Below are 144,179 nucleotides of genomic sequence, written 5' to 3'. Positions count from 1 at the left end.
TTCATATTTACTATCCCTGCCATCTTAGCTGCTCTCGGGGCTGTGGGGAGCTTGGCTGGGGGATCAGCTGCCATAGCAAAAACAGTAATAGATGCCAAGAAAAATAGGGCGGAATTAGATGAGCAGAAGCGCCATAACCTGGCCATGGAGAAAAAAGGCAAAGGTGTTAAGAGAGCCATGAATAAGTTTAAAAAAAACAAGAGCCGCTTACAAACCAAGATATTGAAGCTTTAATCAAGCCACTGGGCATCAAACATTTTAGAGGTGTGTACATGTCTGATTCTTTACCAGAGCAACCACTCAACAAAGAGTGTGGCATTGTTAATTTGGATGAGTACAAAAATCAGGGCACTCACTGGATTTGCTATCTTAAATATTTAAAGAATGAGGCATTTGTGTTTGATTCATTTGGAGGTGTTCCTCCTGAAAATTTAATAAAATATCTAAATTCACCTAATCTTTATTACAATAATGCCCGTGTTCAAAATTTCAAAGATGTTAATTGCGGACATTTGTGCTTATCTGTTCTTAGATATATGTCTCAAATAAATAAACCATCAATTGAAAATTTTCAAAAAGCCTTGTGGTATTTGAAACATCATGGGGGTATTCCATCTCACCAGCCAAAATTCAATATTGAAACTCAAATTGCATGATGACATAGTGTATCCCAAAACAATAGCTCTCAGAGCATTTTACGGCATGTACTTGATACCTAATATTACACACCACAACAATACAATTGCAGTAGGGGATTAAAAAATTGTCATCACTCCAGGGCAATATAATCTGTCCACTCTAAATGCTCAGTTACCCAGAGGTGTAGTCTTAAGTCAAAATTCTGTCACTCACAGAGTAGAGATTGTATCTGCTACAGAAACAGTGGATCTGGGTACTATAGGAGAGCTGTTAGGATTTGAGAACAACACAAAACTTGAAGCGGCCATCAAACACACTGCTATGAATATACCTAAATTCTTAGCCATAGAGACTCTGAATATTCACTGTAATGTGGCCGAGGGTATGATCACCAAATCAAATGGCATAGGCACTCACAAACAAACTGGCATCATTGCAACATTCAAACCTAATTCCGAATTTATGGAGCCAATCATCTACAATCCATCCCCAACATTATATTTTCCTGTGTGCCACAACAGAATAGATTACATTGAATTGATGGTCACTAATGAAAAAGAAGAATTAGTTGATTTTGCTGGAGCCACAACAACTGCTATCATAGAGATTAACATTTAAATAAAAATACATACAATGGAAAATATTGAGAGTTATGAGCTACAATCATTCCCTCCAAACAGGAGGACATTTGCAAATTTAAATCAACCCAACACAGAAATTGAGGTTGATCTTGATGTAGGGGATGGATTTATACACCCCCACAGAGCAGATCTATACATCAAATTTGATGTTGTAAAGCTGGATGGAACAGATTATCCGGCAAATTCAAATATAAGATTGGTGGACAATTTTGTACCGCATCTGTTCTCTGAAATTGAGATCAGAAAGCATGGCGTTGTTATAAACAGAATAGATTATCCCGGCATTACCTCCACAGCTTTGGCCACATTAAAATTGTCCAAAACAGAAGCTTCATACTACCAAATTGGTGGATTTGAGGCTGGTGATAAGATATTAACCAAGAGCCACACAGTGCTGTTCCCCATGCGCCTGTTGCCAGGATTCTTCTCAGATTACAAAGATATTATGTGGAAAGGTGGGTTAAGAATCACATTCAGAAGAGCTGCCAATGATAGCAATGCTTTGATGAGGTACAGTGCAATAAACTCTACAGGGGAAGCTCTGCCTAATACCCTACCTGATGAAGGCAAATGCATTATTCAGACTATGGAGCTAAGAATCCCTGTTGTTGAATATGAGGCCAGTTACGCTCTTAAATACAAAGCTGATATAATAAAAAATCCACAGGTTCCTCTGCAATTTTATACATATCAATGCGTACAGAAGCCCGCCGCTGGTACTTATTATGAGTTTGATGCTACAAATTCATTCTCCAGCATACAATATGACATGCCTGATTTTGTGGTAGTATTGTTTCAGACTGGAAGACACAACAATCAGGAAAAAAATTCAAGCAAATTTGATAGCTGCAACATCAAGAACATATATCTTAAAAATGGCAGAAATGAGGTATTTCCTAGAGAAAATTACAATTTAGACATTTCCAAGGATGATTTCCTCAAATTATATGAGGCATTTTCGGCTTTCAAGAGGGTCACTACTGGCAATACTGACATGTATTACACACCAGATGAATTCAAAGCACAGAGACCCATGTTTGTAATCAACACTTCAAAAAGAAAACAAGTTGTCGTGAATGACAGAACAAACATTAAAATTATCTGTGAATTCCATGAGGCATTACCTGATGACACCATATGTAGTGTTATTCTCATAGGTGAAAAATCATATGTTTATGATGTAAGAAATGAGAGGGTCACAGAGCAATTCTAGAAGAGCTCTGCACAATATATTGTTTTAATAATAGATATGCAAGATGAGCCTGGTGTCCAATTGAACTTAAACCGGAAGTAAACCGGAAGTGGACCGGAAGTAAACCGGAAGTGGACCGGAAGTAGACCGGAAGTGAACCGGAAGTGGACCGGAAGTAAACCGGAAGTGGACCGGAAGTGGACCGGAAGTAGACCGGAAGTAAATATGTGTGGGTGGGTGTGGGTGGGTGTAGGTGTGTGTGTGTGTGGGTGGGTGTAGGTGTGTGTGGGTGGTTGTAGGTGTGTGTATGTGTGTGTGTTGGTGGCCTAGTTTTAGGTGTGGTCAAAAAAAATATGAAGAGGGGCATATTTTTGACAGGTTTATGGACAACAATCTCACAGAAGTGCCTTTTATAAGTGTAGGCAAATCAATCTGAGGGGGGTCATACTTTCCGAAATATTCCCGAGGGCATTTTTACAAAAATCTTGGATTAAACAGGGGTTCCACACTAGAGCAAAAAGCTCATATGGCCATGTTGAGCTTGTTTTAAGTGTAGCAAATCTGCTTGAGGGGGGCTCATACTTTCCTGAGTTTATAATACCACAAATACCACTACTCCGAGTATTGGTAAGTTTGATACGCGGTTTAGACACAAGTGATTGGAATCCCACTTTAAACTATAGATCCAGTTTTCTTACTGTGGATAAAGTGGACTTGAAAGGCAAAAAAATAGAGGAAAAGCGCTTGAACGTTTCGATGAGTTCCATGTGCCTTGATGAGGCGAAGCTATAACATGATTTTCAAGTGGTCAAGTAGCCCCATGGTAGCGGAAAGAAGACTTTGGGTTCGATTCCAGTTTTATTGCTTTTTAAATAACTCGAGCAACTAATTATTGCATTTTATTTAATAAATTATTGGAGTAAAGGTTAAATACACTTTTACTTTATTTTTGGGTTGAAAACTTTACCGTTTTAAATTTTATTTGTAAAAATTATTTTTTACTATAGTTTTTCCACATGTCTCCATCATTTTACAAACATACTCAATAAAATGTTATGCCTGGCGAAAAGTATATATTTCTTTCGAGAAAATAATCCAGAAATACATATAATACTATTCACAAGAAATTATCGTAATCGTTTGGAAAACAAAATTCAATTCAAAATTCAACAATTCGCACAGGAAATAAAATAAGAATGTTCGCAATAAATAAATTGAAATATATAGTCGCTCCAGTTAAGAAAAAAATTGGAGGCAATCAAACGGGAATCGAACCTAGTATCTCCTGCGTGTCAAACTAACACGCTACCACCACACCACCTGGTTTTCTGTCAGTAGGACACTATAATCCTCTTGTGAGTAACGCTTGTTAAGTTTCTAATCTTTGAAGCTCTTCTAATTTTTGTTGTGTGTCACGGAGTTATGTTTACTTCAGCATTTGAGCACACAATCCAAACATAAGTAAATTTTGTACACAGAAAACATGGGTTTTCTGCACATAATTACGGAGCATGCGTTCTGTCAAGGACTAGAAGGAACCTCGCAAAAGTTACCGAAGCTTCTCTGCGGTGCTGACAGTTGTCCCCGGAGTCACGTGGTATCAGTGCTTATCAGTCGACATGACCTTGTGCCTGCAGAACCAGCACACTGAAATGAACTAAGGTATTTTACGGGATTTGTAAGCTAGAACAAAACACGCCACGCGTTACAACAGACAGAGGTTTGCCTTCAGCTTTCGGACAGACAAACCACACTACGCATACAGACAGAGTATAATGTAAGATAAAAGGAAATTATTTCTCCGTCTCCTCAAACTGACAATTTTATTGCCTTTTTCTATGGAGTTATTTGACCACAGAAACGGATTATATTATAATAATAATCCTATAGCGCAACAGCCCAATATTAGGCCAAGGCTTACCTACCGACTGCTGGCCTCCCTCCCAACGCGGGCCACCAGGGGGGCGTGGATATCTGCAGCCAGACTAGGGGGACGGGTGGTCGGCCCGAACAACCCCCCAGCCGTTATAGGACTTCGCGACCGGAAGAAACAAAGGCTATCCTTTTTAAAGATTACGCTGAATAATTGTTATTTGATTAGGAAACTAAAAATGACTTCAGTATTCCTATGCAGTACACAAGAGATTCTAAACACACTTTAAAACAACGTATTATTTCAACAAACAAGACACAAAATAAAGGGCATGCTCAAGAAAAAATATGTTTCTGTGATTATCAAGTGCATTACGTTGTTACGTTCCCCGGAATATACTCAAAGGATCAACTTACGTTTATTCCTCCACGGCGATCGTGAGACTTATCAGCCTACTTTGAAGCCCTCAGGTAGTGGGAAATCAGATAAGGATATGTTAATGTTAGTATATTACACTAGAACTCACAAATTAAACTTCTTATTACAAACAAAAGTGTATTTAGATCATAATACTTCTTCACTACACAAATTAAAACATTCACATTTCCAAAATCACTTGCATTATTCCAGCAACATCATTCATTCATTCATAGTTTATTGGTTTTAGCTGTTATACCAGCTCTACACCAAGTGTCCTAAAAATATGTCATGCATGACACTGTTACACAAATTACAAGTTTTGAATATATACAGTTTTCTTATACATAATTTATCTACATCATTATCATACAAATTTAAAATTGATAATAAATACAATTGTTATATCTGGTGACTATATCAAGTTACACATTTTGAATATTTACAATTTTCATATGTCTATATTAATATCATGAAAAAATCTACAAATGATAAATAAGTAGTAGTGTAATTGATGATATAACCAGGACGAGAAAGTATGAACCCCCCTCAGGCAGATTTGGCTACACTTAAAACTAGCTCAACATGCCCATATGAGTTTCTTGCTCAAGTGTGGCACCCTGTCTAATCCAAGATTTTTGTAAAAATGCCCTCGGGAATTTCCCGTGAAAGTATGACCCCCCTCAGATTGATTTGCCTACACTTATAAAAGGCACTTCTGTGAGATTGTTGTCCATAAATTTGTTAAAAATATGCCCCTCTTGATATTTTTTTTTTGGCTACACTTAAAACTAGGCCAAACGTATTAACACACACACACACACACACACACACACACACACATTTACTTCCGGTCCACTTCCGGTTTGCCTACTTCCGGTCCACTTCCGGTTTGCCTACTTCCGGTCCACTTCCGGTCCACTTCCGGTTTGCCTACTTCCGATCCACTTGTGGCCTATTTCTGGTTTATTTATATTGCATCATGTTTTGCAACAAATTATTACCCAATATTATGCAATAAATTATTAGACATGTGTTGTTTTCTGATTGGTTGGTTATGACATAATGTGATGATGTGTTATATTCTGATTGGCTTATTGTTTCAGATGCTTTCAATGCGGTCTGTGCTTAGGCTATATAAAGAGATTTTGCATTGCATATCAGCCAGTATTGTGAGAGTTGTTGAAGAGTAAGGGTGTGTTGTTGCAGTGCTGCTCATATTTTTTTAAACACAAAAATATTGCAAATTTATATAAATTGAATTACAAATCTATTTCATTTAATAGACAGAATTTTTGACAACCTGTCATAGGTTTATTAAGTATAGAGTTTTGATTTGAACCCCAAGAAATTTTATATAAATACCAAAGCCAAAAATATTAACACACATACACACATACACATATACACACACAAAATATACAAAGCACACTGCTGAACCCAACTGATATTTTTTATTAAGTATAGAATTTTGATTTGAATCCCAAGAAATATATATAATAAACCAATAATAAAAATGCCAAAACAAAAATATTGTAATCAATGCAAAAAGAATATATCCAGCCCCAATTGGGCTAAGCATCAAAAGAATTGTAATCCAGACAAATGCAGAACTCCCACAAAAATATGCCCTAAATGCCATAGAAAATATAGAATGGAATATTTCACATATAAACATATAGATACTTGTTCTGCACAGTCATCAACATTGCCCCCACAACCATCTACATCTAGTCTGAAAAGGAAGCATGAAACACCTGTTAATGCTGGACCAGCAAAGCAGCCACGCTATGCACCACCTATCCATAGCAGTTTTAATGGCCAACTTAGGGATCACCGGTTTGTATCAGAGCCAAAATGTGACATTAAGAATTTTTTCAACAGTATAAATTCTGATGTGCAGGCAATTCTAAATGCACAAAATGGCTCTTATAAGCTGTCCCTCAAATTGTTTACACAATATAAGAAGCCAAATGGCACAAAATTTACACAGCCCCACATAACAGAAACTGTAGCTGTATATTCAAATGCAAATTCAGACAAAATAATAAGCAGTTTGATAGATCAGTTGAATATTAAACACTCTGAATTTGCTGGAAAAGAGTCTGGATGGAGCCTATGCGGATCTCCACACAAGCTCTATGTTAATATTTCTGAATTCAGCCCATTACAAGGTTCCACTTATGTGCCTTTACCTGCCAATATTAAAAACAAACAAGCCGTGGTTAATATAAAAAATAATGATGAGAAATGCTTTTTGTGGTGTATTTTAGCTGCTTTGTATCCAGTTTCAAGGCATCCTGAGCGAATAAGTTATTATAAACAACATAAAAATGATTTTGATGAAGCAATGGAGGGTTTAGAATATCCAATGTCTGTTCAGAATATTGATAAATTTGAAAAAAAGGCCAGGAATATCAATGGTAAACAATTATCTATTAATGTATTTATTTGTTCTACTGGCCGTGGCAATTGCTTGATAGCACCTCTCAGAATCAGTACATTTGATGATGATTCTGCTGTTCCGATTGATCTGCTCTTAATTGAAGGGGATGATACACACCATTACACTCTGATACACAGTCTTGAAGCTTTAGTAAGAAAACAACTAGACAAATTTAATAGAATATTTAAGTTGTGCCGAAGATGTTTAACTGTATTTGATGGTCAAAAAATGGTGAATGGGGTTCGGGAAGAGAATGCAGAAATTGCTAAAAACAAGTTAATTGAGCATCTGAAATACTGTGGCAACCATAAACCTGTTCATATGCTTATGCCTAACCCAAGTGAAAATGCCAAATTCAAAAAATTTGAAGCCTTGTTGGAACACCCAGCATATATAGTCTGTGATTTTGAATCAAACCTCAAACCCCTTGCATTCTCCAGCCCAGATCCTGAACCTTCAATTACACCATACCAGTTACATGAACCTTCTAGTTTTTATTATGTTGTTGTACAGGATGGTGTTGTTAGTAAAGAATATTTATACATGGGAGCAGATGCCATCAAAGAATTTTCACATGGAATAGAAAATGAGTGCCATGACATAGCATCTAATGTATTATTAAAATCAAAACCTATGTTGCCTTTAACAGAGGATCAGATTGAAGATTTCAACAATGCAGAAAAATGCCCGGTATGTGATTGTGAATTTTCAGATACAAATATCAAGGTACATCACCATTCTCATACAGATGGTAAATTCTTAATGGCCCTGTGTAATAGTAGTAATATTAAGATCCAGAGACCAAAATTTGTCCCCATATTTTGCCATGGTGCATCCAATTATGATTTTCATCATTTGATCAGGTACGAGGGGTTTGACAAGCAGAATTTAAATATTTTAGCTGAAAATAATGAGAAATATATTGCCATTAGCAAAATAATTAAAGTTAATGGTGTTCCTATTCACTTAAGATTTCTTGATTCATACAGAATTCTGTCTGCTAGCCTGGCTACACTGGCCACTCAATTATCTGATGATCAATTCAAAATCACATGTGCTTTGTTTCCAAATCAGGAGCTGAAATTAATTAGGCGGAAGGGTGTATATCCATATGATTATGTTACAGATTTTTCTAAATTTGATGAGTGTTCTCTGCCACCACAACAAGAGTTTTACAGCAAAATCAGAGCATCTGGAATCACTGATGATGATTATCACCATGCCCAGTTGATGTGGAACAATTTAAAATGCAAGTCATTTGGTGATTATCACAAGGCATATTTAAAACTTGATGTCACTCTCTTAGCTGATATACTTCAGGCATTTAGAAAATCTTCCATGCAAAATTATAAGCTGGATCCAATGTATTTTTACAGTGCTCCGGGCCTAGCATGGTCTGCAATGTTTTTAAACACTAAAATGCAGTTGGATCTCATTCAGGATCAGGACATGTATCTGTTTATGGAACAATGTATAAGAGGGGGCATGGTGCAATGTTCTCAGAGATATGCCAGAGCAAATAACAAATATATTCCTGATTATGATCCAGCACTGCCATCAAATTATATAATGTATGTAGATGCCAACAGCCTCTATGGTTATGCTATGATGAAAAAACTGCCATATGCAGGGCTTGAGTGGGTTGAAGATTTCAATATTGAAGATCTTAAGGATTTTGATGACAGTAACTATGGCCTGTTCTTAGAGGTTGATCTGACAATTCCTGATAATTTACACAACACATTTTCTGATCTGCCCCCAATTCCTGAGGTTAAGTGTTCACCTGGCTCTAAACAGAAGAAATTGATGATGACTCTAGAGCCGAAACAGGATTATGTCATATATTACAAAAACCTCCAGTTCCTGATGAATCATGGTGTTCAAGTGACCAAAATTGGAAAAGTTTTGAGGTTCAGGCACTCAAGATGGTTGAAGCCATATATTGATACAAACACAGAGCTTCGAACATCTGCAATGAGCCAATTTGATAAGACCTTGTTTAAATTGATGGTCAATTCTGTGTATGGCAAAACAATAGAAAATGTCAGAAAACATATTGATGTTAAAATAATTACTGACCCCAGCCGGAGCAAAAAATTGATTGCAAAGCCCAACTTCAATTACAGAAGAATTTATGATGAGAATATGGCACTTTTCAACATGAAAAAAAACAAAGATTAAGTTTGATAAGCCTATTTATGTAGGGGCTGTGATATTGGAATTGGACAAATTACACATATTAAAATTGTATTATGATGTGTTGAAGCCTTTTTATAAGGATCGTGTAAAACTGATGTACATGGACACAGATAGTTTTGTTCTTGATATTCAAACAGAAGATGTTTATCAAGATATAACACAGCCTGAATTGTTTAAATATTTTGATACCACTGAACATTCAAAAATTAAACCCCACAACAAAAAAGTGCCTGGCAAGTTAAAAGATGAGACACTTGGTGATGTTATTGTGGCATTTGCTGGGTTAAGGGCCAAGATGTACAGTTTTGAAACATGTAGTGGCGCTATTGCCAAAAAGGCCAAGGGCATTGGCAGAGTGACTGTAGACAAAGAGCTTGAATTTGAAGATTACAAAAATTGCCTCAAATCATGTAGCACAATCAGAACATCAGAATCCAGAATTCAGAGTGTGGATCACTTGTTGACTACAAATATTGTAAGAAAAGTGGCTCTGGATCCACATGATGATAAGAGATGCATTTTATCATGTGGCATACATACTCTACCATGGGGTCATTGTGATTTGAAAAGTGGTAATCAATGCCCAATTACAGAGCATGATTTGAAATAAATAAACATGCCTATGAACTTATTTGGGTTCAAAAAACAGGCTATTATGGACCTGCCAACACCACAACCCTCTTCTGATATGATATCTAAACTAAGTGCTTTGTTAATTATTCATCTGAACAGCATACTTACAGATGTTGATGATGAAACAGGTAAAACATTGTACATATTTAACAATAATTTAAATCATTACCAATTACCTGTAGGTGGTCAATTGCAATTTATTACAACCCCTGAGGGTAATGTCAAGATTTCATTAGGGAGAAATATTTATAGAATTAAGCACTCAAACATGATTTCTGGCACTGTATATACTGTTTCTGCTGGTGACTGCTTATATATTGAGGTCCCTGGATCCTATGACAAGCTTATACCTTTTTTTATAGAATTAAGAATTAGATATTCAATAATAAATAACCACTAAAACAAAAATGCCTAATGATATATTTGGCCATACAAGGCATGAAGATCACAGTGATGAGATTCTGATGCTTGATGTCAGAGTCAAGAAATTAAGAAGTGATTTACAAGCTTTACAAACCACACTGAATGCCAGTCTTCAACTAGAAATTACAAATTTACAATCACAATGCATGGACCCTCTTCTTAAAATTGATTCTGAACTCAAATTGCTGCTTCAAAAATATACTGACTTGGCCACATTGGATAATTTTCAAAGTTTAGAAGAAGCTGTAGCAGCTCTTCAAGCCAAATTTAAGACCCAGGCCACCAACTCTGAGCAATTGAAACAGCAATTGGAAGAGCAGATAAATAATGTCCAGACACAGCTCCAAACAATTGTCAAAAGCATAAAATCACAAGAAGATTTTGATCTAGTGATTTCCACTCTAAAGGAACAGATTCACTCACTCCAGATACCTAATCTGGACCCCTTGAACAATGCCATAGCCGAGGTTAAAGAAAAAATTGAGACACTTGAAAATTTTATGAACAACTTGCCATCTTCTGATGCTTTGAGTGCAATAACTCGGAGTGTTGCCAACATTAAGCTGCAACTTGAAACATATGAAGATTTTGGAAAAATTCAAAGTACCATAACCCATCTTGAGGGTACAATAGCAGCAGTGCAAAGTGATTTGACAAATGTACAAGAATCTCTAGAATCTCGCCTGCCTGGTATTGTAGACACACTTGTCAGTGTCCAGCAACAGATCACAAAGCTTCAAAAACCTCAACACTGAATCTGAGCTATCTCATTTTCATCACTTGATCGATGATATCCAAACAAAACTTGAAATTTTACAACAATTAACACCCACTCAGGCAGATATAGCCCTGCTCCAAAATGCTATGCAAAATGTGGCTGATGCTTCTGAATTAAATAATGTGAAATTGGCACTTGAATCTTTGCAAAATACTGTAACAAATCTGCCTACATCACAGGAACTTAAAAATATAAAGAGGGCAGTGAATCGCATATTGAAATCAGAAGATATCAAGAATATCCAGACAGAGATCAAACAACTTACTCAGACAGTGGCCACTCTACCAACTAATCAACATATTAATGAACTGCATGCCCTGTTTGAGGATATCAGAAGACAAGTCCATGATCTTACTGCTCAAAATTCAAAATTGGCAGTTGTTGAAAATTTACAGCAAATTGTAGCTAATATCAAGCAACAGCTAGGGACCATGGAATCCAATCAAGCAAATGCTCTGTCTGTTTTTGCCACCCAGCTACAAGAAATTGTGCAACAATACAAGAAACTTGTTGTGGACATAAAGATCAAGCCAGGCCATGATGATGTTGTTAGGACTATCAATGAGCACCTTGAATCTGTAACAAGCAGATTGCTTACAGCAGAAAAAGAAATAACAGGCATAATTGAGAATCCAAAACATACAGTAATTCTTGAATTGTACAGTATCCCCAACAAAGAATATGATTCACCATTTACACCAGGTGGCAAAATATATATGCTGTCCCCTGCACAATTTTATTACCAGTTTTTTGTTGGGGGCACACTGAGACCAATCAAGATCAAATATTGGCTTCAACCACAGGCACACCACTACCCCATCTTATCAATAACAAATGCTGACAACAAACCAAAAATCACCAGTGTAGAGTTAGAGGATTTTACAGATCCCAATACATTAGAAACATCTTATGCTGAAGATGATGGCTCTCTGGAATTTCATATACAAATAGGAGACAAATTATATTTAGAAAATCCTGTAGTATCAGCTGCTGAACACCCCATAGTTGCAATATTCTTGTTTTCATATTATGTCTAGACAAATTATTGTTGATGAATTACACAGACAAGCCAGACATAATTATAAGAGACTGCCAGTAGTCACAAAAGGCATAGATGATTTATGGCAGTGCGACTTGATTGAGATGGCAAGTGGACAGCTGAAAAACTTAGACAAAATCAACAAGGGCTACAAGTATCTATTCACTGTAATAGACACATTTTCAAAATTTGCCTGGGCTGTGCCACTCAAATCCAAGACTGGAAAATGTGTTACAGAAGCCTTCAGGACAATCATCAATCAGAGTGGAAGATCACCGCGCTATTTGCAAACAGATAATGGCAAAGAATTTTATAATTCTGTGTTCCAACAATTTATTAAAAGCCAGTCAATAAAACATTACTCGAGTTACAGTGATCTCAAAGCCTCAATTGTAGAGATATTCAACAAAACCCTAAAAAATCTTATGTATAAACAATTAACACTTCAAGGTAATTATAAATGGATTAATATTCTTCCAGAACTTCTACATAAATATAACAACTCGGTCCATTCCACAATCAACATGAAACCCTCTGAAGTAACTTCATCTGATGAGCAAAAATTGATCAGGACAGTTTATTATCCTAGATACCAGCCAACAACAAGAAAAGCCAAATACAAGGTGGGTGATCAAGTAAGAATCAGCAAATATAAGCACTTATTCAAAAGAGGCTTTACAAGAAACTGGAGCACTGAATTATTTACAGTGGTTCAAGTTAAACCTGGGACCCTTAACACATATATAATAAAAGACCACCGAGGAGAAATTCTCAAAGGCCGGTTCTATGAAGAAGAACTCAACAAAACTAAACAGCCTGACACATATCTCATAGAAAAAATCATCCGCAGAAAAGGCAACAAGTTATTTGTCAAATGGCTAGGACTTCCAGAACACAGCTGGATCGATGCAGACAAAGTGATAATATGAGCACCTGGGATGTTATAAAAAGGCTGCCAGAACCTGAACAGCAGATTAAGAGAAATGGCAAGTTGCTGCCTGATAATATTAGATGTCTTATTGTTGGGCCATCGGCTTGTGGTAAAACTACACTAATGATTGATAATTTTTATTGGCACCCAACTGGTTAGACTGGAAAAACAGGCACTTGTATGTTTTCTCTAAGAGCTTGGAACAATTAAAATATCAGCAGTTGATGAAGCTATATGATGGATTGGATATTGCCACTTTTGAATCAGATGTTAAGCAACTCCATGAATGTCTCGATAATTCTGTTGTTGTGTTTGATGACATTATACTGGATAATCAAAACAAGGTTAGAAATTTCTTTACACAGGGCCGACACAAACACATTGATTGCTTCTACCTGGCACAGACTTTTTCTAAAATACCGATGCAGCTGATCCGAGACAACAGCAATTTTATATGTGTGTTTCATCAAGATCATACCAACCTCAAACACATACATGATGAATATGTAGGTGGGGACTTGAGCTACAATAATTTTTCCAAGTTTTGCAGTAGGTGCTGGAATCAAAACAGTTATGGGTTTGTCAAAATTGATATGACAAGAAAACCCAATAGTGGCAAATACAGAAATAAAATCAACAATTTTCTAGACATTGAAACATATATAAATAACCATGAAAAGGCCAATTATTGATGATCTTAAATTAAGAGATTATCTCGTAAAAAGATTTAAGGGATGGAAATCAGAGAACCGAGGAATTTATGAACAACACAAACAAACAGAACAGCCTATTATTGATGCTATTAGTGAATTAGGTAAAAATATCAAAACTGTTACAGAGCAAAATCAAAATTTGATCACAGAGCTTGTACCTGTAGCTGCAAGGAACATATTAGATTATCCAATCACCCCACTTTCCAGTATTCATACACCTAGTCCTGTTGCTCCTCGAAGAATTGAAGCTAGTCAGGATCCTATTGAATTGGGTCTTCTTGCTCAAAAATATTTAAGCACACCTAAAGACAACAAAGATGAGGTTTTTGGCTTATATGCCGACACAGAGCGTGATGGTAGCATCATACATAGAATTGGCAATTTCAGAGTAACATTTATGGGAGATGATATAATTGTATATTCAGAATCTCATCTTGGAGAAAAGGTGGTTTTGTTAAATATCCCGGCACACCTGGATTGTGGGAATTGATGACTCGGAAAAGGCCTGGCAGCTATAGAGATCAAGATTATGAGCATTACAAAGAAATATTAATAAAATCAGATGCTCTATACCAGAACAATGATCCCACACAAAATAGAGTCAAGTCTAGCAGTGGAGCAAAATACAACAACTTAATCAAGCCCATATGGTCACAGATCAAGACTGGTAGTGGAATCAAACAATACAACACCCTGCCTAAAGAATTTGTGTGGGTTGATGATGTCAGGAAACTTGTAGATAGGTTATTGGTGATAGCTGGGGAGGAAAATGCTGGCAACCACAATTTTTACAATGAAAAGGTTGGAATTATGGACATGATAAGCACAAAATTGTCTAATTTTATAGTGAATGACACTAAGGGGATTGGATATCATATAAAAATTATTAATACTCTACCACCTAAATTTTGGAATATTTCTGAGGGTCGGGAGTTGGTTAATGACATTATAAACAAGCTGCCATTTGAACTACATATTCCAGGCTATCAGTATTGTGGTCCCGGTACAAAATTGGACCATAGATTAAACAGAGGGGACCCTGGTGTTAATCCCCTAGATGCTGCTTGTAGAGACCATGACATAGCATACAACACACATTCTGATCTTGACAAGAGACATGTTGCAGACAAGAAATTAGAAGAGGCTGCATTTGGTAGATTTGTAAGCAAAGATGCTTCTTTGAGTGAGAGAAGAGCAGCATTGGGGACCACCATAGCTATGAACACCAAACAAAAACTGGGGGGGGCTGTGAATATATATATATATAATAAACCTAGAATGAAGGCCAAGGGTGTTATGTATCAAATACCTTAGGCAGGTCTTAAATCTCTTAAAACTATTGATAGCCTTTTAACCAAAAAGCAGCGCAAGAAAAAAAGCTCTTGTCTTGCCAAGGGCCATGGTATGAAATTATTACTTAGTACCCCCCAATTAAAAAAATTACAGCAATCCAGGAAAAAATCACATGTGGGTGGATTTATATTTACTATCCCGGCCATCTTAGCAGCACTTGGGGCTGTTGGGAGCTTGGCTGGGGGATCAGCTGCCATAGCAAAAACAGTAATAGATGCCAAGAAAAATAGGGCAGAATTAGATGAATTGAAGCGCCATAACCTGGCCATGGAGAAACAAGGCAAAGGTGTTAAGAGAGCCATAAATAAGTTTAAAAAAAACAAGAGCCGCTTACAAACCAAGATATTGAAGCTTTAATCAAGCCACTGGGCATCAAAAATTTTAGAGGTGTGTACATGTCTGATTCTTTACCAGAACAACCACTCAACAAAGAGTGTGGCATTATTAATTTGGATAAGTACAAAAATCAGGGCACTCACTGGATCTGTTATCTTAAATATTTAAAAAATGAGGCATTTGTGTTTGATTTATTTGGAGGTGTTCCACCTGAAAATTTAGTAAAATATCTAAAATCAACTAATCTTTATTACAATAATGCCCGTGCTCAAAACTTCAAAGATGTTAATTGTGGACATTTGTGTTTATCTGTTCTTAGATATATGTCTCAAATAAATAAACCATCAATTGAAAATTTTCAAAAGGCCCTGTGGTATTTAAAACATCATGGGGGTATTCCATCTCACCAGCCAAAATTCAATATTGAAACTCAAATTACATGATGATATAGTGTATCCCAAAACAATAGCTCTCAGAGCATTTTATGGCATGTACTTGATCCCTAATATTACACACCACAACAACAAAATTGCAGTAGGGGATCAAAAAATTGTCATCACTCCAGGGCAATATAATCTGTCCACTCTAAATGCTCAATTACCCAGAGGTATAGTATTAACTCAAAATTCTGTCACTCACAGAGTAGAGATTGTATCTGCTACAGAAACAGTGGATCTGGGTACTATAGGAGAGCTGTTAGGCTTTGAGAACAACACAAAACTTGAACCAGCCATCAAACACACTGCTATTAATATACCTAAATTCTTAGCCATAGAGTCTCTGAATATTCACTGTAATGTGGCCGAGGGTATGATCACCAAATCAAATGGCATAGGCACTCACAAACAAACTGGCATCATTGCAACATTCAAACCTAACTCTCAATTTATGGAGCCAATCATCTACACTCCATCCCCAACATTATATTTTCCTGTGTGCCATAATAGAATAGATAACATTGAGTTGATGGTCACTAATGAAAAAGAAGAATTAGTTGATTTTGCTGGAGCCACAACAACTGCTATCATAGAGATTAATATTTAAATAAAAATACATACAAAAAAAATGGAAAATATTGAGAGTTATGAGCTACAATCATTCCCCCCAAACAGGAGGACATTTGCAAATTTAAATCAACCCAACACAGAAATTGAGGTTGATCTTGATGTAGGGGATGGCTTTATACACCCCCACAGAGCAGATCTATACATCAAATTTGATGTTGTAAAGCTCGATGGAACAGATTATCCGGCAAATTCAAATATAAGATTGGTAGACAATTTTGTGCCGCATCTGTTCTCTGAAATTGAGATCAGAAAACATGGTGTTGTTATAAACAGAGTGGATTATCCCGGCATTACCTCCACAGCTTTGGCCACACTAAAATTATCCAAAACCGAGGCTTCTTACTACAAAATAGGTGGATTTGAGGCTGGTGATAAAATTATATCTAAGAGCCACACAGTGCTGTTCCCTATGCGCCTGTTGCCAGGATTCTTCTCAGATTACAAAGATATTGTGTGGAAGGGTGGTTTAAGAATCACATTTAGAAGAGCTGCCAATGATAATAATGCTTTGATGAGGTACAGTGCAATAAACTCTACCGGGGCAGCTCTGCCTAATACCCTACCTGATGAAGGCAAATGCATTATTCAGACTATGGAGCTAAGAATCCCGGTTGTTGAATATGAAGCCAGTTATGCTCTTAAATACAAAGCAGATATAATAAAAAATCCACAGATTCCTTTACAATTTTATACATATCAATGTGTACAGAAACCTGCCGCTGGTACTTATTATGAGTTTGATGCTACAAATTCATTCTCCAGTATACAATATGACATGCCGGATTTTGTGGTGGTACTGTTTCAGACTGGAAGACACAATAATCAGGAAAAAAATTCAAGTAAATTTGATAACTGCAACATCAAGAACATATATCTTAAAAATGGCAGAAATGAGGTGTTCCCCAGAGAAAATTATAATTTAGACATGTCCAAGGATGATTTCCTTAAATTATATGAAGCATTTACAGCATACAAAGGGGTCACTACTGGCAATACTGACATGTATTACACACCAGATGAATTCAAAACACAGAGACCCATGTTTGTCATCAACACCTCAAAAAGGAAACAAGTTGTGATAAATGACAGGACAAACATTAAAATTATCTGTGAATTCCACGATACACTCCCTGATGACACCATATGTAGTGTTATTCTTATAGGGGAAAAATCATATATTTATGATGTAAGAAATGAGAGAGTCACAGAGCAATTCTAGAAGAATTACATTATCTTAATACTAGATATACAAGTTGAGCCTGGTGCCCAATTGAACTTAAACCGGAAGTGGACCGGAAGTAAATATGTGTGTGTGTGTGTGTGTGTGTGTGTGTGTGTGTGTGTGTGTGTGTGTGTGTGTGTGTGTGTTAACACGTTTGGCCTAGTTTTAAGTGTAGCCAAAAAAAATATCAAGAGGGGCATATTTTTAACAAGCTTATGGACAAAAATCTCACAGAAGTGCCTTTTATAAGTGTAGGCAAATCAATCTGAGGGGGGTCATACTTTCACGGGAAATTCCCGAGGGCATTTTTACAAAAATCTTGGATTAGACAGGGTGCCACACTTGAGCAAAAAACTCATATGGGCATGTTGAGCTAGTTTTAAGTGTAGCCAAATCTGCCTGAGGGGGGTTCATACTTTCTCGTCCTGGTTATATCATCAATTATACTACTTAAATACAATTGTTACATCTGGTGACGATATTAAACAGGATAAAGAAGTTGGAAGAGGTATTCCTTTTTTATTAGATTCTTGAATAACATCTCCCTTTGAGTGGTATAAAGTGGACATTGAAATATAACATGATGAGCATCTTCCTGATCTAGATTGCATTTGCACATAGGTGAATTTACTAAATTAATTTTATATAAATGGTGATTTAAATGTATGTGTCCTGATCTCAATCTTAGTATTAAAACTAAAAACTTTCTGGGTATATTAAATGTATAAAACCACGGAGTCTTATTGTTTAAATTTAGTACATTTTTTATATGAATGACCCATATATGTAAATTTTTGTTTGACCCATATCTCCCAATCTTGTTGAATTTTGTTTTTAACTCTTGGTAACATATCTGTATATGATAATAATATATTCGTTCTGTGATCCATAATTCTTGCTTCTTTAGCATTTTTATCTGCCAGTTCATTATAATGAAACCCTGAATGTGCTGGTATATATGCAAAATGAATTGTCCTTCCCTCTGTAGTTAACTTACCATACAATCTTATTATGTAAAGTCGCGGTGGCTCAGTAAGTCTCGCGCGAACCGCGGAAGGAGGAAGTTGGATCGGTGCTCTCTCCCGTAGCGTGTAGTTGAGACAGCGTGCGTGTATTACGTAATCGTCCAGTCGAACAAAACTGAAGTCTTGAAAATGGCCATTAAGCGAGTGAACACGTTGAAATTGAACTTTAGAGAAGTGAGATATAAGCCAACGTCAAATGAACTACATCGCTGGATAAGTACGAAATTGAAACTGAAACCAGAACAGGTTGTAAGTATAGAAGTAGACTATTATAGAAAATGTGTTTTTGTGAAATTATTGTCTAAAGTAACGGGTGAACAGTTATTACGCGAGTCGAAAGGAGTGTATATGTATATTGACGATGACGGCGAACATGAAGTGATAATGACGTGGGCAGATGAAAATCATGTGATAGTGCGGCTGCACGTCGTGCCGAGTGAAATGTCAGATGAAGCAATTTATTCTGTACTAACTAACTATGGACAGGTGATATTCCTTGATGACGAAACGTATTCGAAAGACCACATATACCCAGTGAGAACCGGAAGAAAATTAGTAAAGATGAACTTGTCCCGTGCGATACCTTCATATGTTACGATCAGTGGCGGCCGATATTGGGTCACGTACAATGGTCAAGAGCGTACGTGTTCCTACTGTGACGCGGTCGACCATTTCTTTAACCAATGCCCTAGTCGCCAGAGGCCAACAGCACGCACAAGTGATAACTCGTACGCAAGGAGAGTGCGACCCGCCCCATTCAACCTCAACAGCGCTGAAGAAGTGATACACAATGATCGGTCAGTACTTCCAGCTCCAACAACCAAGACACAAACTGAATCAACTGTAGATGCCAGTTCCGATATAATACAGGGTGTCCCTTTAACGCCGACCGAAGAAAACAGCACCCTGCCTAGTGTCGATTCCATGGAGGTTCCAGTATCTGCCAATGACGATACTATCCATACTACGCAGATGACTCCTGAGGAAACCATCGAGAACTCACCACCAGTAGATGCAGATTCTTCGCAGACGACAAACATGGACCTGACTCTAGAACCCCCATCATTGCCGACCCCAGCTTCACCCATACTGGGAAAGAAGAAGAGGAAGAAGCAACGTAGCACAGACCAGAATCTCACCCACCCGGCGAAGAAAACGAACGAACAGCGTTCACCATCGCCAGTGAAGTATACCCTGACCCCAATTGCGCCCAACCCTTTGGAAACACCTCCCAACCCCACGATGACGACCACTCTAAATACCGATTCTTCAGGAAACCTGTAAGTACATGCAATGTTTTGGTTGTTTATATCATTAGTGTGTTATATGACGGCTCCCGTGTATCATTTTGCCACACTAAATCTGAACAAACTATCTTCTACAGTCAAACACCATGCCTTGACCGATTATATAAAGCAAAGTGCTCTCGATCTTCTTTTCCTTCAAGAGGTCGGTACAGACGATTTTACATGTGGCCACGACTACACTATATATAATAATTTCACATACAACGCCACAGGTACTGCCATTTTGGTACGACAAGGTATACCTGTTAACAAAACTTTCCTGCATCCCTCTGGGCGAATTACGTGCGTCGAAATAGGTAAAATCTGGTTTTGTAATATCTATGCGCCTTCAGGATCAGTGGCCCGCGAGACACGAAACACTTTCTATGCAACAGAAGTGGCGACAGCTTTAGGGGGCAACCACCAACATATTGTCCTTGCTGGGGATTTTAACTGTGTGTTACGACGACAAGATCAATATCCAGGGTTTAACTCATCCCTTAGTCTCTCTACCCTGGTCGAGGCCTTTCACCTAAAAGATGTCTGGGAAACCAAGCACCCACAACTGGAAGGACTCACCTTCATACGTCCAGACTCGGCCAGTCGATTAGACCGTTTCTATGTAAGTGCGAACTTATTACCCAAAGTGTCATCTATAAAGATTTTTCCCACTTGCTTCACCGACCACCTCAGTGTGCAACTAGACATGGCAATCGACGCCAAAACTGCAGTTCGGGGACGGGGATACTGGAAACTTAATAGTCGGGTTCTCCAAGATGAACAATTTCGAACAGCCTTCAAACAAAAGTGGAAGGAATGGGAAAATATGAGCAGGCGCCAAACTGATATCATCACATGGTGGGACACATTCCTGAAGCCGTCAATCAAGCATTTTTGTATAGCATACACACGTATGATGCATACGGATTTCCATAAGAAATACAACTTCTATTATCGCGTACTCCACGAGTTGACGAAACAACTCATACGGGGCGACCCAGTCCTGCAGGAACTGAAACGTATACAATCGGTCCTACTGAGGATGCACCACGAGCGAATGGCAGGTTTCGTGGTGAGAAGTCGTCTCCCAACAATTGACCCTCAGGAACAAGCCAGTATTGCCCATGTAAGCGCAGAACAGCGAAGTGGGAAAAGGAAACTCATAACGAGATTGCAACAAGGGAACGAATGCCTCACACAACCCTCAGACATTCGTGCATGCCTATATGAACACTATGCAGCACAATTTAAGGCACCCCAGGCGGAAGAAGAACACGTGACATACCCCGATATCCCCACGCTATCAGGGGAAGATGAAGCCATCTTAAATCAACCGTTCACTAAGGAAGAAGTGGAAGCGGCCATCCAACAAGCCCAAAAAGGAAAAACCCCGGGCATAGAAGGACTACCGATTGAATTATTTCAAACATTTTGGCCTACCATGGCAGACCTGCTTATGCGGTGGCTCAATGCCTGTTTTGAGCAGAAGAAGTTAGGTCGTACAAGCTCGACAGGGGTCATGGTCTTAATCCCGAAAGTGATACATCCCTTAACACCTGAACATTATCGCCCCATCACTTTGTTATGTGCCGATTATAAAATATTGGCACGAATATTAACGCGCCGACTACAACACTATGCAGCTACCCTACTAGGCCCTCGTCAATTTGTGCACGGAACTAATGGGAATATAACAACCGTTCTCACTAGCATACGAGACATCGTTACTGTAATGAATGAAGCCCCTGACTCGGAAGCAGCTCTAGTAGCCCTGGACTTCAAAGGAGCATTTGACTCATTGTATCATCATTATCTATTTCGGCATTTAACTCAGGTTGGATGCGGAGAATCCTTCGTAGAAGCGATAAAGAGCCTATACACCCAGGCTCGGGTACATTTGTGTGTAAATGGAACATTATCCTCGCCGTTTGTTCTTCAACGCTCTGTTAGGCAAGGTTGCCCCTTTTCACTCCTCGCCTTCTGTACAGCTCTTAGTCCCTTCCTACACCAAATAAATCAACGACTACAAGGAATACAAGCGTATGGCATGACCTACCGAGTTTTTGCATACGCCGACGATGTCACAGTGGCGGTGCGTGATCATCAGGATTATGTTAACCTAATGGAAATCTTGGAACAATTACGAGTAAATACAGGCTTGTGTCTCAACCTGAGAAAATCAAAAATACTACCCTTGGGGACAATGGCAAGGAACTGGACAGAATCTGTCCCAATGAACGTGACGGACGTATTGAAAGTACTCGGGATCTATTTCTCGAGAAACCTGGTCGAGACTTCCAACCACACATTTCAAACCATAGTGCCCAAAATACAAGCAGTATTACATTTCAACCGACTCCGTCAACTGTCACTAAGCGCTAGAATCAAATATGTCAACACTTATGCACTCTCGAAACTATGGTATGTGGCGCAAATACTACCCGTGCCTACCCAAACGGCTGCGAAAATCCGGAGAATGATCACACGCTTTCTCTGGCACGGTCACCTGTTCCATGTAGCTCATAACACACTATGCCTACCAACTCGCCTTGGAGGACTAAACCTGCTGAGTATCGACCGACAAGCGCAAGCCTTATTTTTGCACCGCCATATCACCATGATAGTCCAGAATCAAGATAGCATTACGGCTCGTGTGCTACGCTCCATGCTGGATGAAGTGGAACTATGTGCCCCAATTTACCCAGGTGTTATACCCACTAAATTTCTCTATTTACGAACAACCATAGTGGAAATTTGTTACATGTTGATGCCCCTTCCAAGTGTGGATCCTTCTGATATAACAGTCAAATCTCTATCAAAACTGCTGCAAACCCGGATGAAACATATTCCGCGTATTGTCCCATTATTCCCCAGTGTGCGCTGGAACATCGTGTGGAGAAACATATCGGCGACCCACCTCCCCAATCGAGTGCGCTCCATATGGTACTTAACTGTACACGATGCTATCGTCACTAGAGTACGATTGCAGAGATACCTTATGGCAGACAACTCCCATTGTACCAAATGTGCACAGGACGACACCTTAGTGCATCGACTGACGACATGTGTGACAGTCGTGGAACATTGGAAACACCTTAAGAAGTTACTTGGAATCATATGCCGCCGCTCTCCGAATGACTTCACGGTGAACCATATATTAACTCCAGAGTTTCAGTATTTTCCTCTCACAAGAACACGTGCAGTGCAATTTCTCATAGGACATTATGTCTATTATGTGCTTGGCAACCAACCTCATGTACAAAAACTGTCATTCAAATTCTATGCCAGTGAACAATATTATCACAATGATCAGATAACCTGTAAAGCCTTGTATGCAAATTTCCTACATGTGATCCTTTGAAATTGACGTCCAAATGTAAAATCTGTGTAAGAAGTAGCTAATTTCAATAAAAAAAATTTAAAAAGAAAAAAAAAGTCGGTAACGCGTCTGACTACCATGCTCAAGGTCCCGGGTTCGATCCCCGGCCGGTTCAAATCCGGGAACTTTTCTAACGGTGGAAGCGGCCCCGGCGCCTACCCAGCGTCGAATAACATGGGTACCTGGGGGAAACCCTGGGGGGTAAAGGCGGTCAGGGGCGTGATGCTGATCACATCACCCCCACTCACGACCGGATCAAGAAAGTGTGGGGCGTTACCCCCACATCCCCTATACGCCTTCATGGCGTGGTGCTATGCACAGGGGAACACTTTACCTTTTTTTACCTTTTTTTTAAATGATGATGCCTTATATAACTTTTTATATGAAGATTGCACACTGTACAAAACACTTTTAGCATCTGTTAATATTAATATCCTTTTATCTGGAATATTATTAATGTACATCAATGCACGATATATTCCATATGCTTCTGCCGAGAAAATAGAACACTCTCCAGGTAGTCTAAACTTTTTAATATTTCCATTTGAAGAGTCTTTTTATTTATTTACATTTTACTTGGGATTACCGCTAAGCAGTTTTTCCCATATCTATATACATATGTACTGTACATAAACTTATATTTTTTAGTACATTATTATTAAAGGATACTATGAACATTTTTTTCTATTAAATAGTTAAGCCACATTTTCTAATAAAAGATAACAATATATATCCAACTGTAAGGTTAGGTTCACAAATCAAAGATTCCAAACACTGAGGAAAAGGAATTTCACAGTTTATAAGAGTTTTATAGAATGTCTCTCTTTCTTGTGTGTATCTATTACACTCAAATAGGATATGGTGTATATCTTCCTTGTTGCCACATGTACAGTTTGGGTTTTGTACAATCCGGATCTTTTGTAAATGACTTTTAGTAGTTGTATGTCCTGACCTAATACGATTTAGTAATACTATCACATTCCGTGAACCTTGAACTTTTGTAAACCAAGGTCTCATTCTATTGAAATTAGCTATCCTCTGATAAAAGCTGCCTGCATTTTGAAATTCACCTTTGCACCATTCCGTCCAGTTTTCCTTCAACTTTTTCTTCACCCTCGGTAGAAGGTCTGTGTACCAGGTTTTCAGCTCCAGTACAGGTTGAATTACCCTAGCTTGTTTTGCATACAAATCTGCCATATCATTTCCTAAATTTTGACAATGTGCTTTAACCCAGGTTAAATGAATTATCTTTCCCCTGCTCCTTAAATTTTGTAAAGTTTTTACACAGTTTATAATGTATGGGGAGCATTTAAATAATAAATCATAATTGGACTGAATTGAATATAATACACTTTTGGAATCCGTTAATATTAATATATTTTTTTCTAGCAATTTATATGTATATATTAGTGCTTGGTAAATTGCATAAGCTTCAGCTGTAAAAATGGAAAAATCTTCCGGTAAATGTACCATAATTGATTCCTTCTTCTGTACATCATAAACAGCACATCCTACATTTTGACTACTTTTTGAACCGTCTGTATATATAAAGTAATAATCTTTCCATCTTTCCATGTAATCATATTTTGTATATTGTTCAGGAAAATAAATATCTCTATATTCACAAACGGGAAAATCTAGAGTATATATGGGCTTACTCCTTACTTTTAATAATTTTTGATGATCCTTATAGTACTCATTATATAATTGCACCCATCCTATATCTTTGCAGTTGTTAATTTTGCCTGAATCATATAATGCAACCAAGTCGAATAGAATGTCGTTAAACGGATGATTAACTTCTGACATTGTTTTCAACAGATATTTAATAGACATTTCTCTTTTCCTATAACTTAAGTTCCATTCGCATGCTTCCATGTATACAGCAACATTGGGAGTACTCTTCATCAGTCCTAGACACTTTCGTAGAACTTTCCTCTGCATTACTTCCAAAGGTCGAAATACACGTTCCGAAATTGTATTAAAGACTATAATCCCGTATTCTATTGTTGGTTTGTAATAATTTTTGTAAAAATTCATCATGGTACTAGGATGACTTCCCCATTTTGTTGTAGCCATAGAACGAAATACATTGTAAATTACTTCTGCCTTTTTCACTAACATTTTTACATGAGGTTTCCATGTTAATTTACTATCAAATATAACGCCTAAATATTTCACTGAATTTTCTATGGGAATGTGTAACTTTTTTGTATATTGATTCACATTTTTCGGAGCTCCTTTTTTACTAAATATAATCAACTTTGATTTTTCTGACGATATATTCATAGACCTATTCTCAAGAAATTTCTTTATCTCTATTATTTTCGCTTCCATGTTGGTGACTCCTTTATCTACTTGCTTGACACTCTCATATATACATAAATCATCTGCATATTGTATAAATCCAAATGGCTCAGGACATATTCTTTGAACATCCATTAAATATATATTAAAAAGTAAAGGACTTAAAGGACTTCCCTGTGGAAGTCCTCTTGTTATCCATCTAGGACCCTCAACTTTATTGTGAAAGTAAAAATATAAACAACGATTTTTTAATAGATTCCAAATTATTTTTAGATGCATATAAGGTATTTTCAGATTTTGTAGAATGTTTAATAATTTATTTATATTTACATTATCATATGCCCCTTTAATATCTAAGAAAGCAGCAATAAGACTACTTTTCCTTTTCATTGTATCATAAATTTTTGATGATAACATTGCCAACGCATCTGTACACCCCATTCCCTTCCTAAATCCAACTTGAAGCCTTGAAAATAATTCCTGTCCCTCTATATGCCAACTTATTCTCTTTAGAATTAATTTTTCAAAAATTTTCCCCAGTACTGAAGACAAAGCTATCGGTCTATAAGATTCTCCTTTATGTGGACTTTTGCCAGGTTTCAATATTGGTAAAATCATTTGAGTGTACCACGATTGCGGTACATTTCCTGAATGCATTATATAGTTGTAGATGTTACAAAGATATATTATACCACATTCCGGCAAGTTTTGAATCATCGAGTATGTTATTCCATCTTTTCCTGGAGTTGTGTCCTTGGCTCTTATTATTATGTCTCTTATTTCATCGATCATGATATTGGTATATAATCCTTGTGAATGTCTATCTTTAGGACTGAAAGAGAAAATTTCATCAGGGGCATCTGCAGGTTCTTGTTTATTATTACATGTTACCTTCATAATAAATTCATCTTTCCAGGTTTCTTTGAGTGGTATTAATCGAGGGGTATGTGGTTTGCGGATTGATTTAAATTTAGCCCACACGGTACTGATACTCTCTTTGTTATCTATGTCTTCACAATACTTTGCCCACGATTGTCTTTTTGCACTGATATAACATTTCTTGGCCTGCGCTATTGCTTTCTTATAATTAATCCAAGTTTCCTGATTTGGTATTGTTTTATAAACTTTTGTAGCTTCAATTCTCTGTATTTTAAAATTTTGGCAATCTTTATTCCACCAGTGTACTATTGGATACTTTTTTACAACTTCCTCTTTTGCCCTTGTACATGATCTGTCCATAACAATGCTAACAGAATCTACAAAATAATCATATGTACTCTTATCAATATTATTTAAATCTGTATTTTTAAATAAGATTGTAAGTAATTTAGAATATTTATTCCAATCAGCTTCGTTAACTTTCCATTTTCTGAGCGGAATAGTGAAAGATCTCACTGAATTAGTATCAGTATAAAAGAAACATGGATAATGGTCACTGGTTCTTTGATCACTGTCTGTTTCCCACTGAAATTGACCACATATATCATCTGACATTAACGTTAAATCTATAGCTGTTGGCCGAGTACCTAATCTTCCTATATACGTAGCAGACCCGTCATTAATTACAGTAAAGTTGTACAAATCCATACATTCTACTAACACTTTCCCCAACTTATCTTCATCCTGATCTCCCCATATTGTGTGATGGCAATTGAAATCCCCTGCTATAATAAAAGGCTTTTCTATGCATTGAAACATTTGCGATAATGTATTTGTCGTTAATTTCTGTGACTCTGCACCTGTAGGAAAATATATAGATATAATACTAACTTTTTGATTCATAAAAGCGATTTTAATTCCTACGACTTCAATTTTGTATGTGTCGTATATAGACAATGTATAATCAAAAGATATAGGTTCAAATGGAATGCTTTCATGAATCATAATTGCAACTCCTTTACTATCATCTTTAATCTTTTCATAAATTATGTGATAATGATTTACTTTAAAATAATCAATGTTTGATGGGTTCACAGAGATTTCCGATAAACATAAAAGTTCAGGTCTATATTCATCTATTAATTTCACCAGATTTTGCTTTCTTGCTTTCAATGATCTTACATTCCAGTGTACCCCCACGAATGTTTTCCATTATTTTTCCTTCCACACCCTAAGGTGTCTCTCCAAAAATTTCCAAATCCTCAATAATTTTCTGCACCTGGCCATTGATTTGTGAGCATTCTGTTAGTATTTCTTTTATGCTTAATAAGTCAGAATTTTTAGTTAATGTCGCCATAAGTTTCGCCATTAATTGTAACAAATTATACATAAGATCCTTCTGAGATGTTATGTGAGGAAAGTACACGATTTTTTTCTGTTCTTCATTGTTGTAGATTCCGGTGCTCACCTCCTGCATGCTTCTGTTTGTACTATCCACATCTTCCTCATTTTTCCTTGTCTTAATTACAGTTCCTGTAGACTTTCCATTTAATTGTTTTTGATTACTTTGTAATTTCTTTAGAGAACCTTTACTTGATTCTCCTTCAGAATTTCCATTATAATTCTTTGTTTGTGAATAGGAATTTAGTCTGAAATTTTTTCCATATTTATTTTCAAATTTGGAATAGTCTCTATGATGTTCTGGAGGAACTCTTTTCCATGAAACATTTTCCAAGTATGTATCTGATTTTCTTTCACCCCAATCACTTAAGGCTTCAAATCTGTTTTGTATTGTTATGCTATTTCCTACAACACCAGTCTTTCTTGTGTCAATTTCACTTATTTGACTTTTGTTTATATGGTTTTTTATTTGATCAGCATATGAGTTGCCTTGAACAACATAATTGCTTGAAACATTACCTGTTATTACTTTCTCTCTTGCATCTTGCCGGGATAAATTATCATATGCCATAACTCTCATGATTTCTCTTTCCATTTCCCATTTTACACATGACTTATCAGTAGCAACATGTTCTCCTCCGCAATTTAAACACTTCGGAGTTTCATTACAATTTTCATGTTCCTCTCTTCCACATCTAGCACACTTAGCTTTATCCTTGCATATGGCTGCTGAATGTGCGAACCTGTAACATTTCTTACATTGCAACACATTTCTAACTTTAGGAGTAACATCGAAAATGTGACTAACCACTATAATCTGTTTAGGCATTTCTTGAGATCTAAACGTGATTGATATTAGCTTAGTAGGAACAAAATAATATGAACCATCATCTTTTCGAATTCTCTTTTTCATTCTTTCCACTGATATTACTGTCGGGTCTTCAATACTTTCCTTAATTTCCTTCTCTTCAAATTCAGTGGGTACACCATATATCAATCCTTCCTTCACCAATAAGGATTCCGGGATGAACACATCAATATTATTTTCTTTATGAAAATGCATATTTTTCATGAAATTGTTAGCTTCATTCCTGGTGTAAAAATAAATCTTTGCTCTAAATAAACCACTTGGTTGGATATATCTGACCCTTATATCTTTCTTTCGCAATTCATTGCCTATTTTCATAGAGTTAAATTTCTTTTCTGCACCTTTAGTACTAGTCATTATTACTAAATATGGCCCATTATGTGTATCATAATACATTTTACACTTGTCTACATTATTTTCTCTTCGACCTTCTCCAAACGTGTTTACTTTATCTCTATTATCTAACCTGTCTATCCTTACCGCTTTTGCTGGAACTTGATCATCTTCAGAAGATCTGACTCTTTTAGCTTGTTTTCTAGATGTTTCTTCTATAATGTTATCTTCTATAACAATTTCATTGTCTTCTACCAAGTTCGTTATAATTTCTACTTGATTATTAAGTTCCATATAACCTATGGCATCCGCCATGACGTTAACAAGACTGCCTTACGAAAATCACATTAATGAGTATAATTCCTTTTACCGTAGTTTTAAACTTCAACTTAAATAAGTATATGGGTTTAACTCAATTCCAGTCACAAAATTCTCTCTTTATAAACAGTACTCACTTAATTAACAACTATTAATATTACCACAATATTACACAAACAGCTCAGTTTCCATCAACCACAGGCTATATAACCATTTGAAGAGTCAATAAAAGCACATCCTACTTCTTCTTTATTTTTTGATGCATCTGTGTATATGAATCTATAATTCTCCCAATTTTGTAAATATAATTGAATATTTGCATAACTTCTTAATGAAACATTCCTTACCGGTATTTGATCATATGAAATTTCATAAATTGGATGTTTGCTATGCGTTATTATTGTAGAAAATAAGTCTTGAAATTCTATTTTACATTGTAGGAAAGTTGTTGTGTTATAGTTGTGATGTGTTTGTGTGTGTCTTGGGTAGTAGTTGTGATGTGTTAGTGTGTGTCTTGTGTAGTAGTTATGCTGTCTAATGTGTTTGTGTTCGTCATGTGTAGTAATTGTGCTGTCTAATATGTTTGTGTTTGTCTTGTGTAGTAGTTCCTCCATTCATATCGGGGGTTAGGCGTAGAGCTGACAACTCTGCACTGTAAAAAGACATGTCAAGAAACAGAAATATAAGGCCATGGATGTTCCCAAGGTAAAATATTCCGGAGGTAAAATAGTCCCCCGTTCGGATCTCCGGGTGGGGACTACTTTGGGAGGTCCCTGGACTAAGGATAAGATCTACGTTAGGAATAAGGATATTAAATTAGGCACCTGGAATGTTCTGAGCCTTTACCGGCCTGGGGCATTTCAGTGTACAGTTAATGAGATAGTCAAGTATAAATTAGATGTAGTAGCTGTCCAGGAAGTTAGGTGGCCAGGAGAAGGGAATTGTAAAACTAAAAATTATACTTTTTTCTATGGTGGTACTGAAAATCATAATTTTGGAACAGGCTTTTTCATAAATAATAGAATTATCTCGGCTCTTAAAACAATAGAATTTATTAATGATAGGATATCATATGCAGTTTTACAGGGTAGGTGGTGTAAAATTATTTTAATAAACATACATGCACCAACGGAAGATAAAGATGATAATACTAAAGATGATTTTTATACAGAGTTAGAACAGGTCTTTGATAAATTTTCTCAGTATGATATGAAAATTCTGTTAGGTGACTGTAATGCACAGATTGGCAAAGAAGAGACATTTAAACCCACGATTGGTAAAGAAAGTCTTCATGAATTAAGTAATGATAATGGTATAAGATTGATTACTTTTGCAACCTCAAAGAATTTAATTGTGAAAAGTACCACTTTTAAACATAAAGATATCCATAAATATACCTGGTCTTCTCCAGATGGTAAAACTCATAATCAGATAGACCATATTCTCATTGATAAGAGAAGGCATACTAGTATAATTGACGTTCGTACACATAGAGGTGCTGACTGTGCCAGTGACCATTATTTAGTAATTGCTAAATTAAGAGAAAGACTCTCAGTGATAAATCATAAGCAACAAAATTTAAAAGTTCTAAAATTTGATACAGGAAAGTTTGCTGATGAAAGAATTAAGAAAGATTACCAAATTAAACTGTCAAATAGATTTGAGGTTTTCCAGGATTTAAATGATGATGAAAATATAAATGGAACAGACGTAAATAAGAATTGGGAGCACATACGTAATGCAATAGAATCAGCAGCTAAAGAAACTATAGGATACCATAAACCAAGAAAAAGTAAGCCATGGTTTGATAATGAATGTCATAATCTAATAGAAATAAGACATCAGGCTAGACTTAGGTGGTTAAATAACTCGGATGATACAAATCTAAGCAATTATAATACAATAAAGCGAGAAGTTAACCGCACGTTTAGAAGTAAAAAAAGAGATTACTTGAAAAGCAAAATTAACGAAATTGAAACAAACAGCAAAAATAAAAATATCAGAGATTTATATAAAGGTGTAAATGAATTTAGAAAGGGGTGGCAACCTAAAGTAAACTTGATAAAAGATAAAGACGGTGATTTTCTAGCTGACCCAAGCGATATTCTAAATAGATGGAAGAACTACTTTAATGACCTTTTAAATGTCCATGTAGGAGATAAATCAGAAGTAAATGAAGTCCACACAGCAGAACCTTTAGTTCCAGAACCTAACTTGACTGAAGTTAAAGATGCTATTAAAAGGCTTAAGAATAACAAAGCACCTGGCATTGATTTAATACCAGCTGAGTTAATTAAATATGGTGGAAAATCATTAATATGTCAAATTCATAAATTAATTTGTTTAATATGGAATAAAGAAGAAATCCCTCAACAGTGGAAAGAATCCATAATTGTTCCTGTGTTTAAAAAAGGTGATAAAATGAACTGCAATAATTACCGTGGAATTTCTCTACTCTCAACAACATACAAAATATTGTCTAACATTCTTTTAACAAGACTAACCCCATATGCTAATTAAATTATAGGTGATTATCAATGTGGATTTAAACGTAACAGATCAACTACAGATCAAATTTTTCACATCAGACAGACACTTGAAAAAAAGTGGGAATATAATCAAAATGTCCATCAGCTATTCATTGATTTCAAAAAAGCATATGATTCGGTCAAAAGAGATAAATTATATAATATATTAGTAGAGTTTGGAATACCTAAGAAGCTTGTTAGTATGATAAAAATATGCACCAGTGAAACAGAAAGTAAAATTCGTGTGGGTAATAATATGTCTGACAAATTTATAATTCATGATGGGTTAAAACAAGGAGATGCATTATCTCCATTGCTCTTTAATTTTGCCTTAGAATATGCTGTTCGGAAGGTAAAAGAAACTAAAGAAGGACTAAAATTAAATGGTGTGACTCAGTTGTTAGCATATGCAGATGATGTAGACTTACTGGGGGATGATATAAATACGATTAAGAATAATGCTAAAATATTTTTCAAAACTGCTAAAGAGATAGGTTTGGAAGTTAACAAAGAGAAAACTAAATATATGCTTACAGGCCGAAACCAAGTGTTAGGTAATAATCAAAATCTAATTATTGATAACAACTCGTTTGAACCAGTTTCCAAATTCAAATACTTAGGAGTAATATTAACAAATGAAAATGATATTAAAGATGAAATAAAAAGTAGGCTTAATTCAGGAAATGCATGTTACTTCTCTCTTCATAAACTTTTGTCTTCTCGTTTAATATCTAAGAAACTAAAAGTTAAAATATACAAAACAGTAATTTTGCCTGTAGTATTATACGGGTGTGAAACTTGGTCCCTTACATTAAAAGAGGAACATAAATTGAGAGTATTTGAAAATAAGATTCTTAGGAAAATATTTGGACCTAAAAGGGATGAGGAGACAGGTGAGTGGAGAAGGTTACATAATTTAGAAGTACATAATTTGTATTCATGTCCAGATATTATTAGAATAATTAAATCAAGAAGACTTAGGTGGGCAGGCCATGTGGCACGAATGGGAGAGGAAACAGGAGTTTACAGGATTCTTGTTGGGAAACCAGATGGTAAGAGACCTGTAGGAAGGCCAAGACGAAGATGGAGGGACAACGTTGAGATGGACCTAAAGGAAATCGGTAGGGATGGAAAAGAGTATATAGATCTTGCTCAAGATAGGGACAGATGGAAGGCCTGTGTTGCTGCAGCCATGAACCTTCGGGTTTAAGAAGGCTAGAGAGTTAGTTAGTTAGTTATTGTAGTAAAGTTGAATATTGTCCCTTTATTTTGCCAGCAACATCCATAATATCTCTCACCTCTCCACTCACAGTCAAATGTTTTTAAGGTTAGTTCATAACCATAAAAGACTACCCAATTGAACAAAACAAATTACGTCATAATAGACAATTAACATTTTAAACATATTAAACACCTAAAAGGATACAATAAGTGGGTGCGTATCAACGTGGTTAACATCACGTTTGGATCTGCCAGTTATCCAAATATTATTAATTTTGAAAATAGTCTTTCAGTTAGTGTAATGTGCTTTCACTGTTCATAAGTCAGTCATTGTTCTCTGCAGTTTTCAATGCAACATTCAGGCTCTCTGATCGTGCATCGTACGTTTCAGATCAGGTATCCACATAATTTAATATATTTATAAGTTGTTTTAAGCGATATTCTCCATTTTTATTCTTTCCATATATGATATCAATATAACATTGCAAACAGGTATTAATGGTTTCAATGTCATTTTCTGGGTAAAAAAAAATCGTATTACTTTAGATGCGAACATACAAACGCAAGTATCAAAGCATTGCTTTAGACAGCACTCATGATTTTGAAACGTGGAAAGGTAATCATTTTACGGGGAACGTGAAAGTTGGTGTGTGTTGACAGACTGTAGCTACTGCCATATTAGCACTGACAACTAGGAAGCGTTCTCAATGATCACGTGGCTGCATGCTTTTCACTAATAAATAACTGCGCTTTTTCAACACATACACAAATATATCGTCGCTTCGGAACATCAAATTTTCATCTTTGCTGCTTTCAGATTACCAACATACCAAGTGACATGCAATTCAAAAGGTTTTGCAGAAACCTCAGTTTTATAAAAAGATTGGATGAAATTAGACAAAAAATATAAGAACTTTCCTTCCGCTGGGATCGAACTCGGGTTGCGCGCATGCTAGTTCAACACGATTACCAACACTCCAAACGAGACAACACGAAACTCTTTCGCAAGTAGTCGACTGAAACGCAAGATAATTTTCAGATTGCTAATTCCCAAGGTATAACATGCCTAGGCAGATGTGTCTTGCATTTTCTGTACTTTTGTTATTTCAGTCGCTTTGGTCTCTCCCTAGGTTAATCACGGCAATAATGAGGAATATTTTTTAGACAAAGATGATAAACAGACACAGGAATAATCACCCTCGCAAAAAAGCCAGAACTCAGAGTCTTGAACCTTCGACGCGATGTGTGTTTCTTGTTCTAACTATATCTGTGTGTTTTCGTTAGATTCATGGTATTTCGTGAGTTGATATGAATAAAGTAAATAAATAAGACAAGTGGGTGGAAGGGACTAGAGAATCGTAGCTACGGAACCATTGAGAAGTTATCCATCGCCCTAGATAGAGAATATATCCCCTTGTGATAGAGAACTTATTAGAAGAATGAAAATACAGATTAAACGAACAAACTTGATGTGTATCCTTTCGTCAAAATGCCTAGAAAACAATATTACATACTTCTTCACTAATAGAAAAGAATAAAAAGAATTGTCCTTGGTGGGGATCGAACCTAGATCTCACTGGTGAAAGCTCTGTATGTTAACCAACACTCTATCAATAACACCATGTTGGCTTTTTTCCAGTCAGTCTGTTTCCTTCCTCAACATCTGAAGACTAAAATGCATCTTAATTTCTCTCATAATTGTTTCATTGTCTATTAATAGTAACCACGTATGTCAAAAATCGACGCATTGCATGTGTGTGAGTAGAATGGTGTGCACGTGTGTTTGATATTTTTCTGGGTATTATTTTCGTTCCAAAGCATTAATATAATTGTAAAATATGGAATTTACTGTAATGCAAGGAGTGAAAATATAAACCCAGTCCGTCAGGTTCGTTCCCAAACAACATTAAATAATGGAACGTAACGTGGACTGAGTATTATTCCATGTCAAGAACACGAGACATTACGATCGACAATCTTCATCGTATTTCTCTTTGGCATCACGACTCAATTTACAGAGATGTATACCCGTGACTGGTATACAAGCCGCAGAATTGCAATGCTGGTTGGGTTGTCTAGTCACAAGGCGCTTGGTGGTTAGACATGGATGGCTTGCTTCAGTGCTTCTTCAATAAGGTCGTTACAAGCCAGAAGTGTCCGTGACTGTACCTACTTGGTTTTAGTTTGGTTTGAGTTGCTGCTTTAAGTCCACTTTATGCACCAACGCTGATATTTTTAAGAAAAATGTACAAGGGGACTGGACAGTAAACAAACAGTTTAAAGTGGGATCCGAACCACTTGTGCCTCCACTGGGTATCGAACCCGGGACCCCTTGATTACAAGGCAATAACGCTGCCACTGCACAATGAGGGAGGAGGCCCCCTTTTAACTACTCCCTCTGTCCCATAATTATAGTCCGGTATGCCAAAATGGTAGTACAGAAATGACAGACGAGGAGGCAGATGGAAAGTGCAAATTGTACTGATCCTGGAGTAATAAAGTTGTATGACTCATTCCCGTGTTTCATGTTCTTCTTCTGTATACACCAATGTCCCAGTTTAAATATCGGGCAATTATTATGAGACAACAAACAAAGGTGTACCGGACAATAATTATGGGACAGAGGGAGTACTTGGAAATAGCAAATAGGCCATATTGGGTACAAGGCTATATTGGGTTCAGGTACCTTACAACGAAATTTCAAAATTCCAAAAAGATGATACCTTTATGTGTGAGGTCACACAATGTGAACTTGACGACTAAGACTCTTCTCCTAATTTGCAGAGATTTTTATTGAACAAGATGTGTAAAAGTCAATAATGTATGAAATGTGAAAAAAAATAGAAAGACAGTATTTTACCTATAATAGTATAATAACAACAATAATAAATTGGCACTATGACAATACTTTATTAGTGTTAGTTTATGATAAATGATAAATGTTTGTGTGATTATTATTGCTATTTATCAAACACTACTGAAAAACCTTAGGTAAATCATCACCATCAATGTCGCTTATCATAATTACATGCAACAGGAAATATTGAGTATCTCCATTAATGTTGAGGCAGCAAAAAACATTTTGAAAAAAATATTACAATACTGCATACAGTTGCAACAGTACAATTCTTTTTTTTTATCTTACCGAAACACATACACATTGGTCTTAGACACAAGAGTCACGAATTTATACAATGTACGAAACAAAACTTCTGGTATTATTATTGACATGTGTTATTTAAATTTTGTAAGGAAAGGAGCGATGAAAAATGAGAGCAGCTTGCGTTTTGCTACCAGTCTGTGCTAAGCCTACATGTCCTCAGTAGGGACGCCAAGTTGAAAAACATCCGAATCGATGACATCACTGCAGTCGCTTAGCCCATCGCAGGTGTCAGAAATGGCTTCCATCTTCTGCAGAAAAGGCTCGATGCTCATATTCTCGGAGAGATAGAGACGTCGGAGATTGATGCTCATCATCTCCAGCTGGGTTTCTGCGAGTTGGCGCAGGAGCTCCACGTTGACTGCAGTGTAGCACTGGGGACGTAGCTCCTTCAGAACAGCCATCAGAGTCTCCAAAGAGTCGGCTCGGCGTTTGTGAATTAAATATTGGCTGAATAACAAGACAATACATTACTTTCTCTGTCCATCTGTAGCTTAAAGATTGCAAGTAATAGTCCTGCACTATCCAGGAGATCGCAGAATCAAATTCTACCGCAATAGACGGCAGGGGATGGTGCTGGCACACCAAATTTTGCTCGGTCGGTATTGCTGCTACAACCATTCTTCGTCGTCTTCTTCTTCTAAAAGAACGAAACCCAACTAGCCTAGCATAACCACCACAGATTATTTACTACCCCCAAAATGCTACCAGAAAATGGGAATGCTTGAAACAGTTGTAGCAGCAATCACCACCATTTGCTCTTAATAGTGGCAGAATAAAAAGATAAAGGCAAGTCTATCCACTTTGCATTGCACTGTTCCATGAGGGTGATATGATCAGCACCACGCCTCGGTCGCTCGCTCCCGATCTGAGTGACCCTGACAAGCAACGCGTGCAACGTGTTGTGGTTCCAACAAGGGTTGCAAGATGATATAGCAGTTATGCTTACGAGGGAAATGGAAAGAGCGTTGGGCGAAGGCGAAGTGGAAAGAGGGGTCTCTGTATACTACCACATCATAATGCGAGCAGCGAGGCACATGTTGCGGGACACACGTCAACAAGTTCCCAGCAAGGCTGACACGTGGTATAATGACGTATGTAAGATGCACAAACGAATATTGGATCGATCTCTAAGGCAATTCCGTGCTCGCAAAACTGAGCATTCTAGATTAAATTACTTAGAAGAACGCCGGCGTAACGCGCAAGTTTTGGAAAGGGAGAGGGAGAAGTGGGGGGAGAGGAAAGTGAGGGCCCTTCAGGAGGCCATCCATGGCCGGGATACGAGGAACTTGTGGCGGATTATTCGCAACCTGCAAGGGAGTCGGTACACAATAGGCAGTATCTCTGCACGGAGCTGGGAGGATCATTTTCTCAAGCTGCTGGAAGGGGAGGGGGGGTCAGGGGCTATTCCAAACGAGGGCAGGCTCCTGGGTACTTTTGTCCCAATCCTTGACGAAAATGTGTCGAGGCTGGAATATGATGCCGCTGTGCGCTCGCTGAGGACCGGCAAGGCAGCGGATATTGATGGAATCGGGTCAGATCTCGTGAAGGTGCTGAATTGTAACGAGCGATTGGCAGAAACGGGAAGGTCTCTGCTCAACAACATATTCAATAGTGGAACCTTCCCCAAAATATGGAAAACGAGCGTTATTTGTCCTCTATACAAGGGGAAAGGGGATGTAAATGACACTAATAATTACAGAGGTATTTCTCTCCTGCCCGTGTTAGGGAAAGTATATTGTAGTATTCTATACAACAGATTGAGAAAATGGGCCGATATTTTTGATAAACTGACCCCCCTGCAGGCTGGTTTCAGGTCCAATTATAGCACTGTAGATAATGTTTTTGTCCTGAACACACTGATCCAAAGCAAGTTAAACGAGAAAAGGGGAAAATTATATTGCTGTTTTGTTGACTTTGAAAAGGCGTTTGACTCTATCAATAGGCAAATGCTATGGGGGAAGTTATGGGACATGGGGGTTTCGGCTAGAATGATTAATACGCTAATGAATATGTACAGAGGGGTCAAATTTTGTGTCAAATGTGGGCAGGGGGTGGTGTCTGGGCAGCACGAGAGCACGGTAGGCGTCAAACACGGATGCATACTTTCACCTTTACTTTTCATTATTTTCATTAATGACGTTGCTAGCTTCGTGGGAGAAGAAGGATCTGAAACACCGGAGATAGTCGGGACATCGATACCAATGCTTCTCTATGCGGATGATCTCGTTTTAATATCAAACGAAGTACAGGGGTTACAGCGGGGATTGAACAGACTTCAACAATATTGCACAACATGGAAGTTGAAGGTAAATACACGAAAAACTAAAATAATGGCGTTCAAGAAAGGTTATGTTTTCGCAGTAAAGGAGCGGTGGACCTATGGGGATTCCCAGTTTGAAAGGGTCAAACGTGTCACCTATCTAGGCAACACGCTGAGTATGGCAGGGGAGTGGACAATGCACATCGAAGGCAGAAAGGGAAAAGCTTGTTATGGGCTGGGCAGGGTAGAGCGACTGCAACGGAAAGTCCCTACAGTCAGTGTGAGATTGCTGGACCAAATTTATGAAGCAACGGTGAAAGCAACCCAATTTTACGGCGCGGAACTATGGGGGAGGGTAGGGGGGCGAGTAGCAAATCAGATACAAGCGCGGTTTTTAAAACAAATACTGGGAACCAGTACGAGTGCAAGCACGTGTGGCGTCCTGAGGGATATGGGAAAACGTAGGGAGGATGTCGAAGCGAAGATGAGATGCTTCAAGTACTGGATGAAGCTGGAACAAGGGGCCGGAGACTCACTGAAAGAACAGTGTCTGCGAGTTCAGATTGAGGAAGGGTTCGCACGCCACTGGGCAAGTGGGATTAAGGACGACTTGTACAGAATGGGTCTGGGGGAACTGTGGGAAGAGGTGAGGGGCGGGAGGTGCGAAACTGGGATTTTGCAAATCATAAGGGAAAGGTTGGTGGTCAGTAGCAGGCAAGACATCATGGCAGAATGTAGGGAGAAGGTAACGCTCGTCGCCGCACAACCGCCAGGGGTGTGGGTGAAATGGGGGAGAAAACGATACATTGATACGTGTACGTACCAGCAAAGACGTGGATTCGCCTGGTTCCTGCTAGGGGGGTGGATGCAACACAAACTAAAGGGGCCGGACGGTCGTGCCATCTGCACGTTATGCGGCAAAGAGGAGACGAGGGCTCACATCCTACACGAGTGTGATTGGTCGGCACCCCTCAGACAACGCAAATGGGGGGACAGTGCAAGGGACAGCATTGAGCAGACCATCCAGGCTATATGTAGGGAGGAGAGGAGTGGTATAACGAATGTAAATATCAAAGCCCTGGGCTCGTATTTTCATGCAGTTTGGAGGGAGCGCAGGAAAATGCTCCAAGGAGTCAGTGAAAGTGAAGGGTACGGAACAGCAGTGGCTCAGGCATAGGTGGAGCGTGTAGTGCAGTGTTGTGAAAATGAACAATCTCAAATGTAAGAAGAGGACCACATTGCTATTTATATATGTACATAGTATGTAATTATTTTCCAAATGTTTCTGTTTATAAATGTTTCTGAATGTATGATAAATGGGGTGCATGTTTAAGGTCGGGGTGTTTATGTAACAATATTGTAAGATACGCACAGCCGAAGGGCTCGTACCAATATCAATAAATATCATTATCATTATCATTACTGCCGTGGGAAAGGTTGAAATTGCTACTTAATGTTATTGTTCTCTACAGGTGACTTTAACTCAGATGCCACATTGGATTCACTTGTCACTTTGGTTATAGAATCAGCATTTCCATGGATTCACCAGATTTTATAATCCCTGTTCTACTTGGACAGTTCCAGTTGTAGTTGATTATCATTGATTGATTTATTTGGTTTATTTTACTTCGCTTTTCATCCACATTTGGATAATCGCGAAGATGAGGATCAGTGATGATACTATGAAATTGATGAAGGAACACTCACATAGAACACCCCGGCCGGGATTCGAACTTGGGGTCTCTGGCGTCGTAGTTGTAGTTGGCACTGAGTCACAGTAGTCTGATGAACAACTCTCGAGATGGGCACTTTGGCGGTGGCGGGCTGTCATCTCTATTCGCATGTGCTCATTGTTCGTTGAACATTCATTGTTGGTTTTAGACATATCACTCTGAGTGCTGTAAACACCCTTCCCCGTAAAGAGCTTATCATCCGTAGATCAGGGATCTTCCACTTTCTAAATCACTACCTTGTTAGAAAACCATTAGGAGCCAACCCATTCACTGTAGTGAATCATCCCTGAACAGCACTTCTCTCCCGTTATTACATTTCACCCACCGCCCAGCAAATGAACATCAAGGATTTTTCCCAGGGACGGGCAAGCAAGGTATATAATTCAGAGGGGCAAACTGGGCATATTTTCCCCCACTATAGTATTGCCATCTCCTTAAAAACCCATTGAGTTTGAAGTTATCATGTTCCTGAAAAGCCCTTATACGACGAGTAATTAACAATCATTACTGTGACTAAAATTAAATTATATGTGTGAAATATTTAATTTTAGGCTTGCATTTGTTTTCATGGGCCGCCCTTGTCTCCATCCGGACGCCCAGCAACACTTTAAAACTAATTTTCACTCAATAAACCAGGTATACTGACATGTACATTAATTAATGTAGAGTAAGTTTAGCTTTACTTTAAGACATATCGTGTCAAATGAGGAGGGAAAATATGTGAATTATTATCAATATACATGGTAAAAACTAAGATATTTTGGAGAGGTTGATATGGCTGGAAGGATATAAAAGTTTGGATAATTAATACATGGTCCACCTATGACCTAAGTTTAGTGTTACGACCCGGAAACGGTATATAGCTAATACAGGATAGTTTAAAGACAAGAGCTTGCAAAAGAAAAAAAATACATACATATATATGAAGTCACAGATACTTCTAATAGGGTCGTTATAGTCCAGAAGACTTACCCATCAATATCCTCTTCGTAAAAAGCAAGGAACTTGTACAACTCAGCAAGATCCAGGACAATATTGACATACTCAAAAGGGTGATTCTTCAAGGAATAGAACTTCTTGGATCGTTGAAGCCAGCCGTGAGTAAAGTGGAATAGAGCCTTAGCTTGGTCGAGGGATTCGACAGGTTCGCACGACACGCGTTGCTCCAGCTCATCCAGCTCAAGCGGGAACTTGAGAACATCTTCAAAGTCGCCGTCTGCAGTGTTAGTCAACATCGAGCCTCGTTCGTCCTCCTCGAGGAACGGGGTGTTACATTTCATGGGTTCCGAGTCGCCGAAAGATTGAGGTAGCTGATGGCTCAAAGCATCGGACGAGGTGTTGTCTCTCGTCTCTCCCTCCAGTTGCATCGACGCAGTTGTTGTTTTGTCGGGTTCTTCCGCTTCCGAGGTCTTTGTCTCGATGTCATCCTGGCCGTCATTTCTTGGTTCCGCTTCCGCGCGAGGCAAGGTGTCCTTGGATGCCGACCCGCTGAATGACGTCACGCTTTCATCTGTATCGCTGCTCAATTCGATGTATCTTGATCTGGATAAGGCGAACAGGGATAAGCCGTATTTGACCCAGGTGTTTGCGACGTCGGCTCCGCGTTGACGGAGAGTCTCGCATCTGAAAAATAGAATTCCCTCAACAAAAGAACTTTCACTAATAGTAACTACGTCAGCTCTTGAAGTTACGTTGAATCTCTCTCAGTGTCAGCAGAGGATTTTATAGAAATTTATCTCCCCCTCCACCGCCAACAAAAACTACGATCAAATTCTGAAAACTTACGTATGTTGAGAATTCCTTTCAGATCATTGAAGTGAATCCAGGACTAAAAGTGGTAAACGTTGTAAGTGCCAAAAGCGAAAGTGTTGGGAAATCGCATCGTTCCGCACATCAGCTCGTAAGAATGTGCACACTAGTGACCTCTTTACACGCCCTTTGAACTACTTAGAGGGCTACCAGCCACATTTCACGTTTACCACATTATAAAGCATGGCACATTTCACAGTTTAACGTGGAAAACGGTTTTTGAATTATTGTGGCACTTACAGCGTTTACCAATTTTAGTCTTCAATCTTCGTGTCGTTTCCTTTTCCTGTTGTCTAGATACAGTATCTGTAATAGTTTCGTGGAACCTATTTTCTGTCATAAATATCTAGACAACAGAAAAAGCAAAGAAATAGCTTGAATCCTCTAGAAAAATTCTAAACACACAAGGACGTATATAGGGGGGTGGTCCAGGAGGTTCGCCCCCCCTCTACCCCGAAAGACTTAGTAAGTACAAAAATTAAATAATGAAAATGATGAAATAATAAAATAACTAAAATTAAATAATGAAAATACGAGTGTTCTTTAATCTAGGGTTTCCGCCAAACTTATTGGAAGGCAAGGATTATATTGTGATCATACGACTTTGAATGACAGTACCAAAAAAGATTTTTGCAAGATTTATTACTACTTATAACGTAACTTTCATAAAATATCACCAGGAACTTTACTTTTCGTCAACTGGATCTAACATCCTTATTCTAGTCAATAAATAATATTCAATCCTTTATCTATTTGACATTAATTTCCTTGCCAGGGCAGTTGTTGTTGTTGTTTACAAATTTTGCCGACCTTAACTACACATAAGTTAGATAATGAATACATGCTGTTATATCACTATTCTTACACCGTTCTTTTACCCATTCATGTAATAAAAATATAATATTAATTTGAATATTTTAATTAATACTATTTTAATTAATTTAATATATTTATTTTAGTTTAAACATTAATAATAATGACAATAATATTTTGGGACACTTGGTTCGGACCTTCCTCCCCCCCCCCCCAGAAACATATTTCTAGATACGTGCTTGTAAACAAATGTAATTTGTCAGAATGAGAATATCACAGTGTTTTTTTTTTTCCAAACGAGAACAATTTTAGTAAAATCCTTTAAAAAGACTTGGGCGCTTTTGGGTTGAAGGGACCAAAGCCTTTAGCAAGACCATATTAAAATATTTATATTTACGTTCATTTTCATCGATGTGAGCTTTCCACAGAAATTTGGTATGTTCACCATGGTACACAAAGTCACTAGAGTGTAACTGATTACTCTTATTCTATTAATTGTATGGACCTCCCGACGGTGTAGTGGTAGCATCGTCGCATTGTAATCAATGGGTTCCGGGTTCGATACCCAATGGAGACATATGGTGGTTCGGATTCCACTTTAAACTGTAGGTTCAGTCCCGATTAGCCTTACTGTGCATAAAGTGGACTTAAAACAACAATTCATTCAATCAATCCAAACTGAAAGTGTGTCATACAAATGAAAGATATGAAAAGATGAAAGATAACGTCGAATTAACGTTGATTGATTGAGTTGGTGTTTTAAGTCCATTTTATGCACAGTAAGGCTAATCGGGACTGGACAGTAAACCAACATTTTGAAGTGGGATCCGAACCTCTATGTGTCTCCACTGGGTATCGAACCCGGGACCCGTTAATTACAGGGCAAAAATGCTACCACTGCGCCATTGGGGAGGTCCTCGAATTAATGTTAATGAAAGTGAGGTGTAAGGGATGATCATTAAGAAGGTACACAATACCAACCACTCTCCCACACACTCCCTCTGGTGCCTGACTCGCAGCCAATATAGTAAACCTTTTAGGGGTTTGTGTCCTGTCCATGCGTGTTTGTGATTGTCATTTTACCAGTTCATCTAATCTCCATTTATCACCATCGTTGCGATTAGCCAAGACTGGTTGGGTCTTCTTATTGTAGTAATCAGTCCTATATTTTCAATGTTTCCCTACACATTTGACGCTCTTTTTTCTAAGGAATGGCAGGCAAAAATGGAGGTTATGAACCCACAAGTCCTCCTTGGGCATTCTACTCTTCTAGCTATACAATTTCGTTCAATTACATACTTTTCAATGTAGGTGTCGCTGTTTTCCTGCTCCTTGAGCGAAACTTCATACTCTTCCAAGACATGTGTAGCAGCTGCCAAATGATGTCTAGCTTCCCTGGGAAAACAAATACAGATATGCATATCAGATATCGGAGGGACGGGAGGTAAGGAGAACATAGCTTCATTGTCTTTGTCTTGGATATTCTTAAAACGTATGTAAGTAACGGCACGGATATTGGGAAAGATAATAATACCTCTCGTTGCAAAAGTACAAAATACGCCACTGTGTTGTTACCAAAATGCAATTAATGAATCAAACACACTACAGAATTGTTGAATGTACTGCCCATTTCAAAAGTATTTAAATGGATCATAGCAGGCAAATAATTAATAAGTTTATATGTCATATCCGCTGGCGCTGCCTATACGTGTGCGAACTCCCTCTGATTAGTAGGAGTGGGGGGGGGGAGGTCGAGTAAAAGTCTTGATGAAGGTTCAGTCGGGGAAAGATAAACCACATTTCGTCTCACTGTTTTACAAATTGTATTGATGCGTGCTAAACAGGCATGGGTCCGGACACCCGAAAATACCATTCCTGCGTACGTTTAGACTGACTGATGGAAAATAAATGTAGGATTTGGTAAAGCCAACCACTGTTTGGAACACCAAGTTCCCCCTTAGCAAAGATTTGCTTAAGATATTTCCGAGTCGCATCATAGTGCCTAGCTGGCTGAAGTAAAGATGTTGCGTAAGAAAACGCAAAAAAAACGTTTCCAACTAGTTTTGCTAGAAGGTTGCGTTACTGGCCGGAATATCATTTAGTCGAGAGTGGGCCACAGAGATAGGCTGTATAATTGGAAGCACCAATGGTAAGGCCATAGGTACGTTTGTTGATTTAATGGATTTTTGTGAATCTGATCAATGCACCTATGGAAATGCTTTGTAAATATGTAAATACAAACAGCATATAATAAACCCATATAATCCTCCAGGATAATGCTCTGATTTGCTAAATAAACTGCCTGAGCTAAACTGCCAAATTACCAGTTGTTTATTCACTTTCTGTACTTGTAAACGAACCCAAGGACAAATATAAATGTTATGAAGGACCCATCACCCCTTTTACTGAAACTCTGGCGTTACTGTTAATCTGCTCTCGAGACACCCGGGGAGAGATGCGGAAAGAGAGAGATTGGATGACTGAAAATAAGTAATTCAGGACCAGGTTAAAGAAGGGAAAGGGGTCACCAATACAAATGTTAGTCTTCGTTCAGTCACCTCCCCTGGTTCACTGACACATCCAATTACATAGAAAGGTAATGTCCTTTCTTTGCTTGGAACTTTCATCGACTTCAAAATGCTTCATCCTTTCTTAAGACTATAATATTGTTTATTAACAGCGATATAATCCCTCTAGACTGAATTTCCACCTTGAAAATATTAGGGGACAAACTGCCCCCTTGCAGTTGCAGTTTCTCTGTCGGTGGCTAAGTGCATTAAGTACTGAGTACTGGACTCACGATCTCACCATCTATCGTTTAAGTTTCGAGTCCTGGTGTGCTCGTTCATCTGTATATGTCCCATCGTGCATTTCATATATTCATCATCAGTGGCGGCGATTGGGGGGCTTGGGGAACAGCCCCCCCCCACACACACACACTTTTTTTGCCATGTTTGCCCCCGCTCTATGGACTCTTAATGCTAAGTCCTTGTCTACCAATTGAAAGTAAACTACCCTTTCCCAATTTTGGCACCCAATCTCCGCTGCTGTTAATTATCATCGTCAAGATTAACCTAATGAGGTAGAAAACCGACGTAAAATAAGATGTTAGCTGCCATGACCAGCGAATTAAAGCCCACACGAAATTATTTGATCCATCCTTGATTCCAAGCATACGAAATTTGCTAGCGACTACATATTCCTTAGTAATATTTATACACCCCACTCTACCAGACATGTTTCACTTACTTGAATTTCTGTTGCAACAAGAAAAACGAAGCCAGGCGAGCTGATTTCACGGCCCAAACCAAGGTGTCCCCTTCCGTCGATTCGAGCTGCCTCTTCAGAGCTTCGTGATAAGAACGAACAAACATTCGAAGCTTCCCTAGCTTGTTGTAGACGTACGAAAGTATCTGAAGGTTATGTACAGAGAGCCATTGCACCTTCAAGTGTTCGTCTTTCCTATGAGGCATTTCGGAGTCTTCCCAGAAAAGCTGATCAAATCCACAGAAGGTTGATTCCAGAAGTTTCGGCCTGAGCTGTTTATACTTGTCCTCTGCGTTTTCAAGCAAGAGTCTGGCTTTGTTGTAACTTCCATTTCTAAACTGCATAACAGCGTAGCGGTTGATGATTCTCAATGCAACTTCTGTGACCTCTTGTCTTAGTATGTGTTGCTCTATTATACTCAAAGACTTTCCCAAAGTTTCAACTGTCTTCCCCTCATCTCCAAGCTTGGCGTAGATGTTGGCTTCTTCATAGATCACGGAGGCCTTCATAGCTAGTAAACGATTGTAGCAGGATGAGTCTAGGTCTACTGTGTCAAGGAGTTTATCTAAAGTCTCAAGCATGGCTTTGATCAACAGCTGAAGACTTTCGAAATTGAAATTGTCGCCCAGATCCAAAATCTTCTCATCTTTGCTAAATGCTTTCAGCAATTCATACTGCTTGTGCAGGGACTGTAATTCGGAGTTCTCTATTGCTTTCATGTTTCACTGTACTAGGGCGTTTTAATATTTAAACACCTATAGAAAAATAAGTTACATTCATTATATGCATAGTATTGTTAATTTCCTGCAAATAAATCAATAATTCTGTCACGAATGGAACCTAGCTCATGGCCGTTAGAAACAGAAAATTCTAATCCGGAAATTAAAAATCATGCTTTCAGGCTGACATTAATATTTCATGGAGGAACGTAAACCTCTCGATCCTTTTCAGACTCACTTGGTGGCCAACAGTTATTTGTAGAGGCAAAACTCCTGCTATGATGTAAGGAGTTAATCGAACAGTGGGTCATCAAGTCGAAATTGATGTAGACTATATTCTTTTCTCCAACTTTCTGAAGTGCTTTATATGTAAGTATTGAACATTCTGACATTGCATAGACATTTTATCATATCTCGCACCTGATTTGTATGGATTTTTTTGTGTGTTTTACACGAAGAAAAGTTATTGTTATTCCATGTTATTTCGGAGAAGTACATATGCTACTATGATACATCCGCTTATTGCTTATTTTCTCTTACGCAGAGAAATAATATGGATTTGATTTCCACGTACTGAATGATTCTCACAAGGTGTGGGGGTGGATGAGGAAAAAGTATGAAAATCTTAAATAATCTTTTGAAGTTTTCATAGTGCAATTCTGGCATTTGCGATTTCTGGAAAATATTAATTTAAAAAATATGTTTGACCCCAGAAAGTAGGTTGCGGTAATTAGTTATAGTGCTCGTAAGTTGCAGTTGCTGGAAGCCTAACGTAAAATGCTAGGCAAACCTAACATATTCACGAAAGCATCGAGCATTCGAAAGTTGACCATAGCATGCTTTGGTAATGAAACTCCGATTACAAAACTTATCTACAAATTAAATGTTTGTAAATGTTCATTGTGTGCCTCAAATATTTAAATTGTTTACATCATGGTTTTAGTTATGTAAAATAATTTTCATAATTGTTTACATATTTATGCCAGTGCTACGGGAAGAGACAACAAATCTTAGGTGCTTAAGAACTTTCTAAATAGTTGCATTCTCTTCTTCTCAACACATGTTTATGAGTTGCTATTTAACCCGCAACTTTTACGATAGCTACAGACTGCATAAGCAACATTGAGAGAGATGAATGTCAATCATACAGTGCAACGATTTTTAGGATTAAACGAATGTTTAATTTAGCTCTCAAAGGATTAAATAAACTGTTTTTCAGTTTGCCAAAAGTAACAAATATATAAATCTTAATACTAAATATACCAATTATAAAATCCAAACATTAATAACACTTACTTTTGTTTAAAACGATGACATTTTGTAAGCTGACAAATAAGTATAAAAATTACGACAAAAAATAAATTAGTTAAATCCGGTGAAAATTCTTGACTATATCTTTAAAAAATTGCTATCTTATCTACACAACCTTGATCTACACGATATTTTTCAGTAGTGCCAGATCAACGGCATATTATTTGGCAACCATATCACAAATAATAATCCATATAAAAATGTGACACTTTTAGCACTTAAATTTAACACTCAAATTTAAGGCTCAATTTTAATGAAAGAATAAGTTTTAAAAAATTGGGATGTCAGCACATATGGCAATTTTGTACCTTTCAAAGTACACGAGGAAAATTACCTTATTTAAAATCCTTACCTGAAAGTTTAAAGAAAAGGTTAAACGTGCCAGGTTGCAAAGGGAACTGCATATGACGACATAAACTACACGTTTAAAATGTAAGGAGACGCTAGAAACTTCCTCAGAAGACAGTATAAGAGGCCTGTGGTTCTCAAGAAACTAAAAGCGTTGCTATCATCTCCCAACATGGATGATTAGGAGTTGGGAGTATGTCTGAGGACATTAAAATTTAAAATCTGCACATTCGATAGGAATATGTCGAACACTTAAAATAAAATTACATATTACGCGACAGCTTGGAGAATAGAATGTTAATGTTTAAAAGCGTGTAATTCTACGGTCAATTTAGGGGGACGGAGAGAGCACTAAATATCTAGTTAGTTATCCTCACTCTACGGCAATATATGGACTTCAATAGCATAGAATATAGAAATTTCGCCCATATTCGTAGAGTTAGATAACACATACTGCCCAGCAGGGACGTCGTTGGGGGAGGGGGCACTGGCCCCCGCAAACGTCCTCGTGGACCAGGCAAATCTTTCTGTATTTTAGTGGAAATTTTAATTTGATGGCAAATATTGCAAAATTGTTCTTCAGTAAATGTTGCTTACAGTTTGAAACACTGCTCCCAAATTTCCAGCGCCATGAACGCCAAAGTAAGACTTGTACTATTTTTTTTTACTGCTTGCCGTTGCCTGTCGAAACAAATGCCCCTAATGATTTTATAGCCCGTCCCGTTAAGGAAATTTGGAGATCTTTTGAAAATGTACTTTTCCTCCCTGCCAGGACAAAATTCGGGCCGATTGACTGATAAGTGGTAACAGATGTCCCTCGGGATCGATGTTACTTCTTCCGTAGCTCTTTGGAAACAATTTTCATCCCTCTCAGATTAAGGAGACAGTCATAGCGAGTCATAGCATAGAATACTATTCTATGGTCATAGTGTGGTGCGTGTGATAGAAGTTGCAACATAAAACTTCGAGGGGGGGGGGAATTGCCGCTAACACACGGCTGTTATGAATAATAAGCCACCCCTCATTTATGGAAGATAACGAAGTATGTATTAAATTATTAACAATGATCTACACGCTTTAGATACATTAGCTTTTCAAATTCTAAATAACGTTCTGTTATCATTTGTATAATTACTCAAGGAAGATGGCGGAGTGGTTAGCACATCGCGCTACGACGCCAGGAGTCTTGCGTTTGAATCCTGGCCTAAGCATGGGATGTTTGTAAGTGTCTATTCATCTATTTCATCATATCATCATATCATCACTCATCCTCATCTTCGCAAATTATCCAAAAGTGGCAAAAAAGCAAGTCAATCAATCATTACTCATAGAAGCGGAAATCTTCTTCCCATGGGGTAGTGTACTCAACTTGTGCAATTTCGAGAGAACGTTTTCTAATACCATTTCTAGGTTGGTTATTTTTCGTTGCTTTTAGTTAATCGCGGCGGTGAGGATGAATGATGAACTGAAGAAATGGTGATGTGACAAGCATAGTACACCCATGCCTGACCAGAGTTAGAGCCTGGGGCGTCTGATTTCATAGCGTATTAGGCTTACACTTCGGAAGGGGAATTTTGTAAAAAACTGTAAAAGTTGGCTGAAGGAAAGTAACATTGCTGGATGCATAAAATGCCACGTTCGACTCACGCATAAAAATAAAATTAGCCAATAACTGTGCGAAATATGTTATATCCAGTGCCATCAAATATTTAGTTCTGCACTCACAAACAAGATTATTTCTTACGAATATTATACCATAAACGTATGCAAAATTTGTTATCCAGCGTCATCATTCTTGAAGTTCACAACCAGTTAGAAAACAGACAGGGACCTCTCCGAAGGGTAGTGGGTGTGTTACCTCGAAATAAAAGGTGCTAGGTTCGATTCTGGTATAAACTATATACATAAGATGCCCAGCTGAGGATTTATTGGAGTTAACTTCCCATATTACAGATCCATCGCCGCATTTGAAACCCTAGCATGGAAGTGCCAGGGTGAAAGAAAGAGGAAGGGAAGTCTGTAGTTCGATGTTTCAGTTATCTTAGCGCAAGTACACACCGCTCAAGTCTTATGCCGGCGTCTATGTTACATTATGAAGACTGAAATAACAAACATCCATTTCTAGTAAAATTCTACTCTCAAAACCAACATGGTTATTAATAGTGCGTAATGATTATTTTTTGTTACACGCACGCACGCACACACACACACACACACACACGTGCACTTGCTGTATCCCAGTAAACCACCAATATTATTTATAATAGGGAGGGCGCTCAAGTATCAACCTTTCTTCCACATAGTATACCGTGGACTACATTGCTGCAGATTAATGAGATTCCGGTATGTGGACCCACAGCCAGTGTAATCCTATGACGGGTTCTGTTTTGTCTTGTCAATGTTCCTTCGTGATTGTTCTTTCATCTTATCATTCGTCCTCAACGCCGCGATTAAAGCCAGTTTTTGAGAACTAGATATTATCGTAGGAATAAAAGGGGAGGATAACAATGAAGCAAAAGCAGTAAATGTATCCACAATTTCCAAGTTCTTCCCTGCAATATGTTCAAATTCACATTTCTTCTTCTTATTATTATTTTCTTTGAATAAAGCATTTTCCATATCATCAATTTCATCTACATAGCTACTATTCATCATATTCGTTGCGATTAACCGAATTAAATAAAGTGACGCAAATATAAGAAAAATACAATAAAATATCAACACAATCAAGTCAACACTTGTGCCATCAAGTGCATACGTGTATTTTTATCATGTTGGATGCCTATTTGCCTGCCGTTTTAAAAGTTCTTAGCGTCTATAAATCTACACCCCTGCTCATTACTCTTAAGAAACAACAGCACTACGTGTTTTGTAGTACTGAAGTATGAGATACTCAGAAGGCAGTTTCATCTTGATGTCAGAGAAACCCTCCCGCGGTTGTAAACACAAGAGGGCGGAGAAAAGCCCAGTGGAACTTCTGGTTTCTGGCCCTGAATGCCGACGCAGAGAGATGTATCCCATTCTCTTCGGCCGACAGTCTGTCCGTTTCTTTTCATCCTTCCCCAATTTGGTCACACCCTAAATGCAAGTGTGCAGTGCGGTACACCCTCAAATTTGTCTCTGTCAGCTTGAACACAATAGAATCACGAATGTACTCCTTCCAGAAATAGTTTATGACGGGAAATCGGTAGAAACTTTGTTGTACAAATATAATAAATATGCCGCTGTTCGGTGTCTGTCTGTCAGAAAATTTGGACTGGTAACCTAAGAAAGAAAAAAAGTGGCAAATGCAAACCCCCCATTAGCCGCCCCCGTGACGGGAGTGGTTAGCACATCGCGCTACGACGCCAGGGGTCCCGAGTTCGAATTCCCGTCTGAGCATGGGTGTTTGTTGAGTGTCCATTCATCAATTTAATCATATCACAACTCATCCTGATCTTCGCAATTAGCCAAAAGTGGCAGAAAAGCGAAGCAAAATCAATCAATCAAGCAAACCACCATTACTGGCCTCGCCGATGACGCAGTGGTAACGTCGCCGCTTGTAATCAAGGGTTCCCGGATCCCAGCGGAGGCACACAGAAGTTCGGATCCCACTTTAAACTGTAGGTCCAGTCCCGATTAACCTTCCTGTGCATAAAGTGGGCTTAAAACGCCAACTCATTATTTTTTCTTATACAATTTTAACCCCCTAGAGTATATTATCCACTTTTACAATTCTACCAGCCCCACCCCCCGCCAGAAAAAAAACATCCTGCTTACGATGGCGAGTAGCAAGCGTGTGTATATGAGAGTTGATTTTAATTTAACAACGACTGTCTGTCTCTCAGTCTCTCTATCTCACTCTCATCCTATATTTTGATTTGATTTGATTTATTCTACTTCGCTTTTTGTGCAACTTTTGGCTAATTTGCAAAGATGGGGATGAGTGATGATATGATGAAATTTATGAATGGACACTCAGAAACATCCATGCCCAGGCCAGGATTCGAACCCGGGACCCCTGGCGTCGTAGCGCGATGTTTTAACACTCCGCCACGGGGGCTGGCTCATATATATATATCCATACATACATACATACATATATATTTACATACATACATAATGTTGCTTGTTGTTAATTTTCTTAATGATTTGATCGAGAAATTTCTGACATTTGCCCCCCCCCAAACTGATAAACCTAGCTACGTCCCTGCCGCCCAGTATTTCAGGATGTCTCATTTTTATTTACTGTACACCTCTTCTACAAAGTTTGTGTGTTTGTTTAAGCCCAATTTTATGCCCAGATATGTCAATCGGGAGTGGACCGACAAATTAAAGTGGGATCCGAACTACTGTGCAATATACCTCCACCGGAGATGGCATCCAGTACCTGTTGTTTTCAAGGTGACAGTGCTAATACTACATGGAGAGACTAAACCTTTTCGGTCAATAGACAATAGTTACTCCCACTCGCTGCTGTTCGTATGTCGATCACGTCGATTCGATCTTGATAAGAAGGTTCCCGGCATGGGCGTGACCGTGTCTTCATAAATTTCATCTAATCATAACTCATCCTTTTCTAAAGGGGCACAAAATCAACGTGAAATAAGACAAACGCAAAATGAATTCCGAAACGAATTGGCAATAGGCACCAATGATGCTCAGCCTCACCATGGTCTCTCGAAGACGTGTGAAAGAATAAAGGAAAATAAAATTTGGGACATACATATTGCCGTTGTGTGTGTGTATACAAACTCGGAACCAAAATGAATGTCAAGACAAATTTGAATGGGATGAGAAGACGGGAATTTATGTAATTGCTGAAACAACAAAAAATTAAAAGTATGACTTCGAGATATTGCAGAACGCATTTTACTCCTCTTCCCCACTCCCTTACCCTTTTCTTGTTTAGACAATATAGGGTTTTCATAAAGTCCTTCCCACATTTAAATTCGCTATAACTTTGTAACGAACAGATATATTTCAGTAATAAAGTTTGTACTTCACAGCAGTCTCTAAAACTTGGCAACACTGCACATCTGTCGTCCTCATCGCCGCACCTCCAACAGGGCACCATTCACGTCGATGCACTCCTGCAATTTCGTCCTGAAACCAAGAATGGCTTTTCCTCGTACACTTTCATCTTGACATATCCCCAAAACCAAAAGTCACACGGAGGCAGATCTGGCGACCTTGCTGGCCATGATGTGGGTACTGTTCGGCCAATCCAATCCACCTGTCTCCGAATCCTTGATCCAGGAAGATTCTGACTGCAAGTGCGAAATGAAGAGGTGTCCTGTCTTGTTGGAAGTGCACGTCATCCTTGATACCAAGTGCAATCAGCTGGGCAAGGAAGAACGTCTGCAGCATGTTGAGGTCGGTAGCGTCGGTCACGATATCTTCCTCTGAGAAGGAAGGCCCGATTAGGTGATCCGTCGACACAGCGCACCACATATTCAATTTTGGGCTATCCTTCTGGTAGGTTTGGAATTCGTGCACCAGAATGCACGATTTCAGTTCTGCCTACCACAAAACGTACTGACTTCTCTTGAATCGACGGCATCATGGAATCACCTGATCGCTCGCAGTCACGTGATCCTCTCAACGTGCAGTTTGCCAGGTAAAACTTTAAAGACTGCTCTGCAGTACAAACTTTATTTTACTGAAATATCTCTGTTCGTTACAAAGTTACAGTAAATTTAAATGTGGGAAGGACTTTAGGAAAACGTATGTAATATATACTATTAACGTCTGCGTCAGAACTTAGGTTGATTTAACTTAACCAACGAATTACAATAACAAATGTCTTGACTAAAGCAAATGAGACAGGAATGGTACAAAGACAAGACATGAATAATTATTCTATAAGCCTGTCTCGTTCTCGAGTTGTAAATATCGTAACGATCCGTAGTATCTTTTAATTATTATGGAGAACGAACTCCAACTTCCAGTCATTCAACCATCGTTTTCCAATCAGGAAATATTCAGAAACATCACAGGAATGCAGTGTCAGACAGCACTGAAGCTCTTCCTGGTCATCAGCTGTAAACAGACGAAATCCAGGAAGAGGCTACAGGCCTGACTGTGCATTTGTTTATTAAATTGAATTGCAATAAATGTCTGGGGGGGCAGAGAGTTCGGGGTCAGTTCTAATTCAGTTATTGAGGAGGAAGTTACGATTGAATAGAGAGAGAGGAGGAGGTTCTAGGGAGAGCGTGTTAACGCTAGTCGCAAGTCAGACTCTACGTACAGTCACAGGCATAACCTCTCACGGCAGATCTTCAGTTGCAGTACAGAGACAGGTATATCCTTACATTACCCATGCTGATCCAATCTTTAGGGGTGTGAAACTCAAGTGTCATGTGTTGCCATTCAAGTGTGTAAATTTAGTACCTCTAGCGCCTTACCATCAAGCTCACCACGAGCAGAGAATGCTTTACCATCAAGGATGAATGATGATTAGTGAGCTACATTCCCAAAAGATCCCACATACCTAAGGGTATGAGACGCTCTCCCTAGAACCTCCTTCGTTCTCGTCTCGACATAATAATTACAAAAATGTAGAATTAATATTAATATAAACTGGAAATATTAACCTGTTTCTATTAAAAAACACATGTAACCTAACCTAATTAAAAATAATATGAGTACTCAGCACGCATAGACGAATAGAGCAAACGACTACACACGGTCTGACAGATGACTATGCTACCTACAGAATTCCAGAACCTTTTCAGAATACAACAATAAATATTCATTGTGCACTACGTGGAAGCAAGTTTAATATTCGAGTGCCTTCCGAAAAAAAATACTTCAATTTCCATAATAAGTGAAATTATAAAGCAATTTGTTTTTATTGACGAAAAATGGATAACTGTGCTCTTTATTATTCGGTACCTATGATATTAATCTAGAATCAGATTTATTTACATGATATAAGATATTATTGTAGGTTTATTAAGTTTAAAATACTATCTACAGCAATTTCAATTTACATAGAGATACTCGATAGTATAAATATTTATTCTTCATTTTGATTTTTATATGTACAGCACATCACTATAACATCACATCATATCATGAACCTGAACCATTTTAAAGTACGCTTGCACTATCTGCAGAGTAGCCAATTTACTTTAACAACTTAATCTCACTGCTCTATGTGCAGTACAGATATTGTGTTTTGCTCTCTCTCTTCCTCATAGGTTTCTCAGCACTCAACCAAGGGAGCTGTACGACTGGCAAGAGTTCAGGAACTTTGCGTTTCCTGCAACCTGTTCAGATGCTATTTCAGGTTCCCTGAAAAACGAAGAGAAGAACAACGTTTAAAATTAAGATGCACTACCATACAGCATGTTAATTAATTATAAGATTTCATTATATGATGCTTGCCATGGCATGGACTTACAAGCACAGACTAGCTTACAATACCAATCCCATCCCAAATTTTTTGCAGAATTATTTAGAAGAATCTATCAATGCATTGCAAGTAATGTATATGTTTGCATAAGACTCTGTGACACATACAGAAATTTATCAAAATTTCAGATTGGAAGCAAACAACAACGGGAGAGAACAAATATATGTGATGCAAGAACTTGTTCTGTATAATAAACCATATTTGACCGAATGTATACGGACTGCTGCAACTACGTATTTCTATATCACCTTTCAGCAGGGGTGCCCACAGGGGGAATTATGGAGTAGGTTGCGCCATCGAAATTTTTTGGGGGGATTTGCTCCCTTCAAATAATATAAAATTCAACATTTTTATATTTTTTTCCAAAATATATGTAAAAATTTGCACCTTAAATGCAGCATATTTAATCCATTAGACGAAGAAAAGAAAGTGTTTAAGGGTATTATCGAAGGATATCCAACTCTTACATAATATTAGGCCTTAATTGACACTTGGATTCAAGGGGGGGGGGGATTCTGAATGAATTAAACGTTGGGGTGGACCCAACTCTAGGTCTTAGATTTTGGCGGGTATTTTAGTTAGAGGTGATTGAGCAATAAATTGAAGGGGTAACCAATTCTTGTGTATTAGTATTATCTTATACTGTTGCAGAAATTCTGGTGTGGAGACTGAGAATTATTTCTTTTGGAGGAGGCAATATCCACTCTTAAATATCAACAGTAAATACAAAATTGGCATGGAAATTTTGGTGTCAGGATTGAGTATTAAATTTAAAGGGGGAGATAGGAAGCTCTTGATAAAGTGTTAAATTGTGAAGGGATTTCTGTAGTGGAGAGATAGTTCGAACATTAAATTTTGAAGTCTGTATTTAAAGATATGTTATCCATACGCTTTCGACCCCGAACATGCCAAACGAGAAGCTGGAAAAGACTAAATATCTTGGGATCGTAAGACACCCCATTAAATTAATATTTTTGAAAGCCTGGAAAGAAATGGATGTAAAAATTTTCTTGCTCGCTTCGCTCGCAATAATGTGTTGCTAGGATCCGTGTTTAGCGCTCTCATGAGGTAAATGTGAAGTTTTTATACTACAGCTGCAATACAAAACAAGCGATATTCTCGAATATCATGAACGATTTTCGGGGTGGCATTGAGCGATGGGCACTTCTGTTTAGAGAGGAAGGGCAGATCAAAAATAGTGTTCAGTAAAGCTAAGAAAAAAGTTACTTTCGGTAGACACGATGTCGTAATTAAATACTTTGTGCGTATTACGATATGGTTTGAGGGCGCGAATGATATGATTTGGGGGGACGCATGACATGATTTTGGGAGGGTGCGCCGTTGGCCTTGGGGGGATGGGCACCCCTGCCTTTCAGAAAGGTCATTCTCAACATTTTGTCTGTTGGAGTTGCTGTACATAAAATCATTAAAATGTCAGTTTGGAAGCACCCAACAATGGGACAAAAGACCAGAATGGGAGCGAGAAAATGTGTGTTGTAAGAACTTATTCAGTGTAACAAACCGATTTTGACCGAACGTATACAGGCTGCTGGAAATATTTTTATCACTACTGAGAAAGGCTGTGAATAACACTGAAAGAGGCTAATATTGTGAACTGTATTTCCAACGTTACAAAGGTTTATTACAAAGAAACTATTACAGTTACAGCCAGAGGTGTAGCAAAGGTGGGTGAAATGGGCGATCGCCCGGGCCCTCGCACCAATGGGGCTATTTTTTTTTTAAAAAAAATGTAATAAATCAAGGCGAGAAAAATAGATGAAAAGCGCTAATAAAACTAAAACATTGTCTTTTTAACCAGCTTTATATTCTAGTTAAACGTTACAATTTGCATCAAACGGCAAATATTTGTATTTTAAATAAACTGGATTATAGTCGTATACAATGAAATGCAGTTCACAATTATTATGTACAGTGTTGAAATTCAAAATGAACTGATACAAGTAATGAGCAACAAAGTCAAAATGGCTACATTAAAAAAAGGTAAAATTAGTAAGTTAATGTTCAATTTCAATTTTGACTTTCTTTAAGTTCGAAACTTCTTCATTTACATCCTAGATTATTTTGAACGTAAACGTGACCTAAGAAGTTTATATTTGGAGCACAACAATGTTTAACATTCAACAGAAATTGTTTATTGTTGAAGCTCGTTACAGTAGCTATGAAACTACATTAAAAAAACTGACAAAAAAAAAGAATTCTATTCTACTACCAGCTGCAGGATAGTACGTAAGTTTTTGAATTTTCTTATTTTCGGGTGCTTTTCTGCAATTTGTGGCTAATAGCGACCATGCGGGTGAGTGATGATGTGATTAAATTAATGATAGGACACCTGCAAGGACACCCATGCTCAGATCAAGATTTCAACCCGGGAACTTCGGTGGCAACATCGAATGCCGACCACTTAACACACTCGGCTACCGAGCCGGCGTGTTTATATTATTAATGATACTACAAGCCGGGAAGGAATAACCTGGCAGTGACGTCCTTCCCTGCTAAGTCAGCGTTGCCAACTACTATGAAAGGAACCATGACACGAGTAAGAGTACGAGCAGTAAGGATCGCGGTGCAAACTACAAATTTTCAATTTAATGTTAACAGTGCTAGATGTTTATTTTATGTTTGTTTACTTTAATTATTTCATATAATTCGACTTTCAGCAAACCTTCTGCATGCGGAATATTGTGAGATGACAGCCAGGATTTCATTTCAACCTTCCTGCTGCTTGATGTTGGGATTTTTTCCACTAACTTGTTGTGGTACGGAGCATTGTCACCAGTGGAGTAGCGTTATAGTACGCCCGTACGCCCGGCGTTCCCAGATTTAAAATTTCAAAAATGCTAAAATGCTGTGATTATAAAGTAAAACGTGACTAATTTCAAATATGTTTGACCTTCATGGCATTATAATAGCTATTTTTCGCGATCCGCTTGCAACGCTCCTCTCTCAACACTCGTTCTAGCATCTCTTTTCAATGCCTTTCCCGGCCGGACGCCGAGCAGGTTCGGCGTACAGGACTCCTATATTCCTTGCTGCCTTTATGGAGGGAAAGCTTCCATTTCTACAGCACGCGCGTAAATGGGCTCTCTTACGCTGGCGTACGAGAGGTCTACCGTGATTGGTTCATGTGACCCTTCCTGCCTTCTGAAGCAGACGACAGCGGTAGCATTCCTACCCGGTTCTTCGCTCTCATGCAACTCGTGCTATGTGATGCTACAATACGCAATATTGACTGACGTAACTTTACCAATCTCAAATATACTGCTTCTTAATGGTCACTGCATTGTATGATTTATCGCACGAACAGCGATGTGCATTAGAAACTAAAAGATCAACACAGTTTTTGTGAAGTAAGTTGGTGAAGTCCTCGTGGTAGAATGGTCTCTGGACAAAATTATTTTAAAATGTTTATCAGCATTCTCAAGATGTAATAAACAGTGGTCTGAATTACTAATCGGCACTGTTACGTCAGTAGAGTGTACGATATTTGGATCATCCACTCTGCTTTGCACAGTGCGCCAAGACGACAGAGGTCCCTGGTTCAAATCCCAGCGTGAGCACGGGTGTTCTTTGTCAGTGTCCCTTCATCAATATCATCACTCATATTCATATTCGCGATTAACCAAAAGTGGTAGAAAAGCGAAGTAAAATAAACCAAATCAATGAGTAGTTGGATCAACCACAACAATGACGTCTGCTGTTGTTCAAAGGCGCTTGTGATTCAGGTAGGTTTTCTAATGACTTGCGTCATGCAGAAAGGTATAAAACACCAGAGTTCAAAACATTTGTGGCATAGTGAGGCATCTAATTGTCTAACTAAAACATGCATGGATGATGTTTTATTGAAAACCCAGCTGACTTCAGGCAAATAAACAATACCTGTGGCGACTAATACCATAAGTAAGTTATTAAGCAAGAAAGGGCCGACCCTTCCTTCGGACTTGGCGTTCCCACCCGAAATGTCCATGCTACGCCACTGATTGTCACACACAATAACAGAGTTTGGGGGCAGATTGGGAAGAAGCTGTTCTTCGAACCACAACATAAAATTGTTAGTGTTCATCTCCCCATGATAGTCCCCAGAAGTTGTTTTTGAAAGGAACACTAACTTCGCCCCCTCCACAAATCCACTTTCACCACCGGCATGCACAATAATAAACCTGGGACCCTTTCCTGCTGGCACTTTTACCCCTCCCCCCGAATCTTTGGAATCCAGCCAAACTTTGTGGACAGTGTGGTGTGTGTTCACGAAAATTTCATCCATGTACTTGTAAATGAAAGACTGGCGGTTTGCTCTCTGCTCAATTCTTTAACTTCTCGCAAAAATGATCGCCGCCCGCAAAGAAACGATGCGGTTTCATTCAAGGAGTAGCTTCCTGCTGCTTACGCTATGCTTTTTAAATCTGAATCCTAATTCTATTATGATCATACGCAACGCAACGCGAACCCTTAAAATTAATATTTTCTTGCAGTTCCTTCATCAGTTTATGTACGGTGACAACAATGCCTTTCGTGTATAAATCATGGATTGTTCGCGCACGAATGCTTCATCAAAAGAATCCAGATTTGTGACACGTTGCTGGGCGTTCGGTTGGTTTTTGGCCGCCGTTGAAAAAGGTTTCCCGCTCGCACTCGCAACACTTTTGTCTTTCTTCTTCAAAATTCTCCACACAGATCTTTCACTGACACCTGTCGCCACAGACGTTCTGTGAACAGCTGTGGTTTTGTTTTCATCGCAATCAAAGTACTTATAAACGGCTTATCATACATCGTTTACATATACACAACCATTGCTTTATCAGCTGTCATTTCCCCTTGTCACACCCCCGGATATTCATTACACAGATAGAGGACCACATCATTCTTATCGGGAACGATGGCCCACGGCAAATTTTATCTATACAGATGGTTCTAAGAGCGGCAATGAAGTGGGCTGCGCTTATTATGTAGTGGAGACGGATGACGTTTATCAATATCGCTTGCCACCCGATATTTCAATATTTTCGGCGGAGAGTTATGCCATATTTCGTGCCTTGATTTATGCCTCCAACAAGGGTTTCCCTCATACTCTCATTCTGACGGACGCTCTAAGTGTCCTCCAAACTCTGGCACGTACGGGAGCAGCGTCTTTTCGTATGACTGTCTTTATTTTCTTAATATTACAGCAAGTCTCAAAAATCTGTCAACAGGGTCGTAGGGTGACCTTTACGTTTATCAAAGGACATAGCGATCTTAACGTCCTTCACGATCGAGTTGACGCCTACGCGAAAAGGGCTCGAGTGGCAGAGCATGTTATACCACTGCGATTGCCATACACCGATCTACTCCCACGAGTACGGAAAAAAATCCAATCTAATTGGGATGCTTGGTCTGTTCACGAACTTGCCCATACCACAACCTATAAATGGGTTGCACAACTCGGCACCAGGAAACCCTGGTTTCGTTCTCTGCACTTGCCTCGTGAAGTCATAACCCTTGCAATTCGCCTACCCACAGGCCATGTACAAACTCGTCAACACCTGGCGCGATTGCACCTAGCATCTAATCCTTCGTGCGGTTGCGGTGCAGATACCCAAACGATCAATCATATTTTCTTCCAGTGCCCGTTACGGGAGCAAGTTAGAACCACACTTTATCAGTGCCTTGCTAGAATAGGAACACCATTTCCTTTGTCCATTTCGACTTTACTCCATAATCCCGGCCCTGCTGTCCTGTGGTTTCTATACGGATTTCTCCGTAAACACAATACCTGGCTGTAAACACGCTTCTGTTGATCAACATTGTGTACCCTCAAGGTCAAGTGAGTATCGAAAATAGCGCAGACGTCCGGTGCGTGTCCTCCGGGAGAGGATGGATACTGATCTTGGAATACTCAGGTGAAGGTCTTTGAAACGATTATTTCGTGCGGGTTGTCAGACATTGTCTGTCCTAACCCTTCAGCACCGTTGTCCAAGATCGCCTTAGTTCAGGTGATAAGGGACATAATCAAGAAGAAGAAGGAGAAACATTGAAAACTATTTATCTTGCATCGCTGTGCAAGGGCTTAGAAAAAAGTACAACACACATAAATTTGCCGTTGCGTAGATACCAATTTTCGTTTCGTCTCCCTCTCTCTTAGTATCACGTGTTCTACCCTGCTCGAAAACCTTCGCTATTGTTGCCATATTGTCATTCCATTCCTAGACACACTCGCGCAAACATCATTGAAAACAATTGAATAGCGCTCCAGCTCGCGGTTCACACCGTTCGGCAGGGACGGTAATGTGGCAATATAGCACGGCGTAGTGGTTGCTTCTTTTATGCAGTTCATGTTCATTGGCTAGCTAGTAACTAGTGTTGCCAACTGTAATAATGAAGCACTAGTTCTGTCACGGAAGGGGAAAGGCAGGTAAAATGACGGTGAGTTTTGTTGGATTGGAAGCACCATATTTTTATTTTATACTAAGTATTTGACCGGTTTGACGTTGTGTGCATGTATTGCGTGTGTGTATGTGAAAGTGTGTGTTTGTTAATGAACGTTAAATTCCATAATGCCTCCAGTTCTGTCAAAGTTGAAATCAAAAACCTTGCATAGCCAAGCTCGGGAAATTCTAAGCAACGTGCACGAGTTCATGAAGGAGGAAGCCAGTGAAGGTGTTACGCGTAGCATCCCAATACAGCATTTTGGCAAGAGAGCAGCGGCTGCGACTGGAGTTCCTGAACGAACAATCAGGGCTACCATGAACGAAAGACAATCTCTTGAGATGTCCGAAGGCCCCTCCACATCATTCCACACTCCCGGGAAAGAACGACAAAGACCAGCGACCAAATCGTCAGTAGACGCTTTCGATGAAAACGTTATCCGTAGGCGCATATACGACTACGCTCTGCGTGAAAATGAAGTGCCGACATTGAAAAAATTGCATGTCAAATTACAGGCGGACATACATTTTGCGGGAAGTCAAGAGAGTTTGCGACGTTTGCTGCGAAAGATGGGATTTAAGTGGAGGAAGAGGAGGCTGTCATTTTTGCTGCTTAATGCGATGCATATTGTTTTCTGTGTTAAAATTGCCATGCTTTGATGGGTGACCAAGTTCATAGCAGGGCCGGCGTAAGGGGAGGGCGAACCGTGCCACCGGCCAGGGCGGCAAAATTTGAAGAGAAGAAAAAAATAAGCCTATTGAAAACTGTGATCGAGCGAGATATTCTTTTGCGCTGAATAGTATTGAAATAGCATAAGAAGTCTCATTACTTATTTTATATTTTGATGTTTTACTTAGGAATATATTGATTTTCAATTTCCCGTTGATGTGTAATGGCGGGGGGGGGGGGGGGTTCGAAATGGAGCGGCATCTACCGCCACCGCCCAGGGAGGCAAAATGACTAGCGCCAGTCCTGGTTCATAGCAAAAGAAAAAGCAGCGCAGCTTATCGTCTAGTGGCAGTATATGTACTTGTTATTGTTGTGGAAGCCGGCATCGTTTGTAAATGTAGAACAAAGGCAACCGACTTTCGCCGATCACAGAGAGGAAATAATAATACTGCTTGAGGAGGAGTGTTGTGGTCCAATTGTCGCGGTTTAACACGTTGGCATGTTGTTATCTGCCGTTGCAGTTCCGTTCCAGTGTATACGGGTTTTGGGAGTGAACAGTTAGAACGCCACCAGTGCATTAATGCAATGAAAAATAATATTTTTTTATTTTGTTTGAAATCACTCAAATAAGGAATCGTATGAAGAAGTCTTCTTTGCAGCATTTTTGGTAATTTTACGTATGTGTTAGTTCATATTTTGCGAATTTTTAGTCCATATGTATGTAGCTACATACAAAGCCACTTGTTAGTACATATTAATCCTAGTCCTGGTATAATGCATGACGTTTAAAACTCAACGTTAGATAGACCTGAATTCTCTAATTTCCTTGTTGTACATAACAGCTGTGCATCGGCGCACTGCAGCGATTTTTCTATCTGCTCCATTAGCAACACTGCTTCTTTAGTTCTGTCGCGCATCGCACGGCAGAAATATCTGTGCTGGACTCTACCTTTCTTTACGCCACTGCTCATTGTACAACAATGACAAAACCAGCAAAAAAACAACAACTCCCTAACAAAGAAACAAAATAGCCTGCAATCCCTCGCTTGTAGCTGCGGTTTGTTAGACTAATGTAGCAGTGTGGGGGGTTGCACGCCTGCATTACCCCTCTCGGAATGATTTTGATTGGTTTGCATGTCACCTTGTCGTCCGCTCTAGCGAATGAGCCTTCGCTTCTGGAAGGAGAGGTGGAGGTAGGAGATGACGTCACTGCCAAGTTATTCCTTCTGCGCTGTAAGTCTTATGATTTGGCTTATTTTACTTTGCTTTTCTGACACTTTTGGCTACTCGCGAAGATGAAGATGACGGGACACTCACAAGGATAACCCATTCTCAGGCCGGTATTCAAACCCGGGACCCTTTTTAATGTAACATATATTCATATCAGTTTGTCCGTAAAATAGATTAACCCTGTAGCCAACAGGTCTTAGAGTGCCAAGGTCTACCAACCAGTTTTCAGCTAGTCAAATCATATATAGAGTCCCATAGCCCCTTCTGTCTAGCTTACTAGATTACAGGATGAACACTAGTTAATCTCTTCATCTGCTATTTTCATTGTAGACAGTAACTTATTGCATAGTGTAAAAAGATAACACACAGAATTTGCGGTAACATGATTAAGCCTTGTTTCCATATTAAATACACTACAGTTGCTGACCAAGGCAGTTTTATTAAAAATTAAAAGCACTTTACACGTTATGTTTCCACCCTATATCTCATGCATTCTTGTTATTTGGATGACAAGTAAAACTGTAGGATCGCTTCCGATAAGGTTTCTCCCTACCTGTTTAGTAGGAGACGTCGTGGAAGTTGCACGTAGGCCAATGATTGAGCATGCTTCTGCGTTGGCTCTCTACATAGGCGCCGACTCTATGGGGTTTGGGGGGCTCGAGCCCCCCTCCATGTTAACGATGTGGGGGCAGAGCCCCCAAATAATTTTGCTTAAGAGAATCTAATGTATTATTTTGTTTCTCTTGTAAAGTTTACTCTGAATTGTGCCACATGAACTTAACTTTAAAAACACATTTGAACTAGACCATCAACTTTGGAGGGGCGGTTATGACCAGATACAGCAAAACACATGACTTATTACTATATACTAAGTATATAATTGTGAGTATTGTTAACATTTTTACTAAAAAGAGTTTCAAATGAAGATGTGCATGGACTAGGAGAGTGGATGGGACGTTCGGGCTACAAATGGCTCTTACATGACATTCAGAACGAGATCATTCATATATAAGGGAGATCTGTTTTTCGCTCCGTGGTAGCAGATATTAAAAGTCGGGAATATTTTGCTATTATGGTTGACAAAACTTGTGATATATCCATCCGTGAACAATTGACATTCTGATTCGAACTGTAAATGAAAATTTTAATATTTTTGAGGAATTCATGGGTTTTTACGAGATTCCGAACACTGAGGCCAAAACTTTAAAAAAGGGAGGGAGGGAGTCATTCATTAATTTATTTCAGTGATCGGAGCCCCCGCAATAATTTTGACAAGTCGGCGCCCCTGGCTCTCTATACTAGTGTGTGATAGTACACGACGTTTTCCGATCTAATTCGTCAGCTCTGGAATACTGTACTACCTAATCGGGAAGGTTCCATGTTTGCTCAACATCCACTGTTGTTATGCTGTTGTAAACTTTGCTAGGTTGCCACAGTACAATTACTTACATTAATCCCTGAATTTTTCTCATGTCACGTCAGACAAATGTAGGTATGTAATGAAATAAGACTTGGTAGCCAGTATGTATGCAGATATTAGGAATGTCATGTAAGACCACTAACTCGTCTTCCTTTTGGGTCTGCGAAGTAATTTCTTAAGCTCGTAGATTAGGTTGAGTGATAATTTTTCAAGTGCTTTATGCAATGTATATTACCTTAGATTATTATATGTCAGTATTTGCAGATTCAAAAGGAAGAAATATTTCATGTTGTATTACAAGAGATCGCTGTGTACTTGAAAGCGAGATCTTGTTATAGACATATGCAATCGACATAATATGTGGTTTGCAATTGGTTCTCCGGCACAAGGCTGTACGGTACAAATGGCCTTGTGTCCCTCTTCCAACTAAAAAAAAAAGAGGCCCTAACAGATGGTAGAGACGTTGACGGTGTTGTGAGGCTTTGAACTGACATCTATCTGTACCAACGCTAGTTGGCTCAATTTTTTCAGGACCTTAAGAGACAGATTGCCCGGGAAGCATCGATAGAATTATGGGAAGCTATTGAGCAGACAGGAAAGCATTACAGATGTCCTAACTTCAGGGCCTCAAAATCAACAACATAAGGAGGTTCACAGAGATCCATTCTACTGTAGGTCCCGAATTATGGAATATAAACTTGGAGCCATCTCTCGAAACATTAGGAAATATTCAGGAGATCAAAAGCACAATATACCATGTACATGAAACAATAATTGTAATTGGGAAGCTAAGATTTTGTATCGATTCACTTTGAGATTTCAAATTGAAAGAACGGATTGGGGCCTCGCATTCTAATCTCGCCCAGGGCCCGGCGATATGTTGCTACGCCAATGGTCACAGCTGCATGGCTTGCAGCAAAAGAAAGATAAACTCGTAAAGATTTTTCTCTTTGTTTTAGGTAAAGGTTGAGTTGCTATAGGAGACATTGCAATCCCCGGAACTGAAAATGACGTCAGTGGAGGAGAAAGCTGAATGTGTTTTATTCATGAGACAAAGTCACAGATTGCTGTGCAGTGAAACTTTTGTAATCAGGTGATGGTCGTCCATATCCCCTCCTAAAATTTCACTGCACAGCAATCAGTGACTTTGTCTCATGATATAAAACACATTGAGCTTTCTCCTGCACTAACGCCATTTTCAGTTCCAGCAAATGCAGTGCCTCGTATATATACTCAGCCTTTACCTTGTCTTAACTTTAGGGTATTTACATAATATGCATCTCTAAATTGAGCTCCCGCGTTCTCGCCTTTAGTTCGAGCGGTCCCGTGTTCGATACCCGCAGTGAGAGCTCCAAAATTTGGTTTAGGTTATGTACGAGTATCTAAATTAAACTCGATTTTCTCATGACTCGTTGACCACTCCTCGTATATCACACTCACAAGGAAGAAAATTAAACTTACGACGGTTCTGCCCCTAGACAATCGCATCGTTGCCAGATTATATCCTCATCAAATCGCTCAGCGTCTTCTTTAGAATGAGGCAAAGCTCTGTTGGCTGTTTCTGGTAAGATGATTGTCACTATGGCTCCCAAGATGGAAAATCCTCCGAACACGACCAATGGTAATTTCTTGTGATATTCTGCCTGCAAGTAGTATAATAATTATAGAGGAACAAATATGTAATAATCAACTTCTCATAATAAATACATTAATAATAATTTCATTCACAAATATCTTATTTAGAATAAATAAATCCTTCACTTTGCTTCATTATCATAAGAGCCATTTCTGGAATTTATATTTCTAACGAAAAACAACATGAAGAATGAATGATTTAGCACATTTCAATAGTTTATTCTTTTAAGGGTAGTTGAGTTTTTAATTGTGGAATCGATATCTAAAGTTATCTTCAACGAATTATGTACAATACGAACACTGTATTGTATTCATGAAGGTATGTATGTGTATGAATAGTTTTTCTTTGTAACGTTTTGCTCGTTAAGATTTCGTTTCGACGATATAGAACTTTTTAAGCATACATATGCACCCACGCCACACAAATTAATACACGCTCGCACGCACATACATAGGGTGAGTCACTTGAAATCAACCACGAAAATCAAGATATTAATATTCCGTGTTGGCATAGATGTAAATAAATGAAGGACAGAAAATAGAACCGTCTTATGGAGAAGTTGCGAAGATCATTAAAATATGAAATATGTCCCATAGGTTTGATTACTAACACATACTGCTACATAAAATAAAATGCCCTACCACCTGTTTTGGCACACTGCAGATAATGTTGTCACAAATGTGTGTTAAAAGTGGAAATTTCGATTGATGTAATTGGCAACTATGAAGCAATTGTAAGTTATTTTCATTTATTATAGATAATTTAAAACCAAAACAAATTACTAATATGCTTTTGTTGTAATTGGAGCACCTATCGATGTTTCGTTTTCAGAAGACAATACACTAATATACGAAACGTTGCATAAGCTTGATAAAAAATTACGACACATTCAAATTGCACTATTTTTCTTAGAAATTCAAAGACAATAATTATTTTCCTTGAGGTTACAAAATTAATGAAAATTTATGCATTACTGTTAAACATACACCAACTCGATTATTCTCTATTGTTCTACTCATGATACTAAGAGTACCCTACTCACCAAATAAAGTATTACTGGGCTGACAAAGATGGTAACGCCTTTCAAGGCTTCGGCGATGCCAAGTCCTTGACCACGAACAATAGTTGGGTAGATTTCTGGATAAAACTGAAGCGCCGCATAGAAAGCTGCTGTCACGGTTATCCTGCCTAGCAAACCCAAGCCCAGAATCATTTTCGTGTGATCTAAAAGGTAAAATGAATGGGGAAACGAAAGTTAACATTATATGGACGTTACAGATCAGAGACACAGACAACATTATAATGATTTCCCAGTTGCCTGATTTGTAAAACCATAGGTGCATATTTCGCAATACCCCTCACCCCCTGCAAAACACTGTTATTTTGAACTACAAAACTGATGTCATTTTTTGTAGTTAAGTTTAAAATAGATGATATTAATATGAAAGTCGTGACATTTTTATCGGTGTTAGGTGATGGATGTTAGACTTCTCTCTTTGAGCATGATATGTACTTCATATTAATATAATAAAATGAACCGACTCTTACATTTGGATATTTCACTTTGACTCAACTTTTGAGTTCTGCAACGATAAGGTTGATGGTTTTTCACATAGCGTTGTTAAATATTTGATTTTTTTTTTTTGGCACACATTATTATTTTAAAAAGGAAAGCAGAATGAGAGAGGATGAGAAATAGTTGAAGCAAATAAAATGAGAATGAGGGGGACAAAGTGTGAAATACAGAGAAATCTAATATGTAGTAAAAAGAAAAAGAGAGGAGAAGGAAAGAGCTCTTGGCTACTGAATCAAAGCCCAACTAAATATATTTCAAACATCCTCAAGCTGCTCAAACGAAATTGTGCGGCGTGCCACTGATCCTTGCCAATGGGTCTTGGTTTGTGTTAAAAGTATTGGATTAATACGTCTAATTAGTTAAGGAACATTCAGTTCATAAGTAATCTCAAAAGCAGCCAAGTTCGGCCAAAGCATAGAAGTTGTTTGTACTCACCTGATGGCATCAAGGTATAGCTAATCGCAGCAAATCCCGAGAAGGACAGGCAGAATATGAGTGGCCATCGCCTTCCCAGCTTGTTGAGAAGAAATGGTAGAATCCAGCATGGAACTTCCAATAGACCTCCATAGAAATAGGACGTGTAGATATCTGGAGCGAGGTGAGCTGTGTTCTTGTGGTGGCCAAAATAACTTATGTTACATGATATCCTAATGAAAATCAGAAAGAAGACATATTTTATTGCATTTTTCGGTAATAAAACACTATCTGTTATACAATACGTGGCCAGTTAAGTTCAAGGTTGAGAATGATTGCTGTTGATTATTATTAAAAAAGTATACTGGGTGCTTCAGCAGTGAGGCTATTTGCACCCTTATCCCAATGTGGGGACATGAGCTTAGCATAAACAGAAGTAATCTAAGTCAGTGAAGTGAAAGAACAAAATATTATGTTGATGAACTCATTATCAAGAACAAATTAAAACACATCAAAAAACATAAGTAACTACGCCATTAACAAAAGCTTAGACTGTCAAGGTGTGACCAGCACACAGATAAAACTCCACAGAGGATTGTAGTGGCTGAGGATTCAGGCGCAAGAACCTAGTTAGCTTGTAAACATACAGTGTCAGGGGTACTACGTGGAAGAGAGGTTGAATTTTGAGTTTCTTCTCCGAAGGTCACCACTTACACACCTGGAACGATTGCTGTAGTATGAAAGTATTGTGTGTGTCCATGTACGAGTAGTTTTCTTCACTTTCACTTTAAGATAATCGGGAATATGAGATTGAATGATAGTTAGATGTAACTCATGAATGGGCACCCACAAAGCAACACTCATGGGCAGGCCGGGACTCGAACCCAGAGTTGAGGCGACCGCTCGACATGTTCGGCCGCTGAGATACTAAATTATAGTAATAATACGAACACACACAATTAGAATAATTTTTTTTCTAGAAGTTCTTAGCGACACCTACCAAACAATTCCCAGAAGGACAGAATGTCGTCGGAGATTTCGTATTCGAATTATGTCAAGAAGCGTGTAGTATTTTCTCTTGTCCCATGAAACTGTGTCCAGGGTGTTGACTCTTGATGTTGGTAAGCTCCTACCATTCAATCTGGCTATGGTCTCTAGCACTTTGGCGGCTTCTTCTGTCCGGCCTTTGGTGACATACCACGCCGGCGATTCTCCAATCCACCTGAAATTTGAATTTGGATTTGAAAAGGACTTACAATATAATTTAGATGTATGGAACAGAGAACTACAAAAGGTAAATATAAGAATTAACACCAGTAAAACAAAAACAATGATAATAAGTAGAGAACATAGAACTCATACCATTAAGATAGAAGGCGACAGCTTGGAACAAGTAACAAAGTTCAAGTATTTAGGGTCTATAATAAGCAGCAGTGGGAAAATAGATGAAGAAGTAAATAATAGAATTGCTGCAGCAGGAAGATTATATCATGCTCTAAATAGAAACTTCATAAATAAAAAGGAAATTACGAAGAAAACAAAGTTGACAGTTTACAAAACAACGTATGCACCTACACTAATTTACGGGTGTGAATCATGGCCACTAACAACTAATTATTCTAGCAAACTTCAAGCAACTGAAATGAGATACGAGGGGCGATCAGGTTGCTCTGACCCTAACATAGAAGGAGCGGCAATAGGGTTTCAATTATTTTTTTATTTTTCAACATACTCCCCTGCAACTCCAATGCGCTTTTCCCATCGGTGCTCCAACGCCTCGATACCTTGCAAAAAAAAATCTTCCGACTGTCCTCCAACCATGAGTCCACAGCCCTTATCACCTCAGAATCATCAGAAATTTTTTGCCCACGAATGTCATTCTTCAAATGTTTGAAAAAATGGAAATCACTGGGGGCCAAATCTGGGGAATAGGGTGGGTGGGGGAGCAATTCGAAAGATGCATCTGCGATAGCGGCCCTCGCAATGCGTGAGGTGTGGACAGGTGCATTGTCCTGGTGAAGGAGCACACCACGGGTCAACATCCCATGCCTCTTTTTCTTGATGGAATCACGTAATTTCTTGATTAGGTCACTGTAGTATGTGCCAGTGATGGTTTGGCCTCTTTGTAGATAGTCCACAAGAAGGACACCCTTGCAGTCCCAGAAAATTGAGGCCATGACCTTCTTGGCTGTCGTTTGCACCTTGACCTTCTTCGTTGGTGGAGAATGCGGGCGTTTCCGCTCCATGCTTCGTGATTTTGTTTCTGGGTCGAAGTGATGGACCCATGTTTCATCCATAGTTACAAATCGGGCAAGGAAATCGTCTATATCAGCACGAAACTTGTCAAGAAGTTCTTGACTGATGAGCACTCGGGTGCGCTTCTGATCTGGGGTGAGGTTTCGAGGGACCCATCTTGCAGCAATTTTTTTCATTTGCAATTCCTGGGTAATTATGTTTTGCACCGTGCCATATGACAGGCCACACATCTCAGCAACATGACGGATAGTGACTCGACGATCCTTCAGCACGATATCGTGGACTTTGTTAATGTTTTCGGTCGTCATGACAGTTTTTGGTGCTCCACCTGCATGTTCATCCTCACACGACTCTCTCCCACAATGAAACTCACGACACCATCTCTTCACCATACTGTATGAAGGAGCACTGTTCCCTAATGTATCCACCAAGTCCTCATGAATTTTGGATACCGTCCACTTCTTCTTCACATAATATTTGATCACCGCTCTCACCTCAGTTTTCTCCACTCTGGAACATTGACACAACTTCACTCAGTTAAACCCATGTAAAAAGAAAAATGTACGCTACTTAGACTTGCAATTCAGATTGAAAGCATATAAAGGATCACTAAACAATAACAAAATAAAAAATCAATCATAACCTCATTCCTTCTATGTTAGGGTCGGAGCAACCTGATCGCCCCTCGTACCTAAGAAGAATAGAAGGAAAAACAAAACGAGATAGAGTAAGGAATCAGACAATTCGAATGAGCTTTAAGACCCAACCTTTACAACAACAAATAGAAGCGTCGCAGTTGAGGTGGTTTGGCCATGTTCACAGAATGAGTGAAGAAAGGATACCTAAAAATATATGGCAAGCTAAAGTAGGTGGAAAGAGACCAAAGGGAAGACCAAGGCAGACCTGGGACAGTTGGATGGAAGAAGTTTTGAGGAGAAGGGGATTGGATACCAACAGGGCAAAAATGTTAGCCAGAGACCGAGAAGGATGGAGAGCTCTTTGCAAAACCTCTACACCTGACGGTAGAAGAGGATCGACTAAGTAAGTAAGTAAGATTTGAATTTATTTAGAACTTTTGACATCGAAAATTGGCCTGAGGGGCTTTCGTGGATGTACGTACATTACAAATTATGATATGTTGACAACGCACATAATATATACATAAATGAGGCATTATGTTCTTACAATACTGAAACAATCATATACCAGGTACAACATGATACCCAGTGTAAAATTAATGATAAAGTATAAAAAACAATTTTATCTTTAGGCTCTTATTCTATAGTGCACTATTAATATAATTATTAAATTCCTGATCACTCTATATTTTTATAACTATTTTATAACATAACTATGTAAAATGGTTATTTTCGCTAGATAGTTAGTCGCACTTTGAGAATGTATAAGTTATTTGCTTTGGATACCGTAATTGGGAGTGTCGCACTTCTCTAAGAATCTAATGAAAAGAGTTTGATGCCAGTTTTACCATGCTCCGTGGATTTACCATTATGGGCGCATCAGTACATTGGTAGCATGACACGTCCTTTCCCATTTTCTTGTTATTAATTACCTTTTCTCTTGTACAAATGTTTATTGTTCTTTAATCTTAATTTGTGTAATTTACCTATCACTGATAATGTCAGGATAGTGGCTGACCTGTATATACTTATCTTGTTAAGAGCTGTTACCATGGAAATTACGATTGTGTTTTGTCTTGACTTTGGAGTTCGGGCTTTGAGTTTTAAGGAGTGATAAAGCCGAATTGTAAAATGCTGTTCTTTCTTTGAAATTTCGATGGAACTTCGCACATAAGAATTTATTTTGCAAAGAAAGTAAAATATACTTTATTTTCTTAGTGAAAACTTGATTTTGATTTGGTTTGAACAAAGAACGAAGAGAGATATTACCCAATACCCTGAGAGGCATCATGTGAATGCTACGAGTCTTCATGTGATCATTTTTATTGTGTTGTACTTAAATAATCATGTTCTTTTGACTGAAAGATCGTGTCAAGCCTGCACAGGCATGTGCTCGAGAGATCGGTCGAAGAAGAAGAAGAAAACGATGATGATGATGATGATGATGATAATAATAATAATAGTTATAATAAATTGGCACTAGAAATCCTATCATTTTAATTACTTTATAATAATTATTATTATTTGATTATTGTTATTATTTTTATTCTTCAATTTTATGTCAACAGTCTGATCACCCTATATAAATTTCTGGTGATATGGGGCAAATCTCTGAACCAAAGAATGTTCTTTTTAAAATTAATAAATTCATTCAACACTAACACAAAACATCCAACTCCTTATCAAGAACTAAAAATGAAACAGTGGGGGATTAAGAATCTTTTCTTGTTAGATAACCCCACACATTATGTTCATGTGTGTTAGTTAATGTGCCAATTGACGATTCAATGTTGGTATTAGACGTCTAAAAGAAGATGTCTTTTCTTTTCGAAGTCCATACCATAGGAAAATATTCCAACGGGAGTGTACTTGGTTCCCATAAGCTGCATTTATCGTTTCGAGCTTTAAAACAGAACTTTATAGGGACGTATCTTTGACTCTACATCGGACGTCCAGAAAACAGTAAAGGGTACAGTGGGATCCATGAGTATTACCGTGCAAATTGTACATCACCATGTTCGTGCACTTAATTTGACCCAATAAGAGCTTCAAGAATTAAATGAAAACTTAAAACAAACTGCTTACAACTTCTGCACCAGTGTACATAAAAATCCATCGCTTAAAAAAACCAAGGATGAAAGAGAAAAATTAATGAAAATAGTCATGGACAATTTGCACGGTATTACTTATGGATCCCACTGTACATTAAACACCATTGCAAAGGTGTCTTCTAATTTGAATCAGTGCGTACAGTTAGAAGGGATGTACAGTGGGATCCATGAGTATTACCGTGCAAATTGTCCATCACCATGTTCGTGCACTTTATTTGACCCAATAAGAGCTTCAAGAATTAAAAGAAAACTGAAAATAAGCTGTTGACAACTTCTGCACCAGCACACACAAAAATCCATCGCTTAAAAACACACAGGATGGAAGAAAAAAAATGAAAATAGTCGTGGACAATTTGCACGGTAATACTCATCGATCCCACTGTACGTACATGTCGAAGGTTTAACAATAAAAGCGTCATTTCTTTCACGAAAACATTTTTTTATAATTCCAGAAAATATTTTCATTTATTGGTTGACAAATCAGAATTTTTCATCCCCTACGGAAACGAAAAACCTCATTGATCGCAAGCGACTGCATGAGTGATCCACTTCAATGGCGAGAACAAGACTGAAGTTTAAATATGAAGACCAGACCAATAGGAATGGTATCGAGGCGAGACTTGGCAGAGTGCCGTCTGTGGGAAGGTCTATTTCGTTCTCGGTGTCGTCCCGAGTTGTAAATGTCTGTCTCGTTCTCGATATCGTCTAGAAAACACCTGGCTCGATCTCGTCTTGAGTCCCCAAATATATTCTAATTTAAGTAACATATGTAAAGCGCAAACATTCGCAGCCCGTAGAGTTCATTATGGACAAACAACTTTTCTATTCTAACAATTATCTGTATGACACTTAATTTCTACACTTATAACCACAGAAAAGCAGCATTCTTATTCTGAATTTATGCAACCAACCTGCACTTATTCACAATTGCCACTATAGCTCTTTTCAGTTGTTACGGCGTGCGCTCTAGAAGCTGGCAGGGGAAGTGGAGAGCGGGGAAACGACCTATCCAGCGCAACGAGACAGGCCGGTTAGAGAGAGAGACTGCAGCGTTGCCAGAGTAGCTGTAAAGGCGAGTTGAAATCGAAAGAACCATGAAATACAAACGTCCCATTGTTCGCGTATGGCCTGAGAATTCGTATTATCCCCATCTTGTGGTCAGTGGAATACCGATAAGTGTATGATATCAAGTGTATACGTTGTAGGAATTCTTTCCAACTGTACAATCACTGCGTCTTTGATGTTCCTTTTGTCAAGCGTATCTAAAAACTGCAAAAACCACTGAAAACTAATTTACATTCCTGTAGAAAACCAATGTGACTGGAACCTACGTGACAAACAATAAAGCGCCCACCTTTACCCACGGGCACTTTTAAACCCCCTGTACCCTCTTTATTTTGCCAGATTTTCGTTGGAGCGTAATTCTGATGTATGTACGTTTCATCTAAATGAAATACATATATAGGGCAAAGGTTCCTTATTTTTTAGAAGATGCATTTTTCGCAAAAATATTAATCTGGCTGTAACTGTATCGGCTCTCTCCATTATTAGTAGGATCGGTCTATTTTTTGGACAATGTTCAGAAATTTGTGAGTCTAATCATAGATGTATACCAATTTGAAATCGTCTACCGTCATTGCTCTTTTTGTACTTGAACCCCATATACTTCAGTATCCTCCACAACGACGAAACTCCCCACTGAAAGCTTATTTGTGTATGCAAATCAACGAAAACTTGTTCAGTGTTGGATATTCACCCTTTACATAATACCCGAGGATAATTCTTCTTGTTATATCTTTATCGCAACCGTCGATTGCCTTTGTGATACTGTTCCTTTTGATTCGTTTGCACGGTGATTCAAATGACGTGGAACCCGACGCCTCAAGACTGTCTTTGCCTTCCCTAACAATATACTGCACAGTTCGCGTCACAATGGAACAGCGAGAGTACAAATAAACGTTACATCACATGCCACATACACGTTTATCGAAGAAACAATGCAGTTAGGCAATACACGACGCGACAACAATTACTCCCACGTATGTTATTCCTACATTCCGCTCATAACAAACAGGAATCAACACTGGGGCAAAAGACCATCAGCAACGCGGTGAATTGGCAACACAGCAACGTGCAGAACGAAGTTAGCGCTGCAGCTTCCTCCCGCAACTGCGTAACTCTCGGCTCCACCGCTAGGTGGTCTGTTCTCTGGTTGAGGTGGTCTGTTCTCTGGTTGGTCAGCGGCACGTTCCCCGCTCCCCACTTCCCCTGCCAGCTTCTAGAGCGGACGACGTAAGAACTGAAAAGAGCTATAATGGGTTAAATTTCTAATGGTAATGAACGACTTATATGCGGTAGATATTGGTTTGTTATGTCTAAATAAGTAGATATAAATAAATATAAATACATTTAGGTAACTATGCCAAAGTCTCGGACATTAAGTCTCGTCTTGATTTTACATAAGCCTCTCGTTCTCGGTTTCATTTCGATTTTAAAAATGATGTTTCAGTCTCGGTACCATCTCTATACAGCTTGCCATATACGACTGCCGATGACCCGTGTGCGCAGTACACAGCCCATCCATTTTAGTGAAGGCGTGGCCACAAGGAATTCTGGCAACGTCATTGGCAGTCTACTTGCGCAGCCATCGAGACATTGTATGTGACGAACTGTATATACTCTTTCCAGGGAATCTGTGGAGCAAGGCCGCGCATAAAGGCAGAGTTGGGGAGAAAGTGAGTGGGCGGAGCGAAGCAGTACACGCTGCTGGAAAGGCGTCCCCTCACAAGCGTTCATTAGTCGAGTCCTCTGGAGTCAGGCACGTATTCAAGGGAGGGGGCTTGAGCCCCCCCCCCCCGAAAGTTTTCGGTTGACATTAGTAGCTTTATAAGATCTAGTGATTTGAAAGTGAAAATGACTAAATACCGTAAAGTAACGAAGTCCACTACTATAGTTCAAATCACAAACCCTGACACCTTCTGTAAACAAAACCACCTGCATGCAGAAAGCATTGCAAACTCATAGAATAAAATAATCCACACGAAAAGCCAGCGTTGTTACAGGATTCATTACGTAAGGTAAAACAATGGCAAATTTGTAGTATGGGATACGCTGCCGCAAATGACATCTCACTTTAAACCCAATGCTCTTTCTTTTGTACTTATTGCTTCACCTTTATGATTAACTCTTTGCACCAGTAATCAGTTCCCATAAATTTGGCTTCTTTCTTTGCATGCAAATTGAATATATTTTACTTGCATTTCTTTAGACAAAATGATATAACATGGTAATGTATATTTCTAAGGATGATATAGATAACATTAGGAGTGTATTTGAAATTTGTTTGTAGATTTTATGTAAATTGTATCTTATGTAAATAAAACATATAATGGGCAGAAACAGCCATATGCATTGCTGTAAGTCCAATAAATATATTGATGATGATGACAAAGAAAGTTCGTAAATTTATTGCGGTTGGAAACTTTGACAAGTATCCTAATAACGATTTTTGTTCCGCCAAATATAGTGCACTTCGTAAAATAACTTGGTGACATGGCAAGGCAAGATAAGTGTGAACATTTTGTAGTAATATGCATTGTAACTTTCAATGAGCTTAGAGATTTGTGTACATAATGATATTTTATAACATTGGTTATTTTCTAAAAATAATCATGTGAACAGCACGGAAGTAGTGCAACTTAGTAATATTGCCTGACTTATCCTTAGAAAAATAACATGCCGAGTTCTGTGCGTGCGGGAAGGTCTCAGTGTTCTCAGAGCTTGTTTTCAAAACACCAGCAAGGACAGCCTTTGAAAAGGGGTGAGAAACAGATTCTACTCAATATTTATGTAACGTTCTGTCAGTGGTATCCTGAGAAACCAGTAAATGAAGTGGTTAAGTTGGTATCCCAGTGCAGTGGTGTGTCAGTGTCTGCAGTTTTAAGGGTTATGAAAGAGAGAATGACCGGGAGAGTAACAATGTATGCGGCTGCATATTCGTCTGATGTTTTGAGAGCGGGTTCTCACATTCAGAGGCTCTTATATAAAATGAATAGGTCCGGCGAACTATGAGTGTAACAGCAGATGATTGCGGTCATGGATCAGCTGACGCGGAGTGATACATCGAATCGGTGAGACCGTTTGTTTACAGAAGGTGTCAGGGTTTGTGTTTTAAACCAGCCCTGGCCCATATCCATGGTAACGGTTGAAGTTTTTGCTTGCGATGACGTGTAACCGGCCAAGTGAATGCATCACTTCAATGTAAAGTCACGTGAAATGACAGAACGACAGTGCTTCAGTATGCAGATATTAAACGCCAGAACAAGAACAATGTCTAGATGAGGATATGTACTACAGGCTGTGGAAAAGGAGATACGATAGCCACTAACGCCGTCAAACGGTTGGGCGGGAACTTTACGTCACATACCATGAAGAAGTAATAGGATCTGAGCTGATTATGTCCTTTGCGATTAGTCCACTCAGAATTAGTTCACTTCATCAAATGATTTACTAAATCTCATCAATTTACATTGTCGAGTTCATTATTTGTGTTCTTTTTGGTTTAGATTCAACATCTTCTCCGAAGAGAAAATTATGCTCATTTCTTTGTTTTCCTTGTCCCTGTACATCCAGGGTCAAGGAAGTCAGTAATAAGGTGTGTTATATACAGTGTACACCTATAGATTGAATTGTATCTTCTCCAAATATGATGTATAAAGAAACAAACTGCCTGAGAACTAAGTGAGGTGAGTATACATTTTTATATTACTATTATAGTGGAACCACAAGCAAAGAAACCTGCGCATACTCGCGAGTCCTGTGCACCGTACTCCAGTGTGGAGGGAAGGGGGAGAGTGGAGCATGCTCTCTTATAGCCCGAGTTGAACGGAAGAGGAGGAAGGTGCGCGGGGACTTTTCGACGAAGGTTCTTTTTCTTGTGGTCGCTCTTATAAGTAAGGTGAACTGTGATTGGTCATTCATCTATTTTATCACTTCTTCATCATCTCAATTGACTTAAATGGCCGGAAAAGCAAATTAAATTTATCAAATATAAATGCAAACACGTACAGTTTAATAAATAACCTAAATAGAATGAAAAATTAGCAGTTTGTATTTTCATTGCTTTATTGAATAAGTAGGGGAAAACGAGAGAGAATTGTACACCAATGGCAAAAGAAATGGTAGGCGAATTGCCCATCAACATTTTCCTCCAGTCTGTTTTCCCCAATCTGGTGATCACAAATTGAAATAAGCAGAGGACAACATCTGCTTTCCATTATTTAAAACAACACAGGATGTAGAACAAAAAAATGAAAATAGCGATCGACAATTTGCCTACTATTATCTATCTCTTCAAGAATAAAAATACATCTAAATTTAGGAGCACAGTAACATATGTTTTATAGAAGATTATTTGGGTCACATTTTCCATTAATGGACATTAACTTTAAAACTTTTTCTTATTATTACAAAATACATTACATTACTCCTTAACTTTCTTAAAGTATTATTGTTTTTACTAATTTAATAGATATAACTAGATTATAGGTTAATTTCCTTGTTTCAAAATTAGACATTAATATTATTGACATATCCCATATCAAACTTCCTGTATATTTTGTGCTTATAAAATATCGACACGAAAGTTGTCGTATTAATCATTTTATACATCGGTAAATTTCTACTGCAGAAATTAAAGACTACACATCGAAAGGTGGAAAAAATGTGCCCTTGCATGTTAACCTGAGACTACAGTGGCGTGCCCAGGATTTGCGAAAGGGAGGCATTACGTACACTGTTTTTGGTAGTCATCCCTCATTTTGCCATCTTTTCCTACATTTGACGTTCTTTTTTTTTAGGAATACTGGGCCAAAGGGGTGGGGGGTTTATAACCCTCACCAACTTGACCCTTGGGCACGCCACTGCCTGAGAGAATGAAATATTACTTCATGCCAAGTTTGCGTGAAAGCAAAGTTGAACAGTATTACATTTCATGTTAGGCAGACTTTGATATATTCGCGGAAACATGTTGTGCACTGAAGAAAAAAATACAAGTGCATATAGCCTAGTGTAAATATATACACATAAATGCTCATTTGAACTTTTTTTTCTGGTATGCACATTATATTATGTTCAACGTACTTGGAAGATGTATCTTGGGCTGAACTAAAATAAATAATAACAACAAGTGGTGTGCGGTATCTCGAAAAGTCGGAACCGGGATCGGAAAGAAAAATTCCGTCCCGATCCCGACTTCAGCAAATGACTTCCCTACTTTTCTGGATCCCGAGCAGTCGGGGAAATACCGAATGGTCATTTTAAAACGATATTAATTCTTGACGTTTTCTACATTGCAAGTGTCTGTAAATTATCGGAAATTGTTAGTTTTCATTCCAGAAATGCAAAGACAATCACTTAAGGTGAAAATAACGTGTAGAATTTGAGATTTCCAGAGCCTCGGGAAATTTCGGAAATTTCCCGTCCCGAAAATTAAGAAATTGCAAATATTTACAGTCTTGAATGTCGGGATTTAAAAAAAATAACGTTCCGATCAATAATATTCTGTCCCGCATAACAATAAGTACCCATCGATATTTATTAATGCTCATTTGTGTACTCGATTTCGTGTGTTCAGTTTCTGGCATGGTTTCCTATGTGCATAGTGCAACACTAGCGCATAGATTTGGAATTCATTTCATGGATAAATTCACCTCTTACCGTCGTTTCGTCATCACGAGTAAACAACGGATTGGCCCAACCTATACTTCTAATAACCTTGATTTAGACCTTAGTTCCAGTTCGGGTCCAAAGCTGGACATTGACAACAGAAGAACTTCCGGAACCCCAGTGTAGTGCTAGCTAGTTCGGGTCGAGGGCCGAAGAGATCGAAGGTCTCTCTCTCTCTCTCTCTAAATTGAATATTACAGCAGTAGCGGGTATTGGAGCAGTTTAATAAAAAATAAATTAGCTGCAGAGATCAACTGAAAATCAAAGTTTCGAGTGATGATTTAGTTGTGCCCGGATCAAATTTCGTGTATGCAGTCCAAGAATTTCATGGCATAAAAAATACTTTTGTTTAGCCTTCTGGGATCGACACACACTTGAAAACTTAACTACTATGAAGGGAGAGCCGAAAAGTTTATGAATGTGGAGAAGAGAAAGCAAGGTGTCGGAAGTATATACATTTTAGCGGAAATTGCAGGCTCTACCAGGATCCGAATCAGGGCTCTGGTATACCGTGCCATTGCTCCACCAACTGAGCCACCGAGCCACCCTTGACTTCGACTGATTTTTCGCTAAAATGTCTACATAGTACATGTCCTGTGTATGTCAAATCGTAAGATGTTGCCTGTATATCGAACAAGCACAGAAAATAAAGGAGAACGAAGAAAACTGAGGGATATTCCCATCGGCTGAGGAGGCATTTTACTTCTGTAGTCAACACGAGCTGCTGCTTCGAGGTGACGATGACAGTGTCCTACTAAGGGAGATTTCGCAAAGTGTCGCCTGAGGATTTCGCAAGTCGAACGTAGGTTTGTGCGGCCTTTTGCGTCGCTACGGTGTGAAATGTTGCTCTTCTTCATTGGGTCATTCCAAACGACATGTATCGCGTGTTGCTCCTGTCTGCAATCTTCCTGTGTCTTGAAGATCCAAGTGACAAGGATGGGAAATTAGGGCTTTTCGGAAGGGAGTGGGGTTATGCATACTATTTTTGATGGTCAGTCCTCATTTTGCCATCTTTTCCCATCTTTGATGTTCTTTTTTCTTTTTTTTTTAAGGAATACTTGGTCAAATGAGGTTATGACCCTACCAACCCTCCCTTGGACACGTCACTGGAGATAAATGATTAAGCATTTGATCATATTGGGAGACGAAACACTAGATGGGTTAGGAACGGAAGAATTTTACTGTGCATTATGTTTCGCGATCCAGCTGTATTTGAGAAGACACCCTTTGTTTCGTGCAGATATGTGACAAGACTGTGGAAGCTGTGACAGACAATTTTGAACACTTTGAAGAAATGGACAAACACACATACTCAGATGGTTCCGGCACACAATGTTAATGCATGGAAACAGCGGAGTCTAAACATCTACTTTCTTGACATCTAGAAGCAACAATAGTGCTTCAATGAAAATTGCCGGGAGATACCTAAACAGATCTCCATTGATACCGTGGTTAATCCGCCACTGGATATACAGCACAAGTAAAAAAAAAAGTTAATTTTCAGCTCTTTCCATTCTTACTTACTTCCAGGACAGAAGTACCACAGTTATAGGAGCGACCGTTACAAGGGTGAGCCACCACCACGTGGGGAGAGCCAGGGCGAGCCATGGAGCCACCATGGAAAAGCTGGAGTAGGAGACCATCACAGCTAGTAGAGGGAATACTCGATGCCTCACTCCGCATTGCTCAAGTACTGGAAGGAAAAGGTCACAACTACATTTAGTTTGAATGCAAACATATGAACAGTTAAGTTTATTACCTTTGTAATTAGAGCTTTAAAGCAACCCCCGATACACAAATTCATATATTGCAGAGTTATTTAATTACAGAAAATATTTCAGCCAGGAAATAATTTGGTAGAACTTGATTTTTAAATGTTTATGTAGCCCATATGAAAGATATTGGTGGTGTTACACATCATGCCCCCTCTCTCCCAATGATTTGGATTTGTTCACCAAATGAATCCAAATCGCCCCCTCCACAAGTAATAGTTGGTTAGTGCGTCAGATTGTGAGCAAATTACACGTCCGTCGTAAGTTCGATTCCCACCACCAGTAAATGGAAATCTGTTCACCTGAAGACGAGAGAAGAGGTACTTCCCTGAAACATACCGTCATAAGCTAAACATTTACTAAAAAGCATTGTATGCTAATAAAGATCCAATGTTACTGACATTCAGGGAATTATTATTTTTACACATGTTTAATGTTAAGGATATGTTACATAACTTAGTACTACCATTACTAAAAATAATATTGGAAACATGACCGTGAAAGAGTTTGTCCACTATAGCTCTTCGAACCGTGGCGCTCGTTCACTAGAAACCTCCAAAATTTCCTGCATGGAAATTCCACACAGCGCTTCCGTACGTTTCGGCGCTGAGCGCTCCACCATAAACGCTCATAAGCAACAGAAAATGGAACTTTTCTTCTTGGCAATGCGGTTCGGATAGCCTTAGTGGTCGCTTAGTTAAACACGACGAACAATCTACACTTGCCTAGGATGTATGGTAGACGACTAACTACAAAGTGGGATAATCCAACAATCGTCCGAGCGATAAGAATTAAACAAAACTCTGGCGCCACAAGCGTTGTTGCTCCACCAATCAGATATACAGAGTGACCAATCAGAAGAATTGGGCGTCTTCCAAATCTGGAATGAAATGGATAAATTTATGAAAACACGAAAAGAAAAAATCTTACAGCGAATCTACAGGTTCTGAAATTTTCAAAAGTTTTTCTTTTCAGGATTCTTGTTGGGAAACCTGATGGTAAGAGACCTATAGGAAGGCCAAGACGAAGATGGAGGGACAACGTTGAGATGGACCTAAAGGAAATCGGTAGGGATGGAAAAGAGTATATGCATCTTGCTCAAGATAGGGACAGATGGAAGGCCTGTATTGTTGCAGCCATGAACCTTCGGGTTTAAGAAGGCTAGAGAGTTAGTTTAGTTAGTTAGTTTCTTTTGACTCGATATAAAATTTAAGTTTCAATTATTGCACCTTATAATTAATGGATTAGACTTGCCTGACTTCATCAATGTTAATTTTATTATGAAATACAAATAAATAAATTTGTACAGTATGATGTATTTTATTAAACTAACCAATAATCTATCAAGAATACTTGGGCACATATAACAAATAACAAATTAAACATGAAATTACTAACTTAAGTGTCTGAAAACTGTCCATTAGATATAATCATGTATTTTGAAGCTTTCAACGAACATTTCTACAATTGAACTTGTTGAGCAGTCTACGTCCGTAGTGAAGTGGTCGGGTAATGCGTTGCAACATCACTTGTCTCGGATTCGAATCCAGATCAAGGCACTCCATTTCATCATTCATCCTTGTTTGTTGTGATCATCCCAAGATGTAGATAAGCGACGTAAAATAACCAAACCTGGTGAGCACTTATTAATTTTTTAGTTATTATCATTATTAATTTATATTTTGGTTATTTTAAGTCGCATCTCTACCTCTTAAGTTAACTACAACGAAAGGAATGAATAATGAACTAATAGGACAAACACAACGATACATCAAGGCTTGATCGACGTTTGAACCTGGGACCTTTCGTTTCACATCAAGGTTGATATGTTAAAAACAGAAATGTCTGAAACATGAAACTTATATCTAAAAATTCAAATGTTCCATGTCTATAAAAATTGAAACTGTCAAGAGAAAAAATCATCCAGGTAGGTCGTCGCCTTTAACAGGAGGAATCCATTCTATAATCTTCAAAACGATCCCCACTCAACTGCTACTAAAAACAGGGCAGATCCTAGGTGAATGCGGGTCCTAGAGCATGCATTATACGCGGGGGAAATAACCAAAAATTTTCAGAGGTCAGAAAAAATTAGAGATTTTTTACTCTTTGTCTGAAGTAAGGGAAACCAGGGAAAGAGTGAACATCGGAGCAACAGTATTTGCTTTAGAATTCGCAACACCGGTAAGCAAATGAATACCGAAAACTGGAAACAGATCATGGATGCCGAGTGTTAAAAACAACAGAAAGTTCGGCATTAACTGTGATGCCCAGGAAAGTGTCGTAGCGTTGAAAACTATTACCTGAGCAAATCTTTTGCAGGTATGTGCTACCTCTGATAGCGTAGTATATACGATAAGATGAAGGTTGCAAATTTTCGTCCAAAAGGCTTCATTCCTAAGTATTACGTTGACATGGTAGTGACAAATAACATGTTCCCAACCGGCGGCTAGCAGCCACGATTGTCGAGGACAGCAGTGCCGTGACAAGAGAACATGGGGCAAGAAGGAACGTGCACACTTGATTGATTGATTGAGTTTGGTGTTTTAAGTCCACTTTATGCACAGTAAGGCTAATCGGGACTGGACCTACAGTTTAAAGTTGGATCCGTACCACTATGCGCCTCCACTGGGTATCGAACGAACGTGCACTCTTGCCCCTGCTCTAGAGATTTTAGCTATTTCTCCACTTCCTCTCTTACAGCGATCTAACACAGGGCGAGGGGAAAAGTCAACTGTTTTTACAGCATCACCACATAAAAACATGCTTGTAGAAAGAGCAAGGAGAAGAAAATGTGCCAGCCGAGCCAATAGAAAGTCATCATTGGAGCCAGAAGTACCAGGTAAGCAATCCATCAAAATACCGTCGTTTCATGGATCTGATAATGAAACCTCTTCTATGCAAGTTGATGAAACAACGCCTGATACCTCTAAAAACATTCATAATACACCTTGCCAGTTCCGTGATCAGTGGCGGCGCCAGGATTAATTATCTTGCGGATACGAAGGGCGAACTCAACAACAGTAAAATTTGACGGAAATGTGTTTCAAGTTGTGAGGCACGGAGCAAACTCAACAAAAAAAACTTTGGAAATCACGCAGGAAACTTTCCGATCTACTCTTACCACGTTTCTGTTGAGTTCACACTGTGTCCAACAACTTGAAACTCATGTTCCTCCCCAATGTACGTTTGTTGAGTTCGCCCTTCGTATCCGCAACGCCTCAATTTCACATTAGCTAATAACTGAAAACAAGCACACAAACTGTATTTTTGAAAGACGAATATAATTATTTTTGTTCATATGACATTTATAACGTTCATGTACGTACAACACATGTTTTACACATATGCAACATGTAGCGACGTAGAAAATACATATGCAACATGTTAACACTAAATTGTGTACGTATTCAAAGTATCTTTAATACGTACAGGGTGTTTCTGTGACCGTGTTACAGATTTGCAGGAATGATGGAAGGGAACAAACGCATCAAAATGAGATAATGAACCCCGGTTCGGAAATGCCTCAGTCAAAAGTTATAATCCAAAACCTTCGAAGGGCAGGCAACCACGCACAACGCGGAGGGGAACCATGAAAGAAAGGGGAAAGAATCCACCGTGCATGCCCTAGAGAAGACATAACGTCAAACTCGACGTGTGTAGTCTAGAAGCACGAGTGTCGAGGCTGCAATCAGTGCAATGGAGTATACGCTAGAGGAACTGGCTGATGTGAGTTATCGGAACATATCCCACTTTTCGTTCGTCAACGCATGAGGTTTCAGCATGATGGGGCCACAGCCCGCTTCGTAACTGTGCTCATGATATTCTGACGCAGACTTCCCCACAGCAGTGGATAGTGAGAGGGGGTGGACCTGTTGCTTGGCCTGCCCGTTTACCTGATCTGACCCCACTTGAATTTTCTTTTATTATTCTTTTTGTGGGGTCATGTCAAAAGTGTTGTCTACGAGACACCTGTGAGTAATGTAGAGGAACTTTTGACAAGAATTCTTGCAGCCTTTTTTCTGGTCCGAACGACTCCTGGGATATTAGATCGGATGCAACAGATCTTATTGCTACGCTGTCATGCTTGTATCGAGGCAGGGGGGTGTCAGTTTGAACAACTGCTGTAATAATGGCCGCAGTTACTACTTATTAAAGACACGACAGTGATTCTTTTGTGTTTGTTTACCACTTCGCCAGACATCTTTTATGGTATGTGTGGTTGCCTGCCCTTCGAAGGTGTTGGCTTGTAACTTTTGACTGAGGCATTCCCAGACCAGGTTTCCCTATCTCATTTTGTTGCGTTTGTTCCTTTCCATCATCCCTGCAAGTCTATAACACGGTCACCATATTATTTAAATGCATTACATATCGGGCCTCCCCGATGGCGCAGTGGTAGCGTCGTCGACTTGTAATGAAGGGGTCCCGGGTTCGATGCCCGGTGGAGACACATAGTGGTTCGGATCCCACTTCTTTAAACTGTAGGTCCAGTCCCGATTAGCCTTACTGTGCATAAAGTGAACTTAAAACACCAAATCAATCAATCAAATGCATTGCATAATCGATTCATCCGCCTCATAACAAACGAACAGCAAAAATGATATAAAGCTCTCAAATGTTCATGCATTTAAGACCAAACTGCTTAGCAGTAGTAACAGTCTAAAGCAAGGGTTTCCAACTGGCGGCCCGCGATGCCTTTTTTTGCGGCCCGCGAGGCCAGTTTGCAAAATACATTAATTTTGTGTATTTTTATTAAAATAGAGTCTATTTTTACTGAAGAAACAGTTTCAGAGTATGGACTTCCTTAAACAACTGGCGTTTCTAACAGATATCACAGGTCATCTGAACGAACTGAACTTGAAACTGCAGGGAAGAAACCAGCTGGTGTCAGATTTAATGGGAAACATAAATGGGTTTCGTAATAAACTGAAGATTTTCAACGTTACTTTGGAGAGGAATAACCTGATCCATTTTCCAAGCTGTCGGCGGCTAGCAGAAGATGAAAAAACACTGGACTTCTCTGAATTCAGTGCAAATATTAAAGAATAATGGATGTTTGACTCCAGGTTCAAAGATTTTGAAGAACTTAAAAGCAGCATCCAGCTATTTAGCAATCCTCTTGGCGCTAACATCGAAGAACAAGAAGCTTCTCTCCTACTTCAATTGTGTGATTTGCAAGGCGATGTGTTCCTTCAAACTAGGCAAGAAAAGGGGCCAGAGTTTTTCAAATACCTTTCAAAAGAACGCTTTCCAAACCTTCGTAGTTTTGGGCAAAGAATGACATCGATGTTCGGCTGAACATACACGTGTGAAAGTGTTCTTTCTTCAATGAAGTTCATCAAGAACCGCTACAGAAGTCGACTGGTAGATTCTTCACTGCTTCACCTTTTGAGACTTTCAAATACAGAAAATGAAGTGGACATTCGAACTTTAATAAAAGAAGCAAATCGGCCTCAATTTTCACATTGAACACTTACTATGAAGGATTCTAATTTGTATGGGGTGTTTTTCATTTCTTTCAATTCATCCATAAGTATTGGGTTTTTGTGAAATAAATTGTAATTATACAATTTTGATTTGTGATTACATTGTTTTTAATGCCTCATTTTACAAATTTAGCTCATGCGAAAGTAAGTACTACATTTTCAGTTCAGTACTTACAATTTTTGTAATTTTTAATCCCCCCCCCCAAATCCCCAAATGCGGCCCGCCAATCAACTGCTGGATATAATTTTGCCCCTCGGACTTTTTGAAGTTGGAAACCACTGGTCTAAAGTACAGGATTGGTCTTACTTCTCGCTCTGGTAAATTACAATGCATTACAGAAAATAATGGTATTGCTCGCAACAGATTTTTTAGGTCCAAATTATTGAAAACTGAAAGCAATATTAATTTAATAGGGTACCACATTCGCATTCTCTCTTTTATAACGTTTTATTTTAGATTGTTCGCCGACCCCTGCTCTGAATGTTTACGAATTTACGGGGAAAAAAATATTAAATGTATTTTTATTTGCATAAAATTTGAAATTGAGGATGGCAATTTCCTCTCTGATTATTAGGTACCTTAAATTTTTATTCTAAATTTATTCCAGAGTATTCTACTGTAGTAGCACCCTTAAATGAAATCCGAACACCCAAAATAAAGTTTCATTGGGGTTCTAGGCAACAAGAGGCACTAGAAAAAATTAAAACTTTATTTAGAGAACATGTAATTTTGAAATTGCCTGACTTAAATAAACCGTTTGTTATTCAATGTGATGGGTCCTTGAGAGGATTCGGCTCTTGTCTTTTGCAAGCTGATGAAAATAATAATCTGAGACCAGTGGCGTTCTTTTCTAAAAGATTAAAGGAAGTTGATAGAAAACTAACAATTTATGAGATTGAACTTATAAGTTTAATGCAAGCCATATCACGTTTTGAATACTGTTTGAAAATTCAGCCTTTTATTATTCAGTTAGATAATATGAGCCTGAGTTATATGGTTAAACAATCCAGGAAATATTCCAAATATGCGAGATGGATGGAAAAACTCTCTTGTTATAAGTTTGAAGTGGTGCACATACCCTCTAAGCAAAATGTGACTTCTGATTTATTATCTCGTATGTATGATTGGAGAGAATATCAGACGGATGAATTAGATTCTGATTATGTTAGTAATGTTAATTTGGCCATGTTGGTGAACCCATTTCATGCCGATACCTTGAAGAAAGAAATGTTGAACGATCAGGAATTGGCTAATATTATACGACAAATGGAGCTAAGTGTAAAAACACAACCCCTGAAAATATATTAACGTCTGAAATTGTAACAATTCCTATGAAAAGGTTGTACATTAGGGTGTATCGAAAAAAACTTTTTTTCGAAATGTTAAGGTGGCTAGTGGGGAAAAGTGGCCATTTGTGATCAAAAACACGTCTGACTTTTTTCAAATTTTTTGGAGGTCGTTTAGGTGGCGCGCATCGACCTTGAAGTTTTGATAGTGATTTGGTTATGCAACACGCACAACAATTTCACAAAAATGTCATTATTTGGCTATTTCAAGTGTTTTTTTCTGCATTATGGTCATTTATTGTTTTGTTTATGGCAAATATGTTACATTCGTGCCTTAGGGGTGGTTTCCTATGCTGTTTACGTATGCTTTTGGTCAAAAATTGTCAATTTGAGGCTAAAAACTCCATTTTTTCTATTGATGGTTTCCAATTGGTTTCGACTGTGTTTTATTCGAAGGTTTTCCGATATAAAGGACTAAATAAAATATTTTGGCTTTCTAATTGCTAACAGTTCCTCAATTACTGTCCAGCGCTTCGCTTATTTTCATAGCTTATTATGCTTTGAAAATAACCCAGAGCTCACCACGAGGAGGTGGCTGGACTGCGAGCTCCACCCACCCAAATGATGTTGGCAAACATAATTTTACTAAGGGGCAGGCCAAGATTTTCTTCTAGTTTTCTCCTTGAACTTTATAGTCACTTTTTGTTCGAAATGTCGGCATATGTTCTCTAGATTCGAATTTCGCTTTGATGTAGCCATCACGTGCGCTGGCGCCGAAAACGGAAGAAGCAGCCTCTGTGATAATTTTCACAAGTCGCTCCACTCCTTGTGTGTGGCAGGGGAAGTCTTGAATTTACGCTATATTTTTGTTTTTATTGTAGTCATCTACTTCTTCATTTGTAATATTATTGGCCAACGTAGGCACGTGGAGGGAGCATGAAGCCCAATCAACCATGTCATAGTATTGGTCTGCGTTAAAATTGATGGTTGGTAAAACAAAAGTGCGAATTCTTTTGCCTTTTTTTCAATCCTCTTGCTTTCTTAATTCTTTGCCAACCAAAACTTCTTATTTCTGGGATTTTGTCGGTTATTAAAGCCAGCAGGAGATTTTCAGGATGGGCCAAGAATGCGTTTTGTTGAATGACACTATTAATCAGATCTCTCAAGTGGTGTGGGAGAAATCGGGACAAGTAGATCAAATTCCACATACTACATAATGAAGGTGTACGCACCGGTGTGGTTTGGGATCAAGAAGGAACCATCGATAACTGGCGGAGCCCGACACCTCTGGAATTTGATCCACTTGTCCCGATTTCTCCCACACCACTTGAGAGATCTGATTAATAGCATAATAAGCTATGAAAATAAGCGAAGCGCTGGACAGTAATTGAGGAACTGTTAGCAATTAGAAAGCCAAAATATTTTATTTAGTCTTTTATATCGGAAAACCTTCGAATAAAACAGCATAGGAAACCACCCCTAAGGCACGAATGTAACATATTTGCCATAAACAAAACAATAAATGACCATAATGCAGAAAAAAAACTTGAAATAGCCAAATAATGACATTTCTGTGAAATTGTTGTGCGTGTTGCATAACCAAATCACTATCAAAACTTCAAGGTCGATGCGCGCCACCTAAACGACCTCCAAAAAATCTGAAAAAAATCAGACGTGTTTTTGGTCACAAATGGCCACTTTTCCCCACTAGCCACCTTAATATTTCGAAAAAAAGTTTTTTTCGATACACCCTATTGTACATAGATATTTGTGGACCATTACCTGTATCTAATGGTTATAAATATATTTTGGTTCTGGTAGATGGAGCATCAAAATTTTGTATATTTGAGCCAATTATGAAATTGAGTTCAAAGTTATTGATTGATAAATTAGATCATATTTTTATGAATTATGGCTATTCTTATGAGATTGTATCAGACAATGCTTCATATTTTGTATCAGATGCATTTACCAGTTATTTATTTAACCATGGAATTCAGCATATTAGAAGATTATCTGTTGGCAATCCTCAGGCCAATTTAAGTGAAAGATACATACGTACCTTGAAAACTGCCTTGAGATGTTATTATTCAGCAGATCAAACTAAATGGCATGAAGGTTTGAGAAAGATACAGTATAGTTTAAATTGTTCATACCATCATACATTGAAATATACTCCATCGGAATTGTTTTTGGGAAGACGATTGTGGGATCCATTGGAGGTCCAATGGCAATTGTCTGATTTGGATTTTAATGTATCAGATGGTAATTTGCAAGATAAATGTAAAAACGCTATCAGAAATATGCAAAGGGAATGGGAAAAGAGAAAACAATTGTGTAAGAAGCGATATGCTCCCATAACGTCTCAAGTCAATGACAAGGTATTGGCTAGGACTAAGATTAAATCTTCCTTGGAGGACAAGATAACTAAAAGTCTTTCTAATACGTACGAGGGTCCATATTTCATAAGTAAATTTCTAACAGAGAATTCAGTTCTGGTTAAGAAAGTTGATGATGAAAATGTATGTTCCAAAGTACATGTGAATAAATTGAAAAGATATTTGGAGCCCAGGAGAGGCAATAATAGGTTATTTTACTACACGGATCGGCAAGATCTCAGAATTTATGTAAGGTTAATTAAGAATTCTCCCATTATATGAATGTAAATTATTGTAGATTTGGTGTATGTTGCCTGTATTAGTGAGAATGAATGGTTTGTTTGTAAACTTGTACTGGTACCAGTTTGTTTTCTTTTTCTTTTTGAATATTTACAGGCGATGGAGTTGGAGGGATGACATGCGCAAACGCCTATAACTATTACGAAACCTCGCTCTAAAGCTTGAATCTTTGTTGTGTATGAAGAGTATGTTTGAAATGTGAATTCTGAGAAGATATGTGTAACTAGGAGTACACTATGTGCTGGAAAATTGTATTTTTGGGGGAGAGGTTGTTTTGTAAGCCCATAGTGTACGATAGCTCATTGATGACGTATTGAAGACTCTATATACATGTGACTAGAGTTGACGAGCTGTATCTTTGCGGGTGAACCCTGCCCACGTCCAGCTGCGCAGTAGCAAAGTGGAGGAGCTACCGGCTGCGCGTCATTATTCTTGCGTTCTGTTCTTGCTGTCGACCACCCAAAGGGCGAGTAGGTGGCAACTACATAAACGTATCTCTCTCACACACTGCGCGGAGTAGCCAAGGTCACCTGCAAAGATACAGCTCGTCAACTCTAAGGTAGGGTATGCCATTGGCTGAGCTTCTGCGCTGGTTGAGCGAGGAGTTTGGCGTGGCAGATCCTTGCCGACTGGGGGAGACGTAGGACTAACTGGACACAGGCTGAGTATACTGTATTTCCGTGTATCACCCTTTTTGGGCCTGCATGGCTTGGTGTAATTTGCCTAACGTTAATATAGTTATTTCGACTTCTTAAAAGTGCTAGAGAAGGAATTTGTTTCTTTTTTGTTCTTTTTTTTAAAGGTAGATTGCTCTGGGTCATGTTGGCTGTAGGGGTTTTGGGTGGAGCTGCAGTTGACTCGGACTCGTATAGCCATTACGTACTGACATTTGACAATCTAATTGGACGGACTGTTATAATTTAATTGGGAGATAATACATAGTTATTTTGTTGAGTTAACTAAAATATGGTTCTTAGGTGTTTTGATTGGGTATGAATGAACCATGTGATGCATATATAAATTTGGAAAGTATAATTAATTATATGATTTGTTAATAAAGATTATGGTTGAAAGAATATTAAGTTTAAATTAAATAGTTTAATTACATACTAAATGATAATTAACTTCCACTGCGCAGATAATATAATCCTCGTCTCACTTCTTTATTATTTATAAAGGGGAAATAAGAGACGTACAGGATTATACCTCCCCCCCAATTGCAGGAGTCCTTTTCCGAGCACGACCTGATGATATCTTGAAAGCACCTGAAATTTTTGTTCCAGTGCGACTTGGAGAAAAGAGGGACAAGAAGTATAGGCGGACAATGAAATCGTTTAACAACAATACAAAAAAAAGATCTCACTGAGCTGTAGGCAAATATCGAAAAACACAAACAGGCTACTTAAATCAAAAGAAGAAACAATTATTAACAACAATACTGACGAAAGAAAAGACAACGGCCTCTGATCATTATACAGACTGGCGACAATACAGGAAAATGTATGCGTCTTCTCTTTCAATGCTTGGCTGTTGCATACAACAACAGCGGTCTCATTACAATCCCTAACATTTGGGCGCTCAATTTGACTACGACATATGACAATGTAAGAGTTAATGTTTTCATCATAGGTTTTGAATAAGGGTTGCCCTCCTGGCGCCGCCCCTGTCCGTGATCAATTGTTTCCCAAAACTTCCGAAGGTGAAATGTAATGTAGGTTGCTGTGCAATTTGCCAATAGTGGTCTCACGAGCAGTGCTCAAACTTTGATCCTTCACAGCCTCTGTATGTGTGCGACTACTCCAAGTGATATTTTTGTATTTCACTGCTACTTTCTTTCATTTTTACAAGTGTTTGTGTTTATACTTTTAAGTATATTATGAGAACTTTCTCACTGGGAGCCACCATAAGTTACATTCCAATTATTTCATTGACAATAATGATCGCGTATAATTTTTTTCTTTAAAATGTGTTCCAAATACAATATTTTTTTTGAGCTCACTGTAATGTAATATCTAGAGCCCGGAAGTTCAGGCATTTATTTTCGTTAAAATAGGCAGGCAAAAAGGCATTTATAATGTGGAAAATAGGCACTAAAATTTTTTAAAAAAGGCAAAATAAAGCGAAGAAAGGCACATTTGGAAGTCACTTACTTTTATCTATAATCTCTGGCAAAATGTTAAAATCTACATTGGAAAGAGCATTTCAATTTTCTCCGTCTTGATTACACATAACTACAAGTTTTTTTTTTTTTTTTAAGTTCTCAACATTCATTGATAGTCGTCTGTCAGAGAGAATGCTCTTCATAATAGAAAATGATCTTTCTACTTGGACAGAAGTTATTGGAGCATACATAAAAGAAGCTAATGTAGCTGGACTCATTTTGGTAACTAGCATTTTCACCTTTTAGAATATCACAAATTGTTTTCAATTGTTTCAAGTCCTTATTTGCACTCACTACACGTTTGCACTTTTCCGCAACAGCTGACCCCTTTTCTCCTGGCACTTCCATCATCTGCTGCATAGATTCCTCGAAGATTTTCATGGATGCTACAAGAGTCTCACCTCTTTTTTCTAGCTTTGTAATTGTCTCTGGCAATGCACAATAATGTGCAAAAATAAACGACAGTTCATTCTTCAGTTCTGAATAGCACAGGGGTTTTTCACTTCACGAATTGAAGCCGCTTCATTTTCTGGAAGAGCATCGATCACCTCACTGATTTTTTTCAAGGTTGTTAGCATAATATATAGCTGCTGATATCCAGGTTTCCCATCTTGTCAAGACTGGTTGCGGAGGTAAACTAAGCTCAGGCGCAACTTCCTGAAATTTTCGGGTTCGAGAGGGAGATTTCAGAAATATCTTCTTTGTGTTCGAAATCAACCTCTCCACTTCAGCAGTCAATCATGCACAAGGAAATGTTAACCGAAAGGCAATATCCTAACTCAGCAGGAAATACTTTTTTCTCACACTTTTTTCCTTCAGCAATGTTGAAACATGCGTGAGTTCAATATGACTTAAATAAAGCGAAAATTATTCACATAATAAACGGAAGAAAAATAAATGCCAACATATTTTTTTAAAAAATGGTCAAATTTCATTGAAAAAGACAAAAAAAGGCATTATAATTAAAAATAGGCAGTGGGGTCCCAAATAGGCAAAATAGGCAAAATGAAAAGGCTTCTAAAACATTCGAAACAACATAAGAAACGTATATCCGGAAAATTTTTATCACTATATGCAGTAGATAAAAAGAGGCATTTTGCCAAACTTCCGGGCTCTAGTATTGTATCCTTTGTATTTCATTAAACGTCTAATGCTTACTTGTGCGTTCTGTCTTGCCCCGTGCACTGTTCACTCTTACCCCACCCACTGGGGCAAGAGTGAATTTTTGAAGTTTCGAAATATTCACTGTGGCACATTTGGAGTTTGTCTAATTTCACAAACGTGTCATTGCTATGATACTAGAAACTTTTCATGTCTTACCATTGTAATCTCTTTACTCTACGTGTTTCTTATAATTCGTCTTCCAAAACAAGGTGTTCACTCTTGCCCTAGTTTCCCAGCTGTCCTATATAATCATAATGTGAACATTATTACAATTAATTTATACATTTTGTATTATGACCTTAAAAGTTAAAAACAAGAATTATGGGAAGCTAGTAAAAAGCTTCTAAATTAGTATTACTTTTCATTTCTGATGCGCCACTGCAGTGGTAGCGTCGCCGCCTTGTAATCAAGGAGTCCCGGGTTCGATACCCGGTGGAGGCACCAGTGGTTCGGATCCCACTTTAAACTGTAGGTCCTGTCCCGATTAGCCTTACAGTGCATAAAGTGGACTTAAAACACCAATTCAACAACAACAGATGATGCGCCACTGGTGTGACGTTCCTCATTATATTTATTTACAAAACTGGGTGTGTTCAATATCAAACTCTTATTTTACCCATCAAAGTAAATATCAAATAACATTGTCCATCATAATTCTCTTTCGTTTGTTTTTCATTGAATTTTGACGCTGCTGTGAATTTACATGATTCCTTTAAAATAACACTTTCACTCCGAGAGTCCATTATACGAATGGTGCATATTATGAACAATTCTTGATTGATATTTGAACATGGTTTTTATGTAGTACTTTGTTTAGAATAAGATTTCAGTAATATTAGCTATTTTTAAGTATGTCAAAACAATCCATGAAGTCAGGAGAGATCAGATTAGATGCTCAATTGGTAGCATCGGCATCCTATCAATCGTAATAAACGACACACTAACAATTGCCGAGTCCGCCAAAACGCGGGGCTTCGGGTGAGTGCCCAAGTTGGCCCTTCCTAGAGCAGGTTGTGAATAAATGTATAATGTTCGTTCGTTCGGGTGTATATGGCAGTTTCCTTCTAAACTTCTTCATATAAAAACAAATTTACCACTATTTCAAAGACCAAATTTAATACATTTTAACAATAGTTTCATGCAAATACGATGAAAGGATATAATTGACACTGATTTTTAACAATTCGAGGTAAACTGTATTGAACCATTCCTGCAAGTATTAATGTTCAAGTTACGAATATGATACACATCTCATTTATTTATTAGACAATGTGGTGTTATTAATGATAACCTTGTATTAGAATTTAAATGAGAGTGCAAACATTCAGAGTACTATATTACGCCCTTTTACATTACATCTAGTCTTAAAATATTGGTGTAATTTCATTAGAAATAATACTTACTGCATACTTACCTGTCGCTAAGATAACCCCATAGTAATGCACCAATTGAACTTCCTATCCAAAATGCACCATGGATGAAGTATGGTTTCCATTTACTATTGCACACCCAATTGTACTGAAATGAGAAAATCAAGTTCTGAATTCAGTTTGAAACAAATCAAGCTATAAATGCCATACAATGTTATCTGTAACGGTACCTTAAGAGCTTGAAAATTTATATTTAAACACAACACGCCAGTGGCAGCTCTACAATAAGAACTGCAGGTTTGCAGAACCACTGAATTATTTATGAAAATATTGTGAACAAAATTTAAGTACTTGTGAGGTATAAATACATACAGCGGTCATTGAATTATGATCACCTACCTAATTTCGCGTAGGTTCTCCTTCGCCCGCAGAATAGCTATCGACCTGGTAGTTATACAACACTACTATATACAACAAATTGATTAATCGAATGTAAGTTATATTCCAACAGTAATCTTTTAATTTAACTTTTAAGTATCGTGGATTTCTCAATATTTTTATATAAATAATTACGAGGGTGAATCAAATATGAACGAGCCTTGATTGGCTAAGCGTCGGAATGGATAGCAGGGTGTGATTGGGCATGTGCGGCCGGTAGGTGTGGCTGCCGTGAGTCAGGAACAAGAACAGCCGGCGTGTCGCATGCTTCGTTTGGTAGCTCTCACGATGAGTGAGCAGAGTGTGCCAGTGTCTGTTCGCAACGCATAATCATCAAGTTCCTCACCCAGGAAAACGTCAAACCGGCCGAAATTTACCGGAGACTGCAGGCCCAGTTTGGGAATGGTACAGTGGGATCCATGAGTATTACCCTGCAAATTGTCCATCACCATGTTCGTGTACTTTATTTGACCCAATAAGAGCTTCAAGAATTATAAGAAGAATCAAAACAAGCTGTTGACAACTTCTGCACCAGCATATATAGAAATCCGTCGCTTAAAAACATGTAGGGTGTTGAAGAAAAATTAATGAAATTAGTCATGGACAATTTGCAAGATAATACTTATGGATCCCACTGTACCCTCTCGTGGGCAAGAGTGAAGGTGTGGTGTAAGGAATTCCAGCAAGGCCGTGAACGTGTTGCAAACGAAGTGCACCCTCGTCGTCCTCGCACCAGTGTGACGAATGACAACATGGCTCGTGTTCGTGAGCTTGTTGAACAGGATCGCCGAGTCACTGTGAAGCAAATTGCGGCAGAACTTGGTGTGAGCTATGGAAGTGTGCAATCAATCATCACAAAGCACTTGGGCTTCCGCAAAATCACAGCTCGGTGGGTTCCCAAGCTGCTGAATGTTGCGCAAAAAGATGACCGAGTTCGCATTGCTCGCCAGCTTCACACTCGTTTTGACGTGGAAGGGGAAGCGTTTTTGCATCGCATCGTTACCTGTAACGAGACATGGGTGCATCATTACACCCCAGCATCCAAGCGTGCCAGCATGGAGTGGAGGAGGAAAGGCGAAGGAAACCCCGTGAAGACCAAAGTTCGGTTGTCTGCGGGGAAGGTGTTGGCCACGGTGTTTTGGGACTGGAGTGAGATCTTATTGGTGGATTTCTTACACGAACGTCGGACCATCAACGCACCCTACTACTGCGGCCTCCTGGATCAAGTTAAGGTGCAGTATCGACGCAAACGACTAGGCTGTCCCATCCGCCAGGTCTTGTTCCTCCACGACAACGCCAGACCCCATACAGCAGGTGTTACGCGGCAGAAACTGGTGGAAATGCACTGGGAACCGCTGCCGCATCCACCGTACAGCCCAGACCTTTCACCATGTGATTTTCACCTGTTCGGACCCCTCAAAGAAGCACTTGGGGGCGAGCGATTTGCGACCAACGATCAGGTGGAAACCTTTGTGCGCAACTGGTTGGCTACCCGCCCAGCTTCATTCTACGAGAACGGCATCAAGAACCTACCACAACGTTGGGAAAAATGTATCACTAAGGGCGGAGACTATGTAGAAAAATAGAATGTGGCAATGTCTCTGTTTCCTTCAATAAATATTTTTTTTCCGCACAAGGCTCGTTCATATTTGATTCACCCTCGTATTTCAAATCTAGTAGTATATTTGGAACTCTGTGTAATATGGTCCTTTTTGATAAGTCGTTAGCCTCACTCTCGGAATAAGAAAGTTTGTTTGTCTGTTATTGTAATTGTAGATATCTAAGCTTTTTATAATTTCCTAGATAAAACGTGTTTCAAGCATATACAGGTTGCGGCAACTGAACTTGACGGTTTTTAATTACAAATAAAAACAAAATTCTTTCGTGCAACGAAGTCAATTTAATACATGTTGTACTACATCTCATAGCATTTGCAGTTTCATGTAGTTTCTTGACAAGGACAGATCATTTTTTGAATAGCCCATCTGTGAGGTGCTACAAATTGGTCAAACTGTCCTCGGGACATCAACATCGCCACGTTGAATAACAACATCCAGATTACGGCAGCTGGGATTCCTCAGATAACTCTGGGCCGAGTTATACTAAGCTTCAGAGAACGTCTACACGAATGCGCTTGCAATAACGGTGACCACCTCACAGGTGTGCTATTCATAAAATGAACTGCCCTTGTCAAGAAACTTCATGAAACTGCCACTTACGATATTTTCCTAAAATGCTTTGAGATGTAGTACAACATGTATTAAATTGACTTCGTTGCATAAAAGAGTTTTGTTTTTATTAGTATTAAAACCGGCAGGTTCAGTTGCCGCGCCCTGTATAAGCTTGAGACTGCTAGTATTCGGATTTTTTTTTTAAAGATTCAATTTTATGTTTCCAAAAATTTAGATCAAATAGAAGCTTTAGATTTTTAAGGACTTCGAGTCCGTACGTTAGACTTTAGTAAACAGTCCGTGCTAGTCATTAATTCAAAATACAAAAGTTATACACCGGCATGATGTGGCATTTAACAAAAAAAAAAAATGCCTTTGATTCTGTTGCCATTTTTGCACTATTGCATTATCAAACTTCTATTTCACGCTAAACATTTACATAGATTGTATGCGGATGTTTTGTGCAGTGACAACCTTTGGTGGACACAACAGCAGTCAATGTGGCATTTTGTCTGGCAAAGTGGAAGACGTCTAATATCGAAAAAAAGAGCAGCCATTTTTGTGACAAATGGCTTTGAAGTCAGTCAACTCGGAGAAGGACAATTTGTTCTTCACAACTTGCATGCTTTGTGTATAATTAATCTATTGGCACCGCTGGCAGGAGGCCAAGTTCATTTTGTCGGTCGTGGCGAGTTCTGCTCCCGAGCAATAAAACTGGAAAGTTGAAGACTCAGGGTAACCTTCGCGTGCAAAGCCGTATTTCTGGCAAAACAGAAGTTGCACGAATCTGCAATTATGAACATTCGAAATTACTACATGTTCAAGTTTTTTTCTGTGTGAAATTGTCAATGTCAAATGGATGATACTAGTGTAATTTTCCAAGACAAGCGTTGCCACGCTTCATCTACAGATGTCTAAGAACGCTAAAATCCATAAAAATGTAATTATAATAAATTAAAGATTTATTTAATTTTTATTGTTTCGGTATTCTCTTAATTGTCCTAAATTCACCTTTCCTTCACCAATTCAAGAAAAGCTGTCCGCTCTTTAATATGCAAAAATAGTTCACCTGAAAGAGAGCGTGTATTTTTCTTTTTCTTACTCTCACGTCGCTTTTCTACCTCTTTACGTTAATCTTAACCCTGAGGATGAATGATGAATGATGAATGGATGAAGTTGAGGAACGAACAAAAAGAACCCAGAAACTTGGGTTGTGAGATCTTAAACAGAGAATCCAATGTGATACCAAACCAGGAATCGAACCCGGGATCGCTCGCACTAAAGTCGAGAGCGCTCTGCCGGAGTCCAGTTTTCTTCAAAGGTAAGTATGTATGAACAGTCGCTGGCAATAAAAATGGAACACCTAGATCCTGAAATACTAGCTTCCCTGCAATCGCCTAACTCTACGGCGATAATAGGATTTAAATAGCAAATTTTCAACACCGTAGAGTTAGGCAACGCACATTAACACATTGCAGCGAAGAGAATACTTCAGGATCTAGGTGTCCAATGTTTATTGCCGGTGACTGTACATATGTATGTAGGTATCTATGTATGTATGTATAAGGTGGGTCTGTTGAGGACAGGCGACGAAAAACCATCAGATGACGTCAGTCATGGCGGCTCTTGACTTCCTTAAGAACAATAGCATTATTTATAAGTTTAAGGTGTTTGCCATTATTTCTCACATGTGTGTTAATATATGGTGAGCCGGCCCCCGTGGTGGAGTGGTTAGCACATCGCGCTACGACGCCAGGGGTCCCGGGTTCGAATCCTGGCCTGGGCATGGATGTTTGTTTGTGTCCATTCATCAATTTCATCATATCACCACTCATCCCCATCTTCGCAAATTAGCCAAAAGTGGCTCAAAAGGCGAATTGAAATAAAGCAAATCACATCAAATCACAACATATGGTGAATTATCCTTGCAAAAATTATCAACTGGATGAAAATACACTTCAGAACAGTCGTTATTTGCAAACTTCTAAGGACCTCTAACCTAAGTCACACGAAAATTTCCAAACACAAAACGAATGGCTAAATGGGAGAAAAAGGCTATCGGGTGAAGGGTTCTGCAAGCATTGCCTAAAACTTGTTATTTCTTTGCCTTGTCTGGTGTCTCGAGGGACATATTGGAGCTCAAGCTCTGCCCTTCAATGCACCAAGTGATGAAAACGGGATGCTAGGAATACCAAATCTGATTCGTCGAATCTACTCACATAAACTGTAATGGCGAGGAGTAAATTTCATTTTACACGTGAAAAAAGCACGCGAGTAAATTTGGCAGGAGTGAGGCCTCTGACAAGGCATAAAATCAAGTTTCCAGATATGCCTTACAGACGGATCATTCCATTGTCACCAGAGCGACACACATACTACATTTTTGATATTAAAGTAACTATTCTACTGACAGTTAAGCAATATTTTTGTTACAGTTCCTATGCAATGAAGTATGAAATTTAACACTGTTGGTGAAATGTAACTCCCCTTAAAATATTTTCGAAGGTTTGTAGTTATAAGTGAAAAATTGTGTGTCACGGTTTGACATGTACGCAACACTGCCTCTTCACTTAATAAGAAATTTATTTAAATTTCTGTGAATTGTCGAATGATGAAAATTACATTATTTAAGAGAAAGAGAGACGGTAATTGATCTTTGAAAATTCTATTGGAGTCGATGGGTAAATGTAACAGTTAAAGGAGAAATTAATTTTTTTTTTTTTTGGTGTCACGAGTGGGACACAGTAGAAAACACAAGTAAATCAAAAAGTTAAAATAAACAAATAATATGTAAAATGCCTTCGAATTTAATTATGTAAAATTCTTGAAGTTTTATCCAAAAGACGATTTTAGATTGTTCACTCACGAGATAGAATCAAGTTACAGCATCGCATTTAATTTTAAAAATTGAGGTTCAGGGGCACTTTCACATGCAATGCCCCAGTAGTATCCATTCGATAACCTAACGATAGAGAGACTTACCTCGCTCGTCAATGTTGGAAACAACGAGGAGTAATTGTAGCTCCATTGATCACAATAAGTTACCGGGTACTTGTTGCCGTCTTGACCATTAGGTCTATGGGCTGCAGTCCAGTTAATATACGCGGCTGCGGCGTCCACATCAAAACGCTGACACTGGCTAAACTCACCACTGCTCTTCTGAGGCAAAGTAAACCTTTTTACGTCTTCAGAGTTCAAGTCGAGTTGGTCTTTCAGGGCTTCCATATTGGAGTTCCAGCACCAATGTGGGGGAGTCATGAAGATGGTGTTCTGAGTGTAGTATGTCAAGCTACATAGACCTGTAGTGTAGAACACTAATAGGAAACAGAGCAGCTTCTGGTAGAGTCCGAAACTTTTAGCTTCTTCTAAAACGGATTCGAAAGTCATCTTGTATACTTGCTCTTATCGTATCATTCGACACTAAGTTAAAAAATGTAGAATCTATGACGCACAAGATTTCTCCAGCCGTCTACCGGATCAACTTCGTGTGTTGATATATGTTACTTGATATCTTCATTGTTACTCTGAAATAAAAGAAACATTTTACTTATTCTACACTTTTATAACATTTGCTGTGTTTTCGAATACCATCTTTACCTGTTTTTAAGTGAAACTTATTAAAGAAATGAAACTTATTAAAGAAATATAGCCATGACTTGTGACTACTAAAAAGGGAAGCCCCCTTACAGTCATGCCTCGCCTTATGAAATATTTGGACACTCAGATATACAGAATTGACTCTAAGATAGCGTCTAACAGAGATTATACGTATATTAGATATAAACAATATTCCAGTATTTAATCGATGTTTGATAAGAAAATATCGGAGAGGATCCAGAACTTCTTCATTTAACATTTAGAGATTTCTTAAGTAATTTGATTAACTTAACAACACTTAAGAAAGTGAATGCCAACCTTGGTGGTCCTAGAGCTACTTTAAGCGCCTCCACGACAGCCAGTAGCAAAAGGTGTTAGAGAAAGTATTTACATCGTACTTTAACGCTCTAGACTAATGTAAAAGTCTAAATTTCTAGGTTAGGGATGTAACCTAAATTATCACAATAAGCAAAATATTTATCAAATAGTCCATATGTAGCTACGTACAGTCACCATCAATATAGTTGGCACATGTAAATCCTGAAATACTAGTTTCACCGCAATGCGTTGTGTGTGTGTGTGTTGCTTAACTCTACGGCGATGAGGAACTTTCCAATAACCGGTTCGGTCGTCGCCGTACGTTTATCTGTGGTTAGCTGGGACGTAGCTAGGTTTATCAGTTCGGGGAGGCCCAAAACTTAAGATTTTTTTCTATCAAACCATTAAAAACTAACAAACTATTAATATACCATATAGGCCTTCATAAGTATATGTACAGTCATGGAAAATAGTTCTTGGGCCACGAGACCTACGATATCGTAACATCTTAAAGCCTGTTGTCAATGCAACCCAAATAACAAAATTGTCGCTTGGGTTTGCCTGGCGGACCTGGATTCTCGGGAATGATTGAGTATTGACAGCAGCGTGAGTCATACTCCCAGGCCCAGCCATAACAAACAACAGCTGCGTGCCGTGAGACCACCAGAAAAAGTTTCAGGAATTGGTTTCTTAACAACAGCTATTCGTAAGAAAATGTTCTCTTTACTGATATTAGAGTCATTGTCAAGAAAGTTCACTGAAATGGTGGTTTTCGTCGAATCATCATCGCGCAACACATGCTGTCAACCCAGAAGTCCTTGAAAAAGATTGGAGTTAAAAACAACTTCTTGACAAATGATAAGACTAATCGATATTCATTAGTCCCAACTTAGAATTTTGTGTAAGACATGGATCATCATGTCCTATCATCCATTTCATAACTTCATTAATTATCCTCATCGCCTTTGTTGACGCCAAGTGCTATAAAAACAATATAAAATAAGCAAAATTAAGAAATTAATAAATGACATTTTCAGCGATTTCACGCAGCGACTCAGTTGCATGTAGACAAAGTTTCATTAATCGGGAACCAAGGGCCCCCTCGTTGTGCTTCATTGTCATTTTCCCTCCACTTTGCCTGCCGCGATTAACCTGATGTTGATTAATGCACAATCCACAAAGTGCACCAAAGCGGCGCATATTATGAATAGGTAAACTATGTGATATTATGCTAATTTACAATTTAGTAATAAAATGTGAATTGGGGGGTTTCAGTTAAGTGGCTGCACATCCATTACGTAATCGCGATATCATCAAATTGTACGAAGCGTGTCTACACCTACGTAAAGTGTCAGTCCCCGTCATAGGCGTGCGCAGACCCTCTGATTAGAGAGGGATAGCCTTGATTATATTTCAGGCCGGAAAAGAATAACGTAATTTCATCTCACTTGTTTAAATTTTATTGCATGGATGGGTGTGTTTATATATACACCCCTCCCCCCGCCCCACACACACATATAAATACATACATACATATATATATATACAACACACACACACACACACACACACACACATATATATATATATATATATACCAACAGTAAAAATCATATAAATTGTCTCTCAAATCTGCGCGTTCCTTTTCCTCCAAACAATTGTTCATGCACTTAAGAGAAAACCTTTTAGCAGCAGTACTTCACATCACCCCCACTCACGACCGGATCAAGAAAGTGTGGGGCGTTACCCCCACACCCCCTATACGCCTTCATGGCGTGGTGCTATGCACAGGGGAGCACTTTACTTTTTTTTTTTTACTTCTCTCCTCGGTAATATAAAATGCATTACAGAAAACAAATTGCGAGCAAAGCGACCAATAAATTTTCAGATCCAAATTTTTGCAAAATGAAAACAATGTCGATTTAATATGGGAAAACAATTCATGGAGCGCCATATTATTCTCTTTTGCAATTTTTTTCATTTACGTAGATCGTTTGGCGTCCAGGGTTAACTCCCGTCGACCCCTATCTACGGCTCTGAAATTGACTAGACTGCAAGAAAAGCAGACATTGAGAGCGAAGCGAACAAGAACATTTTACAAAAGGTATTTATATTTGTATAAAATTTGAAATCAAGGGGGCAATTGCAGTTCTGTCCCCCCCCCCCGCAGGTGCTCTTGGCAGTCAGGAAGAAATAATGCAAGAAAGACGTGAAAACAAAATCCATCTTGAGTATCCTTTTGTCCTGTTACTCTTCTGCTACTCTTGCTTTCTTTTACTTCCATGTTTGCCCCCTAAAATTGATTTCCGTTCAAGGTTGTGGGGGGCTGTGGTTTCGCCACTGCACCCCCTTCCCCCGTAGTTGCCTTTAGTGTTGCCCACGAGACGAGACTTTGGCCTGTCTCGTCTCGTGGAAATGCTGTGAAATGCTGTCTCGTCTCGGGACACATGATAAATCTCGTCTCGTCTCGAATTTTTAAAAGCCTGTCTCGTTTCGTCTCGTGGGCAACACTAGTTGCCTTGAACTTTCATCGGCTTGAAAATACTTATTTTTCTTTAAGAGTATAATATAGTTTAATAACGGCGATAGGATTCATCTATCCTAAATTTCTAGGTGAAAATATAATAATATAGGGGCATAGATGTCTGAAAGGGAGGCAAGGATTGCCACATCTTCCCCTTAGAAAACAAATGTCAACCAAAAAGTACGTTTTCACATGTACAGTCATAATAATTTACATTCATTATTGTAATGAGGATGCAGGAATGCGATAATGCAACACTATTATCGGGGTAATATGCCCCATGGAAAAATACCTTGCTTGTCTCTTCGTGGAAAAAATCTGCAGACGTCCATGATTAGGGGTGCATTTGCCCTCCCCCTGGCCCCATGGGCGCACGCCTATGATCCCCGTGATGGAATATGTAGCGCAAAGCCAGGGCTTTAAGATCAAATTTGTTTTGTTATTGTTTTTATTAGTAATTATCTCAGTTTTCTTCCTCTGAAATTAAATTATTCATGACGACGATTTATGATTACATTAAAGACATGAATGAACATACACAATGAATCCATTTTGGTCGGAACTCGAACTCGGAACCTTGTTCGGCAAGAAATAAAAATATCCATAAGGCATGAGTGTTTCATTGGAGATGTTCCTCTACTTCCGTCATTTTATCACTAATATATTTCTTTAATATACAATAATAAGTCACAACTACCTAAAAATAAATATTATTTTGCATTTCACATGCATGTTTTTTTACGGTTAGAGTGTGAACTGGCACCTGTTTATTTACATTGTTCATTATGTTTCGTGTGTAGTTAAAGATAGGAAATATGCTTGAGGAACGATTAGGGCTATAAGAATTCCGTCCGTGACGGAGTGGTTAGCACAGTGCGCTACGATGTCTGATGTCCTGGGTTCGAATCCCGTCGTGCGTATGGGTGCTCTTTGTGAGTGCCCGTTCATCAATTTAATCATATCACTCATCCTCGTCGTCGCGATTAGCAAGAGGTGAAAGAAAAACGACGCTAAATAAGAAAATAAAAAGACTTATAAGAATCAATCTTATTTCCGGACGTGTCCTACATTTTATGGTTGTGTCTGGCCTCCGGAAGGAATTTGAAAGAAATCTCAAATGTCTTATACGTATTTTGAGCATCACGTAACTTCAAATTAGATGGAGAAACAGAAAAACTTAGGGAAGTCTAAGATAACGTGGATCCTTGGAGAAGTATGCTTAAATCAAAGAGTGTGCATGGTTGCTACTGGATGTTCGGAAAAACAATTACAATCCCAGCTCAGAAATTACTTCACGATTTTCTAGATCCGAAAAAGTCCGGATATATGTATAAAAATGCTTACTTTGTGAAGTTTTATCGATATAAGTGTCGGTAATTTGTTCGAAGTAACAAGTAATTTTTCCCGTTATTGGAGAAATAAGGCACACAATTCTGTTTTTCCCCAGTGTATAGTAGTTTTTTTTACATATTAATAAACAAGAACTTCCAGACTTTGTTTACGAAATTGTGAATTTTTTCCTTCCCGAATTCATGGATTGTTTTCTCTTCCTGGCCCCACATCGACGAACAACGTTCTGTCTTACATACACAAGTTGAAATCACATACAGCCGTGCTATTAATTAGCAGTTGAGGAATTTTGAACTCAACCGTTCACTTCAACATTAATTTTTCAGCTGAAGATGTGTCATATTCTCGTTATATGATAAGATGTTCTAGTAACCTATTATAGTTACTGCAAATACGATCGTGTTCAACATTTTGAGACAATTTGTCCTACTTTCCGATGAAGAGTGTGATGAGAATTGTTTTTGCTCAATTTCTGATATAATTTATTCCAGCATTTCCTTCAACTTCTATTACCTTGTTATTACCTCCAATGATTACACAACTTTTCCTTCGTGCTCGACCTTTGGGTTCAGAAATGTTTACAACACCCCCATCTCCCGCGTGTAAATAGCAGGCAACAACACTCTGGGAGACCATAATGTATACAACTTGTTTACTACATATTTTACGAAAATATTAGAATGTTAGCTTGATATAACTGTGGATTGGAACGAACGAAATAAAATACCTGTTTTATACGCACACTGGAACGAGCGCAGGCCTGCTGTGAGTCACTCTGGCAGTGAAGGTCACTGATCGAAGCAGTTGGTGCTTGCTTACTACAAGCAGGCGCCTTATCTTTCCTCAAGGAAACACGGAAATCTTAGTTACTTTCCTTCGCTAGACTAATGGTGAACATTTACAGGAACGTAAGGAGTAGTATCGTATTCTATTGGAATTAGATTTCGTGGTGTTTAAAAGATATCATAACAATATGTAAATCTCTTTTGTGACCTACACTGAAATTATTTTAAAGTTTCATTGACATGTGAAAGCGGAAGCGGAAATTTAGAGATCCTTCTTCCTTACGATTTCTAAACAACCGAAGAGTGTGGTGAACGTGAAACTACTTATTGTTCGCATCAACGATATGCATTATACAAATGGTCCTTAATCAAAAACCCTATTACATCACAGGAAGTGATATTTAAAACAATTCTACCACGTATCCTACGTAACCAATATTCAGATTGATTCCAAGCTTCTGTTTGGGTTATTTTGTGTCGCATTTTCACCTCTTGCGATAATCGCGACGACGAAGATGATGGGTAATGATATGAATGCAATGCTACATCTAAGCCTCAACAGGTTTCAAAAATGGATCCTCTGGCTTTGTAGAGAGTTACGGTGATTTTGATTTTTATTTTCATTTGGTATTTTAAGTCCACTTTATGCACACAAAGGCTAATCGAGACTGCATCTACAGTTTAAAGTGGGATCCTAACCACTGTGTCTCCACCGGGTTTCGAACAGGGGACTCCTTGATTACAATGCGACTCCTCTACTACAGTGCCATCGGGAAGGATGAGAGAGAGAGAGAGTTACTGTGACTACGATAATGAAGAATTGAAAGTAGCAGAACGCCTAAGCTATTCTTTTGTCAATATTGGAATCGTTAATGAATGTTATGAATGTCAGTTAAAATTGAAAAAATAAACTACTTGTAAAAGAATTCCAGAGTGCTGTTACAAATCGTTAATTTTTCTCTTTCCACACATTACTTTGCTACTATGTAGATATTTGCATGCTAAGATGTAGAAAGTGCTGCATTTTCAGTGTTTGGAATTGCGATTTATTTCTGAGAATGGAGTGAGTAGTGGGAAAAGGATCACCTCACATGTTTGGATTATACCTCCCCGCCAAAAAAAGACACAAAATATATATCGGCTGTTGTTCTTATAAGGAAATATAACATGTATGAATTGTGTCAAGAAATATTGGAGCCTATTCACATCCCTACGGAACTTGGAAGAAAGCCCACGTAGAGATTGGGAAGTTTTGTTACGACAAAATTGGGATGTATAGTAAATTAGAATGCAAAGTAGTAGTGTCACAAATATGCCTTTGACCACTACCCTGATTTTTCGACCCCTCAGAAAATCGCACCAAAACCTCAAAATCTCACTTTCTCTCCACGTTCCGCGCCTCATTTATTGCGCTGACGATGTTTCACGGCGCAGAAAAGCCGGTACGAGTAAATTCACTTTCTCATCCTTGAAGTACGAGTGCACCTTATCGTAATTTTCCAAGTCCGGGACCAAAATGTTTATATATCGTGACCTTTGTAAACCTCTCGGGAACGATGTGCCACACACACGCGTGCCTCTCATTATTTTTTCCGTATTGTGACGCAAAACAAACAAATAATAATTGTTTTTTTTTTTAGGATCCCCTGGCCCCTATATAACCTCGCCAGGGGTGCGTGGTGCCCAACCAAAAAAAAGTAAAAGGTTCTCTAACGGCTGCGGTTATAGATTACCACACCTCTATAGAGTTTCACGTGTTTTTTGTTTTTTTCTCTCAAACTTCCATGAAACTCTACAGAGGATCTCCGTAATGCATGCAACGTGTACTAACGACTCTAGTGTTATTTTGATGTTGTAATTTTTTTTGGATATAGAGTTTTATTGTGAGAGATAGATAAAAAAATTATGTTTATTATAATATTTTCTTGATGAAGATGGAGAATATGTGTGTGTTACAAATAAAGTTGCATGCTTTTTTTCTAGTGTGTGTGTATGTGTATATGTTTTTGATGTTCGACAGCATCTGAAACGATAAAAAAAAAGAATTTTATTGTTAATTTTCTCGTGTAAAAACAACAAAAATTTTGTGCAAATTCTGATTGTCTCGTGCTATAGTGATGAAAAAAAAAAAGATATTGTAACTGATAACTGATGAAATTGACACTGTAACCGATCTGAACTAGTGAAATTCGTATTGTGCCATTGTAACTGATTGTGCTAGTACAAAAAATTTCTTATTGTGCAAGAAAAGATGTTAAAAATCTGTTAAAACTGCTCTGTGACCCTCTCGTTCTTCACGTCGTAGGCGAAGGACTTCTCTGCAATTAGGATGACACTGCATAGAGTGTCCTCGGGCAACGGACTGTTGAACTCGCAGACGATCTTGATGTTGGTTCGATCGTTGACCACCACCTGCTTTCTCTTCGTCGTGTTGATGACGGTCATGGGTCTGTGGGTTTTGAATTCGCTGGGCGTGTAATACATGTCCACGCTTCCCTCGGTCACGCGTTTGTAAGCCGAGAACGCTTCGTAAAGTTTGAGGTAATCGTTTTTGGTCATGTCGAGGTTGTAATTCTCGCGCGGGAACACTTCGTTCCTACCGTTCTTCAGATAAACGTTCTTGATCTTGCAGTCGTCGAATTTGCTGGAATCTTTTTCCTGATTGTTGTCCCTCCCGGTCTGAAAAAGTACAATGACGAAATCTGGCATGTCGAACTGTATGTTGTTGAACTGAGTCGTCACGTCGAATTCCATGTGACTTCCCGACGCTAACTTCTGCACGCACTGGTAACCGTGAAAGTGAATCGGCACCTGCGGACTTTTCAAGATCTCCGCTTTGTACTTGAGGGCGTAATTCGTTTCGTATTCCACCACCGGCATTCTCAACTCCATGCTCCGGATGACGCATTTCGCTGCTTCGGGTAAAGTGTTGGCTATCGGCGTGGTGCCGTCCGGACCCAAAGTAGCGTATCGCATCAGTGCGTCGTTGTCGTTGGCCGCTCTTCGAAAGGTGATCCTCAGTCCTCCCTTCCACATGATCTCCTTGTAGTCCGAGAAGAATCCCGGAAGCAGACGCATGGGAAAGAGCACCGTGTGACTTCTCGTCGATATTTTGGTCCCGGCTTCGAATCCCCCGGCCTGATCTCCACGATGGCCGTCGTAGTGGCACCTGCGAAATCCACCACGTCTCCTTTCTCGTTCGTCACCACCAACTCTATGTCGTCTATGCGGTTGCGACATACTGGAAAATAGATCGGCGAAGAGGGTGTGTAGATGATCGGTTCCATGAACTCGGAACTGGGTTTGAAAGTGGCTATGATTCCCGTCTGCTTGTGACTTCCTAATCCGTCCGAGGATTTCGTGATCATGCCTTCCGCCACGTTGCAGTGTACGTTCAAAGTTTCGATGGCCAAGAATTTAGGAATGTTGGTTGCTACGTGTTTGATGCCAGCTTCGAGTTTTGTGTCGTTCTCGAAACCTAAAAGTTCTCCCATGGTGCCAAGGTCCACGGTCTCCGTCGCGGACACGATTTCCACTCTGTGCGTGACCGAATTTTGAGAAAGGTACGTGCCTTTGGGTAACTGAGCTTGCAAAGTGGAAAGATTGTATTGACCTGGCGTGACGACGATGTGTTCGCTTCCGACGCTAATTTTGTTGTTGTGCTGCGTGACGTTAGGTATGAGGTACATGCTGTAGAATGCACGCAGAACTACGGATTTAGGATAGACGATGTCGTCGTGCAGCGTGAGTTTCAAGATCGAAGATTCGCTCGTGAGATGGAACACTCCCATCCTGCTGATGCTGTTTAAGGTTCCAAAATGCTTTCTGGAAATCCTCGATCGTAGGCTTATTTATTTTAGAGAGAAACGCGAGCACGGAGAGACAGAGATGACCGCAGTTCTCGTCTCCGAAATCTTGAATTCGTTCGTCGTTGTAGTATATAGAGGTTTTGTTCGTTTTCAGATAATGGACTAAATTTGTAGGTGGAACACCTCCGAAAGAATCGAAAACGAATGCTTTGTTATTGTCGTTTTTGTGGTAACATATCCAATGCGTGCCTGGATTTTCTTGACCGTCCAAGTTGACTACTCCACATTCTCTTCTTTTGACGGTTGAAGGTAACGAGTCGGACATGAAAACTCCTCTGAAGTGTTTGATTCGTAACGGTTGGATCAGAGATTCAATGTCTCGGTTGGTGAGTGCTGCTGTTTCTTTTTTTTAAACTTTTTCATCACGCCCTTGCCCCCTTTCTTCTCCATGGCCAGGTCGTGACGTTTCTGTTCTTCCAATTCCGCCTTGTTCTTCTTCGAGTCGATGACGGTTTTCGCGATGGCGGCGCTACCCCCGGCAAAACTTCCAACGGCCCCCAATGCTGCCAGGATGGCCGGAATGCTGAATATGAAACCTCCGATCTTTTGCTGTTTCCGCGAACGCTGCAAGCGTCTCAATTGAGGTGTGCTGAGAAGTAATTTCATTCCGTGTCCTTTCGACAAGCAAGAACGTTTCTTCTCGCGTTGTTTCTTGGTGAGTAACCCATCGAGGGCACCTAGATTTTTTAGATTGGAGTATGGTATCTGGTACACGACACCCTTGGGCTTCATGTTGATGCTCTATATAGTAGTGGTATTGATGATACTATAAACTCGAGAAAGGAAGAGCTCCTCTCCAGCAGATTTGCTACACTTAAAACTTGCTCAACATGGCCATATGAGCTTTTTGCTCAAGTGTGGAACCCCGTATAATCCAAGATTTTTGTCAAAATGCCCTCAAATATTTTCTGAGAAAGGAAGAGCTCCCCTCAAGCAGATTTGCTCTAGTGTAGCACCCTGCATAACCCAAGGATTTTTGTAAAAATTCCCGAGGGAATTTTTCAGAAAAGAAGAGCTCCCCTCAGATTGATTTGATGCACTTACAAAAGTTGCATCAGCCAGATTTTTGTCCATAAACTTGTCAATTTTTGGCCACACCAGAAATTAAGCAAAAACCCATACCTACATATACATATTTACTTCAGGTTTAAGTTCAATTGGATGCCAGGTTCAATTTTTTTCAAATTATCTTGTAAACAATGGGGGCTCGGGGTTTGAGTCCTGATAAAATATGAAACCCCCCTCTGATTGCAATATTAATATTATTGCATTGCAATATTGGGAATCACCCAAGCCTAGTTAATGCTGTTGTTTGGGTAAAATATCAGCTCAGCCATTAACTACTGCTATATTTTTATGCAGGCAAAAATTGCCCGATCAATACAATGGGAAAGGAGCGAACAACCATGATTTATTGTTTCCATGTTCTTTCCAATCTTTTGATCAGTCCCATGTTTCGGCCAGCAATAAATTATTGCATGCCCGGGGAATTAATGCCAACAGATATAATCTATATTGTGTCTTTTCAGAGTTATTCATCATCATTAGTAAATGCCTGAGTGATTATATCTGTTGATATTACCTGTACTGTGTCTTTTCCAAGGGAAATTACATGTCATTTGTCATGGAACTCAAAGAGAAATTCTTATCTACACTGCGCCCTCTTTTCAGGGACCATCCATCATATTGAGGAAATTCCTAGTATTGGCTTCTCGGATATTGTTTGGCCTTGTCGCAACAGAATAATTGCAATATTTCTTTATTTAGGCTTTTTGGCAGATGTGCTGTTAAATTTGGCTAGGTAATATATATAAAAGCTTTTCTGCCACGAGCAGAGGTGCTATAAAATGGGTAGGTAATATATTTTCTGACGGTAGAGTGTTGTTTTATAAACAAAGGGCCTCTGTGTTTGAATCGGGCCTCTAGAATTGCTCTGTGACCCTCTCATTTCTTACATCATAAACATATGATTTTTCACCTATGAGAATAACACTACATATGGTGTCATCAGGTAATGCCTCATGGAATTCACAGATAATTTTAATGTTTGTTCTGTCATTCACCACAACTTGTTTCCTTTTTGAAGTGTTGATTACAAACATGGGTCTCTGTGCTTTGAATTCATCTGGTGTGTAATACATGTCAGTATTGCCAGTAGTGACCCTTTTGAAAGCCGAAAATGCCTCATATAATTTGAGGAAATCATTCTTGGACATGTCTAAATTGTAATTTTCTCTAGGGAATACCTCATTTCTGCCATTTTTAAGATATATGTTCTTGATGTTGCAGTTATCAAATCTACTTGAATTTTTTTCCTGATTATTGTGTCTCCCAGTCTGAAACAGTACCACCACAAAATCAGGCATGTCATATTGTATGCTGGAGAATGAATTTGTGGCATCAAACTCATAATAAGTACCAGCGGCAGGCTTCTGTACACATTGATATGTATAAAATTGCAGAGGAACCTGTGGATTTTTTATTATATCTGCTTTGTATTTAAGAGCATAACTGGCCTCATATTCAACAACCGGGATTCTTAACTCCATAGTCTGAATAATGCATTTGCCTGCATCTGGTAGGGTATTGGGCAGAGCTTCTCCTGTAGGGTTTATTGCACTGTACCTCATCAAAGCATTATTATCATTGGCAGCTCTTCTAAATGTAATTCTTAAACCACCCTTCCACATAATATCTTTGTAATCTGAGAAGAATCCTGGCAACAGGCGCATAGGGAACAGCACTGTGTGGCTCTTAGATAATATCTTATCACCAGCCTCAAATCCGCCTATTTTGTAGTAAGAAGCCTCGGTTTTGGATAATTTTAATGTGGCCAAAGCTGTGGAGGTAATGCCGGGATAATCTATTCTGTTTATAACAACACCATGCTTTCTGATCTCAATTTCGGAGAACAGATGCGGCACAAAATTGTCCACCAATCTTATATTTGAATTTGCCGGATAATCTGTTCCATCGAGCTTTACAACATCAAATTTGATGTATAGATCTGCTCTGTGGGGGTGTATAAAGCCATCCCCAACATCAAGATCAACCTCAATCTCTGTGTTGGGTTGATTTAAATTTGCAAATGTCCTCCTGTTTGGGGGGAATGATTGTAGCTCATAACTCTCAATATTTTCCATTGTATGTATTTTTATTTAAATATTAATTTCTATGATTGCAGTTGTTGTGGCTCCAGCAAAATCAACTAATTCTTCTTTTTCATTAGTGACCATCAACTCAATGTAATCTATTCTATTATGGCACACAGGAAAATATAATGTTGGGGATGGATTGTAGATGATTGGCTCCATAAATTCAGAATTAGGTTTGAATGTTGCAATGATGCCGGTTTGTTTGTGAGTGCCTATGCCATTTGATTTGGTGATCATACCCTCAGCCACATTACAGTGAATATTCAGAGTCTCTATGGCTAAGAATTTAGGTATATTCATAGCAGTGTGTTTGATGGCTGGTTCAAGTTTTGTGTTGTTCTCAAAGCCTAACAGCTCTCCTATAGTACCCAGATCCACTGTTTCTGTAGCAGATACAATCTCTACTCTGTGAGTGACAGAATTTTGACTTAACACTATACCTCTGGGTAATTGAGCATTTAGAGTGGACAGATTATACTGCCCTGGAGTGATGACAATTTTTTGATCCCCTACTGCAATTGTATTGTTGTGGTGTGTAACATCAAGTACATGCCATAAAATGCTCTGAGAGCTATTGTTTTGGGATACACTATGTCATCATGCAATTTGAGTTTCAATATTGAATTTTGGCTGGTGAGATGGAATACCCCCATGATGTTTCAGATACCACAAGGCCTTTTGAAAATTTTCAATTGATGGTTTATTTATTTGAGACATATATCGAAGAACAGATAAACACAAATGTCCGCAATTAACATCTTTGAAATTTTGAACACGGGCATTATTGTAATAAAGATTAGGTGATTTTAGATATTTTATTAAATTTTCAGGTGGAACACCTCCAAATGAATCAAACACAAATGCCTTATCTTTTAAATATTTAAGATAACAAATCCAGTGAGTGCCCTGATTTTTGTACTCATCCAAATTAACAATGCCACACTCTTTGTTGAGTGGTTGTTCTGGCAAAGAATCAGACATGTACACACCCCTAAAATTTTTGATGCCCAGTGGCTTGATTAAAGCTTCAATATCTTGGTTTGTAAGCGGCTCTTGTTTTTTTTAAACTTATTCATGGCTCTCTTAACACCTTTGCCTTTTTTCTCCATGGCCAGGTTATGGCGCCTCTGCTCATCTAATTCTGCCCTATTTTTCTTGGCATCTATTACTGTTTTTGCTATGGCAGCTGATCCCCCAGCCAAGCTCCCAACAGCCCCAAGTGCTGCTAAGATGGCAGGGATAGTAAATATGAAACCCCCTGTATGCAATTTTTTTCTTGATTGCTGTAATTTTTTTAATTGGGGGGTACTAAGCAACAATTTCATACCATGTCCCTTTGCAAGACAAGAGCTTTTTTTCTTGCGCTGCTTTTTGGTCAAAAGGCTATCAATAGTTTTAAGAGATTTGAGACCTGCATAAGGTATTTGATACATAACACCCTTGGCCTTCATTGTAGGTTTATTATATACATATTCACAACCCCCACCCCAGTTTTTGTTTGGTGCTCATAGCTATGGTGGTTCCCAATGCTGCTATTTTTTCACTCAAAGAAGCATCTTTGCTTACAAATCTACCAAATGCAGCCTCTTCTAATTTCTTGTCTGCAACATGTCTCTTGTCAAGATCAGAATGTGTGTTGTATGCTATGTCATGGTCTCTACAAGCAGCATCTAGGGGATTTACACCAGGATCCCCTCTGTTTAATCTATGGTCCAATTTTGTACCGGGACCACAATACTGATAGCCTGGAATGTGTACCTCAAATGGCAGCTTGTTTATAATGTCATTAACCAACCCCCGACCCTCAGAAATATTCCAAAATTTAGGTGGTAGAGTATTAATAATTTTTATAAGATATCCAATCCCCTTAGTGTCATTCACTATAAAATTAGACAATTTGGTGCTTATCATGTCCATAATTCCAACCTTTTCATTGTAAAAATTGTGGTTCCCAGCATTTTCCTCCCCAGCTATTACCAGCAACCTATCTACAAGTTTCCTGACATCATCAACCCACACAAATTCTTTGGGCAGGGTGTTGTATTGTTTGATTCCACTACCTGTCTTCATTTGTGACCATATGGGCTTGATTAAATTATTGTATTTTGCCCCACTGCTAGACTTGACCCTTTTTTGTGTGGGATCATTGTTCTGGTATAGAGCATCTGATTTTATTAATATTTCTTTATAATGTTCATAATCTTGATCTGTATAGCTGCCAGGCCTTTTCCTAGTCATCAGTTCCCACAACCCAGGTGTTCCGGGGTACTTAACAAAACCACCTTTTTCTCCGAGACGAGATTCTGAATAAACAATCAGATCATCTCCCATAAATGTTACTCTGAAATTGCCAATTCTATGTATGATGCTACCATCAAGCTCTGTGTCAGCATATAAGCCAAACACCTCATCTTTATTGTCTTTAGGTGTGGTTAAATATTTTTGAGCAAGAAGACCCAATTCAATAGGATCCTGAGTAGCTTCAATTCTTCTAGGAGCAACAGGACTAGGTGTATGAATACTGGAAAGTGGGGTGATTGGATAATCTAATATGTTCCTTGCAGCTACAGGCACAAGCTCTGTGATCAAATTTTGATTTTGCTCTGTAACAGTTTTGATATTTTTACCTAATTCACTAATAGCATCAATTACAGGTTGTTCTGCTTGTTTGTGTTTTTCATAAATTCCTCGGTTCTCTGATTTCCATCCCTTAAATCTTTTTACAAGATAATCTCTTAATTTAAGATCATCAATGATTGGCCTTTTCACGGTTGTTTATATACGTCTCTACGTCTAGAAAATTGTTGATTTTATTTCTGTATTTGCCACTATTGGGTGTTCTTGTCATATCAATTGTGACAAACCCATAACTGTCCTGGTTCCAGCACCTACTGCAAAACTTGGAAAAATCATTGTAGCTCAAGTCCCCACCTACATATTCATCGTGTATGTGTTTGAGGTTGGTATGATCTTGATGAAACACACGTATAAATTTGCTGTTGTCTCGGATCAGCTGCTTCGGTATTTTAGAAAAAGTCTGTGCCAGGTAGAAACAATCAATGTTTTGTGTCGGCCCTGTGTAAAGAAATTTCTAACCTTGTTTTGATTATCCAGTATAATGTCATCAAACACAACAACAGAATTATCGAGACAATCATGGAGTGGCTTAACATCTGATTGAAAAGTGGCTATATCCAATCCATCATATAGCTTCATGAGCTGCTGATATTTTAATTGTTCCAAGCTCTTAGAGAAGACATACAAGTGCCTGTTTTTCCAGTCTAACCAGTTGGGTGCCAATAAAAAATTATCAATCATTAGTGTAGTTTTACCACAAGCAGATGGCCCAACAATAAGACACCTAATATTTTCAGGCAGCAAGTTGCCATTTCTCTTATTCTGTTGTTCAGGTTCTGGCAGCCTTTTTATAACATCCCAGGTGCTCATATTATCACTTTGTCTGCATCGATCCAGCTGTTTTCCGGATGACCCAGCCATTTGACAAGTAACTTGTTGCCTTTTCTGCGGATGATTTTTTCTATGAGATATGTGTCAGGCTGTTTAGTTTTGCTGAGCTCTTGTTCATAGAACCTGCCTTTGAGAATTTCTCCTCGGTGATCTTTTATTATATATGTGTTAAGGGTCCCGGGTTTAACTTGAACCACTGTAAATAATTCAGTGCTCCAGTTTCTTGTAAAGCCTCTTTTGAATAAGTGCTCATATTTGCTGATTCTTACTTGATCACCCACCTTGTATTTGGCCTTTCTTGCTGTTGGCTGGTATCTAGGATAATAAACAGTCCTGATCAATTTTTGCTCATCAGATGAAGTTACTTCAGAGGGTTTCATGTTGATTGTGGAATGGACCGAGTTGTTATATTTATGTAGAAGTTCTGGAAGAATATTAATCCATTTATAATTACCTTGAAGTGTAAATTGTTTATACATAAGATTTTTTAAGGTTCTGTTGAATCTCTCTACAATTGAGGCCTTGAGGTCACTGTAACTCGAGTAATGTTTTATTGCCTGGCTTTTAATAAATTGTTGGAACACAGAATTTTGCCATTATCTGTTTGCAAATAGCGCGGTGATCTTCCACTCTGATTGATGATTGTCCTGATGGCTTCTGTAACACATTTTCCAGTCTTGGATTTGAGTGGCACAGCCCAGGCAAATTTTGAAAATGTGTCTATCACAGTGAGTAGATACTTGTAGCCCTTGTTGATTTTGTCTAAGTTTTTCAACTGTCCACTTGACAACTCAATCAAGTCGCTTTGCCATAAATCATCTATGCCTTTTGTGACTACTGGGAGTCTCTTAAAATTATGCCTGGCTTGTCTGTGTAATTCATCAACAACTAGACATAATATGTAAACAAGAATATTGCAACTATAGGGTGTTCAGCAGCTGAGACTGCAGGATTTTCTAAATATAATTTATCCCCTATTTGTATTTTAAATTCCAGAGATCCATCATCTTCAGCATAGGCTGTTTCTAATGTATTGGGATCTGTAAAATCCTCTAACTCTACACTGGTGATTTTCGGTTTGTTGTCAGCGTTTGTTATTGATAAGGTGGGGTAGTGGTGTGCCTGTGGCTGATGCCAATATTTGATCTTGATTGGTCTCAGTGTGCCCCCAACAAAAAATTGGTAATAAAATTGTGCAGGGGACAGCATATATATTTTGCCACCTGGTGTAAATGGTGAATCATATTCTTTGTTGGGGATGCTGTACAATTCAAGAATTACTGTATGTTTTGGATTCTCGATTATGCCTGTTATTTCCTTTTCTGCTGTGAGCAATCTGCTTGTTACAGATTCAAGGTGCTCATTGATGGTCCTAACAACATCATCATGGCCTGGCTTGATTTTTATGTCCACAATAAGTTTCTTGTATTGTTGCACAATCTCTTGAAGCTGGGTGGCAAAAACAGACAGAGCATTTGCTTGATTGGATTCCATGGTTCCTAGCTGTTGCTTGATATTAGCTACAATTTGTTGCAAATTTTCAATAACTGCCAATTTTGAATTTTGAGCAGTAAGATCATGTACCTGTCTTCTGATATCCTCAAACAGGGCATGCAGTTCATTAATATGTTGATTGGTTGGTAGAGTGGCCACTGTCTGAGTGAGTTGTTTGATCTCTGTCTGGATATTCTTGATATCTTCTGATTTCAATATCCTATTCACTGCCCTCTTAATATTTTTAAGTTCCTGTGATGTGGGAAGATTTGAAACAGTATTCTGCAAAGATTCAAGTGCCAATTTCACATTGTTTAATTCAGATGCATCAGCCACATTTTGCATAGCATTTTGGAGCAGGGCTATATCTGCCTGAGAGGGTGTTGATTGTTGTAAAATTTCAAGCTTTGTTTGGATATCATCGATCAAGTGATGAAAATGAGATAGTTCAGATTCAGTGTTGAGGTTTTCAAGCTTTGTGATTTGGTGCTGGACACTAACAAGAGTATCTACAATACCAGGCAGGCGAGATTCTTGTACATTTGTCAAATCACTTTGCACTGCTGCTATTGTACCTTCAAGATGGGTTATGGTACTTTGAATTTTTCCAAAATCTTCATATGTTTCAAGTTGTAGCTTAATATTTGCTACACTCCGAGTTATTGCATTCAAAGCATCAGAAGATGGCAAATTGTTCATAAAATTTTCAAGTGTCTCAATTTTTTCTTTAACCTCGGCTATGGCATTGTGCAGAGGATCCAGATTAGGTATTTGGAGTGATTGAATCTGTTCCTTTAGAGTGGAAATCACTAGATCAAAATCTTCTTGTGATTTTATGCTTTTGACAATTGTTTGGAGCTGTGTCTGGACATTATTTATCTGCTCTTCCAATTGCTGTTTCAATTGCTCAGAATTGGTGGCCTGAGTCTTAAATTTGGCTTGAAGAGCTGCTACAGCCTCTTCTAAACTTTGAAAATTATCTAATGTTGCCAGATCAGTATATTTCTGAAGCAACAATTTGAGTTCTGAGTCAATTTTAAGAAGAGGGTCCATGCATTGTGATTGTAAATTTGTAATTTCTAATTGAAGACTAGCATTGAGTGTGGTTTGTAAAGCTTGTAAATCACTTCTTAATTTCTTGACTCTGACATCAAGCATAAGAATCTCATCACTGTGATCTTCATGTCTTGTATGGCCAAATATATCATTAGGCATTTTTGTTTTAGTGGTTATTTATTATAGAGTATCTGATTCTTATGTCTATAAAAAAGGGTATAAGCTTGTCATAAGATCCAGGGACCTCAATATATAAGCAGTCACCAGCAGAAACAGTATATACAGTGCCAGAAATCATGTTTGAGTGCTTAATTCTGTAAATATTTCTCCCTACTGAAATCTTGACATCACCCTCAGGGGTTGTAATAAATTGCAATTGACCACCTACAGGTAATTGGTAATGATTTAAATTATTGTTAAATATGTACAATGTTTTACCTGTTTCATCATCAACATCTGTAAGTATGCTGTTCAGATGAATAATTAACAAGCCACTCAGTTTAGATATTATATCAGAAGAGGCTTGTGGTGTCGGCAGCTCCATAATAGCCTGTTTTTTGAACCCAAATAAGTTCATAGGCATGTTTATTTATTTCAAATCATGCTCTGTAATTGGGCATTGATTCCCATTTTTCAAATCACAATGCCCCCATGGTAGAGTATGTATGCCACATGATAAAATGCATCTCTTATCATCATGTGGGTCCAGAGCCACTTTTCTTACAATATTGCTAGTCAAGAAGTGATCCTCACTCTGAATTCTATTTTCTGATGTTTTGATTAAATTCTGGGATTTGAGGCAATTTTTATAATCTTCAAATACAAGATCTTTGTCAACAGTCACTCTGCCAATGCCCTTGGCCTTTTTGACAACAGCACTACATGTTTTAAAACTGTACACCTTGGCACTTAACCCAGCAAATTCCACAATAACATCACCAAGTGTCTCATCTTTTAACTTGCCAGGCACCTTTTTGTTGTGGTGGTGTTGAATCTTTGTATGTTCACTGGTATCAAAGTATTGAAACAATTCAGGCTGTGACATATCTTGATAAACATCTTCTGTTTGAATATTAAGAATAAAACTATCCGTGTCCATGTACATCAATTTTACACGATCACCATAAAAAAGGTTTCAACTTATCATAATACAATGTTAACATATGTAATTTGGACGATTCCAATATTGCAGCCCCTTCATAAATAGGTTTATCAAACTTAATTTTTGTTTTTTTCATGTTGAAAAGAGCCATGTGCTCATCATAAATTTTTCTGTAATTGAAATTAGGCTTTGCAACCAATTTTTTGCTCAGGCTGGGGTCAGTAATTATTTTAACATCGGTATGTTTTCTGACATTTTCAATTGTTTTGCCATACACTGAATTCACCATCAATTTAAACAAGCTCTTATCAAATTGGCTCTTTGCAGATGTTCGAAGCTCTGTATTTGTATCAATGTATGGTTTCAACCATCTTGAGTGCCTGAACCTCAAGAATTTGCCAACTTTGGTCACTTGAACACCATGTTTCATCAGGAACTGGAGGTTTTTGTAATATATGACATAATCCTGTTTCGGCTCCAGAGTCATCATGAGCTTCTTCTGTTTAGAGCCAGGTGAGCACTGAACCTCGGGAATTGGGGGCAGATCAGAAAATTTATTGTGCAAATCATCAGGAATTGTCAGATCAACCTCTAAGAACAGGCCATAGTCACTGTCATCAAAGTCCTGAAGATCTTCAATATTGAAATCTTCAACCCACTCAAGCCCTGCATATGGCAGTTTTTGCATCATGGCATGACCATAGAGGCTGTTTGCATCTACATACACTATATAATTTGATGGCCGTGCTGGATCATAATCAGGCATATATTTGTTATTTGCTCTGGCATATCTCTGAGAACATTGCACCATTCCTCCTCTTATACATTTCTCCATAAACAGATACATATCTTGATCGTGGATCAGATCCAATTGCATTTTAGTGTTCAAAAACGTTGCGGCCCATGCTAGGCCCGGGGCACTGAAAAAATATATTGGATCCAGTTTATAATTTTGCATAGAAGATTTTCTGAATGCCTGCAGTGTATCAGCTAAGAGGGTGACATCACGTTTCAAATAAGCCATGTGATAATCACCAAATGTCTTGCATTTTAAATTGTTCCACATCAATTGGGCATGGTGATAATCTTCATCAGTGATTCCAGATCCTCTGATTTTGCTGTAAAACTCTTCTTGCGGTGGTAGGGAACACTCATCAAATTTAGAAAAATCTGTAACATAGTCATATGGATATACACCCTTCCGCCTAATTAATTTCAGGTCCTGATTTGGAAACAAGGCACGTGTGATTTTGAATTGATCATCAGGTAATTGATTTGCCAGTGTAGCCAGGCTAGCAGATAAAAATCTGTAAGAATCAAGAAATCTTATGTGAATAGGAACACCATTAACTTTAATTATTTTGCTAATGGCAATATATTTCTCATCATTTTCAGCTAAAATATTTAAATTCTGCTTGTCAAACCCCCCGTACCTGATCAAATGATGGAAATCATAATTGGATGCTCCATGGAAAAATACGGGGATACATCTTGATCTCTTGATCTGAATATTGCAGCTATTACACAGGGCCTGTTTATATCGACCATCTGTATGAGAATGGTGATGTACCTTGATATTTGCATCTGAAAATTCACAATCACATACCGGGCATTTTTCTGCATTGTTGAAATCTTCAATCTGTTCCTCTGTTAAAGGCAGCATAGGCTTTGATTTTAATAAGATGTTGGATGCTATGTCACGGCTCTCATTTTCTATTCTATGTTCAAATATTTTGATGGCATTTGGTCCCATGTATAAGCGTGGCTCACTAGCTACACCATCCCGTATAACTGTATAACAAAAGCTGGAAGGTTCATGTAGCTGGTATGGTGTAGTTGAAGATTCTTCAGGATCTGGATTGCAGAATGCATGAGGTTTGAGATTCGATTCAAAATCACAAACAATATATGCTGGGTGTACCAACAAGGCTTGAAACTTTTTGAATTTGCAATTTTCATTTGGATTGGGCATCACCATATGAACAGGTTTATGGTTTTTACAGTATTTCAGATGCTCAATTAACTTGTTTTTGGCAATTTCTGCATTCTCTTCCCGAACCCCTTTCACCATTTTTTGACCATCAAATACAGTTAAACATCTTCTGCACAACTTAAATATTCTATGAGTTTTGTCTAGTTGTGTTCTGACTAAAGCTTCAAGACTGTGTATCAGAGTGTAATGATATGAGCCATCCCCTTCAATTAAGAGCAGATCAATCGGAATAGCAGAATCATCATCAATTGTACTGATTCTGAGAGGATCTATCAAGCAATTGCCACGGCCAGTAGAACAAGTAAATACATTAATAGATAATTGTTTACCATTAATATCCCTGGCCCTTTTTTCAAATTTATCAATATTCTGAACAGACATTGGATATTCCAAACCCTCCATTGCATCATCAAAATCATGTTCATGTTGTTTGTAATAAGTTATTCTCTCAGGATTCCTTGAAACTGGATACAAAGCAGCTAATATACACCACAAAAAGCATTTCTGGTCGGTATTTTCTATATTGACCACGGCTCTTTTGTTTTTAATATTGGCAGGTAATGGCAAATATGTAGATCCTTGTAATGGGCTGAATTCAGAAATATTAACATATAACTTGTGTGATGAGCCGCATAGGCTCCATCCGGACTCTTTTGCCGCAAATTCAGAGTGTTTGATATTCAGTTGATCCATCAAACTGCTTATTATTTTGTCCGAATTTGCATTTGAATAAACCGGTACAGTTTCTGTTATGTGGGGCTGTGTAAATTTTGTGCCATTTGGTTTCTTATATTGTGTAAACAATTTGAGGGATAGCTTATAAGACCCATGTTGTGCATTAAGAATTGCCTGCAGATCAGAATTTACACTGTTCAAAAAATTCTCAATGCCACATCTTGGCTCTGATACAAACCGATAATCTCTTAATTGGCTGTTAAAACTGCTATGGATGGGTGCATGGCGTGGCTGCTTTGCTGGTGAAGCATTAACAGGTATTTCATGTTTCCTTTTCAGACCAGATGTAGATGGTTGTACTGATGACTGTGCAGAGCAAGTACCTTCATGTTTATATGTGAAATATTCCATGTTGTATTTTCTATTGCATTAGGGGCAAATTTTTGTGGGAGTTCTGCATTTGTCTGGGTTACAAATCTTTTGGTGTCTGGCCCAATTAGAGCTAAATATATTTTTATTGCACTGATTACAATATTTTTGATTCGGCATTTTTTGTTGTTGTTTATTATATACAATTTCCTGGGATTCGATTCAAAATTTTATACTGAATCAGTTGGGTTCAGCTGTGTGCTTTGTGTGTGTGTGTGTGTGTATATGTGTGTAAGTGTGTATGTGTGTTAATATTTTTGGCTTTGGTATTTATATTGGGTTTTAAATCTAATCTCTATAGAACAAATATAAGCTTGACTCTAAATATGAGTGGATTACAACAAATATCAGATTTTATATTGTTTAAACCAGTAAGTATGAGAAACACTGTATCAACACATCTGCTCCCCTCAGCCACTCTCACAATACTGGCTGATGCAATACTCGGGAATTTCTGTAAGTACTGGCGCTGAGGAGAACATGCAAAGCAAAAATCAATACTACCGTCTCGGGAATTGTACACACTGACACAGAGGAGAAACATGCATGGAGCAATTCTAGATATTGCATCCAATTAAACTTAAACCAGTGTGTGTATGTATGGGTTTTTGCTTAATTTCTGGTGTGGCCAAAAATTGACAAGTTTATGGACAAAAATCTGGCTGATGCAACTTTTGTAAGTGCATCAAATCAATCTGAGGGGAGCTCTTCTTTTCTGAAAAATTCCCTCGGGAATTTTTACAAAAATCCTTGGGTTAGGCAGGGTGCTACACTAGAGCAAATCTGCTTGAGGGGAGCTCTTCCTTTCTCAGAAAATATTTGAGGGCATTTTGACAAAAATCTTGGATTATACGGGGTTCCACACTTGAGCAAAAAGCTCATATGGCCATGTTGAGCAAGTTTTAAGTGTAGCAAATTTGCTGGAGAGGAGCTCTTCCTTTCTCGAGTTTATAGTATCATCAATACCACTACTCTATATATATATTTTTTTCACGGTATGTTATTTATATATATAAATGTTCTGAGATTTTTTTTTGTTTCGTGTAATTTCTTTTTTTTCACGGTATGTTATTTATATATAAATGTTCCGAGATTTTTTTTTGTTTCGCGTAATTTTTTTTCAAGGTATGTTATTTATATATATAAATGTTCTGAGATTATTTTTTTTTGTTTCGTGTAATTTTTTTTCAAGGATATACTCCGCGCAGTCGTTACACAAATTCTATTACATGCTTTGTTTTCTTACCGAGAAGTTCTTTTGTTCCCTTGTACACGATTCGAGTTTTGTTCTCGATTAAGATAGCTAGCTTCTCGTCGGATAACATGTTAGCGTATCGATCTGGTAAAAATAGACTGTATTGTCCGTCGAGCAACAGACGCACCTTGGGACCATACTGAGTAGAAACAATTGAACCGGAAGTTATCGTGTAAGGTTTGCCGACTTCCAATTCCTGAATTTTTACATACTCGACTGACAAATTTAGCATTTGTTTTAATGCTTGGAGATCAGTCATTTTTTTTTCAGTCGTCATATCGAAGGAGAGAAATTTTCAGAGTGTTAGAGAGAAATTTAATTGTTTTTTTCACGATGTGTGTTATTTATATATACCGAAGATTTTTTTTTTTCACGATGTGTGTTATTTATATATACTTTTTTTGACACGTATATATTATTATTTTTTTTTAACAGAGGAAGAAAGTCCGTGCTTCGGAAAACGCGATGATGTGCGTAATGATATCTTCCGTCTCCTGCTTAGACTTGCACCAATCTACTGTGTACCGTCTTCTTCCCTGCCTTGCCTCGTGCAATTCATCCATTCTCTTGTTTAATTTTTCCCCTGCAGCCGAAAAAAGTATGTCGAGATCACCGCACCTCAGGCCGCTGATCTCCCGAAGACGGTCCTTAACAGCCATTTCACACGAAATTCGAAATGCTGGCGTCGTTCTTGCTATTATCAAAAGTTTTCCTATATCTCCGTTTACTACCTTTTTGAATATTTTAGATAGTAGCTCGGGTGGCAAATTGGTTATATGAGCCATGTTGTTTTTTTTACTGTATGTTATTTATACACCCCACCCAAATTTTTGTTTTGTGTTCATGGCGATGGTGGTGCCCAGTGCTGCAACTCTTGGAGCGTAGCGATTTCCGACTCTAAACTTTTGTTTAAGGTCTCCTGCAAAGCGATCAAATCACTCCTCAACTTTTTGACTCGAACGTCCAGCATGAGAATCTCTTCTGCGTGGTCTACACGCTTGGTGTTGCCGAAAATGTCGTTAGGCATTTTTGGTTAACGGTTATTTATAATAGGATAGACGATTCGTAATTCTACGAAGAGAGGAACGAGTTTGTCGTAATCTCCTAGGAGTTCCACGTAAAGTAAATCTCCTGCAGAAACGTCGTACGCTATGGTAGAAAGTACCTTGTCGTGCTTCATTCGAAAAATGATCTTGCCGGTAGAAATTTTGATTTCGCCTGCGTTCTCCGGATTCACGGTGATTTGAAGTTTCCCGTCGATCGGAATTTCATAGAAATGTAAATTGTTATTAAAGACGTAAAACATCTTGCCCACATGGTCATTCAATTTCGTCCAAATACTGTTGAGGTGTACAATTAGTAAACCATTGAGTTTAGATAACACGGAAGGTAAGATGTTATTGGAATTTGGTGGTGCACTTTCCATGTTGATCTGTTTGCGGAAGCCAAAGAGATTCATTGTCCTTGTTAATTATTTAAATTTCTACACACTGTGCCTTTTTGTAGATCGAATAAAACAGAAAAGAGAAGAGAAGATTTTATCTGCGGCGATGCAATTCAAAAGGCTCGAACCTGTAATTATGTCATTAAATCACGATGAAGAAGAAAAAAAATAAAGAGTTGAATTTAATGAGCCTCGGTTTGGAGCGGGCTTAACGACATAATAACAACTCTTACTTTTCATCGCCCGAGGGCCCCTCTTTTCCTCCGTATATTTTGAAGAATGGCAAAAGACAAGGCGGACTTCATGGCTATGCGGTTACAGTTAGTTAACACACGTCACATTTATCGCTTCCATTGCAGTGGCCCCACTCTCTCGTGTGAATTTCACACTCGAGAACGCGTAACTTATTGTCACGGCCATCGAGTGCTACTTTAGTTACACGCGTCGTGTACAGTTCGTGTAATTTATTCGCAATGCGATGATCAGTGCTGAGTTTTCTTTTACCATGAAAAAGGCATTCCTTGTAGTCTTGCATGCTAAATTTGCTGGTACTTATTTTTCCCACCCCCTTCGCTTTCTTGATCTCTTTTTCTTCTGCAATCTTTACGCAGTACATTTTGGCACGAAGCCCCGCAAATTCGCTGATGTACTTACCAGCCGCTTCGTCTTTGAACTTTCCTATGGTCATTTTATTTTTTGTCGAATGTAAGTGATGGCCTGATGGTAAGTTGCTAAAATCAAGAAGATGCTTCATCTTAGTCAGATCATGTAAGAGGCTTGGTGTTTGGATTAGAAAAATAAAGCTATCCGTGTCAATGTAACATATTTGGATGTTATCTCCATAAAAAGGTTGAAACTGATCGTAGTACGATTGGTACATGTGCAATTTTGATAGTTCAAGGACGGTGGCACCTATGGCAATCGGCTTGTTGAGCATCACTTGCTTCTTGTTCTTCTCGACGAATACTAGATTCTCGTCGAAAATGGTGAAGTTTTTGAAGTAGGGGGACGCGACGATCTTCTCAAATTTCTTTTCGTCCGTGACCAACGTTGCGTCAATGTAATTACGCACGTTTTCCATCGTCTTGCCGTAGATGGCATTATTGAACAGTTTGTACAGATCCTTGTCTGCAGGCGATGTCGATTGCGCTCTGCGTTGCGTGTTCTCGGCTATGTAGGGTTCGAGCCACCTACTCTGTCGGAACTTCAATCCTCTATGAACTTTCTTCAGCTGCAAACCGTGACTTATGTAAAATTGGAGGAGTTGGTAGTGCAGAACGTAATTCCGCTTGTTCTCCATGCTTAGTATTAGTTTTGGCTCCGATGATCCTCCAGGTGGCTTCTCTTTGGTGGGGCCAGGGCTAATCCGTGATGTTTCTCGTGAAGCGTTTCGGGATAATCGAGATCCACTTCCAAGAAACAGCCCCATTCGTTATCTTCGCTCCAGTTGAGAAAATCCTCGCAGGAGAGTTCCTCTTCGGTCATCCACGCGTAGTCGCTGATGGGAAGACACTGGGACATGGAGTGGCCATACAGGTTGTTGACATCCCAGTAGACGATGTAGGTGTTGGGCTTCGATGCATCGTAACCAGGCGTATGAGGATTGTTTGCCTGAGCATGGCGTCGAGGACATTGGACGATGCCACCGCGTATCGCACTCTCCATGAAGGCATACTGTTCTTTCTCTGCGATGAGCCCCAGTTCCACGTTGGTGTATTTCATCATCGATTCCCAAGTCAATCCCGGCGTCGTGAAGAAATACGCAGGATCCAACTTGTAGATCGAGATGCATCTCATGCGAAACGATTCGAAAATGTCCATGAGGAGAGTCACGTCCAATTTGAGATAGAGATCGTGATAATCACGAAAAGTTTGGCAATTGAAGGCCGTCCACACACTACGAGCGTGTTCGTAGTCCTCTTCGGAACAGACGTCCTCCGTAAGATGAGAATAAAATGCCTCCCGGGGTGGAAGTTCCGTCTCGTCAAATTTGTCGAAATCGTTGACGTACTCGTAGGGGTAGACGCCCTTGCGACGCAACAGATTCAAATTCTCATCTCTCCCCGAAAAACACATTTGCTTGGTGGCCACAAGATCTTCGTCGCCAAGTTGAGATGCAAGGGTGGCCAGGCTGGAGGACAGGAAATTGTACGAGTCCAGGATTCGCACTTCCACACTTCCTCCAGCCTGGAGAGGGATCCACACCCTCACCGCAATATACTTCTCGCTCGTTCTCGGAATAATCCTGATTCGAGTCGTGATGTTGTACAACTCCTTGACGAACAGATGCGTATCGTATTTTTCCGTGTAATGCAGAAACACGGCAACGAAATGCGACTCCTTAATCTTGAGATTGCACGAATTACAGATGGTGCTCAGGAATAATCCATTCTGGTGGTCATGGTGTACGACCTTGTGATTTTCGGGGGTGAAAGCCTGGTTACACTCCGCGCATCTTGTCGCCGCGTCATGTCTTCGCTGTTGTTCCGTCGTGAGAGCAGGTGGAGAAACGTAAGAGCCTTTCAGGCTGGGTGCAAGTTCTCTCGCGCATTCCGCTATCTTCTTAACAAAATGTTTTGCCGCATCGGGTCCGCAATACAAGATGACATCATTTAATTTTTCTCCGTAGATGGAGAAACTGCAAGGCTCGTGGTGAAAAATTTGTATCGTGCTTGAGGTAGAGGAATCAGGGTTGCAAGACGTCATGGGAACTTGGAAGCTTTCAAAGTCGGCATAAAGGACAGCGGGATGGTGGAGAAGAGCCTGGTGTTTCTGAAATTTCATCTTGGTTCCGGGTTCCGGCATGACATCTTCGGGTTCTGCATTCACGGAGCCAAAACACTTGTGCTGTTCTTTCATCTTCTTTCCCACGCGAAAAATTCTCAAGCATCGATCGCAAATTTCGATCTTATCGTGATCCTTGGTGATCTGTCTTCCTACTAATCGTGAGAAATTCCGTATCAAACTATAACGGCCATCTACAAGCAAGAGTCGAATTACATTATTCTGGCTTCTAGCAGGTCTTAACACACGAATGTTGTCGCAATCGTCAACCCCAAACACAGAAATATCGATATCTTCTCCTTTTTCCTCTCTATAGTTTTTTTTCAAATTGATTGATCTTATTCAGGGGCACAGGATAGGAAATTCCTCTCATGACATTCTTGTATTTCCTCTCGTATCGTCTGTAATTGTACAGACGTTGGGGGTTATTATTATTTGCTGGATGTAATGCGGCGATGACAGACCATAGGAAACTCTTCGCATCATTAGTTTGTATGTTCAACACTGCATTTTTTTTTTTTGTTTTTGTTTTTTTTTTGAGCGCTGCGTAACGCTTTAAAATTGCAGACTCGAAGTTCTAACATGTGGCTGCGACCGCAAAGACTCCATCCACTTCCGCGACCTTCAAACTCTTCTTGTTTTTGTGTCAGGTGCTCAAATAGCCGTGTCACTATCTCGTCAAGATCCTCGTGATTGTCATCGTGTAAGCCTTCACACCCTACGTAAAAGCTGAAAGTGCTTGACTCGGACGAGACAACTTTCTCATACAGCAGGGTCAAGACGAGATGAATTTTAACTGCAACATTAACGAGGCAATCACGTAATTTATCTACTACCAGAGATTTCACATTGTCGAGGAAGGTGCTCGAGTCACACTTTTCGTCACTTCCAGATTTATACGTCATGATGCGTGCACTTTTATTCAAAGCACCGCCTTCATGCCCATCAGTGCGAGATTTCTTTGCCGGGGGGACTACGACATCATGTTCCGGTAGACGACATTTTTTCAAATGCTTCGAGATGTTCGATTTCGAAATCAACTTCCCGCAGTTTCGACATGCCACTTTCCCGCAAAGACCGGAGGGACCTGGTTGCGATTCCATATTCCTCTGTTATTTATATATATACAGAGAAATTTTTTGGGGGGTTGTGGTGGTGGTGGTAGGGAAAAGCGCACTGAAACAGAAGGGGAAAAAAGGTTGAAAAAATGCTAGACATTTTTTTTCCTTCCACAAGTACATATATATATATATTAGACGCGAACAGTGTGTGCACTGTTGTAGGAGGTGTGTGTGTCAATTTTTATGACTCCTCTGAATATGTGTGTGTGTCAGCCGCAAAACAAAATAAATATATATATATATATATATCATGAAAAAAAGAACTTACCTTTCAAGAGAGAGATAGAGAGACTTCAAAATAAAACTTGTAGCTCACTAAAACTTCCACTGTCAGACAAAACAAATTAAAGAATACTGAACTGCCACGATTGACGTTCACTATAATAATGATGTACAAAAGGAGAAACTGGTGTGTTATATAGGAACCCCACCCACTCGACCCCCTTTGGTTAAAACACAATATCCTAGCAATGAACCCCCGTTGACCGATTCACTCATGCTATACTTTTTTTTTCAACAAAAGACTTTTGTGATGCGCACAATATCCTGTGGGGGACAAATAACAATGAACGGGCGTTGACAGTTCCACCCATGCATGTATTGTCGATCATTTTTCCTCGGCCTCTATTCCACGCCCCGTCAGGGTGTGGTGTGTGAAACGGGCGATCCCCAGCACAAAACTCAACCATGCCTGAAACAAAGCATCCACTTGTTTCGTGCTTGTGATTCCATAAAAAATTCCACGTGCAACAATGCAGCTTTTTTTTGGTCGAGTATAATGTGGATAGATAAACTTCCAAAGCGGATGTTGTTGCGGGGCTCGCTTCCGCCGCATCCTCCTCGGATTGGATCGTTATCGGGGGATGTGGTGGATTCGTCGTTCAGGACCGTGGGAAAGCTGAAAAAAAATAAAATCTCTTCGGGCGGAAGAGGATGCAAGCTGAATAGGTTCGGGGAGGGGTTGCTGTGGATGTGGCGGCGGCGACGGCAGCGGCGGTCGTATGCGTCGAAGCTGGTAGCAGCACGGGTAGTACTGCGATCAATTCTTGTGAATGTAATAATTATTTCGAAAAGATAACGTTGCCCAAACGAGTGCACGTTTCCAAAAAAAAGATAAAACTTGTGAGCGAAATTGTGAATCACTCCAATATGCGGGCACGGAACAAAAAAAAATAGGTGAGGTTTCGCAGCCACGATGAACGTTCAACACCTGTCGTTGTTTTCAAAATTGCATTATTGTATGATGTCAGTTTTGGAAATGCTTGCAATATACTTTGCACGTTGCGTGAAAACAATAATTTCACCTCGGACGAAACAATTATTTCTCGCCGCGCAAGCTCCGGGATGGCGGCTAACGTCTGAGTTGATGCTCTCAACGAATCGAAAATTGATTTCAATTTTTTTCCAAACCACTATCGAATGACATTCGGTAATTTCGAATTTGCGCAAATGCTTCTGGGTCGGTTCGGAAAATAGTTTGGTCCGTGATGAAAATATTACATTGAGCGATGAAACACAATTTCTCCACAGGGACGGGAAAAGTTCTACCGAGCGTCGCTATCCACGCGAACATTAGAAATTGCCTGAATGCCTTGGGGGCTTTGCATAGGATTATCGATTTTCGTTTTAGAGAATAATCTATGTAAGATTCTAGCATTGAGAATGAACAACGTTGATTGAATTTTTGACAACATTCGCAGTACAAATCCAAACTCGTGACGATTTCGCCCCCCCACCACGCACCCCTGGCGAGGTTATATAGGGGCCAGGGGATCCTAAAAAAAAAAAAACAATTATTATTTGTTTGTTTTGCGTCACAATACGGAAAAAATAATGAGAGGCACGCGTGTGTGTGGCACATCGTTCCCGAGAGGTTTACAAAGGTCACGATATATAAACATTTTGGTCCCGGACTTGGAAAATTACGATTAGGTGCACTCGTACTTCAAGGATGAGAAAGTGAATTTACTCGTACCGGCTTTTCTGCGCCGTGAAACATCGTCAGCGCAATAAATGAGGCGCGGAACGTGGAGAGAAAGTGAGATTTTGAGGTTTTGGTGCGATTTTCTGAGGGGTCGAAAAATCAGGGTAGTGGTCAAAGGCATATTTGTGACACTACTACTTTGCATTCTAATTTACTATACATCCCAATTTTGTCGTAACAAAACTTCCCAATCTCTACGTGGGCTTTCTTCCAAGTTCCGTAGGGATGTGAATAGGCTCCAATATTTCTTGACACAATTCATACATGTTATATTTCCTTATAAGAACAACAGCCGACACCAAGAACAATGTCAATAGTCCTTACTCCTTAGATTTGTAAATTTGCTCGAAGAAAATTGAGAAGTAGAGAAAACCATCTTCCTTCAGTTTAGATATATAAAGGTGCTGGAATCAGGTGCACAAGTATGACAACGGTGCGAAAATGAAATGTTTGTGTAATGAGTTCAAGATAGGCATCCCATGTATATTGTTTATACCAGAATCGAATCCGACGGCCTTTAGTGCAAGGCGACACCCTTAACCACTATTCTATGGGACATGCACGAGTGCCTTGTGGCGTCGTACTGTACACATTGGAGAATGATGACGATATATATGAAATTTTATGCACACATCTAGTTTCTTAAAAGTAATCTTCTTTGCGCGTGCAAAACTGAATATATGATGGCAATAGAAACAACAAAATTCTCGCACGCTCAAAGTTCGATCCCTGGTAGAAACTCCAAAATTTCTGTGATGGCCTAACATCGTGAGGACAATTGAGAAGCTACTTGAAATCAATATGGAAGCGAATTCCACTCTCAAAACTAGATGGGACTCGATGCGATGACCACGCGTCACCGAATGGAAAAACACTTCGGAGGCTTTGTCCTTCAAAATTAATTTTACTGAATAATTCTAGGTTTCTTTAGAGGAACTAAAGATTGCTTTTTTGCACAGTACAATGTTGCTTTCTTTCACCCTACTTTCACCCTACTTTCACCCAAATAGAAATGAAAATTAGAAAATGCCGTCTTGAATTTGTAGGAACCGAGTTTACCAGCAAGGGCAAAAGATTTTCGCTCCCAATAGGATAGACAAATAACAGAAAATGCTTGATAAGTAATTTGGCTCTCCATATTTCATGATATTATTATGTAAGTATTATTCGCTATATAACTTTGGATTAATTTTATTTGAATGTCTAGTCAACTTTTCCGCCTAAGCAGCAGCCACAGCATCTGCATTTGCGGGTGGAGGCTAGGGTTGTTAAAGATCCAGGAATTTTAATTAAATTCAATTCCCATCCAGGAGAGAAAATTAGCAAGCGTAAATGGGTTCTGGACCGTAAGGAACCTCTTCATCTCTAACGTTTTCAATTCGGTCCATGAATTTTTTTCCAGATGAATTTAATTTCGGTCCAGGAACCTTTATTCCTGAAGAATTTAAATACGGTCAATGAACATTTTTTCCGGATCAGTTTAAATAGGGTCAAAGTTCCGTATTGAAATGAAACAATTCGCAACTTGGTACGAATTTAAATTGTGCGGGAGAAAAGGTTCCGGTCCTATAACGGAATCCTATAGACCAAATTAGAATGTATGCCTTCCCTAATCATTAACAATCCCAGGGTTGGTAATGCTCCAGGTATTGTAAATAAATTCATTTCACATCCGGGAGAGAAAATCAGCAAGTGTAAATGATTCTAGGCCTGGTAGTCGGTCACCAATTTAGAAAGTCAGTATGTTGAACATTTGGTCCATCAGTCGATCCTACTTAAATTTTCTCGAAAGGAAAACGAGCTGGCAGCTTCACATTCGAAATTTCACTTCGCCTAGCCTCGTGGCGGACTGGTTAGCACATCGTGCTACGATGCCAGGTGTGCCGGGTTCGAATTACGGACTGAGCATGGGTGTTTGTTGTGTCCATTGATTAATTTAATCATATCATCACTCATCCCCATCTTTTTTTGTATAGCCTTGCTAGGTAACTCCTGAATACATTCGCAGGTTGGAGAATGTAATTTGTCTTCTAAGGAAGAATTTAATTCCAGTCCTTAACAAAGAGTAACTATACCGCTGCCCTCTGTGCGTAAGGTTTGCTCGATTTTATATAAAAAAATTGAGAGCAAACACTGTTCAAAATTTTTAACACGTTTTTACATATTCACTCATCATCAGATGAACTAAGTGTGGACTCTAGTGACACACTATTTCGTTCCAATCTGCATCAAACGATGGAATAAATGGTGTAATTTTTTTTTCCCCTCTCAGTGAAGAAGCATAATCGATTTATTCGAATTTTCTTCAGTTTTCTAACGTATTCAAAATACCACCCATTAAATCCACTTCAGGTGTGTTAAATAGTTGACGCTCTTGTCTACAGGGCAAACCTCCGTGATTTTGTTTGTTTTCAAACGTTAGCCACTTCGGTGGCTAAAATGAGTTGTCGACTCATAATCTCGTCATCTTAGTTTCCGGGTTCGAGTCACATCCTGTGTGTGTGATACTTCGTCAATTTTAATCACCATTCCTTTTCATCGCCGCGATTAGTCTGGAGACAGAAAAGGTTCATAAAATAAGAATATCAAAATAGAGGTTTAATTACAATTAAATATATACATTTCTGTTTTGATTGGAGCCTATTTCCCGTCGCTTTTCTACCTTGAATTAATCACGACGACGAATATGAATTATCAATTTAATAAATAGTTATAGAACAAACACAATGATACATTTGGGGGCTCTCCCCGATGGCGTAGTGGTAACCTCGTCGCCTTGTAATCAAGGGCCCCTGGTTCGATACCTGGTGGAAGCACATTGCACAGTGGTTCGGATCCCACTTTAAACTGTAGGCCCAGTCCCGATTAGCATATGTGTGCATAAAGTGGACTTGAAACATGAATTCAATTCAAACAATGATACATTCATGACTGACCAGGGTTCGAATCTGTTGCCTCTGACTTCGCAACGCTTTACGCTGACCACTCTGCCACGGAGGCAGGCAAAATAAATATAATGGAGTAATAAGAATAGAATTAGCTTACATTTCTGCGTTGTGAAGTACCTCCTTGTTGGAATGTTCACCGAGGCAGTGTAGTGAACCAAGCAATTACAAACACAAAGAAACATTTCACTTCACCATGGCGCTCACACAATTCTTGTTTACGATATCCTTGTTAGTACACTACCATGTCTTCAATGCCACATCAATCCACAAACTATTCCGTCTAACTTCAGCAACACACAAAAGGGGGAGAAAAAAATACACGATTCAAACTTTTCGTGACCAACTTTGTGTGTAATGAATTAATCGTTTCTCAGAGTTACGTTCCTTTTGACAAGCTTCCTTCGTGCTAATTTCTTTCAAGATGTGCACCATACACTTGGCGTGTGTTTAACTTGACCAGAAAACAACAAAAAAAGGGAGATAAAAAAGCTGCGAATTGCTCGAGAACGATGACGCACCCAATCAAGCCACTGGAATCTTCTGCTGGTAGGAGTTTATTACAGTCGCGGGGCCTAACAAGAAATGTCCGGTTTCGCCCCACTCGCACCAAGGCAGCCATTGCGAGTAAAGTGCGTAAACTGCCAGGGTTAGAGACACAAAGGCATTAACAATTTTCCGTCTTCACTTTGCTAAAACTAGTTAGTTTTTTTTCTGTTTTTCAAATGTGCTTACTTATTTGTGAGCATCTAGATCAGCAATACCCAACCGGGATGCCGCGAGATCGGCCTAGGGGTGCCGCGAGATATTTTAGGGATAAACGAAAAACGAAAAAAAATTATTAGCAGGAAGTAGGCAAAAAAAAAATATGAAGTCGAATTAATTACTCTGATGCCCAACAGATAGCGACAATGATCCACGCACTCGTTCCTGAGATAGTAAACTGTATTCTATTCTGATGTTTGTTCCTTATATTATCTTTCAATAAATGAATGACATTAGTACTGGAGTAGGTATTTATTTGAAAATAATGTAGATAATGGCACGTACATGTCAGTGGCGTAGGGCAGTCTCTGTGCCGCCCTTTCCACCTGCAAGTAAAACGTTTGGGGCCCTTTGAAAAAAATTTATGTTCGACCCTCGCTAATAGACTTTTTTCTTTTTGGTTTTATTAAAACAGCATTATAACATTACACACACACACACAACAAAACGGAATATATATATATATATATATATATATATATATATATATATATATATATATATATATATATACACAGTATAGAAGTAAAATAGCCAGCTAACGTCACTGCACTCTTAACCAGAAGTACTGATAAGATATGGCATAATCTGTGCAATAGCCTATTACACTACACGTCATGATAATTTCTCTCATACAGGAATAGCTTTACTGGAGTTAAATAAATGTAAGACTGCCTGCGCAAATATCGAATGAATAGTTTTCACCACTCAGAAATTTCCATTAAATGTTTAAGTCGATTCATACTTTCTTACAATCAAATATGTGTGTGTTCTGTATACATTCCATGTAGAATGCGAGTTGTATCTACGCATTCGTCAGCTTCTTCTATCCTTAAGTGCATGCTGGAAAAAATCGGAGCTTGCAGGATAGTGGTTGTTCTACAGTCACGGACACTTCTCGGTTGTAATGATTCCATTGAATGCAATTGGTTTGTTACAACCCAGAAGTGTCCGTGACTGTACATGATTGTAATCGTAATAGCCGCAGGTTCAAACTTTTCAAGTTTTTGTCATATCCCATTGTGTTCATCGTCCGCACCGTGCGAAATAGAATGATTCCCTTTATCATTAATGACGAAATTTTAAATAATAAGATCTCTTCATTTTAACAAAGTAAGAAGTGAGAAAAGTTTGGGTACTTGTTATACAGGTAAAATAAAAAAATCAACACGGAAGATTTTATCTTGCTCTGACCTCAACCAGAAGGTATTTCGCCTGAGAATACATTAAATGGTTGTTCAAAAATATTATTGATTCTTTCAAGTTGCTAATTCGATCAATGCATCAATTCTTGGCCGACAATATTTTCTGGAACTACGTCTCATCTCCTTGTTCAGTTTTTCTCTCTCCCTTTCCTCTCTTCTCTGTTCCTATCTCATATCCTCTTCTTTTCTCTCAAATCACATCTTCGCCTCTTTTCTCCACCCCGCTCTTCTCCACTCATCTTATCTTCTCTCTTGTCTTCAACTAACGACTCCACTGCGTGTTCTCGTCCCATTTGTTGAAGAACCGAACGCTGGGGCCATGCAATCCTTAGCTATACTTGCCGATCCCATTCTTGAATAAAGTCAAACTAACGTCACAATTCTTGCTTTTACACTATTTCCTGATCATTGACACACTGAACTTTGCGTCATAGAGGGCTACAACATAACCTTCCCAAAAGGGACTGTTTTGGCAGCATTTTCGGCCATGCGAGAAATTGCAAACACTTGGAAAGTTATACAACGCACTCCTACCAAAAGCGGAGAGGATTTTTGGCCTAGTGAGAAAACACAAACACTCTTTCACAGCTCTCACACTACACTGACAAACATGCCCGACCAAGGTTGGGTGAGTTCATTCTGAGTGCAGAGGGAAGGAATCGCGTTTGGTCAAATATACGCTGAACAACCTCTGCATAACAATGAAGGCTGTGCTCTGGGGACCATCTAGCCGTGGCCTCCAACAATCAATGGAAGCAGACCTCCACATCTTATATATACAGTCTCGAACGCTACGGAGTTGTAACTATTCCAGTGAAACGCAATTAACTTGCTACAGCCAAGAAGTGCCAGATGTTCCAAACTGTTAATTAATATATTTCACTTTCTTCGAAACACTATTGACTTATTGAATGCTGTTGTCCATTCTGTTCTTATGATATAACGACTTTGCCAGGTATTTTAGATTTAAAATTGTCGTGAGAGTCATGGCGGTTTGGATTGCAAACCTTTCGAGCGAAAGTACAAAGTATCCAAATAACTGCAGTACGAGGTTCAGATATTGATGTTGATAAGAATATCGGAAATGGAACCTGTGCGTGTTGTAAATAATTATACAAAGAGTCTCGGTGTTGTTGCCTTAAGTGACATTGAAAAATAAATGATTGAGTGTTTGGATTGCTTCTCCACACTGACAGGAAGTTGATGGTACAGTGGGATCCATGAGTATTACCGTGCAAATTGTCCATGACTATTTTCATTATTATTTTTCTTACATCATATGTGTTTTTAAGCGATGGATTTTTATGTATGCTGGTTTAGAAGTTATCATCATCTTGTTTTGAGTTTTCTTTTAATTCTTGAAGCTCTTATTGGGTCAAATAAAGTGCATGAACATGGTGATGGACAATTTGCACGATAATACTCATGGATCCCACTGTACAACCTATAGAAACGAGCCAAATGTTGATTTACAAATCCATGGCCTATAACACGCATTTTTAAAATAAAAACAATCACTGCCCGAGGTAGATTCATATTTTGGTACCAAGGACTATGATCACTGATTTGAGCATACCACTTATAGGATGTGGGAGCGAATTTACAATAGCGGACCCCTCCCCGATTTTTGTAATATTTCGCATATTCACTAATTGAGGCTACTAATCACGAATTTGAAGTTAAAATTGGGGGGGGGGCACGTGTTGAAATTGCAAAATAAGCTAAATTGGGTGGACCGCGATCGGAACAGAAACCCAGGATTTCTCCACGAAAACAATTGTTATTGCAATATTTTACGTTTTAGAACGAAATTTATATATCCCTGATATGGGCGCTATTCACCGGATGTTTACATTTCTGTGCTTCCTTGGCGCTGGCGGGGACTGCACTTCCGGTTTTGAAAAGAATAACATTGAATTCAAAGGTGTAAAGGCAGTGTCTTCGGAAAAGGCGACAATATTTGTGTGGCTTTTTGTTTGAACATGAGATAGGGAACAAATAATTGTTCTCAGATATCTATGCATCGTTTTCAGACAGACCCGATACGGAATAATCAGTGGATTTAGGCCGTAAAGTGAAAAGATTGGACACAAACTCGAGGGAGTAGGCTCTGAAGTCGGCATTTCATCAGATCTAATTAAAATATTTTACGTGTTTCGAAATTAATTATAATTGACTAACGCTAATGCACATGTGTTGACTAAATTTAACAGCATTATAACGCATTTGTCTTTTAGTTGTTGATAAAAGCTCTTTCCATGGGCGTCGGGAGGGGGTGTCGAACGGGTCAGGCGACCTCCCCCCTTTTATATTGACATAGTTTATTTCAAGTTGCAAAAAAGCAGAAAGTTTGTTGTTTTTATTGCTAATATAGAAATAAAGTTCACTTGGTTAGTATTCGAACAGAGTAATCAATGTAAAATATGCAATAGATTGAAAAAACGCTTGAAGAATACAGGAACCCAGGTTATATTTTCATATTCTACAATTTAATCCAAAAAATAAATAGGGTTTCACAGTTTTCAGAATTCGAAAAATTATAATTTTAGATGACGTCACACAATATATACTTTGTGAGATTTTTTTCTAACTTCTAAAGTCCTTCCTTGAACGACACTTGCAAAAGTTAATAACAAAATACAATAACTGTGCATTTCAGTATAGTAACTATGAAATGTAAAAGTATTAGTGGAAAATAGTTGTGCTGGATATTCACTCGGCTTGTGGATTGAATAGCATGATAATAATAATAATAAAATTCTAATAAAATTAATTTAATTAATTTTAACCGTAGTAAATATTATTATTATTTCTTTTACTGTTGTAATCGAAGTATTTCAATGTTGATAATTAATGTAAGCTTCATTTCAACCTCGAGAAGTCTTTTCAAAAACGAAACTGATGGTAGAAGATCAATATTGCATTGGAAAATATTAGTATTCTCCCTTATATCTGCATCCAAAGAATCCGGGAAATTGCCAATCTTGTCTAGGTATCTTTGTTCCTCTATATCACTCAAAAATTTCAAGTGATCCATTTTGTTTCCGATCTTCTATAAGAAAATAAGCTCGGTGACGACCTGTATTCCAGTTGTTTACATTGGAAAATTCGCCCGACAGGAAGTTCTTTCCCCGCCATCAATAATCGAATTGTCTGATCGATCATTCTTTGTTTACTCAGGAATACAGCGCCTAGAATAACGTAGTGTGGAAAACGGCATGGTTCTGCGCTCTCTGGCTGGTTCCACTCGAAAATGATCCGCTAGAGGCGCTGGTGTTGACCCCGGTGCTTGGTATTCGACTGCTTATAATGGAAGTAAATGGAGTTTTCGCTGCAACGTCTGATTCTTTTACATGAAGCATTTCTATGAATGTGATAATTGCTGTGATATTTGGTACAGTGGTCGCGAAGATATTAACGAACATTCTAGACAGTCGACCACGTCCTGTTATCGTCATACTTTCGTTAATAATACGGGAGAAAAAATACGCGTGGAATGTTCTTGGCAACTAAATTTTTGTGTATGAATTAGGTTCATTATTATTATCATCATCATCATTTCTTTTGAAGATATACACACTCAAGCATTTATATTTTTGATATTTACTGTCTCTTTTCTTCCGCTTTAAACTAATCGCGGCGATGATGATAATGATGATTCAATGAAACGACCAAGGGAACCCCACAAAACTTTCTTAGTGCCATCGACATGAGTGTAAGGCAACAATGGGACAAGCGACACGGGATGTTCACACTGTCACACTAGTGACACACACTTCCAGACTGTAAAATAGCATTCATTGCACATGAGGGTCCAAACAGCAAACGACACGTTCATACGGCGTATTCGCGTGCTACTTGTTACTTCGGTCGGAAAGCTCCTTAAAGGAAGGGTGCTCAGACTGAAGCGACGCGCTACAGGGGGAGTTCCCAACTAAGTGACAAGCGACATGGTGCCTTCAGTCTATTGACAAGCGTTCGCTGCTAATTGTGCTAACAACAGATAGGCGACACGAAAAACCGCAGATTACAACAACAGATCTAGGCGACACGATAAGTCACACGTGTCGCTTTGTCGCTTGTGCGTCGCTCAAACTGGGCAATTTCCTCAATAGCTTGCAACATGTTGCCGTGGTTTGTTGTTCGTGCATGCGCGATGCAATGAGTGTCTTGCTTTAGGGAGATTGCGCACCAAAGCGACAAGGGGCACGCGACACTTATCGCTTGAGGATTTCACCAACCGAACGCATGTCTGTGCTTCCCGTCATGCCGCTACTATGTGAAATGTTGCTCTTGATTGGCTCGTTTCCAAGCATGAAGCAACATGTGTCGCTTCAGTATGAAAGTTGCCTTGGACCGAATGACCCGTGTCGCTTTGAGAGCTTTTGTCCCTACGGTTCGAAAGGCTGCATTGATTTCCGACTGCTCGCTTTCAAGCGACATTTGTGGTTTGTCGCATCGGTATGAAATATCTCTCAGGATACTATTTATATTCTAATAACATAGAAAAATAAACTCTAATACACAGTCCAAGACCTGATGTCCGGAATCACATTGCGATGTTTCTTCTTGTGTTACGCACGCATGCTATTTATTTATTCATTTTATTTTACTTTTCTTTCCAGATTAATGCCATTTCGTGACTGCAAATCACTCCACAAATATAACTGTTTGCATCAATTCACTTACCGCCTTTCTAGAGAAACAAATCTACACAATATATTCCAAAAACTAACTAAGCCGCATTACTTTCATAACAAAATTAGCACCTGGGTCCATCGCACTGCCATCTACTTGTCATCGTCTCGGGGAACCAGTTTCTTGGGTCGTTTTCCACACTACGTTATTCAAGGCGCTGTACTCAGGAATAACCCTCATTACTACCACCCTAAATTTTAACTATGCTTCCTTAATCTAACCTAACCTTACCGTGAATGGTTTGTGGGGCTACCCGTACATGGTTCTACGACCC

At 38.7% G+C, this 144,179-nt stretch overlaps 2 protein-coding genes across 3 annotated transcripts; both read right to left on the bottom strand.

Annotated features, from left to right (window-relative positions):
• Positions 1-36,337: 36,337 nt before the first annotated feature.
• On the bottom strand, positions 36,338-48,644 carry LOC145988376 (KIF-binding protein-like). Its single transcript, XM_083123259.1, has 5 exons — positions 48,508-48,644; positions 46,475-47,247; positions 44,525-44,620; positions 41,576-42,226; positions 36,338-37,057 (listed from the first exon to the last, which is right to left on the bottom strand). The coding sequence occupies exons 2-5, from the start codon at positions 47,209-47,211 to the stop codon at positions 36,757-36,759; spliced, it is 1,785 nt and encodes a 594-aa protein (XP_082979385.1). The 5' UTR covers positions 47,212-47,247; positions 48,508-48,644; the 3' UTR covers positions 36,338-36,756.
• A 7,154-nt stretch (positions 48,645-55,798) lies between these two features.
• LOC145987832 (solute carrier family 22 member 2-like) lies at positions 55,799-137,766 on the bottom strand. Of its 2 annotated transcripts, none has more exons than XM_083122570.1 (10): positions 137,338-137,766; positions 102,872-103,413; positions 97,325-97,428; positions 83,863-84,017; positions 82,890-83,058; positions 70,635-70,856; positions 69,656-69,867; positions 68,687-68,868; positions 67,473-67,651; positions 55,799-56,148 (listed from the first exon to the last, which is right to left on the bottom strand). In XM_083122570.1, the coding sequence occupies exons 2-10, from the start codon at positions 103,274-103,276 to the stop codon at positions 56,067-56,069; spliced, it is 1,710 nt and encodes a 569-aa protein (XP_082978696.1). In that variant the 5' UTR covers positions 103,277-103,413; positions 137,338-137,766; the 3' UTR covers positions 55,799-56,066. The 2 variants fall into 2 exon arrangements, with proteins under 2 accessions (XP_082978696.1, XP_082978695.1); XM_083122569.1 differs by having other exon boundaries at positions 55,801-56,148; positions 67,470-67,651; positions 137,338-137,765.
• Between the last annotated feature and the right edge of the window lie 6,413 nt (positions 137,767-144,179).

The sequence above is a fragment of the Lepisma saccharinum genome, chromosome 5, assembly GCF_977018435.1.
Source record: "Lepisma saccharinum chromosome 5, izLepSacc3.1, whole genome shotgun sequence".
NCBI lineage: Eukaryota > Metazoa > Arthropoda > Insecta > Zygentoma > Lepismatidae > Lepisma > Lepisma saccharinum.
This window is presented reverse-complemented; position numbering and strand designations above follow the sequence as displayed.

Excerpts from the sequence above, each read along its gene's own strand:
- LOC145988376 (XM_083123259.1), bottom strand. The coding sequence starts at position 47,211 with ATGAAAGCAATAGAGAACTCCGAATTACAGTCCCTGCACAAGCAGTAT. Across the intron at positions 42,227-44,524 it reads AGCGACACCTACATTGAAAA|ATGCGAGACTCTCCGTCAAC; the intron begins GTATGTAATTGA and ends TCTATTTTTCAG. Across the intron at positions 37,058-41,575 it reads TACGAAGAGGATATTGATGG|CCAATATTTAATTCACAAAC; the intron begins GTAAGTCTTCTG and ends CTTGTTATTCAG.
- LOC145987832 (XM_083122569.1), bottom strand. The coding sequence starts at position 103,276 with ATGACTTTCGAATCCGTTTTAGAAGAAGCTAAAAGTTTCGGACTCTAC. Across the intron at positions 70,857-82,889 it reads GTGGTACTTCTGTCCTGGAA|GTGGATTGGAGAATCGCCGG; the intron begins GTAAGTAAGAAT and ends TTCAAATTTCAG. Across the intron at positions 68,869-69,655 it reads CTATACCTTGATGCCATCAG|ATCACACGAAAATGATTCTG; the intron begins GTGAGTACAAAC and ends TTTACCTTTTAG.